At 41.0% G+C, this 144,179-nt stretch overlaps 3 protein-coding genes and 1 long non-coding RNA gene across 14 annotated transcripts in view; 1 reads left to right on the top strand and 3 right to left on the bottom strand.

Annotated features, from left to right (window-relative positions):
• LOC107078138 (uncharacterized) overlaps window positions 1–7,161 on the top strand; it is a 7,909-nt gene extending 748 nt beyond the window's left edge. For both annotated transcript variants that reach the window (XR_011189951.1, XR_001479127.2), the window contains exons 2-3: window positions 1,602–1,829; window positions 6,693–7,161. This is a non-coding gene — a long non-coding RNA (uncharacterized lncRNA). The remainder of the gene's footprint in view (window positions 1–1,601; window positions 1,830–6,692) is intronic.
• A 16,554-nt stretch (window positions 7,162–23,715) lies between these two features.
• Window positions 23,716–102,936, bottom strand: LOC102683809 (microtubule cross-linking factor 1). 3 transcript variants are annotated; one of them, XM_069191614.1, is made up of 16 exons: window positions 101,362–102,936; window positions 94,521–94,745; window positions 90,190–90,348; window positions 59,739–59,798; window positions 57,055–58,431; window positions 51,563–51,709; window positions 46,660–46,782; window positions 46,119–46,352; window positions 44,935–45,078; window positions 39,547–39,714; window positions 34,939–35,175; window positions 33,833–34,084; window positions 32,166–32,242; window positions 30,002–31,556; window positions 28,129–28,186; window positions 24,977–25,066 (listed from the first exon to the last, which is right to left on the bottom strand). In XM_069191614.1, exons 1-15 carry the CDS (start codon window positions 102,289–102,291, stop codon window positions 28,148–28,150), a joined length of 5,727 nt encoding a protein of 1,908 aa, XP_069047715.1. In that variant the 5' UTR covers window positions 102,292–102,936; the 3' UTR covers window positions 24,977–25,066; window positions 28,129–28,147. The 3 variants fall into 3 exon arrangements, with proteins under 3 accessions (XP_069047713.1, XP_069047714.1, XP_069047715.1); XM_069191612.1 differs by lacking the exon at window positions 28,129–28,186 and having other exon boundaries at window positions 23,716–25,066; XM_069191613.1 differs by lacking the exons at window positions 28,129–28,186; window positions 51,563–51,709 and having other exon boundaries at window positions 23,717–25,066; window positions 101,362–102,935.
• A 4,010-nt stretch (window positions 102,937–106,946) lies between these two features.
• On the bottom strand, window positions 106,947–124,624 carry rab12 (RAB12, member RAS oncogene family). 2 transcript variants are annotated; one of them, XM_015353653.2, is made up of 6 exons: window positions 124,095–124,624; window positions 120,064–120,124; window positions 115,430–115,568; window positions 114,210–114,299; window positions 110,906–111,010; window positions 106,947–109,299 (listed from the first exon to the last, which is right to left on the bottom strand). In XM_015353653.2, the coding sequence occupies exons 1-6, from the start codon at window positions 124,396–124,398 to the stop codon at window positions 109,186–109,188; spliced, it is 813 nt and encodes a 270-aa protein (XP_015209139.1). In that variant the 5' UTR covers window positions 124,399–124,624; the 3' UTR covers window positions 106,947–109,185. The 2 variants fall into 2 exon arrangements, with proteins under 2 accessions (XP_015209139.1, XP_006633935.1); XM_006633872.3 differs by having other exon boundaries at window positions 124,161–124,609.
• Window positions 124,625–142,323: 17,699 nt separating this feature from the next.
• The window catches only part of ptprma (protein tyrosine phosphatase receptor type Ma), a 238,809-nt gene continuing 236,953 nt past the window's right edge, over window positions 142,324–144,179 (bottom strand). For all 7 annotated transcript variants that reach the window (XM_069191608.1, XM_069191610.1, XM_015353612.2 and 4 more), the window contains one exon: window positions 142,324–144,061. In XM_069191608.1, coding sequence (XP_069047709.1) covers window positions 144,008–144,061 — 54 coding nt within the window. In that variant the 3' untranslated portion in view covers window positions 142,324–144,007. The remainder of the gene's footprint in view (window positions 144,062–144,179) is intronic.

Here is a 144,179-nt window from a genome sequence, read left to right as displayed (position 1 = left end):
TCTTGTTACAGTATATACCAGATGACAAATTTCAATGTTGCATAAATGAGGTGCAGCAGACAGCAATACTGTGCTGCTGTTAACTGCAATTACAGTTCTTCTTCAATGAGTTTTTGATATCATGCAATGATTTGCAATGCTAAAGACATTGATTTCATGTCCTCGGTTATACTCTTTTCTGGAGTCATTGATTGTGACGTTTTGTTTTGTCCAGCATTACTTGTCCCATTGAGGCAGCTTGTGGTTTATAAACATTGCAGTTTCTTACAAAACAAAATGCTTTGGTGCATTTTTCAAAGGACTGTGCCAAAGTGCAAAACTTTTTACAAGCAAACTGAACAAATTGACTTGTAAAATTATAAACATAAGGACACATTGTAGTTTCCAAAATGCTGACCTCTTCATCACCCAGTCAGTTTGTGAAATATTGACTTACATAAAGGCCTGTTCCTTACAAAGTACGCAAAATGCTAAATTATTTTAATAACAATTACTGCCCATTTTCACAAATGGTCTTGCCTATGTAAGAATACACAGCTAATCATTACATTATTACACAACATGCTGTGAGAAATCAGTAGCAAGATGTGACAACAGGGTCATGGTCAAGATTAACAACTAACAGGAACTGTTCTCTCACAGCATAGCAGAGCTGCAGTAATTAACTGTGTCATAAACAGAGAGCTGACAATTCAGCAGCTGGTCGTGTTGTTCCACTCAATCTGTAGAGGTTAAATGGTGCCTCAATTACCATGAGATTTTAGAATCAGTACAGTAACTGAGGTATTCAGCCCTAGAACTGCATGTGCAGCATCACATAAATTGCTGAATAAATGTAAAAGAAAAATAAAAATAATAATTGCTTACACTTATATGGCACTTTTCTGGACACTCCACTCAAAGCACTTTACAGGTAATGGGGATCCCCTCCACCACCACCAGTGTACAGCCCCACCTGGATGATGCGACGGCAGCCATAGTGCACCAGAACGCTCACCACACACCAGCTCTCAGTGGGGAGGAGAGCAGAGTAATGAAGCCACTTCATAGATGGGGATTATTAGGAGGCCATGATTGGTGTTATTAGCAACATGATGTGAAGTTAACCTATTGCTCTTTTGCATCACATAAAGGCACTCCATAAGCCAGCAGACATCACCCTGCAACTCACAACTGGCAACCCACTGAAGCTAAGCAGGTGTGAGCCTGGTCAGTACCTGGATGAGAGACCTCCTGGGAAAAACTAAGGCTGCTGCTGGAAGAGGTGTTAGTGGGGCCAGCAGGGGGCGCTTACCCTGCAGCTCATGTGGGTCCTAATGCCCCAGTGTAGTGACGGGGACACTATACTGTAAACAGGCACCGTCCTTCGGATGAGACGTAAAACTGAGGCAAGAACTAGACCACTGCAACGTGACAGTTTCTGGGTAGGCCTTAGGCATTATTTTTTCTTATGAAATGGGGTGGCAAATCTCAAAGCCGTAAATGTGTACCTCGTGTAAGTGTATTGAGATCTGAACTCTTAATACACTTACATGTCCTTGCCCTCCTATTTCCGTGCCACTCATTCTTTTGTCCATATCCATTTCTCTATTCCCCGTTAGGCGATTATCAGGAACTGCGCAGCTGGAGTGGAAAGAGAGTCGTTTCCATGACTTTTACAGGATACAAAGGGAGATGCCATTAAACAATGGAATAGATGCAAACTCTGAAATATTCACTGAAAGCAAAGGAGTCAGGCGTATTTTAGAGTTACAGAGGGTCCTCCACACAGCTTGTGTCGTCCATGGTGTATATGAAGACTCTTCTCTTGTTTTGACACACGGACTAAGGTGAGTAGTGCATCAAAATGAAGAAGTCTTCCCCAGTCTTTTACTGTTGCCATTCTCCGACTGCTTCCCCCACCTGCTTCAACCACTGCTTTGTCATTGTGATCGACCTCACTTGCGGTGATAGACCTCACTTGCCCCTCACAAGCAAAACTGAGCATCTCTGTCCCTGTACAGACTGAACGCCTTCCTCGACCAAGGACATGATGCAAACATGTATTTTTATTACCCTGTGTTCGCATTAGTGTGCTATTCACCTTTTTAATGGCTTCTCAAAAGCATAACAAATTAGAAAATACAAAAAAAAATGTCAGAATTGCTGTTATTTCAATTTTAGAAATGAAAAGAGCACTCTGGTATTTTTTGTTTTTAACTTTGAATCGCCAGTTGTTTATACTCACCAGATCGGAAATCCATACTTGTTCTGCTCATTGCAATGCTCCTTTTACATGCACACGCGTAGTGGAAGATCTGCAGCCAGGTGATTCTGCTCTGCCTGTCCTTCCATTGACCTACTCAAACAAGCCACAGTTTCCGCAATTAAAGCAGGAGGTTCTGCTTCAGATTAGCAGGAGTCACAACACCCACTGACGTCACTGCAGGCACCTGTGATGTTACTGGTGCCTTTTCACTGGCAGCCAAAGGGAGCTGCAGCTGACTTATCCCTCAGTGGGGTGTGTACAGCTGCTTGGGAAATCGCGGTCACTGGTGCGTTTGAGCTGTGCTTGGTCATGTCATGATGGGTCTGAGAGCTCAACCTGTGCTCTGGATGCCTGTACGAGCTGAGCCACTGAGTTAAACTAATTTCAGGCTATGCCAGCTGTACAGGTTGATGCAAGGGTTGATTTAAGAGCGAAATCTCTTGTGTGGGAGTGACTGGAGTATATCTGGTGGATTTACAGTGGCTGTCGAAAGTATTCACCCCTCGTGGACTTTCTCACATTCTACAGTGTTACAGTATAGATTCACAATATATTTATCTGGGATTTTTTGCCATTGATCGACACAAAACACTATAATGTCAAATTGAAACAAAATTCTACACATACTCCTAATTTTATTGTAAATCTAAAACAGAAAGTAGCCGATGCATTAATATTCACCACCTTTTACTATGACACACCTAAATAGGCTCATGTGCAGCCACACTTCTTTAGAAGTCACATAATTTGTTGAATGGAGTCCACCTGTATGCAATTAGGGTGTTTCACAACAGTTCAGGATAAATATATCTACCTCTGGGAGGTCCCACAGATGATTAGTATACAGTGGTGTGAAAAAGTGTTTGCCCCCTTCCTGATTTCTTATTTTTTTGCATGTTTGTCACACTGAAATGTTTCAGATCATCAAACAAATTGAAATATTAGACAAAGATAACACAAGTAAACACAAAATGTAGTTTTTAAATGAAGGTTTTTATTATTAAGGGGAAAAAAAATCCAAACCTACATGGCCCTGTGTGAAAAAGTGATTGCCCCCTAAACCTAATAACTAATAACTAATGCAACCCTTAGCGGCAACAACTGCAATCGAGCGTTTGCTATATCTGGCAATGAGTCTTTTACAGCGCTGTGGAGGAATTCTGGCCCACTCATCTTTGCAGAATTGTTGTAATTCAGCCACATTGGAGGGTTTTCGAGCCTTAACCGCTTTTTTAAGGTCATGCCACAACATCTCAATCAGATTCAGGTCAGGACTTTGACTAGGCCACTCCAAAGTCTTCATTTTGTTTTTCTTAAGACATTCAGAGGTGGACTTGCTGATGTGTTTTGGATCATTGTCCTGCTGCAGAACCCAAGTGCGCTTCAACTTGAGGTCACGAACAGATGGCCGGACATGCTCCTAACAAAACCTACATGTTATATGAAGACAAAGGAACTTTCAAAATAAATCTGGGATAGGACTATTGAAGAACACCAGTCTGGGGAAGGGTATAACGAAATTTCCAAGGCATCACGTATCCCCAAAGCACAGTAAAGTCCATTATGAAGAAATGTAGAAAATATGGAACCACTGTGAAACTGTGAAGAAAAGGGTGTCCTTGAAAACTGAGTGTCCAGGTAAGAAGAGCACGAGTCAGGGAAGCAACCTAGATAGAAGAAAAAATGGATACAGCAAAGCACAGAGAAATCCTGAAGGATGAACAGCAAGAGACATGGGCCTTGAGAGAAGATATTCCAGTATCTTCCAGTAGGATAATGACCCAAAACATACAAAGCCACACTGGATTGGTTTAAAAAGAGAAATGTCCATATTCTGGAGTGGGCCAGTCAAAGCCTTGACCTCGCTCCTATCAAGAATCTGTAGCAGGCACTGAAAACGTCTGGTCACCAACCTTTCCCATCCACCCTGAGGGAGTTTGAGCAATTTTGCAAAGACAAATGGGCACCAATTGCAGTGTCCATACATGGAAAGCTGGTAGAAACGTATCCAAGAAGACTCATAGCTGTAATTCCTGCCAAACGTGCCTCTACCAAATATTGACCCAAAGGGAGTGAACACTTATGCAGTCGGTTATTTCCATTTTAGGTTCTTAATTAATTTAGGAGGATCTGTAGAATTTTGTTTTCACTTTGACACTTTATAGAGTATTTTTTTTGTCAATCAATGGCAAACATTTCCATCGTGAAACACAATAAAATGTAAAAAAGTGGGGGGGGAGTGTGAATACTTTTGATAGCCACTGTAAGTCGCTTCACGTAACGAACATACAGCTCTCTCAGTGAAGCGGACTTATGTTTGCAATTAGTCTGGCTTCCACACAACTGCACACTGCACTGGTGTTCCTCACAGGTAGGCCATCAATGGAGAAACAGGCAGCACACTCCTCAATATGGACATGCGCATCTGAAAAGAATACACACCTTCTCGCTGCCCTGTCCCGGTTGATTAATCCCTCAGGCTTACGTAAGGACCCGGAAAATGTCACTAAAGGTTAAAATTCCCTTTACTTGTAGCCTGCACTTGCTTTTAGATAACTTTTTCTTTCCTCATCAATTTATCTTTTCCTTTAACTATCCTTGTGCCTCCAGTAAGGACACCCTTGTGAGATAGATAAAGACAAAGCCTTTATTATGATGTACTGTATGCATACAGGAGGCGTGCCTTCAGACTAAAGAGATCTATAAGGCGAGACTCAAAGGCTGGCTTACAATATACGTTTTTTATACAGAACAAATTCAGGGTGGGAGAGGGTTCTCCCCAGTTACGGCAACTTCTGCTCTCTTGACTAATATGTTTGCTTAAATGACACAATGTTCTTAAAGATGAGATATGGCTGTTTAACAACCGAGTTAAAAGAACATCTGATTTTTCCCTTGCATGATCAGCTCTTTCTTAAGGAGTTTTTTTCTGTTACAAGTACAGCTTGTGCAAACAGCAGATAAGAAACAAACAGGTAAAGTGAGCAAAATCCGCCTGATCAGTCATAGATGTCTCCCAGGCAGCCTCCGTCACTATGTAAACGGTTCTAGTTACAAAAAATATTTTTTACTTGGTATACCATTGAGATTAGGGGTGGAGTACAGTATGTGAGTAAATTTAAAATGGTTACATTTCTTATAATATTACAGTAATATGTTTCTTATTATATGGAAATGTAATATTTTATTTTCGGTAATCTATTGTTGATAGGCCCAGCTATGTGGGATATCGGGTGATATCCAAGTAACATTTTAAATGTATATATTTTTTTGTAATTTGTTTTTCAAACAGAATGCAACAGAGTGACATTTGTAGGTCCAAAGCAGCGGGTTTGGGGGTTATATTGACTTTAAGGGTGCACATATATTGGCCAGTGCTTTTGTCAGATTTTGTTGCTCCATTTTCCATCTGCCTCCCTATTTTAATCAAAGTCTCCAAGCCTCACTGGCACAAACAGTAGGGCAGCTGACAACCAACAAAGATTGAACAAGACGCACTGTTTGCCTAGATGCCCGTTAATAACCTCAGAATTCTGTGGAGACATAAGATTGTGGAGACATGTTCCTATTTGTCTTCATAAGGCATAATTGTTTTTTGAAAGAAGCATTCTTTCCAAATTAAGATATTGTTTTTTGAGAGATGATAAAAGTCAGGACTGTACACATTTTGTTTCTAGATTTGCAATCTTTCAATGACAGTGTATTAGTTTTTTGTTCATGCTATCAGTTACATTATTATTCCCTATTATTTTCTTAAAGAAGTATTACAATGATCTGTAACAGTCAAGAGCACAATTTTCAAATCTAAAAACTAATTTCATAACTATTTCCAAAAAATAGATACCCCTTGATATTTTTAAGTTGAGATTAATTTAAAAAGTCAAGTTACTTTGTGCTTCATGTTCACCAGTTAAGGACAATGACATTAATTGGGATACAGTGGTGTACTGTAGAGAACTGTTTTCTTTTCCTGATATGTATCAGTGATCTAGATGCAAGTCTTGTTAGCAATCTAGTGAAGTGTGCACATGACACAAAAATGGGAACTAGCATTCAGAACGAATTGCAAAGAACGTACAACATTGTGCGACCACCCCCTGTCCAAACTACAGCAGATTAATTAATCTGGAAGTAACAGAGGACCAGGGAACATGCCTGTAAACCACAATTCTACAGCTTCAGTAAGAGACATCTTGTGTAGAGCTCCCCATGTCTTTCTGATCACAGAAACAAAAGCTGGACTTGTGGCTGTTCCTCTGAACATCGATGCATATTCAGTGTAGCAGTTACAAACATGATTTTTGCAGGCCTAAGTGTCTCCCTATTTAAATCTTGACATGCAGGTGTCCAAGTTCAGATATCTTGCACGTGCTTTCCAATAGAGAAGCTATTAACAATGTGACACTGAGATGGAACTCTTCTCTATTTTTCTTGTGCCCATTAGACTTCCTCTGGTCTGGAGCCAGGACTTCCTATGACACACAAGCAGGGGATTGAACGTTGTGATTCAACATTACCCTCATCATGGGTTTTTCAGGGTATAGTCTGGCTACTGGCTACTTCTATTTTGGATACTATGCTTTCTGAGTATACTTCCAGTGTTCACATATAAACCCACCAGAACTAAACTAATTTTTATAAAAGGACTTTAATAAATAAAAATAATTAACTTAATATTTACTTGTCTTGGCAATGTTTGAATGCTGATGTGTCCTATCAGACTGATTTAAACAATTAAGCTGGCTACACTATCAAACTTTATAGTCGGTTTTTAACCCTGTTTTATTAGTATCTATGTAATCCCTGATTATGTGATTAGCCACTTGTATCACAGCAGATTGATTCACACGCATTTGTTATTATATTAATAAAAATTGTATGTTCCTCCAAATCCTCTTATATGCTGTATGGCCATTTGTTGTGATTGATCCCTAGTCCCCTTAAAGGAATCTTAAAATGAACTCTTAAAGTTTCAAATTGTTTCAGTAAATTCAATCAATCACCACACTTTGTTACAATTTATTTTAATTTTGTATGGTAATAAATGTGTAATGTGATACAGAGGAGAACAAGTACCTGTTCCTATCTGGTCTTCCTATCTGCTACAATGCAGCAGGAGATCGGATACTTCCAGTGGGATAGTGAAATAGAGGACTGGTGACTGAGTCATACTTTATTGTAAGTTAGGAAAAATGAAAACACTCAAATTATTAGTCTTCTCTCAATATCCTTTTGCTTACAGTTGTGGTGATCCCCTGACTGTAGCACTGGGAAAAGTCTAATTAACAGGACTGTAGAAGATTTAAAAGAGCTTTCAGAACTGTTTTCACATTCTTGCTAAATTATACTGCCTTTCTGGGACACCTCAAAAGGTTGCTGACCTTGTGAAGCTCTTTTCCATTACAAGTCTATTCATTAGGAAGGTTCAGTGAACATTCTTGATTCTTAATAGATGAATTGTGTTGCAGTAATTTTTAAAAAAGCTGACATTTGAAATGTGCTTATATCTTCACTTTTGTCATGTAAATTCACTCATTGAGTGAACTGAATAAACACATGTTCTCAGGCATGCAGAACTTCAGTAGTACATTTTCTTTGGCTATAGGGAACAGGCATTAAGCTACCAGTGTGCCTCATAAACTGAGACGGATTGTGCTTCATTCTAGGTTGACTGAGGGAACACACTTTCAGCACAAACAAAATTGGGTCAGATTCTCGTGGTTATTTCTGATTCATTTAATGAATCCATTAATGCTGTTAAAACATTCAGGAATTGTTATGGAACTTTTTATGGGACATACTGTGAAAAAAGCAATCAGCATGGAACAATATAATATGAATTATGAAATTAAGTCTTACAATTTTCCATAAAAGTACTTTTTTGCTTAGTTTTGCTCGTGTAGAAATTCACTATTGGAAATTTCATGAATAAATAATGGCACAGTTTTAAATAACTTTTAGTGACGTTTGAGGTTACAGAAAGTGTATGAAGAGTGAATGCTTTTTAGGCCTATGTAAATAGTATACAATGAGTCCTGAAGTATTGTTAAAGGAACACTGAATGGGCTTGCAGTGTAATATTCTTAAGTGTTGGTATAGTTAAAGAAGTAAGATTCAAATTCTACCGTGAAAAGCAATTTGTTATTTTATGATGCAGTGACATTTGAATAGTGATTGTAGAGGGCACAGGGTTGTTCTGGGCTCTGTTTCTAAATGAAATGTTTTATTATATTAGTTAATTTATCTTTTCATTGTTATAGTCAGGAAAATCAAAATTATATGCAATTGATTGTGATAGATTCTCTTACTTTAAAATGATATAAAATTACAACAGGAATAGAGTTATTTTATAAGCAGTCTGATCTAAGATGTATCTAGAACAAGACTTTATAAAAAATAGTTTATTAATTATTCTCTAATTCTTCTCTTTCGTTGCTACTGTAACTCATATATTGGCTTATATGAAGTACTAAAATTAAGGACAGATCGATTTACATATATACTATTACTTTCGTTGATCTGCTATGCATGTTCTGCTACTAATGTGTGTTGTGTATTTTGAATCAGTGTGCCAATACTGCTTTTTAATTTGTCCAATAGATTCCTAGTAGTGATTAAAGAACTCTGACAACTTACCCTTCCAATTTCGAAATGGTCTAGGGAATTGGAGGGTTACATGAGGTTTAGTATATAAACAATCTTGACCTGGAATGAGTGGTATTTAGGTCCTACTACTACTTGTTTCCATTAAGAATGTGTTGATGTATATAACGTAGTATTAGGGCAGAGAATAGCAAAGACTGAAATTACAGAAGTTAAAATTCTAACCAGAAATCAATCTGGACTCTTGATTTAATCAGTTGTAACACAGCCATAACATTTATAGATCTCAAAATATAATTTTCTTAACCCTAAGCCTGGCTGAACCCACATTACAACTATCCTATTAATACTCTATAAACACTAGGTATAATTTAAGGTAGAATTGCAGATTGTCTCAGAGGACAATCATTTTCTTATGACCCAAACATGGTACTAATCATATTAAGTTGACATTTTAGCTCTTGTGCAATTATATTCTGAATAAGTAGTTCAAAGCTTCAAGTGCAATTGGGGGTTTAGAGCTCTTTGTGCAAATCAACTTCTCAAGCTGATATCATAACAATGACTGATATGTTAAAGGGTCTAAAAAATGGTTTCAATTTTTTTATTTTATTTGAATAATAACTAAAGAGATGTCTAAAAACATGATTTTGTTAAGTTAATGTGTTTTAGAAATGTCACATAAATATACTATAGGTTTCCATTATGAATGAGTAACATAATAAAATACAATAATTTTTTATATATATCTAATAAAAAGGCGGTTTAGACTTTAAGATAAAATTGGTCTAAAAAATCCTCTATGGTCTTTATATTCAGAACTCATTCTCGATACTCATACTGTTTGTCACAGAACCACACCAACAGCTCCCTAGTACAGGCACACTAGAGACTAAAATTCTAAAATTTCTTTTTTTCACTGAGCCTTAACGCTCGCCCTGAAACTGAAATAATAAATTCCAATAGCACGACTGCATACTGGTGTTCTGTCTTCTCCAGAGATATTAGGCATAACGATGGTGAAAAGCACAATCCAGCAGTCCATACATTGTCACAGCATTGGAAACCTTTGGGGGAAGAGGATAGGAAAAATTTTTTGGACGTGCTAAGATATTTGAAAATTCCTCTTGGATAGACATTTAAGGACCAAAAAGGAGGGCATGTGGAAAAATTCTCGATGTGCAAAGTAAAATACCAAAAAATGTGTGCAAGGCCAAATTAGGCCCAAACACACTTTTAATCAGTATACAGAAGGGAGCAATAAAATATTGGTTACACCTAGAAAACTGTGACAGGAACCCCTATCACCACAAGACCCCGCGGAGCCTAGAACTGTGCCCAGAGAAGAGCCCTCTCAATCGGCTGGTCCTGAAGCTCACAGACACCACCCAAATCCACTTCCTTATGCACTGGGGTACTACACACAAAAACAGCACAAACTAGAATGCTACAGGACCCCAAAAGGAAGATTCTGAGTACCCTTGATGAAGTACAGGCTCAGTGACCACAGCCTGGCCATAGAACGTGGGAGACACAGGCAGACCTGGCTGCCCAGAGAGGACAGGCTGTGCTCCTTTTGCCAGCATGGAGAAGCAGACACAGAGATGCACTTTCTGCTGCACTTTGAGATATATTCTGAGACAAGACAATCAATGTTTCCTAAAATAAACCTTGTCCCAGAATTCCCTTACCTGACAGAATCAGAACAGCTTCCAATCCTTCTGGGGGAGGAAACTCAATTGAGCTGTAGCCCAGTATGTGATCTCCTGTCACAGCCTAAGGAACAGAGTGAGCCTGTCTCACATTAATGTTTTATGTGATGCCTGTAAATGCTGTGTTAATTTTATCTGCTTTGTCACACTAACTCATCAGTCACACCAATAAATGTGTTTAAATTTGAATTTGAAATCGAAGTAGTGCAATCAGAATGTGAACTAGCAATATTATATGAATATACAGTCTTTATGGCTACCACATGGGTTGTAACAATATAATCTGTTTGTATGAATTACTGTTGTTGCTTGTTCAAAGAATTCTCACATATAAGTTAACAAGTAAGCTACGATTTTTTTTAAAAAAAATCTATATTGACTACACTCTAACATCTTATTTCTATAAAGGGTATTCTCTAATTTAGTTACAATTATTGTTTCCATAACCTTAAACAGTATGTACAGCATCTCGGAAGTCATGATAGTTAAGTCAAGACCTTCAAATGAATAAAGTCTTGACTTTACACCTCTCTTCACCTTCACTCACCCCCTGAGTGCCTACTCTGCCTCTCTCCTGCTCCCACCTCCTCTCCACTCCCTTTATTAGCTGCTGACTTTCCTCTCTTTCTCGCACCTGAAGAGAGCTCCATGGCCGAAACGTTGTGTTAGCTATAGTGTTCAAGGCATGTACTGCTTGTGGGTCAAAATGTATTTCACCAATAGTCAACATAGGTTTCTTCAGCTTATGGTAAGTCACATCCTATGAGATTTTCTGCAGAGCTCACAGCCTGCTGTATGGCCTTCCTGTCTTGTGTGGTCCCATTGCTGTACCATATAGTGATACCACCTATCAGGACACTCTCTATCCCACAACGATAAAAACTCAAGAGTATCTGCTTAGTCATCATCTCAGTCATTTCAATACCATTTCATCCTGCAATTCCTCAGATGCCTCAGAAAGTGGAGACTCACTTGTCCCTCCTTCAGAATGGCTTCAGGATTGTGGGTGCAGGCCAGCTCATTGGGCCTGCCTAAGGAATCTAAAACCTAACTATTTTCACTGGTGCTCCGTTGATGCCGATGGGAGTGTGGCCTTCTCTTTGTCTCCTGAAGTCCACAATGAGTTCTTTTGTCTTGGCGACATTCGTGACAAGGTTGATGTCACAACAACAGTTTGTGAGATCTGCCACCTCATTCCTGTATGCAGACTTGCCATTAACATTTGGCTGAACCGTCATAATGAGTGGAATCTGGGACTGAGGCAGCTGCCATGAGGGGCTCCAGTGTTCGGAGTCAGTGTGGATGAGGTTTTGTCTGTTAGGAAATCCATTGTCTGGTTGCAGGTTGAGTGGCAAGGGCCCGGGTCTTTGAGTTTCAAGACCAGCATGTAGGGGACAATTGTACTGAAGGCTGAGCTGTAATCAATAAATAGCACCCTGACATAGACGTCCTGCCTGTCAAGGTGTCCAAGAACAATGAGCATGGACAGAGAGATGGCATCCTCCACTGACCTGTTGGTCTGATATGCAAACTGGACTGGGTCTAAGGGAGACCAGAATCAACCCGTGAGAAGAGTACAAAGTGAGGACTCTGGATCACTGTACTGTAGGACCATGAGGTCAGTGTGCCAGTCTTACAGGTGTAGTTGTGTAGTGATTGGACACCCATACCAAGACCATCATGATTCTCCCTATCAATCATTCTGTTAACAGAATTGCTGTATCTTTTTGTACATCTGAGCCACACGTGCTGGCATCCATCAGGGCTGTCTGACTCCAAAGAGTCTGCTTTCATTTACTTATTTATCATGACTTCTGTGATGCTGTAAATACTGTTTAAGGTTATGGAAACAATAATTTTAACTAAATTAGAGAATAACTTTTATAGAAATAAGATGTTAGGGTGTAGTCAATATAGATTTAGAAAAAAGCTTTTCGTAGCTTACTTGTTAACTTATATGTGAGAATTTTTTGAACAACAACGCTGATTTAGTCCAACGTCCAGCTTACCAATGACACAAAGGAGTTGTTCTTTTCATAAGAGGGGCATATGGATTACTTTTGTATTTTTCTTGATTTTCCCTCCGCTTGACATTCAAAAGGCTAAATAATCTCATCACCTATCCTCAATCACATCTTTTATTTATGAAAGAAAGTGCAAACTCACTCGCCTGTATGCCAGTTAGTCATGGCTGATCAATTCATGCCGTTGTCAACGATGACATTTAATCAATATTAAAAATCTGTGTACTCTGTGTAGAGAGTGAGGAGTTTCCTTTGATGTTCTGAATAAATTATGAAACACATTTGCTTAGCTAAATTTTTTTCTATAACAGTATATACTGAAACCATGGTAAAACGAAGGAATTTAGAAGAAATAAAACAAAGAAATAAAGAGGTTTCCTATTAAAAGAGACTCCTTCAGTCTCGCTTGTACTGTATATTGTCAGGGCCGCTTTGATCTAAATCCCCAAAGCTTACATTTGTGCTATTTCCTGAAAGCAAATTTTCAGTTTTTTTAATGCAACATGCTGTAGCAGTTAATGTTCCCAGGACCACCACCGAAGGTAGGGCAAGACTGGTCAGCCAGGTCTATCCGGTTGTCTCGGCAACAGGGGTGACGCTAATGCCACACGGCGCTATTGGAGTGTGGTACGTGCCTGCCTTCAGTGTTACACTGAACTTCCAGAGGGGGTTGTCTTGCCTGCGCGGTGTTAAAGGACGAGTGGCTCGAACAGGGATGGGTCGAAAGAGGCTGCTTTCATTTCCTCATCCGCTGCTGCGTGTGGATGTACAGTAGGGCTCATGTACTGTAGCATCGGCCCACGATGTGTAAAACACATACAGTAGTACGCTAATCCAAATCCGGTGGGTACATAGAAAATAATGAGTGATTCTGTTATATTTTTTTAATAGAAAATATTTTTCTACAATTCATTGATCAAATAACTAATTATAGGTTGTTTTAAGCACGTAAGAGCATGAGTAAGCTAAGATAGGAATTTCAGTTGCATCAGTTCTCACCAGTTTTAGTACTTTATGGTATATTTTTAATAAGCGGTTATTTTCTTAAGCAGAGAGGCTGTTCAAACAGGGAAATGCCCTTCCTAGTTCTTCCTTTCTTGAGTAATATTATTAACCACCAGCTTCTGTGTTAAATTGCTTGTAACATGTTTGAAGTTATAGGATTGCAGAAGTGCCAGGCAGTGTACTTGTTATTCATGCATTTCCCTTGTGATCCCTTTTTATCCTAATGTATGCATGGAGAAAGACTGACCCAGTTCTGAAGTTAATAATGTTTCATTAAGAAGGAAGTTGCATTTCAACTCCTCCTTGTCTCATTGTTATAAGTCATTCGTCCTGGTGATGCCCATAAAAGTCTTCTTGTGGTCAGCAAGATTAATTTGCTGCCCTGTGGCTGTTGGACTGTAATAGATTTGACATTGCAAGCAAAAATGACGGATTGAAAGAAAATCATTTGAAGCTTGTGGCCCTGAAGAGTGAAATTGCATTAGTTAATTCTCAACAGCAAAACACAAGGGCTCCTGTCGGACATAATGATCATTGAGTATTTCTAGGGGAAATTCTTGGAAACAAAGTAATAAAACAATCCAATATGGGGAGAAGGGGAACTGAAACACAAGGTTTGTTTTATCGATGGTTACAGAATCTGCATAGAGAAAGCTTTGTGCATTTCTTGGAGAATTAAATAAATAACTTATGCCATTGACAGGTTCTGCTCATGGCCTGAGAAAACAATGTTGCTACCATCCATATTCTCATGTGGTATAGAAATGTAAGCTTTCCTTTTGACTACCTAGCACTCAGCATTCCTTTTTCTCTTTCCTATCCTTTTGTTGTCATGCATTCTGTGACAACCTTGCAAACCAGTGTCCCTGAAATATGAAAAAAAAATTCTACTGTAAGTCTGTTGAAATTGCGCAATCACACATCACTTTATTGGCCATATACAATTTCTTGTATTAAGAATTTGTCTTTTCACATACCCCAGCTTGCTCTCCATGAGACACACAGACAGGGAGAGAAGCTTGGGGTCAGAGTGCAGGGTCAGCCATTTATACGGCGCCCCTGGAGCAGCTGGGGTGAAGGGCCTTGCTCAGGGGCCCAACAGAGTAGGATTCCTCTGCCAGCCGCGGGATATGAACCAGCAACCTTCCGGCCACAGGCACAGATCCGCCCCTCACAGTGCCACCCCTCCGCCTCCAAAAGTGTGTGTCTCCCCGTCGGGGAATCGAATCCCGGTTTCCCGCGTGACGGGGGGGAAACTCACCACTATACTAACGAGGAGGACGGGTAGAAAAATACCTGCAAGCCCACTAAGCCATAAATGCTGTTTAGGAGGAAGTTAAATTTCTAATCTTGCCCATTCCCACTCTCCTCCGCTTAAATATCATGCCAGTTTCACATGCTCCTTCCTCACGCTTAGCGCCAGAGTCTGTCTTTTCCTGCACTCTGTGCCAGTGAGAGACTTTTTGCCAGTGAGAGACCTTAATTTTAATTCTCTGTATTTTCTTTGCTCAAAAGACCATCTTCTTCTTCTCCTGCAAGACTGGACTTGCTGGCCAGGCCACTGTACACTTCCCCCAAGCCTCCTTTCCTGCAAACCTGAAGAAGCAACTCTTACTGTAGATCTCTCTTTTTCCATGCTCCGCAGAAAGCAGCTGGCTTCCCACAGCCCCATGGCATCTTTTTCTTCTCTTCTGGCTCTCTTCTGATATCGTCACGTCTCCACGAAGGTCAGGAACAGCCACGACTACTTCCTGTTCCCTCCCTCTACTTCCTGTTTCCCTCCCCCTTTCCGCATTCTGTTTGTTCCTCTCTCTGTTTGTCGGCCCTGATATTCCAGAATGATTATAATACAAAATGTGTTCCTGTGTGCTAGGTTGTGCACACAATAGGATAAAAGCTTGCTATCATCAAAGAATGACATGGTAAACGACCATATACGTCAAGAGTGAAGTCCACTTTACGTAAAACCCGACGTATCGTACAGTCTCTGCAACCAAACCCTTAATTATTATGGTTCTAGTTCACTGGAACCCCTGCTCGTGATTTTCCCCCGTTTGTATCCCTTTGCTTCACCCTGTCATCTCTCAAGACGGCTCCCTCACACCTCCCTTCGGAAAAGAAGGGGTGCATTCCATTAGCCAGGCAGGGTAACCCAATAAATCTGTCGAACTCCAATTTATTCCATCTTAAGTATCGTTTGGCCGTGCTGCTGAAATCAATTTCCTAGATTTTCTTCGGGACCTGTATTGATTAAGTCAGTGATTCCATTAGCGTCTAAATAATTTGACGTTATAAACCTACATTCATTTGTTTTAATGTCTTCATCCCCATTATTACTGGATAAAGGAAAAAAGGAGAGAGAATTTCAGTTGGCTTAAAGTCTGATTAACCTTTGCTTTATTTTTTTTTCCAGATTTTGGGATTGCAACAAAAATGTATACCATTTGCAAATACATAACCAACAGACTCAGCATATTTTTCCTGTAGATTAAACAGAGCACCATGGCTCTAATGTGGTGTTTTAATGCACTGCAGCAGAAGGTGCTTTTCCATCCTCTATGTGGAACAGCTGGAGAACAAAAGGCTGTCTTAATTAGCTTAAGAGCTTAATTTGGAGCAGCTATTTTTCCACAGGTTTGTAAACAATTTAGCTCAGTTTGCAAGTTTATTATTTCAAGCCAATTTGAAGGAAAAACGACAGCTCAGATTTCAGGCAACCACAAGAAAATTTTTCAAGGTTTCTACCAGAAGTCCTTTAAGAATGAAAGAATGGTGTTCTTACTGGGCGTGTTCACAAGTTTGATCGTCAACTGTGAATTATTGCTGTGTCACACTGCGGTGTCTCATACATGCTCTCTAGTCACGGTCTTATCAGATCAACCCACTGAAAGGACCTGCAGTGGTCAGGCTTCCAAAACCAGTCACAAGACAGTCACTGCGATCACAGCCTCAGGAGGTGGTGGGGAAGAGAAGTAAACATTATCAAGTAAATAGAAGGCTCAGATACGGCACTTAGTGTTTCTGAAAGGCTTCAAGTCAGCAGCCATGTCACCCTGCAACTCACCACTGCCAGCCCACTGAAGCTCAGCAAGCATGAGCCTGGTCAGTACCTGGAGGGGAGACCTCCTGCGAAAGCTGAGGCTGCTGCTGGAAGAGGTGTTAGTGGGGCCAGTAGGGGGTGCTCACCCTGCAGTCTGTGTGGGTCTTAATGCCCCAGTATAGTGATGGGGACAACATAGTGTAAAAGGGCTCTGTCCTTCTGATGAGATGTCAAACTGAGGTCCTGATTCTCTGTGGTCATTAAAAATGACCAGGGTGTTGCTCAAAAAGAGTAGATAAATACAGTAAGGTTAGGTGAAGTCAATGATGCTGATAATATCCCTTCAGCTTCCCTTTTTTTCACATTTGAATTGGCACTTAAAATTCACTACAGTTAAAGCTTTGTTATCCACTGGGAGTGTGTCAACAGTAACAGAAATTAGTAGGTAACATTTACATTGATGCTTTCATTTTTACTTTAAAGGTGGGGACAATTCTTCTGAAGGTAACTCTATTCTCCAGTTACCCCAGTTAACAGCTGACTGTTGTCTAACCTACAAAAGCATTTGTAAAGGTAGACCTTCTTATTGTCATAAGACTCTGAATCCCAGGAAGACTTGTAATAAGCTTTATTTCTAAAGCCTCTGCTAGTGACAACTACGTATGACAGGAGCGAATTATGAATGACATCAACTGATTCATAGGGAAGCAGGGCTCAGCTCTGCTTAATGTCGCTGGCCATAATTAGGGCAACACTCAGAGACTCCCGGACTACCATCTTAACAGCTGATTAACAGATTCCATGTGTCTGATCATCACGGTGAAAGAGTTCTGAGTTGTTATGAGGCCTTTTCCCCTACAGATGTTGTAAAACTCTGAGCTATAGAGGCTGTTTACTGGATCCTAACTCTGTGCAAATTGATTTTCTTCCTCCTTTTTAGATGCATTTCCTTGGCCATCAATATACTGTAAGAACTTTAACACAAGGTTCCCATCTCTTCTATTTCTGTATAACCTTCTTGGACCTCTGGGTGGCTCAAAGTAGGGTATTTCAGAAAAGGTCACCTGAATGAATTTTTCATGATACTGTAGTTATCTAGATTATGGATGCTCTAGATTATGTTTCTAATTATGTTAAAATACTGCCCGCATTAAAAATAAGTTTAGAATTTTCTAATTTCATGCCATTTTGGATATTTCTGAAATTTTAAGGAATTAAAAGGTTAAGGATTCATTTCATTATTAAATCAAATGTCATTATTGACGCTTTTTTTGAATATGTGTATAAACAAATCTTTGATCTTGAGTGAGCTGAGCAATTGCAAAAGATAACTAGAACAAATGATAATGTCCAACTTTTATTTGTCAGACTCATTATTTAGGGATGCAGTCTAACAATAGTTAGACAAAGAGCCAAGAACAGCCACCATAAATCTTTTTTTGACAGCATATATTAATGCAGATTATTCAAATTGCAACTCAACTGGCCTAAAATATTCCTTCCTGCACCCTTCAACCGTACAATTAGCTGATGTATTGTCTTATACCTAGTGTCAGGACCCCGTGCGGGGCTGGGGTAGAGGTCCAAGAGGGAGAGGGAGTCTCCAGTAACCCAAATCCAAATCGTAAAGCAGGTCCCTAGTCAGATGGAGGGCACAGATCCTTTATCCTGAAGGACAATGAACGTAAGTGAACAAACGACAAGACAAGAAGAGCTCAGCGAGTAATCCTCAACAGTGAGGGTGGAGAGGTGTGTTTAAAAGGCTTAAGTAGGGAGGAAAGAGGAAAGTGGTTGGATAATAGATTAATTGTGGTGAGAATGTGGCAGGGAGTGCGTGGTTACGTGGTGACTCGGACACCTATTGTAGATCTAATTTAAAATGAGATATTACAGAACCAAACAAAGTCATTAATGCACCACATTTCATAGCTGGGCAACATTTAGCTGTCAAGGACCTTTAGCAGATGGAATCCTGTAGGAAAAAAAAGCCAGTTTGTGCGATCAGGAACGTTAATTGTTGTTGCCGTGATATGGTAATGATTGACTGATGGAATCGCTACCTGGACTTTCTCATATTCCCAGAGCTGTAGTGTTATGTCCTTCACACAGATTTCTAATGGGTTCATTGATCAACCATGAGAATTACAGCCTATTTGATTGGCAGATCCACTGGCCGTGAGTGTTCCAGCAATAGATTGTCTGCCTGGCAGGCCGACTTGTTGGTTAAATTGCATTTTCCTTCCCTGCTTTTGACTTTGGAAGTCAGATTCGAGTGTCTTTTTATTTAGTTTATTTTAAGACAGACAAGTCATGTGACCTTTCCTTCCTAAAAAGGTGCATTGACAATTGCTTCTATTTTACTGTAGACCATGACATTAGAGAGCATACACGGAGCTATCAGTAGCGCTTATCGAATCTTCAAAATAGTAGGAAATAATGGATTACAAAATTAATCTAAAAATGTTTCCACTACTGAAATGGTGAAATAAAAATGCTGTATCATTTGCTATATGTGGAAACTCAGTTAAAAGGGGATAGAATCTATATTGTCTATATATATCTATATTAACTATATTATCTTTAAAAGCCCTTTTTAGAAGGCATATTCTCTAATTCAGTTTGCAAACCTGAGTGCATCATAGTTAGCAGTACAGGACTAATACTGGGGATGACCTTTTAACCTTTAATAATATTCTGTACAGTATTTAAATTTAAAAGAATGCAAAAAAACTCCAATAAGCTGCTAATATGATATTTTAAAATGCATTTTCTAAACAAACCACTGGCCACTGAACTTTACAGAAGCAATTTAATAGATTGCTTTCATATAGGATTATCATAATAGGATTTCATTTATCCTTTACATAAATTAATCTGAATATGAAATCTGTTTAGCCCCTTTTCATAATTTTACATTATATTTGGTTTTCACAGACTTTATAGGAGAACAGTATCAACATCTGATATATGCAGTTTTTTGACAGTTCTGCTAATTGTATTTCCCAATATTTGCCATAATACCTACTCTATATACTTCCTTTTGAAAAATGACCCATAGAAATGTTCCAGTTTTCTTTAGAAACCTACAGTATAGACAACCAGTGTATACCTATAGAAACCTTTAAGGAGTTTTAGTAAGGGCTGTGGGATCTGAGATCACTAGAAGCAAATACCCTGGATCATAGCGTGTGCGCATGCTCTCCAACAGTATGGCCGAGGCAAGTCTGTGTGAAGCCTGTTGTCCTTTTCACAAGGCCAGGTGTTGGTAGGTCCCTTGTGTGGAAAGGGTAAGCACTGCTCTGTAGCTGTGCATGAATCTGTATATGATCAATTAAAGGAATTGCAGAAGAAGAACTGGCACAAAACGTGAATTCTGGAACTGTTACGCAAATCTTGAAATTATGACGTACATTAGTTGTAGAAACATAATCGATATTGTAGTCCATAAATAAAGTATTATTCATTTCCATGGAGGTATTATATAATTAAATGTAGGGGAATATCTTTTTGCAAGGCATGTTATTAGTTTTTCTTTAAGACTAATGCCTTTTAAATTCATTGCTTCTTATTTGAAAGGCAGCGCCACTTGTCTAATTGGTCAAGTCAACAAAGCTTTGTTCTGAGCACATGTCTGATGACCTCTTCGCACGCTGGGTATGTTGATGAGCAGCTCCCTGTCTGCAGTTGGCCCTGCCCGCAGGAGACGGGCTGAACCGCGGTCTGCAGCCTCGCTTCCCTGCTGTCAGTCGTTAGTGCAGTCCGTCACTGCCAGGCTGTGCAAGGCTCAGGGGCATCCACCCATTTTCGAACTGCTTTGTGCAATACAGGGTGGTGGGGGAGCCTGACCCAGCAAGCAGCTGGCACAAGGCCGGGTGGACCCCAGAAGGGGTGCCAGTCCATCACAGGGCACACAGAGACACAGACACAGACACGCACACTCCCACCAGGGCCGATTCTCCCAGAAGCCACTGAACCTACCATGTATGCCTTTGGACTCTGGGAGAAAACTGCAACACACGGAGGACACACATGCAAACATGGGGAGAACATACAAAATCCACAGAGGAACTGAACAGCTGTGCCATCGTGCCGTCCAGGGGTAAAGACATCCCATAAATCACTGCAATAGTCATTTCTGGGTTGTTTTCTGGGAAGGGTCTATACTTATATACACAAAGAACACCAAATTTAATTCAATTGTTGGGAATTATCTTTTGATAGCACAGTAGGAAGTTAAGGCTTTGAACGCTGTTTCTACAGTTGTTGATCAATTAAAAGCCACGATTTAAAAAGCATTCACAAATTACATACACAGTAATATGCATTCTTCAATTTAGACAACCGTTTCATCTCCCAATAATCTTGCAAGGCAGCAGTGAATTCCTAGATTAATTCTGAGACTCTAAAGATCAAGTTACTTCTTCATGTGATCTTTTGCAATGGCACAAAACTCCAGAAAAGATCTTGTCTTGTACTATAGCTCTGCATTCCTGTTTTTAACTCAACTGTAATGTTAAAACAAGAAGTTACACACAGGAGTGATTTGCTTACAGTGTTGACTTGATGGTTAAGACTGATTGGCTGTATAAGTCCATGGTCTAGTAGTTTCCGCTTTGGAGAAAATGGATATAAGTCCTTTTCACAGCAGATTGGTCCTACCTTTCGTCCAACTATTTTTCCTTTAGGTTTTTATATGATATACTAACATGAATAACAGTATGCATTTATGTATATGTTATTGCATTAGGAGTTACAACAAAAACATTTAAAATGAAACAAAATACAAAGCATTCTTAAATTTTAGAATTTAAATCAAGAGGATGTTATGTTACACAACACACTAATGAAACCTAATTCATAATACTGTGCTGTTCTTATGTGATCAGCACAAATCTAAGCACACAAATGGATACTGCGGGAAGTACAGTACATCTTAGACTGGGAACAGGAAGCATTTTGTATATAAGAGATTGTGGAAATTTGGACTTATGCATGATTTTGAAACTGCCTGACTTTTTCAAGATACAGATGGATGAAATCCTCAGATCAATTAGTTATGAGAAATAAATTGATCTAGGTAGGACAAGTAGCTTTCACTTGTTTATGTTTTTCCTGTAAATGAAAGTGTTATGTTATTTATCACACCTGCATTGGGTGCATCCTCTTTTGAGTGAATTGTGAAAGTAATCACATTTGTAAATTAATTTTGACCTTCTCCCCCACCAGGCCTTACTGCCTCCGATTAGAAAGGATCTCCTGGTATTAGATTAGATTAGCTTTCTAATTAGCCTGCTTTTTGTAGGCTTGCTGCCAAATGTAGACTCAAAACATTTCAATCACACCAGATGAGAAAACCTACTCATTTATTAATGGAATTACACATTAGCGCGGCTGTAAAAAGCTAATTAATATATTTTGAAGCCCTGCTCTATTGTTGGCTCATTGGCTCATTTTAAACTGCTCTTGACCTCTTCTCTTTCCACATGTTTTCTTTTTCCATGTCTGTCCATCGTGACCTCTACATGGACCAGAATAGGCGTTTACATGATAGGCTTTCCCTGTCAAATGCAACAGGCCCCTTCGTCGTGTTCACTACACCTGGATGTTCCTGGTGGCCCTGGCTTAGTCCCTTCCAGTGATCACCTGTCGTTTCCTGCCACACACAGTGAATCACTTAATGAAGGAAACCTAAGAAAAGCCAGTTGTAATGGAAAGGTACACTGACTTTTTTACGTGTTTTTTTTTTTAACAGAATGTCTCACACTGTCTGTTCAGTCTCACTACAACAGAAACTTCCAGTTGACCTACTGCACACTTAGTGGTGGTGGCCTAAACAAATACACAGCAGTACTTTTTTTGGAAAGTGGGAATCATTTTTTTTTCAGCAGTCTCGGATATTCAGTTCAGGGTTTCAAACAAACACCGGAACAGCTTTGAGTCCGAAATAAATATTTTCCCTGCCCCATGACCAGCATTCCCCACAGCCTTTAATTTGTGTTTTAGTTGTACAGTGAATAGTGTAGTCCCAAGATTACTCAATGGGAGACTTGTTACTAAGCTTCATAATTACCCAGCTGGAAAGAAATGTGGTTGGAACCATATTGTTGCAGCTGATACCTTGGCTTCTTTATGGAAGCCAAGATGGATGAGACAACTGGATTATCTACTACCAGATGGTTCAAAATGCTCCTTTGTTTCCACTTTGTGTACAGTACATTCATCCATTTTCTAACTGCTTCATTCAGGTCAGGGACGCGGAGGAGCCGGAGCACAAGGCAGGGCACGCCCCGGATGATACGCTTGTCCGTGACAGTTTAATTTTTTTGTGCTTATTTTAGATGCACCTCTTTATTTTCTGTTAAAAAAGAGGCAGTTGGTTGTGTGGTCGTTTCCATCTTACCAACGTAACCCCGAATTTCCAAAGAAAGTTGTTAGGGGTGTTTTAGTTAAAGTAATGGATTCTCATGCGGAAGCCGAGATCGCCCAAAGCCACGGGAAAATCCAAGCTTGTGGTTAAAGAGTGGCAGTAAAGGTCGCAAACCGATATTGTAAAGTAGCTCACTTTACCAAAAGGGGAGTCCAGAAGACCAGGTCGCTAGTCAGACGTGAAGCCAGAACAAAAACCAAAAGTCGGGGTCCGGGACAAAGCGCAAGTCAGATGTCCGAGGATCAGTACACCAGACACAAGTAACACACAGTAACACACGGCTGTGTCCGCAGTGTCTCCTTAAAAATACTGTGAGACCGGAGGTGTGGTGGTGAACAGGGATGGTGACTGGGTAATTATCGCTGGCGTCTAGGTCTTCTAGGATGGGTTGAGGTCTGATTATGAGAGGCTGATAACGTGACAAAATTGAAGAATATTCTGCTTTAAGACGTAAATACATTTTTCTCTGGGGGAAAAGGACAGATCATAGATGCAGCAAACAGAGACTTTTGTTTTAGTAGTAATGACTGGCAATCAGAATGCACATACTTAGTACCTTCCTTGTACCACAGTAGAGAAAATACTCTGGATCTCACTTCGAGAAAAACCCTTTGTTATCTACAGAACTAGTCCTAGCAGACTTCGACAAAAGAGACTCTGGCAGATCTTTTTTGTAAATACATATTCAGTTTATTACCAGATGACCATAGTCTTACATAGACTTTTCTAAAACAACATTCATTACATTTTTCACTATCCCCAAGTGATTTTTTTTTCTCAAAAAAGACAGTCCGTTTGTTACAATAATTTAGTTTAAAAATCTTTTTTTCTTTAGCTGATGCTAATTTAGTAACAATAAAATTACAGTACAGAATGAACCTCACAACATTTTTACAGTGGTATTCAGTGACTCACATTACGGGTGACAGTGTAGTACAGTACCCTTATATACATGCACTAAAGTGCTAGGATCAACAGGCATGCAAGTCAAGTATAACACCATCGTGTACAGTTGTCCGCCAGTACTTATCAGATTCATCACTCCTGCCAGTTTTCAATTTTCTTTTTTTTTAATTATGCCAATGCATCCCTTTTAAGAACAGATCACACCACAAAAGTAAATATAGAACCTCTTTTGACATCACGTTCCTTTGCTTCAAAGCGAAGCAGTTTTTCAATTTCATTGTTTGTCTTTTATTACATTTTTTTTTTAACATTTCATTTTCATTACCTGTTTTTTTTTTTCGGTGGAGTTTCTTAAGAGAGGAACAAAAGTGAATGGGGAAAAAAAATGGAGTGAGACTCATAAAAATATATATTTACATGGAAAAGTGTAAGAGTGCAAATGTAAAGTTCCCCCACAAGAAAACAAAAAGAGAAAAACAATAAAGCAAAAAAGGCAGTCCAGATACTGAAAGACATTTCACTTATTAGTGTTGCTCTAGTTTCCTTAGACATTTGAAAAACAGACCTCTGATAAACCCATAAAAAAATATGATGGTGACTAAAATATATATATGTACTGTATTTATACTGTATATCATTTTTTACAATCAAGAACCTAGGTTTTCACAGGCACATTTTATTGTCGCTGTTATTGATCTTCCTGTACTTCACCCCACGGCTGTGACTGTCCACGTGTCCCTCCCACGGTGTCCTCCCGGCTCCTTCGCCGGGCTTGTAGCCGACAGGAGGGAGTCGGCGGCGCCGGCGCTGGGCAGCTGTGGCCAGTGACGGAGGCCAAGGCAGAGACTCGGAGCGGACCGAGACGACGAGGCTTCAAGCCGGACTGGGATCCTGCCTGGAATTCCCAGCTTCTGGGAGCTGCTGCTGCTGCGGCTGTGGCTCTGCCAGAGGAAAGGAGAACTCTGCCGGAGTCTGGGACCATCTAGGAGAGGCAACTGGGGAATGAGAAGCCCAGCGGGAAGGTGGCCGCCGGTTGGCCGGCCTAGCAGGCCTCAGGAAGCAGGACTCCAGAGGGGGCGCTACCGAAGAGCTGGGCAGTTCCTTTCAAAGAGAAGGCCCAAGGTTAGAGAGAGAGAACCAGGAAAACGAGCTGCTCAAAACACTGAAGGTTCGCCTCAAATGAGATGTTTATTAACGGTCAGTGTCCACTATGAATCCTTCCTTTTTATGGGCTGAACTAATTTACAGCAAGACTCCTCGAACAATGTGCATCTCTTGGTGTTTTTTGTTCAGCAAAGGAAAAACGCTCTTAGACGCACTTGTACTCGTTTCTAAAAGGTCGACGTTCGCAGTGTGTTCGTAACTTCAAGTCAAAAGAAGACCAAAAGACAACTGATAAGTCATGAGATGAAATACACCGAGAGTTCATGCTACTGTTGAGAATAACCAAATAAAAATAACAGGGGTTTTCAATACTTCTCCAGAGCAGAATTTGCTCTTTATTTGCAGAAAGGAATTACAGTACACATGTATGAAGACGCCAGCTAAGCTAAAATGAATACTGGTGTGGAAATTTTACATTAATTTATTGTTTTATAGTTACTTTATAGTTATAAATAGTTTGTGAAGTTTAGACTCTATTTGTTGGTAGGAAATATGAAGGACATTTTGTTCATGTGTAGAATACTCCCTTTAATGAAAAAAACACAACCAAGATGAAGCACAACCAAGCAAGACCTTCTATATTTATAATGAATGGCTTGTAATTTCTGTGTTAAAGAAACATGTAACAAAGTAATGAAATGATTTTACAAAAGTATGTTTTTTTTTAAAGAAATAAGTTTATATTTTGTAATGAACAAAACCACTGTTTCTACTTGTATGCATTAACGATCAATGTTGTCTGAAGCTGTAGGGTATAATTAGTAAGTTTCTGCAGTCTCAGGTTGCATCTTAAGGAAAGAAGGAATTTGATACTCTAAGTATAATTTGAGGTCTTCTGAAGACATACTGTACTTTAGGTAGTCAGATGCTATGAAGGACAGGAACAAAGACATTTTAAAAGCATGAGGAAATGAAAGAGAAAAGGATTATAACAAAGTTAAACTGCCAACATGTCTGAAGGCTTAAATGTAAAGACAAACAACAGCAACAATACAAAAAGGATTATACTATCCCATTCTTACTTTTCCAGTTTAGATAAAACCAAAAACATCTTTCCACTGCTCTATACAACCTAATGTTTTGATGACAAAACTGAACAAGAAGGTAAACATAGAAACATTTTATGTATCTCAGAAATATTGTCTACTATGCCATGAAAGGCTCTGAGCTGGATGTCTTTATGGCTGCTTCTTCAGCGTTTTTTAAGAAATAGCAATAGTATATAGCAATAAGAGCAAACTAAAAAATAAAAACTTAACAAAATTTAATTTGATGTTGAATATTTTAGGTAACTATTTTCAACAGAAATGCACAGATCATTCAGTGCTCTCACATAAATGTACATGCTGGATACAAAAAACTTTTTAAAAAAAATTTGAACATCTTTTTTCTGCACCATTAGAAAAACAAGAAACTGCTGAGTGGACTTGGTTGCCTGTCAGTGACGCAGATTGGAAAAAGAACAGTTTTCTGTTAAAACAAGTTTTTGTTACATTTTTTGTTTCTGTAGCAGACAAAATGGATGCATGCAACATGGCTGCATTGATGTTTTTGCTTGTTCCCTGTAAATATCAAAGGCATAGATCTCTAGACAACCCAGACATCCAAATCACATCACAAAGAAAACAGGAGCAACATGCAATATTCCTGTCTTTATTTACCAATTTACCAGAAAATAAAAATAATGCCGAAAGGGTTATTAATATGTTAAAGATCTGAAAGGACTGAGACAGACATAATGTAAAAATAAGACTACGCAACAGTGTCAGACAAGCACAAAAAACAATGAAATAGCAGTCTGACAACCTAGAAAAAGTCACTGGACATCCTGTAACCAAATTCTCCATATTGAAGCCATATTCCATAGTCATCTCCAGCCATTACAAGAGGCCGATACAGGATCACTGAAAACCAGACTTTATATATCTAAGGTGGGATCTGCTGGGTTGAATCATTTCTCCATTTGAATAAGAGCATGCAGCTGTTTGCAACTGTATTCTTCTATACAGCTGCATGCTCTTATTCAAATGGAGAAATGATTCAACCCAGCAGATCCCACCTTAGATATATAAAGTCTGGTTAAGTTAAAGGAAGTTCATCTAGGTATACCTGGGCCCTCATTTTCAAAATGGCACAAAGCAGAAATGAGTACTGATATGTTGTTTAGGATTGCAGATGCAGTTAATGCATTTAAATAATCAAGATTATTTAAACTCTGCACATTAGTTGTCCTTGCTTAGAAGTTGTGATGAATTTTGTTTTGTTCATGGGTTTGCTTTTGCTTTTTTATCATAATTTAGAACCACTATAAGAATTTACCTCTAACACACAATGCCCTTTTCTAAAAAACGAAGTTCTTGTTGTCTAGCTTCGAATTTTATTTCATACTTTTGTAAATTAAATACTGCTCAGGGCAAGCTCCAGGTGAATTCTGTGCAAAAAAACTGTATTTCTTACAGTGACAAAGACAATGTTTGCTATGTGAAGAGTTAGTGGTATATCAATGGTATTTTCTTTTACACTTTGCAGGAAAAAAAGTGCATATCGGACCACTTTAAATAATGATTGACGAATTCACGAATGTGTTCTGGCTCATGATTTGTAAGTTAAATGACAATTTCTGGAGAACTGGGATGATATCATGTTATCAAACCAAGTGGCAGAATACAGAAACAAGGACAGAGAAATCAAATTCTCGCTTAAGGCTGTATAAAATCTTCACTAATGGGAAGGATACAATTTTCTCCATGACACATAAGACTGTGGCCTCATTTCATTGCAATGCTAGGAGGATGCAGTGAGTACTGTAACAATACAAAGATAGTACTAACCAAATGGGCAGGATGGAACAGATGGCTTTACATTTCTTATGTACACGTTCACTCGTTCCCTTACAATGTGGGAGCCCCAAGCAGCAAATGTGCACAGCGCATATTTCTCTGTTTTGCACACAGAGCCCACAGTGAGTGAGTTCAGAGAAGAGGAATAAAGGAACTTACAGCTTTGAGACAAGCAGAGTTAGAGTCCCCAGGGAGCAGTTAGTAAGACAGTGTGGTTCTGGATAGATCAGGGAGGTTGGAAAGGAAGAGAGAAAATTAGAGTGAAAAAAAAGATTTATCATAGAGGGGAAAAAAAACAGGAGACCGGAGTCATAAAAGGTGATAGGTAGAGGCTTCTATAAATACAGAGGAGCTGCCAGCAGCTCCCCGTGATGGACTAGTGTCTTATAACCACCAGTATACTGAAATAACTTCTCAGAGCCACCTTCACAGCCACATCCTGAAAGAGAAGAAGCACTTGACTGCACTATTAAAGGGAATGTGTCTTGAAAAGCAAAGTGCGATTAGCTGTGCAGAAAGATGGCTATTTATAAGCCTCCACCAGTCTGCTTAATGTTCCTGTGAAGCTTAATACACAAACCAAGCAGCAGGAAAAGACTGTAGTGAAATCAGCACTTTGCTTCTATTAGCTCATGCCTTTATACAAAACTCCTCCGTTTTTCAACACTGAGAGCACCATACAGGAAGTGTATAATTTAAACTGGGACTTCTACAGCAGGACATTCATTAAGCAGCAGCCAGCTGTGACTTTAATTATTATTGTTTAAGTGCAGTAAGACTGAATTTGTTACACCCTCTGATTACCCAAAGTAAGATAACAGGCTTTTAAGATTTGTGAATTAATTGTTAACTCAAATACTTTGACATATTCCACAGACATACCTTAATGCTATGAAATAACAAAGCTTACAAAATGTGAACGTTTATTTCTAGCTTTCAAAACAAACCATAAAAAGTTTCACTGTTAATTAATTTCAACACATCTTAATATCATTATTTGAATCTAGAACACTATCTTGTACTCACAATTTCACAATTCACAGAAAGGCTGAACCCATTTAAATGTGCATAATTAAAGAAATGTGTAGCAATTATAACGAAAACATTCTGGTGCCTTTCAGGTTTTTGAAAGTAGTTCTCAAGAAACCCCTCCCAAAGTCATGATGATCAAGAGCCTGCAATTGCTAATAATTATGGGTATGAATATTATTTTTGTAGCTCTTGTTGTATCACAATGCTATTAGAGACAGAATTATCAACATCTCATTCTGCCTTCTGCCAGAATCAAGTATAAGTGGTTATTTTTGCCACTTTTTCCACACACGTTACAAGGAAAAGTAAGCTATGTTAAGCCCGTGAGCTTTTATAAGGCTAAAAGTCTGCGGCTGATAACTTTGACTTTAAATTAATGAAAAGTAGGATAAGAAGGCATGAGATAATTCCTATCCTGTAAAGTTGTGAAATGACGAGCTAAGAGAAAATGAGTATTGATACTCCCACATTATATCTACAATTTCTAATTTTGAGCCTCTACACGGTGGCATGTAAAGGCCAACTCATCTGAGTGATAATGACTCAATAACTACATAATACAAGTGCATTCCAGCAGAATTTCACTTCTCTTTATCAGTGGTTCCATTTGCAGTATTAAGATATTTACATGTTCCTTTCCTCTAAAGATACTTCTTTCACCTTTCAAACAACACGTTTAGATTTCATAGGATAAAAAGGTCTGGAAAACTCAGAAAATACATTTTACTTACACAACAAATAATTTGCGCCAACCCGAGGTTTGCAACAGATTGCATGGATTATTTTACACCATAGGACTATTTTATTAAAGCAAAGATATATTTGCACTTCTTCAGAACCTGCAAATTCTCTCTTGGGATTCTAATGTAACCAGTACATGATAAAATAATGGATACGTCCTAGACAAGGTAGCATGTTATTATTTACAGTAATCAAGGGCTTGAAAGAATGTCACTGCATTGAATGCATCATGCAGAAGGAACGGCTTACAAATGCTTACCTCAATGGACCCTTGTTGAGCTTTTTCCCCGTCGAGAGCTCTTCCATCCTTGCCGAGGCTGACTTGACCACTGGAGGCCAGCTTTTTCTCATCCTTGAAGGCCTGTTCAAGCAGTCTTTTATTTAAGATCCTGGCGGCATTCTCGGCAAGTGTGTAACCTGGAGGGGCAGACAAGTCCTGCCTAATGCTTATGACTTCAGGGGTCTTTTCTCCCTGAGTCTCTACAATCAGTCGGACCGGGCTGGGTGACCGGCCTCGCACATTCTTGAGGAACTCCTGCACCGTTCCATAGCCGGGGGACTTGGGTTCGGCAGGCCTCGGCTCTGCGGACCTGGAGCGGCTGGGCGATCTGGTGAACTTCTGCAGGGTGTCGTAGACCACTGGCGTGTGATCGATGATGTTGAAGAGGCTGGAGAGCCCATCGTTGATGGTGGTGTGGACGGGGCTGTCCCTGGTGGTGGTAGACCGAGCCCAGGCTGACTCGCTGAAGCCCTTCTGGGGTGTGGTCGGAGCGGGCGCTCGGTTGTTGGACTGTTCCGACTTGGCCGGCAATTTGCGCTGGAGCTTTGGGGAGCCATATTTAGGAGAGCAGCAGGGGCGCTCAAATTTGTTCTGGATGACGGGGGAGAACTGCATTCTCCTCAGGCTCCGAGACGGGGACGAAACGGGGGTCGACCCCCCCTTTGGCGTTAAGCATTTGTGGGGACTGCTGGTGACGTTTCTCAGGGCCTCTGTCTGGAGGCCCACGCTGATCGTCTGAGTGGTCTGTGTCCCCCGCGTGGTGAAGCCATTGGTCTGGCAGGCAGTGTCCTTGAACTGGCGCTCCACGGAGTTCGGCCGGATGGCGTTTCTCACGGAGAAAGCGACCTCTTTCATGTCGTCGCTCATGTTCCTCGACAGCTCCAGGTCATGCAAGGAAGAGGTGAAGCCCACGGTGGAGCAAATAGGGCGCTCCATGGGGTGCAGCCCCCCATCTAGCAGTTCCTGGTGGTGCTTCGGCAGTTCACAAGGCCACCTGCCAAAGACTTCATCCGACCCTCCCAAGGGGTCTCTTGCCTTTGCCTTGGCCACCGAGAACACGAAGTCCGGGTCGACCACTGGCCTCTCGTCGCTGTTGGGAAGGATTGTGCTGTCGAGCTTGCGGCTCCCGGGGGGGCTGTGGAAGACCCGCACCCCGAACTTGTCGGCTGCCGCGGCGCCGATCACGGGTGGTTTCTGGCAGTGCTCCGGGCTGGTCACGGTGTTCGTCGTCATGGTCACGCTGGTGGTCAGGTACCACGAGGGCGCCTGGAATGGATTGGAAGTCTGCTCTGCCCTCCTGCTCTCCGTCCTTTCCACCCAGGCCTGCGCTTGATTCTCCGCGGGTCCACAGACCCCGGGGCTGGGAAAGTCCCAGCTCTTGTTATTGAACTCCTCGATGTACTTGAGGTCGTCTGGCGACAAGGGTGGGGTGACCTCGTCTTTGCCGCCGTCCCCCAGTGTGCTCTTCTCGGGAAGGAATGGAGAACTGTCCATCAAGCGCTGGAACTCAGACATAGAGCAAACTGACTTAGCCCTGCAATAGAGTCATGAAAGAAATAAAAAATACGCATCAGATCTCATCAAGAAGAAGAACAGTGCAAGCCAGGTATTGTTGATCGCTGTAGAAATACCACAGTGCTGAGTATTAAAATTTAACCTTTTTAAGTGCAGTGTAATCTTTATCGTTTTACTTGTTAGGAATATTACCTGCTAAAATGTATTTAACTGTATGTAATTAAAGACTTTTGGGTTCAACTTTAAAAAGTGATGCAATAGTGACAAACAAATGTCATTTTCCTGAGTAACAATGAAACACAAATACTTATAAAAGCACAAAGAATAAAATCTAAACTGTCATGTTAAAATGAGAAAACGCCTGTTGGATTAAGCTAGTTTCACTCATACTATGCTCTCAAAAACTCATACACCCTGCTTTTGCTCAAAAGTTAGATTGAATTTTATAGGTCACTTTATACCAATTACATCTTTTGACTCACCAGGACTACAAAAATCCCTTTTGTTTACAGGAGGTTAGCCTTCATATTTCACAGAAATGAAGCAACAGTGATTGTCATAACTAATAAAAAGCTGTACAAGTGGCCAGAATTTTTTTTAGTTTTTCGCGTTTTGTCCACACTTTTACCTCAGGAGATTTCCGGTTCGCATTTCTTCTTCATGATACGCAGACAGACCCTTTTTGTCAGGAATTTCATTCAGCGCCTGAAATGCAAAGTATTATTCAAGTGGTTCGTACACAGCGCAGCGTTCGTGTAATTTAAATTAGGACTGTGTCAGGCTTAGACAAAGGATGTGTACTGATGACCATTATTAACATCACAAATGACATGAAGAGTTTCCATAAAAAGTCATAAAACATCATTATTTTATCTAATGGATTTCATACATATATTGGTTATGACATTTATCCATCCACTTTCTAACCACTTCATCTAACTCCGGGTCAGGGCGGAGCTGGAGTCTATCCCAGCAAGCAATGGGCACAAGGTGGGGTACATCCTGGACAGGACACCAGTCCATTGCAAGGCAGACGCGCACACAAATGACAGAAGCCAATTACCCTACCAGTACTATGTGTCTTTGGACTGTGGGGGGAAACTGGAGCATCCAGGGGCAACTCATGTGATCACAGGGGAACATGCAAACTCCACACAGATACAGTAGGACCCATGATCTGGAATTGAACCCAGGACCCCCAGTGCTGCGAGGTAGCAATGCCGATCACTCTGCCGCTGTTTCACCCTGGCCAACATTTACACATTTCTCAAAAAAACATTTCTCTACATCAGTTCATTTGATTCTCGGCCCAAAATTATTTAGCTGTTATTTTGAAGTGCTCGCAGATTGTTAAAGTAAGTGGGTAGACCAAAGTGCAGTACTGTATGGGGCTGCCCATGCAGTCAGTTCCAATATACGGCTTATAGCCAGCAGCCATGTCACCCTGCAGCTCACCACTGGCAGTCCAATGAAGCTCAGCAGGTGTGAGCCTGGTCAGTACCTGGATGGGTGACGTTTTGGGAAAAACTAAGGCTGCTGCTGGAAGAGGTGTTAGAGGGGACCTGTAGGGGGCGCTCACCCTGCGGTCTGTGTGGGTCCTAATGCCCCAGTATAGTGAGGGGGACACTATACTGTAAAAAGGCGCTGTCCTTTGACTCTCTGTGGTCATTAAAAATCCCAGGGTGTTTCTTAAAATGAGTAGGGGGTGTAACCTCAGTGTCCTGGCCAAATTTCCTCCAGGCCCCTACCCATCATGGCCAAATAATCCCCATCTGTGAACTGGCTTCATCACTCTGCTCTCCTCCCCACTGAGAGCTGGTGTGTGGGGAGCGGACTGGTGCATCATCCAGGTGGGGCTGCACACTGGTGATAGCAGTGGGAATCCCCATTCCTGGTAAAGCATTTTGAGTGAAGGGTCCAGAAAAGCGCTATATAAGTGCAAGATATTATTATTATTATTATTATTATTATTATTATTATTATTATTAACACCTGAAGAAGGCTCCACGGCCGAAACGTTGTGTTCTCTTTCTTCTTTTTTTCAGCATGGAATAAACCTATTACTTGTTCCTTTGCAGCCTACGAGTATCTCTTGTGTCCACTGAAGTATTAGCGCGCACTGTATCGTAGTACGTAGGCTGCGTATTCGACACGTATTAAAATACAAAATATGAAAACCCGTCCCGATTTTTCAGCGCACACGAAACAGTTCCAGGGTCATTTGGCGTACCACCTGGCGGCACTCCGCGTACCACTGCCGGTACGCGTACCACAGTTTGAGAACCACTGGCCCACCTCATTCAGGCAGGGGAACTTCTTCTCGCTCTCCAGCCGGGAGGGCGGCGGCGCCTCGCTCTCGCTCAGGGAGTCCAGCGACAGAGCATCCAGGAACAGGTTCTCCGTGGGCCGGAACCGGTCGCTCTCCCTCAGCTTCATGGCCCTCTCCTGCTCCTCGAACCGCTCCTCCGAGTCGGAATAAGAGCGCGAGGCCCCGGGGCCCCGGGGCAGCGGGCTGTCCTGCGGCGGGAAGACCCTGTGGCCGTTCTCCTTGAACCACAAAAAAATCCAAGTTCGTGAATTCAGTTTCCTGAACACCACTGAACTGGCTCTGCTCCCCGTTGGAGAAACTGGTAACTAAAAAACTGAGGTACAGGTGTGCGTGTGATGGATTCTCTTGTGAGGGGAATGAAACAAACTGAGGCTGTGAAACTTGGATCTTATGCTGAAACTTCAGGTGTCTGTTTTTGTTTTTTTAGAAAATGTATCGTCCTCTGTGGTGGCCATAGCTAAAAACACTTCGATTAACTGAACCGTCGAAAGAAATATAAATGATTTTTTTTTTACTAATATTTCAAAATGGAAACAAAGAGATTGAGGGGAATTTTGAGTTTTATTTTGTCATTTTAAATTTAATATTTTCACAAATCCAGGGAACCCACAACGAATCCCAGGGATATCGAGCACAGGAGCATACTATACAAAAACTAGTGCGAGGTCACAAGACGTTCTTCCTCCACTTAGAACTGAATTCCCAAGTCGCCGTTTTTAAAGTAAAGAGCTGTGCAAATGTATATCCCCATTGGAATAACATCTCCAGGCCTCCGTACCGGACGACATGCTGGGATTAGTTACATATCTACAAACACGTCTATAGTTTGCAATCTATAAGCTGTGGTTTCTAGACGTTTTATTCATTCTAGATGTTCTTTAACTTAATTTTAGAGATATTGAGATACTTTGTGAAAGATTCTAGATTCAGCTACAGTGCATTACGGTAATATCATCATTATGAGAACTTCAGATGAGGAGCGTGTTAAACTACCGATCCAGCACGCCCGTGCTTGTGCCTCCCAGGCGAGCGAGCGAGCGAGCGGGCGGGCGGGCAGGACTGCGCGCACTACCTTCTCCGCCGCCTGCCGCAGCTCCCACTCCTGCCTCTCGCGGTCGAACCCGTCCAGCAGCTCCGCCCTCTCCCGGCTCCAGCGCCGCTCGCCGAGCTGCAGCTCCCGGCGCAGGTCCGCCAGGGCGCCATGGCTGTCGGCCAGCAGCCGGCGGTGCTCCTCCCGCTCCCTCTGGAGCGCCCCCTGCAGGTCAGCCGGCTCCGCGTCCCCGGGGGGGCGGGTCCTCTTGCCCTCCAGCTGCCGCCCGGAGAGAGGGAAGAGAAACACGCGCACAGAGAAACGCGCCGGTTACTCCCCGAGCACGGCTGCGGATTTCTCCGATCCCGAACTTCCACTCCGCTGCCTGCAGAACGGTTTCGTGCTGAAAATATATTATCTTGCTCTGCATTCCGCAGGGTGATGACACAACCACACTAAATTAGATATAATAATAATTATATAATACATAATATATCTAATAATAATTTGCAATGACAATGAGGTTAGAATCTGGCTAATAAACAGATTTTTGTGGAAGAGAATAACCCATCTAATCCTGAATTTAGGCTTTGGTAGCATCATAAGAAAGTTGTGTATAGAGGTTGCAGACACACACTCTGGAGAATATTGTCACAACATTCTTAACAATGCTGTCACAGTCGAAACGTACATGAAGATAACACTGCCGTGATGTTCTTCAGCCGGCTTCGAATTTTGTCTCATTCCGAAATCACGATACCATGTGTAAAACATCTCATCTTTAAAAACATACAGCAAACACAAACACAAACATCTTTGGTCTCTGTAATGTGGGAATATCATTGCGTTTGAGCATCCGACATGACCAAGCCATCCACCTTAACTGGAATGTTGAAAAACCCCTTGGTTAAACATTTCTATCCAACACAACCTACAGTAACTACTACCTTGCAGCAATCTACTGAATGGGAAATGTTAGAATGGTTTATAATTGCAGGTAAACGTTTTCCTCAAAAGTAATCCAGAACAAGTAAAGAAATCCACTTCTAAATGAAATAAGTGAGAGGATGCCTGCTGTAAAACACCATAGTGTTTGTCTTATCTTGGCTTATGTTATTCTGTCTGGGTACCATGAGAGTGATTTATAAAATAGGGTAGGTAGGTCAGGTCCCCTTTTCAGGCCATAAAGGCTCATGGGGAATGGGGGGCAAGGGCCAACATTTTTATCAACCATTCGACAGTGGAAGTTGAGGTGATGGGGTCAGCATCCCACTCCGGCCGGCCTGTTAACCCCAGAAGGATTGACCCCCAGTACTTGTTTGGAAAGCAGGCTGAGTGGATCTGGGAGCTGTCTCACAGGAATAAGAGCTCCATCGCTTGCCCCTACTGGGATTGAACCCGGGACCTCCCGGTCCAGAGCGAGACGCCCTTCCCATCTGAGCTACCACGGCTCCGATTGACAAAATGTATAACACATAACTTAATTATTTTAGATTTGCACAAAGGAAGCATTTTCTTCACATGAAAAACAGAACCACAGCAGGGATGAACTGATAAGGAAATAATAAGTGGCAACAACGTGATACTGGCTGCTTAGCAAAACCAAGCAAACAAGAAGAAAATTGGCTGCCCCTGAGGTTTGCAGTTACTGTATTAAATTATTAAAATTAGTCACCAATAAATTAACATGAATTATTATGAGAAACATACGCTAGACGTTTAGGTAAATGGGTGTAAAAAAACATCACGTCATACTTTTTGACAGTCCCTCTTTTTGCATTAGCTCATCACCAATATTAGGGCTCACCCTGCCTGTAATAGTTTCCATTGCACTGCCCTGAGTTTAAGAAAAAACAAGCGTTTGAAGTATACATACAGCAAATGTCTTTTTATACAGTACCTACTGTAGCTACTCATTAATTTATTATTTTTGTTTATTAAACAAGATCTTTACCCTTGAAGATGTTTGCGTTGACAAATTCCTAAAAACAAGTGCTGTTATGAATATGAATTAATTGCAACCCGTCTCTTGTGTATTAAGAGAAAATGTGTTGATATTATAATTATAAAACTAATTAGACCAAAGTACACTCTAAAAACACTAAATGTAGTGGCTTTCTACGTTCAGTACTTTCCCGGAACATCATAAAACATGGAAGAACTTCTGTACTTGTACACAGCGTTTTCTTTGCACGGGGGAACCATTGCAGATACCCAGCTTCGCACATAACCAAGTCCACCCCTGTACCATAGCATAACATGCTATAGCAGCTAGTACAGTATGTACATTAAAAGACATAAGTAAGCCTCACTTATATGACAAAGTACTAATGCACTGGCTTTAATTTAGTTCAGATGACACTGATCAACTAAAAGAAACAACAGTAATCACAAAGGTATAGTGATCAGCTACAATAAACAACATGAATCCCTCCTCTGTTTTCAGCGGATGCCTGCACTTTCTCTCTGACTTCAGACAGCTGTGCAGCTAACTTGGAAGTTGTGGCCAAGCTCATCCCACACTGCTCTCCTTCCACACAAGACCGAATTGCAAATAAGGGAATTTGTGAATGCTAAATTTGCAGATGTTGAGACCGAGCTGCGTTGCTCTACAAATGCATGAAGATTACACTTTTTATGAAAAGAAAATGGAAAAAAGAATGGTCACTTAAAAGTGTCCTCTAAACAGCAAAAATTGGGTTATGTGAAAAGACAAATTCCTAACACAAGAAATAGTATATGGCTAATAAAGTAAAAGTGATCTCTTATCTTGGAATTGAGTTATGCAACAAAAACATCTCTTATGATACTGATTCAAATGATATTTTCTGTGTTATTGAGATTCTGTTGCGATTATGTAACTATGAGCATTTGTTAAACCTCAATGTGCATTTTCGATTGTAGCACTGCTTTAATTGTAGCATCTGTTCTAGTGAAACAACTTTGAAAATAAAATAATTTTGGGAATTACTAGTTCTTTTTGTTTTGCTATAAGACATTAAGTACATCTACAATGGTTTAAAGTAAGAAAAGGTGTTTATCAACAAGAGCTCTTTCAGTCTTATTAATTCAATAGGCCAGATTTGACACAGTATATGGTTATTGGACACAAATCCAAAGATATTTTTATCAGTAACCTATCTTTTCTTCTTTTAAAAGAAGCTTGTTTTTTCAAAAGTTTTGTTTTTCCACTCAAAGGACAGTATGATCTCTCTTCAAGTCCAACCTTAAAAAGATCCTGTGATCTTGCAAGGTTTTATTTAGTTTAAGGCTATCCCTTTGGTATGTGTGACATTGAAGCTTCATTTCTATTGATTAGTCACCTTTTTGAAGGAAACTCAATAACACAATGTTCTTGAGGAATCTTCTCCTCTCACCTCCTTCAGACATGACCACATATGACAGCATCTCAGTTTCTAATTAGAACTGTCGATATCCAAGTATTCATAAATGTTGACAACTCTCTTTTGCTTAATAAACTACTGGTCAAATAAACCATGATTAAATCCAGTTTACACTACACATTGTTTTTTTGTTTCATCAATGACCTAAAACATAATCACAAATGCAACAGTCCAGTTCTGTGGAAAGAAAGTTGTCAGTTTGGAGACTTGAGATGTGGAAGTAGTCTACATGATATGAACTTGGGCTGACCTGCTAAAGCTTTTAACAGGCTGTAACTTGTAATTATTTCTCTGTAAAGGTGGTACTCATTTATAGAAAACAACAACAAAAATTAGATATTAATAGATGAGGGTACTGAAAAATACTATTAATACTGATGTGGCAAAACTTGCACGTTCAACACATTAATATTGATATATGCAGTTAAAAATAAAACTGACAGAATCGTTTGAAAGCCATTATAAGACACAAGGCCAAGGTTTTAGCCCTCTGAATATAAGTGGCTGTGTCATGAATACCTGCACAGGCAGTGACCAGTCTTAACTTGGTGCTTAACAGGCAAGTATTAGGTCATACCCGTCATTCCAGTGGATGTGCTTTGTCACTGTTCAGCACTGAATGAATTGAGAATGATGGATGAACCTGACTTCACTGTGGATTTAGACTGATTACCTTCACGTGCAGTCAGCGATGAGTAAAGGAACTGTGAAATCGACACAAGGGCCACTGCAAAGAAACAATTAGATCCCCGAGTATCGAGACAGAGCTTTCAGCTACAGTTCTGGATCTGCTAAATGGATTCATTAACATCTAATCATCCCTTTTCTGACCACATCATCCAGTACAGGGACTCGGGGCAGCCACAGCCTATCCTGGCAAATAACAGCTGATAGGCAGAATACACCTGGAAAGGCCGCCAGTCCATCACAGGGCAGACACAGACACAGACAGGCACACTCACACCAGGGCCAGAAGCCACTTAGCCTTCCAGTATGTTTGCAGACTGTGGGAGGAAACCGGAGCACCTGGAGGAAACCCGTGCTAACACAGAGAGAACGGGCTATTCAAACTCCACACAGACAGCACCTCAGGTCCAGAATTGAACCCAGGGCCCCAGAGCGCTGAGGCGACCATGCTGACCACTGTGCCGCCCGCGACCCAAAATCAATCTGGTGGGAGTCATTCCTCTTACACTTCTGGTGTTATTGATAAGTGGAGGGCTTTCAGCAAGGCGGAATACGTCACCTGCTCCACGTGGCACCTCATCTCGGCCCACTCCACCTCCCAGGCGGCCTTCTCGTTGGCGTAGGCTTGCTGCAGCTCGTGGCGCCGCTGCTGCTCGTCCTGCAGCTCCGAGCGGAGCTCCTCCAGCAGGGCCTTCAGAGCCTGCAGCACCTTCCTGTTCTCACCCACCTGCAGAACCACAGAACACGGTTCTGATGACGGCAGTCATCACAAACCTGCAGTGATCAGCTAAAATGAACAACATGAATCCCTCCTCCATTTCCGGCGGATGCCTGCACTTTCTCTCTGCCTCCATGGTCAGCACTCCCCACTGTAAAGAAATGGGCAAAAACACTGTCCACGAGCCAGTAAAGTCGTCTCCGGCCTGTCATTCCCCGTACTGCTGACCCAGAGAACACGGGCTCAGCCCCAGCGTGCCAGCACCCCCTCGCCATGCTGGGGGGCGACTTCTAGCCCCGGTTTGAAGTTCTTATATGGCGAAACAGATTTTGTTATTCAACAAGATGGGACTTTATTGGAAGGGGGTGAAAATGTTTGCAAGGTACTGCATAAGCAGCCTTCAAAAATGCACACCAACCACGCAATGGTCACAGTTCATGCCTGAGTTCCGCATCGTCTGCACCTCTACACCAAAGGCACCAAACTTCCACATGTTGGCCCCTGAAAGTCTGACGCTCCCTTACAAGTCATCCTTTTTTCTGATTTGTTTTTTCTTATTTATTTCAGTTCTACACCAGATTTATTTTCATATTTGCAGAATTAATACCACCATAGTATCATGTTGGGGGACCTTGATTTCCATTAATCCTAGCTTGAGGCAAAAGAAGGGCATTTAAAAAATAGTCTGATAAACTAAAGCCTCCCCTGAAAGTGTTTCTCGAGTTCTGGTACTCCGTACAAGCTCTGACTAATTTTCTAAAAAAGTGTAAGTTTTTAAAGACTTGGAGCATGAATATGAAAATATCTTCATTCACATGCAGGAACGCATAACACAGCACACTGCATTTACAGTAAATTTAGAGAATAGAGGCTTAGGAGGTGTATAACCTGCAGAAATCCTAATAAGTGCTGTCTGCATTTGAAAATTAACACTGGACACTCAGTCTCAGCTGTATTGATATCCTCTCCTGAAAGTGCATTATGTTGCAAGAGTTATGAGGCTTACAGAGTGGTTCATGTGAAGTGCTTTTCTATCATATATCACACCAGTAGCATGGTAGGAGTATGTGCTCCTCATATAAGTACAGAATCAATACAAAAATGCTGCAAAGTCTTGACATTTTGGAGTGAAGTATTCAAGCTACTTCCCTTTTCTAAGAGCTTATCAAACAAAAATACGAGACCATAAAGACAGCTTTCAGTTTTCTTCTTAAATTACAGCTTTAAATAATCAACATTTGCAAAAAGGCAAAGCATACGGGTTTATCAATTGTTGAAAAAAGTTATGTTTAGTATAGCTCTACACTAGTTTATTTGGACTTATTTACATTTCACTGATTTGGTTGACTTACTGTACAACTGCCATATTCAATACAATGAAACAAGTGGAGCATTGGTTCAAGGTCAAGGAATCTGAGTAGAATTTTTCATCTTTATTTTCAGGAACTGTAGCCTAAGCAAAGTGTTGAATCACACACATTGTCGTCACTTAAATTGAATTATGTCATACAAACGCCATGTGCAAATTGAAATAATTCACTCTGTGGAGCAACTTTATTTGTTGATACAGAAATGTATCTCCTTATTTTTATTTAAAGGTCATCCCATCAGAGTGACAGCACTTCAGTGAATCAAGGAGGTTTAAAGGGAGATGTGAAGCACTGCAATATGAACACATGTGAAAGATGAAGTCAGGCATTAGTCTGCCTTTAGCTGTTTTGGAAATCTTGCCATAGTTAGACAAAAAGACCTCAAAGACACACGAAGGTGAACTTCTGGTACTTTTATAATAATCAAATGAGAAAAAGGCAGCACAAAACGTGTAACACTGTAAGCTTTTAAATAAAACATAGTGTTAAGATTTTAAGATGAATTGTGTACATATGCAGCACGTTTCATCCGAAAGGATCCCAGAATGTTTCATATTTGTATTGTGACGAAGCAGAGGGACTAGGAGTGACAAGCTCAGCGGTGCTTCATCACTCCAGACACCGGACGGTTTGTCAGGGCACTTTTGGCACGGGGCTGTCAGAGGAATCAGAGGCACCTGGTGGGTCAAAACCTAACCAGGAGGACACAGGGTTCGAGGCCACCGCATAAAGCACAGATGCACAGGGGCAATTTAGTGATGCCAGTTAACACAGAGAAGATGTCTTCAAAACTACAGGGGAACATGGAAGCTCCATACAGACAGAGCCACTTTCCTTTCACAGGGAACTTTCAGATTCAATACACAAGATAAAAAGACAAGTGTCCCAGTCCACACGGTAAAATACAAAAGTGTCACAATCCATTGACCTCTAAGGTTAAAAATGTTTCAAAAGAATAGAAAAAAAATGAAAACACAAAATGAACCCATGATCATACAGAAAAATGTATCCACAAGTCTTAGAATTGCACATTACAAAACAGGTAACACATTTCAATGTCTTCTCTGGACAACAATAAAACTGATAATTGATTAATGCCTGATAAAAGAATTCCATTTTAATGTAAGGATTGGTATTGTATTCACTTTCTTAGTGTTATTTTTATGAGAAAAAAACAACATGCAGAAATAAAACACAACACACACCAGAATTATAAATAAACCCATAAACTCTTTTATAAGAAACTCCCAGGACATCTTTCCAGTAAAAAAATAGACCTGAATTTTAATTAGAAGTCTGTCAATTGTTTCAGTTTTTGCAAGCAACAACGTTTCCACAGGCACTGAAAGCTCTCTCAGTTTTGTGAATGAGAATGTGTGGCTGTTAATGCACAAATGCTTCTGTGTGTGTTTGCAGAGACTGGAGGAGATACTCTGTTGAGTTCCTCCATAAGATCAACATACTGTGTCTCATTCACTGTCAGCCAAAGCAGTAAGCACATAATAAATCACCTCCTGAAGTGTTTTCCTTTTTCGGGAACATCAAGGACGTCCGTAGCCCCTGAAAAGATTGCCTTGAGGTTGCTGCCAAAAGCCTTTTTTTGTTCAGGTGACCCTTCATGTGCTGATTCGTCTTCTCTCTGAGATTCAGTACTACTGGCTTGTGTTGCACATGGGCACATGGCGGGATACACACTGGGCAGGATGCCAGTGCATTGCAGCTTTTGTATTGATGCAATTTTGTAAAACTGCCGCCGAAATTTAGAATATGTATATTGCCATAGTACAGCAGGCTCAGACAAGGCTGCAGCCCTGTTAGGACCACATTCCCCAGGAAGCTGGGGTGAAAGAGCTCCTGCCCTCACTCGCCTGACCAGTTGCTGGAAGACAATTGGACAGGTGACAGTTCATAATGCAGGAAGCAGAAGCCTCCAATAGTATGTTCTGTTGCTTGGGAAGAATGAAGCGACCAGCCAAGTTGCTGTGAGCCTACAGAACCGTAATTTGTTTTTGGATTGCTGTAAATTTAAAAGCTTCAGAAAAGCTTATTTTAGAAAGAGTTTTGTGAACGTCTCAGGAAGAGGCTATTGTGCTGTTTTAAGAAGGTAAGCATCTTAGGTATCTGTTAATGCTAGTTAGGGACTTGGAAGAAGACGGCAGCTCAAAGACGACTAGGCTTTTGTTTGGTGTGTTGTTTCTCACTGGCTTATATCTTATGACGTGTTTATGTGACTGTTTTCCTGGACCTGTTTTATAGATTCTGTTATGGTACCCAATCCCTAGTGCCACAATATTAACAGAGGAATGTAACTGAGGTTCTCCAGAACAGGATTAGAGACCCTTGGTTCACCCTTGGTTTAGTATATATTGTGACATTTTGAACCCTCATCTTGAACTGAGACACTGACCTTTCAGAGCAGGGGTCTCTTGTCCTAATCCTGGAAGGTCTGTTTGTCTATAGGCTCTTATGAAATGTGGCTCTTATGAAAGAGACACATCGGCCTTCCAGAACTGGAAATCCCTGCTTGACAAGAGCTGAGACAGTCAGGGGAGGATTACAGCTCCCAGAATCCTTAGCAATGTGGTCAGAAAGTACGTAAAGCAGGAAGAACCTATAAGCCTTTGCTGTTCTGGGTGGCCAGACGGAGAGCCTGGAGGGAAAGGATGTGGTGGGAGAAAAGCCCAACGGAAGACTTTACTTGCTGTCAGAAGCTGATAAAAAAGGACAAAAAGTGACTATTATTCCTGTAGCTACCTTGAAGTGAGAAGAAGAGTCTTCACGGTTTGGTCTTTGTTTTATGGATCAGAAGCAGAATAGCTACCTGACCATGAAATGTTTTAAAAAGACAAATCCAGAGAGCTCTGAACAAGGAGCTAGATTTGATTATATGTAGGTTGTCTGACCTATGATGCACTCCTTTATGAGGTTTAAAAGCCTCCATTGCATCTGACTTCTTTCCACACAAGAGAGCACGCTCAAAAGAGTCCGGCTGCTGGTCCCTACACCCCAAAGAGTCACCACGTCACAGTCCCGCAGCCTCTGTAGGTCTCTTGAGAACAGAAGCACAAGCAAACAACCAGCCTCAGATTCCTTGGACTGCAGATCCTCACTGACGGACTGGGCCCTGCAGCCAGTCTGGACAGGGCACGACCGTGTCTCCAGTTTCTACGGTGCCTAAAGAATTCCGGTACGGGGAAGGGGCTGCTCACGAACATTTACCGCAGCACTACAGAAAGTGTCCTCACTAGTGGCATCACTGTGTGGAACGGCAATCCCACCGGACATGACAAAGACGCTTTACAACTTTTCACAACTCGTTGTCTCAGAAAAGCTGAAAGCATCGCTAAAGACAACAAAGACAGCATCCTGGTTTTCTGCCCTATTCCCTCTGGTAAGTGTTATAGGAGCATAAAGGCACGAACCTCCAAATTCAGAGACAGTTCCCGCAAGCTGTCATATTACTGAACTGTACCCCATCACAGACTCACACTGTTTTTTTCCTCTTCTCACACTGATTGTGCAGATTTTATTTTTAAGTTGAATGCTATTTAACTTGTTCTTGTTGTTGCGTCTCTGTGTTTTGGTGGTTCCTTAATGTCTTTGTATAAGCATTTCATTGCACTTGTGCATATGACAAATAAACCGAACTGATCAAAGGGTTGTGGCAGTTACTTCAAATGCATTATTGAGAGCTAAGCTGGAATGAAACTCTGCAGACACAGCAGCCCTGACCTTGAACTGGGCATCAGTGAGAAAGCGGCCCTGGATGTTTTAAGCCAGACTGGAAAGGACAGACCTGGAATTTCAAACACAGCCTTTAATCCATCAAGGACACATAGCTGGGACTGAGGCACAGTACCTGCTTTTGCTGCTGGATGAGCTCTGGGGTCTGCAGAGGTGGTCCCTGGTCACTGCTCTCCCCTGAGAGAAAATATTCGCTTTCCTCGCAATCCTTCTGTTCCAAGAGCAGGTTCAGTTCGGGCATACTGTCGAACTTCTCATACTGGAAAAAAATACAATTCACAAGCAGGGTCAGAGAGATTCTAAGAAAATGATCTAATGCACTCTTACGACTTTTGCTGTTATGTGAATTAAGTAAGACCATCTGTAAAAGCTGCACTTGTGCTTCTACAAAGCTAAGATGCCAGTGATGCTAGAAATAGATACACTACAGATTGCACTCTTGTTGACCTGCTATGAGGACAGTGGACTAATATGACATATTGAATGTGTTCAAAATTTATTATGAACTTGGATACACTTTTGAATTTTGCGTTAGTTTTGGGGAAAATGTTAGCTTTAATATTTTTTTTCTTACTTATTTCCTAATAAGGATACGATTTACCATCAATCGGTGAGATTCACACCATCCGCTGTCACAGTGAAGCCCAATCCATCCCGGACACAGACTGTTCTCCCCCCTGCGCTCTGGCAAGCGGTACCACACTGTTAAAGCTGGACCACTAGACTCAAGAACAGCTTCTATCCCACTGCAGTGCACATCCTCTATAGCTCAGGGCCTCAGACTCAATGCACGTCTACACTTCGCACTTTTTGCAGGGTCTACCTGTTTTGTTTTTCACCACTACATACTTATTCTTCTCCACAACAACAAATTTAGTGTTCTGGTTGTTATTATTTATTATGTTTGTAATGTAAACCGTCGGCACTGTTTGTTTTCGTCTGCTCCACCATGTCGCCTGCTGTACTGTGCAAGTCCCGAGCGATTGTCTGGAATAAGGATTCCAATGTACTGTTCTTGTACATGTGGCAATAAACCTTTTGATTTGCCGAATTATGCCAAAGAATAAACAATAAAAAACAAACATAAGAATAAATATGCACCCACTGTAAAATAATGACCCCCTTATGTGATGTGAGATGGATACTGGGTGGGTGAAAAGCCGCCACATTTATGAAAAAGGCAAAATAATAATAAAAATAGAACGGTTTTCAAATCCAATCCCTTGTGTGCTCATGCCTGACACCATGTGAAGCAGTGAGGATGGGATCCCAAACCCCAGTGCGCCGGGGGCCACTCGCCTCCATGAGGTCGTCCTCCTCGTCCTCGTCGAGCGGCTTGCCCTGTCTCCAGTGCTTGAGCAACCACTGCAGCTTGACGTAGGAGACGAAGGTGTGGTGGCGGAAGAGCCGGACCTCCTCCCGCAGCAGGCCCTTCTCCTGGGCCCAGGCCCTCTCCTGCAGCTTGCTCTGGAGGCGCAGGCCCTGGAGCTCGCTCTCCTTCCGCAGCACGGCCTTCCGGTGCTCCTCTTCCAGCTGGGCAGCGGGGGGGAAAGCGGGACCGTCAGCGTTTCTCCCGCCCCCGACCCGACTTCTGCAGGGCGGGCCGGGCCGCCGCGGGAGTCGGCGTACGGAGGCCGGGCCTCGCGCCGTGTGCGGAGGGGGGGTGGTGGTTCTGTTCAGGGTTTCGCGCCGCGGAGAAGACGGCCTCGATCGCTCAAAGCGCCGCGGGAGAGCACGGAGACGGGGGGCTGCCGCGGCTGCCCCGAGGAACACGCCGTCGGCCGTGCCCGTGTCTCGCCGGCTGCGGTGTCTGCCTGAGGCGGCGGGAGGGCGGCGGTACCTGCAGGATGTGGCTGGCGTTGAGGTCCTGCTCCTCCTGCCGCAGTCTCCTCTCCTGCTCCAGTCGGGCCTGGATCTCCCTCACTGGACTACCCGCCTCCGATACAACAGGGGCGTCCCTGAGCTAACCCCCAAGGGAAGGACGACAGGTTACCTTCACAGGAACTTTTTGACGTTTTTACTTCAGCTGCAGCAAATTTTGTCCGCCACTTTAAAAAAAAAAAATTCCTATGACTCCCATTAACTGTACACTACGCTGCTTATGTATTTTCCACATGCAAAAATACAGGAATCTCATTCATGGCGATCGTGTGAGTGAATCAATCAATAGAACAGAGTCAACAGAAGCGCAGACCAACATGAGATGCTTATCAAAAACTGCAGTTTATGATCATATTTTGATGTTCCCTGCTAACCACAGACGGATAATTCTTTCAATTTCTTATAAGACTGTGTTTCTGTTCTTGTAGCCGAAGTGATTTTTGTGCCAGAGGCAATATTATATTCAAGAAGCTTATTTTTGGAGATTATATTGACAGCAGGATCCACTATAATTTTAATAAGGTACTTATTATCAGTACAATAATAAAATAAATATTACAAAAGGTTGTGGTATGCTCAAAGAAAACATTGTAACTTTATGCCTCCCTTTTGCACTCACCTGGGAATTCAGAATTGATCTGATCACTAAGGTCCAATGATATTGTCAGCTGAGAAAAGTACTCACAATTGACTCATACCTTGTCAACTGCATATGACAACCCTATGATCTGTTTGTGGATTCGGAGAGGTTACTGGGATCACGTCCATAGGTTAACAGTGGCAGCCACTAACTCCGCTGGATTTAATGCAAAAACCCCCAAAAAACTCTAAATCATCGAAAAAAATCATCGTGTACCCCAGCTTCAGCTGCTGGCTCAACAGTAGTTAGTAAAAGGGATAGTGGTTTCTCTGGATTCTAGTTGTGTGTGTTATTTTGTAATGGAAAAACACACAGTACACATAAGAGGAAAGGGATGACATTAAGCCAGCTGCAGAATGATGGCATGCAGGGCCATTAATGCCAGCTTTCAAAAGCAGCTCATCTCCCTTCATAGTAATATCACTGGGCAGCGTTATGATCGTGCAGTGTTTTTAGATCTGTGCTTCTGCTTGCTGTTACAGCAAGACCAGTGTGAGTAATCCTCAAATCCACCAACACAACGCTTTTTTCTCCACGGCAAATTTTCACAATAAAATTCCTTATATCCGCCTTGTTTCCAAATAACGCAGCCGAGAAGGTTCTGGATAAAAGGGTTAGACGAGTAAGCCAAGGTCAACCACTGCCAGTGTCACTGCCAGCTGCTCCACAGACGGAATGGAAGGAGGCCACTGTCAGTGTGTGCTGATGCTGCCAGGGTTCGGGCTCCACCCTTGTGTTAGCACTAGAGGTGGACAGATTCGTTTTTCACGGGGGTATCTGACTTGAACGCATCACTGACTTTCCACCTACGACTATAGGTAAGGTGATATCAAATCCAAAAGTTATGAAATAAACCTATATATTATGGAGTATTTAATATAATGTTTTGTTGAAGTTCCAAAGTGTTTCAGGACTTTATGAGACCTTATTCTACAATGAATAATTGTTTCATTTACAGCACAGTGCGTGGCATTTTCCCCCAAAACGTTTTACTGTTCGTGCATGTATTAAGGAGAACAGAAAAGCCAATGCACCAATGAAAAACAGGGATACATTTTGTAATGCTTATGAAACACAACTCAAAAGGTAAAATTGATCACATTGCTTAATTTACTTTTTTAACGTAAATTAATCTTTTCACGGTAAAATGCAATGAAGGATATCATCAGCTAGCATTTTGCTATAAACTTCTCTCATTCTCCCAAGGAAATTTCCTCTCCTGCTGGCTATACCAGCTGTACATACTTGAGGCTCTCTGTCACACAGTGTTAACAATGTTCTGCTTTTTGCATTCCTAATTATTTCCCGTACAAATGTATACTCGATCTTCATGGGGTCACGGTCACACAGCTAGGAAAGTCAGCACAACCTGTTGTTCTTCCTTTCTGACTTGATAGGAAAAACCTGACGTTTGAGTGGGAGCTGTGTCAGCATGCATTTGCTGCAAAGCAATACAGAAAGGTTAATTCCACACTGAAAAACAGCAAGGAGAAGCAATGTTTCAGCTATAGAGCTTTCTCCAGGTGTGTGAGAGTGGAGAGAGGTGATAATATGTGAAATGGCATTGTTCCTTTACAAATATGCAGTCTATTTTTATCAAGTTGCCCACTGACAAATAACTATAACTCTCTGCTTCTTGCTACACTCTCCTTACTATTTTCTGTGATACAGCAGAATCGATTTCTTGTGAACATGAGTGCTTCAGAGGAAATTAGTAACTTGGGAATTGGGCAAAAACCCAGCCTGTCCTCTTTTAACTTATTGCTTCTTTCAGTTTCAGGAAATATTTTCACCCAGAAAAGTGTCCCTGTTTGAGTATTCGAGTTTTGATTAGCAATATTCACTTTAATAAATGGGTATACAGTACATCATTTGCAATTCAATAAAACGGGACATCGTTGGAAGGCTGTAAGTAGATCTGAAAGGCACTGTGTGTATATCTTTCCTTGAATCCATGTTAATTACATTTAATGTGAAGTAATCCTTTATAAACCTTTAGGCTTAATAGAACCAGCACTTAGTCGCTCAGCCAAATCTGGTAGACTGTCCCAGATTTTCACATTTGTCTCAATTACTTCAGACTCTGAAGGTTACTTACAGGCTTCTGGATCAAGAGAAATATACATTGTGCTTCAAAGGATAACAGTTTCATTAAGCTAACTGAGGTAAAATGTCAATAAAAATAACTGGATATTATTTAAATGATTATTTAGCCATTTACTTAAAAGTTCCAATAGTTGTGAATTCGGTTGTGTTCGCAATTTCTGTTGGACATTTAACTTTATTATCAACTTCAGAAATGTCCATTGACATACTGTAGTCTTTTCAGAACTCAGCAAATCAAGCAGTGAGGTCAGTTGCTATCAATTCTGGGATATATTCTTTTACTTTAAAATAGGTTACTGTTGTTTCTGGACTTATACAACTAAAGCACTACACCAAAAACATATTAATTGTTTAACATTTGAATTTTTTATATTTTATTAAACAAAATTAGTTTGACATGAACCATGCACTGTCAGCAAACTACCAAGAGTAAGAAAAGCCTTTCAATGTCACTGCAGAGGAGTTTTAACATTTTAATTTATGCTTTTATTCAAATGACTCAACTACTACAGTTCTCTGTATATACAGTATATACTGTATATACACAGTGTGTACCACTATTCTTTCCTAAATTATCCCTTTTCATCCATACTCTGTGCATGTTCACTGTTTGCTCAAAACTCTGTTTATTCACTTCCTCTCGTCTCTACTGTATACCAGAAGACAGAACAAAGTCAAAATGCTGTGTTTTTTACTCTACTCTTTCTTTTAACATTTCAGTGTGGAATTAACCTCTAACTGTTGCTTTAAATCTAGAATTGATGGCACATATGTTTGGTACTGTATAGTACACATGCAGTACTAAATCAAGCCAGCATTTTGTTTGGATAGGCTGGGTAATGACACAAGGATCCTTGGATAAAACTTGTTTCATCTACCAGCAGAAATTCAGATACCTCAGCAAATAAGTGACTTAAGCAGTGATGTATCTGATGGAGCAATACAGCATAAAAAATAAACACTTATCAATTTAGGTTCAGTTGCTGCACATAGATAGACCTATGCAACAAAGATAAACTGTCAGCAAAATTGTGTACTATTCACCCACCACTTTGTCATGTTTTTTTGAAGAAAAAAATGAAAGCCAATATGTTGTATAACCAAAAGTGATATCTTTATCACACAGATAGTTACAAAAATGCAATAAAACAAACCACACAGACATCCTGCCAGCTGTGAAAGTAGGCACAATTTAGACGAGTAAAACCAATTTGAAAATGCAGGACGGCGATCATTTTGAAATATTTTTTTTTCCTTTAAGGGAAGTGACACCAAAAGACCTCAAGAAGTCCAGTAGCAAATAAAAATAAGCTGAAAAACAAAACATCCACAAATCATAATATCTACAATAAGAAGCAGTGGCTGAAAGAGCAGAGGATTTTGTGAAGGAGAAACTGAAATCAAACTGAAAGGGATAAAGCGGAGCTGAATTCCTGCCTTTCCGACTGTCTGATTGTCCCTTCATGGTCGATTAAATCCTGTCAGATCTGCAAAGCCCGTTGTCTCACAGAGACTTTGCTATTATGTATTTTTTGATATAAGGGACAAGTCAGTTTTATTTTAATTGAAAAAAAAAACATTATTCTGCATTAATTATGTGAGTGACATTTGATTTATTTCTAATCTTGAATACTGCAACTCTTTGAAAAATTAACAGCATAAAACTTCTTTTTATTACTTGATTTTTTTTGGGGGGGAGGTATTTCAGCATGAAGGTAGCCAAAATGCGGTGCACGTGCAGCCAGTTTAGGGCAAATTAACTTTGGCATTGTGCTAAACCTAGTAACAGCTAAAGGTAAAACACAGTCACATTTCTTATCAGTTAATGGGACCAATGAATCGCAAAGATGAAACAAATTTGTAGAATAGAAACTTAACCACACAATCAAACTGAGATAAAACCACCACAAATAGACTCTCTTTTTGGTGGTAGCATAGGCCACGTGAAACTTTTTTCATAGCAATACAGTAAGCCTTAATTGTGTAAACAATCACTTGCGTTTTGCCACTGACACCTCTTTTTCTGCACTTAGGGTCCTGGTGTCTGATTTTCCCAAACTACGATTTGTGATTTTGAGCTCTGAAACCGTTAAAGGAAGAGTGATGAGGCACTGACCTCTATACTTAAACACTCTGGCCTGTGGTACTTATTGTCTCCTTCGGTTCGCCTGCTTTGGTCAGCACCCAGAGGACCGCTCTGGGTCTCTGGCTCCACGTCACACTCCTGTGTTAGACGCCCCTCCGTCTGATCCCTCAGTGTGGACTGTGGGGGGAGGAGCAGGGGCAGGGGGCAGGGGTGCATGGACGATCGGTAAACAAAGAACGAAGGCCGGGGAGGGCAAATAAAGAAACACAAAAAAAACGGGTGAAGAGGACGACTGGAAAAACAGAACAAAACAAAACTATAAGACAAAGAAGAGTGTGAAGAGAAAAAACAACTTGAACACGGTGGCGTAAGAGAGTGATGAGAACAGAACTAAAACGAGGACGAGCAAAATCATGGGCTGAAACATCTGGAAAGAAAACAACAAGGAGAAAGAGAGAGGAAAAAGAATGCAAACACCGGTTATGAGGCGCATGCAATGAGGGATGCATGAGTCAAAACCAACAGCTGGCATACAACCATGACCGAGTTAGAGACGCAGGGCGTGCCCTGGCTCAGTGCCATGCAGACAAGCAGTGCCCAGTGAAGACTCTTGTGGTGGGACTCCTGAGAACATGCAGTAACTTTATTACTCGCATACAATCATCAGCATCATTAACTATAAGGCAAGAAGGGCTTGGTGTAGTCCTCCTACCAATTAAACTGTAAGACTCATTCAAAATTCCAGCTGAAAATGAAGAGGTTGCTCCTCAAAAGAGAAGACGGCTGTGTGACTTAACAGAGAGTCTTGTGAACTCAAAACTTCTTGGGGTTAGTTTATACCAGGGGTCTCAAACACGTGGCCCGCAACGGCTCACGTGGACTAACAAAAAGTTACCAATAAAATTCAGTCGTTGTGGTCATCTGATACATTTTTTTGTTCTAGAGATTCATTTCCTGTTTCAATCATCGCCTTGGAAATATTGTAGCGCCCTCGCCGGGTGATGAAGCGGAGGCGCACCCGACTCCTGCATGCGCCGCGGTGCAGGCTGGGAACTGTAGCCGGAAGATGGTCCGTGGGCCTGCAGAGTGACCACTAGGCCATCCTGCTGATGGAAATAGTGACTATGAAACCTAATGTAAATAGTAGTTAATTGTTTACTCCTGTTTTGTCCCATGTCTTGTAACCACCTTTAACCAGCATACGGGTCCTATTCATAGCCCTTGTGAGTTTGTTAATCCGAGGAGCTGGTGTGTACGTCTCTGTTGCCTGATTGCTGGCTGACAGAGTGCTGTTAGTAAATAGAGTAGACGGACAGAAAAAAAAGGTTTCCGAGGTGCGTCTGCTAGAAACATACCAATGATTGGCAGTACGTACAGTACGTATGCAAACAGTTTTTCTCGTCAATGAAGATCAACAAATCAGTTTTATGGTCAAGACTCACTGATGAACATTTCTGAGCAACATTGCGATTGGCTACTTCACGTGTTATTAGGCCTAATGTTGACGTTCTGGTCTCTGCAAAACGCTGTCAACAAAGCAGCCAGAATGAAGAACGTCAGGAATAACCTCACATGATGTCGAGGAGATTGAGTAAAGTTAACCAACGTGTTTCAAATAAAAATTTCAGTTTCAATTAAGTTTTTAATATTTGATGCATTTTGTGTGTGTATGAATGCGGCCCGCCGATTAGCGCATTTTATCTAATGCGGCCCCCACATTCATTTGAGTTTGAGACCCCTGGTTTATACAAACAACCATATGTATATACCATTTTAATGTTTTCCACAAATAATTAGCAGGTATGGGCTGGAAACACAGATATTTACAAATCATCAATGTCAATTACATGTTCCTTTCCTTAAAATTCAAATGCAGATCCCTATTTAGCAACATCTTGTCCAAGCCTGCTGTTTTAAAGAATCGCTTCATCCACTCATGTTTCATGCTTTCGTGATCGTGGTGAGCTCAGTTTGTTGTTCTTTACAGAACTTTACAGTCTTTGTTTCTTTCCCATACATTACTGAGGATGGAAAAAACAGATTTGCTTTTGAGAGTGTGAGAGTTCAGTGGAAACCTCTGGGGGAATAAGCCACTGACCTCAGTCACCTGACCAGTTGCTGCGTGACAATTGGTCAGGTGACAGTTTAAAAATGAGGAAGTGGAGGCTGTGCTGGCAGTGTCTGTCAACTGGAGGCCAGAGAGCAGATCCTCTGTGAGCAGCCTGGCCCGAGGGGGAGGGATTCACCAAGAAACCATGAGTTTTGAGATTCTGAGCAGTGTTTGGAAGTCTCAAGAGAGATTTGAGACCGCTGAAGGTTTTGAGAAGGGTCATAGTGAGAGACCAATCTAGAGATTGTTTGGAAGCCAGTAAGCAGATCAGTTTCCTGGTATGACAGTCAGGGACAGTTCAGTGAGTATCTCAAGAGGAGCATAGGTTTTGTTTAGATTTGTTTATGTGGTTGCGGTGACGGCTGATTTTAGCCTGTGTGGTCTGTTCAGGACCGGCCTGGTTTAAAGATTCTGTTATGGCATGCCCAGTGGGCTGTGACAGTGGATACCAATATTTACCTGCTCTCATCATATGCAGTTTAACATATTTTAAAAAATGTTCTATAGTGTCATCCTGCAGCATTGACATGCAGAAAAGAAGCACTTACTGTAGCTTCAATTTAGAAGGTATTCACTGATACAGTACCTTTAAATATCATTCACACAAATTTAGGGATATACTTTTTAAATTAATAACAGCATTGTTCTATATATAAATGTAAAATAAAGGTTAACAATACAAAGCTCACCTCAGATAGAAAACAAGAAAATTTAAAAGTGATTCTTTAAGTTCAGCAGATTGGGCAAGTGCGACTTGGTTACACCATGCCTCAAGCAGAAGTACATGGACTGCGAATATCAAGTTCGAAACTATGGAACTGAAGATTTCCCAGTGCTTTAGCTGAGACTGATCCTACATCTACAGCAGACTGAAGTACACTCGCTTCTTTTCAGCACTGGGAGATCTTGTTGCTCTTTAAGCACAGGAAGAAAAAGAGCTATACCAAGCACTTATGGCATAGAGTAAGCAACAGAAGAAGCAGCTAAGACTAGCAGCAGGAACAGCATGGTGGAAACCATATTGCAGAAAAGCACAGCCTGACGGTTGGAGGTCTGCAGTGTGGCCACTTCTCTTGAAGGTTTGAATTGACCTTACCATTTATACATCAACAGAGAGGAAACACACTGACGATACGGGAGGCCATCAGGGTGAATGTGATTATTCAATTTTCTTTTCATACGGAGATCAACTACCTTAGAAGTTTGTTTCATTGTTATCTTTTGGACATGATATTCTGACTTCTAAATTGTGTCAGGTAATACTCATTATCGCAGAAATCAGCCTCTGAAAAATAATATTAGTCAATGTTTCTTTTTTATCCTGAAATTTCTTTTGAAGAATAAAAAGACAGTGGGCAAGCAGCCACATTAGGAAGACAACTTGACAATGCTCTGTCCAATGGTGAAATTTATCTACAGCAGTAAAACAAAATACAAAACAAGAACATGTTGTAAGAATAAAATATCAATTGACAACAAATGTAATGATGCTTCCAAAAGACAAACACAAGAAAACACCTGCGCAGTAGAACTACTTATTTTTGTTTAACGGTGTGTTTAGAGCTAAATAATGCAAGACTGTAAAATCCCTTTGCAAACAATTTTTTGTTAAAAATGTTCACAACCCAATTCAAGTAAGGATCTTTGTTTTTGAAAATAGATTTTACATTTCAATTGTCAAGTTAATATTGTATATACCCTTAAACAAAAGAAACTTAAGGTTTTTATTCCATGTCAATAAAGAGGTAAAAAAGATTCTGAATAATTTTGGTAAAATAATTTCAGGGTTAATGTGCAGGACTTGCTTGTCGGTGTCCTCCATGACCATGTCTTGCTGACGGATGCTTCCAAGTTCCACTTCAATTCGAAAGGATAAATTCCCGCATAAAATTAAGACCCGAATCGTGTGAAACATCTCCGGGACATGGCGGATAGTCAGGTGTGTCAAAACAAAGCCCAACATGAGCAGGGTATTATCACCAACCCCCAAGCTCAATGCTGCCAGGGGCGAGCACAAGAGAGACTGAAACTTTCTTGTGATTTCTTCCTCTGAACTGGTTTACACAGGAGACGGTCGGGTTTGAACGAAAAAGGTTGTTTAAGTTTGAAAATAAATTTGAGTGAGGTTTCTTTTACTTAAGATTCATGTTTTATTATAACAGTGGCAGCTTCTTTATTTGTGGCCGCCTACGTTTCACATGGGGAACACATGCTTTTACTACCACTAACAACATACAGTAAGACCTCGGTATTTGAGAGGGCGAGGCCCCTTGCAGGACCAATGAATGGCGAATTTGCAAAGATGGGACTTGAAACCTTATGGGGAAAATAGGTATGCTTCTGTGGCAAGAACTGTTTTTGCCCCCCTACAGTATAATTCATGTTAATGCATTGGGAAAACAGATCTATCAGATCACTGTTTTATTATATCTCACCCTGTATGACAGTTTTTTCATCTTTCAATCTTTCTTTAGTTTTTATATCTTGTTTTTATTATAATAATTGTAGCGCTGATGTACTGTCATGAAGTTGACTGCAGCACAGTAATGACAGACAGGAATTTAAATTGTGTGCTCACTCCCTTCCCTCTCAAACAACTCACCCTCTTGACCCTGCAGTTTAATTACAGTATTTCTTTTCATTTCTTTTGTTATTCGTTGCTGCGAGACACATGAGAACTAAGACTGTGGTAACTTAGGGGACGTTGGAGGGCTTTTAAAATTATTCTTTTATTTCGTAGCACAACACTAAGTCACATACAGGCATAGCTCACAATGCACTTCTACATAAACATGTTAACTCTGTTCACGAAGTTGTGTCTCTAATACAAAGACCAACTCAGGCTGGGTGATTTACAGTAGATCTGCAAGATGAAGCTACTTTGCTGCCTGTGAAACGGCAAATTTGGTCCGTGAACGCAGAAATTGTGATCCCTAAAGATTTCACGCGAATAGGCGTCATCGCAAATATAGCACTCGCAAATATCGAGGTTTTGCTGTATCTGGATTTCATATATCAAGTGCACTGAATTTATGCTGACCAAGAAAAAGGCGTAGTCACCTAGACACTTCAGTGCCTCTTTTAGACATTTTAGCCATTCATATATGTTTAGCTGCTACTATAGATCCTAATCGAATCACAAGTAGTGGTAAAGAAAGGCACAAGACCATCTCTGTCCTTAAAATGACTTCACTAAAAGGAAATAATTTCAAACAAATCAGCTCATTTTCATATGGGATATAGCTATTTTTTTGTATTAATGAGCAGAAGCCATCTGCAGGCCTTTTTCGAAAGTAAACCGTAACAAAAAAAGAAGCAGAAACAGCACGTCTTGCACTGCCTCCTCCACGTTCTTCTGCCGGGGAGGCAGCGTGGGTCCTCTAATGAAACGGAATAAAAAGCGCTTGCCTACCTGGAAGTCAGCGATGAGGTCCTTCCCTAAGGTGCCAATAGGCGAGTCTCGTGACATTGAGGTGACCCCAGACAGGAAGCTGGCTGACTCCGTGAGGTTTGGCATGGGGGAGAGGTCATCCACCTGTTCCCTGAGGCCTTCGCCGATGTGGTCCACTTTCTCCATGAAGGTATGCAGCTCTGTCCTGAAGGCTTTCATGCGGGCATTGATGGCATCCAGTAGCTGAGGCTCTGTCTTGCCCTCTGCTGAATTCCCATCCCCTCTGAACTCCTCCTCAAGGGCAGTCCCAGTCATCACCAGCACCTTCGCATCATAAATTAGGCTGTCGGTGTCTACGATAAGGCGATCTACGGTTTTCCCAAGCCGCTCTGCTTCACGTTTCACGTTGGCTAAAGTCTCCGTGTCTTCCTTCTTCTGCTGGACGAGCTCCACCGCGCTCAAGTCACTCATCTCCGAGGGCTTGCCACTCCCAAACCCCGAGGTCTTCTCGAACAGGTCCTCGGAGTCACTCTCCCCACCCACCGGCCCTTCCCTCTTAGGGTGCAGAAAGAGCGACCGCCCCATCGTTTCCTCTTCCTCGCCGTCCTTCTTGCCCGCGTCGCTCTCCGCGTCGCTGTCTCGCGGGCTGGCCGTGCGCAGGCCGAGATGGGAGACCAAGTCGTACCGCTGCGCGTTAGAGATCAGGACACGGTTTTCGTACTGCAGCTTCATCACCTTCCCGCTCAGCTCGTTGATCTGCAAGCGGGCTGCTTTCAGTTCCTCCTGCAGCAACCCCCCCCCACTAGCCCCGCCGGCGCTGCCTCCGTTCGGCGATCTGGGGACCCCATCTTCCTCCGCCCACCTGGCCTCCTGGCTCGGTCCGAACTTGAAGCGGTTCAGCTCGGTGGTCAGCTGTCTGTTGTGGTCCTCTATCTCGGAGATGGATCGCCGGAGCAACTCGGCCTCTTCCTCCACGAACTGCAGGTGGCGCCGGAGCTCTGCAGCGGACTCCAGGGAGTCCCCGTAGGGGGACGTGGGCATGCTGGAGATGTGCTCCCTCCCGAGGCAATCCTTTTCGTACTGACAGCGAAGGTCCTCGTTCTCAGCCCTCAGCCCCCGGTTCTCCACTTCCAGCTCCACGATCTTCCTCCCTAGGATGTTCGCTTCCTCCTCCACCAGCTTGAGGCGCAGCTTCAGCTCGGCCTCCCGGGTGCTGGGCGGGCCTCCGCACTCCCCTGTGGGCAGAGGGCTGTCGACATCCCCGTAAACCGACTTGTACTTCTGCAGCTCCTGCTCCAGCTCGTCCTTCTCCCGGCCCAGTTTCGCCATTTTCTTGCGCATCAGAGCTGACTCCTCCTTGGAAAACTGGAGTTGGCACTTGAGGTCGGCGCTGTCCTCCTAGAGGGAAAAGGACGACGACGAACGAAAGCTGCTGTTAAACAGAGACGACAGTCGACCCAAATATAGTGAACTGTACAGATTCTGTTGTATGAACCCATTATTCTGATATTAGGGAATATAAATCAATTATCCTAAATACTGAGAAGTATTAAATAAGAAACAAATCATTTGAGAATTACATTTAACTACACATTGAAACCTGTTATCACCCAACCAAAGACATTTAAATACTAAGGTGGGACAATTTTGTCGGTGAATGAGTTTAACGCTTTACGTGGCGGGTCCTCCATTATCTGCTAGCTATGCTCGCGCCCAGTGGAGCGCAGACACTACAAGAGCATTTATTTCTCTCTGGGAAATCATATGGCACTCGGCAAGAAGTGCTGCTTGTGTTTGGGGATTTGGGGGATTACGATGTACACCCCAATCCAGTGCATCCCAGACGTGCTCTACTGGGCTCATGCTGGGTGAATGGATATGGCGATAAGTCTGTCTCATTGTGAAACACACAAGATGGAGGTTCTTGTTGGGTTCTAGGGGTGAGGACGTCAGTCACGGGTAGAGCGTTTCTTTTTACATCACAGCTGTAGACAGATCGGTGTGCACACAAGTGTCAGTCGAACCCGGACACTGATATTCCTACGTTTCAGCATCCCAATAGCCTCTAGCCTTCTAGCTAGTGCCAGCTGGATCAGTGCACATTTCCCCTGGCTTGTTCGCTTGATCACAGGCCTTGCAAGTCACCAAGATGAGTTTTTCACGTCTGGTTAATTGATTGTTTGGAGATTAGCTGAATGAAATGATTTTTTACTGATAATTTGTGAATGTATACTTCTGCGGTGAAATTGGAAACAAAAGCCTCTGTTTTCAGGATAGTTTAGGATAATTTGTCGTTGGGATAATTTTCCTTTGGTGCCTGTCAAGGAATAATGGATAAAATACAGAAATTTACTTCTATTTTACCTCACACAGTACACATAATTTTGGGTATTTGATAGAAATAAACATAGCCCTTTAAAGCACAATATACTCAGTCAATAAACAGTGAATTCACATTTTGCCTTTACACATATCATACTCATGTCTAATAGGAGTACAATTTATTTAGGACATTAAACGGCTGCTGCACTTCTCTTCTTGTAGTTCAGTTTTAGAAGAGCCTTACAGTAAAGGTGATTTGCAGACCATCTCTACAATCAGAAATAGTAACTTGTCAATGAAGGCCATTTTACATCCACTACAATGACACTTTAAATCTTTGCAGAAAATTAAAATGTTTCTTTTCCTGACAGAATGAAACCAACCTGAGCTAATGACTTCTTCTCCTTGTGCATTTCCCGACTCCCTCGTCTCTTCAAGGAGCTCTGGAAAATATAAACGCAAGAAATAAAAGCCAAAGGGTACATATTTTAATTCACTTTCATTTCAAATGTACACTTGTACAATTGACAAAACTGCCTTTGAGGCAGACAGCTCTACTGTTATTTCTCAAGGGAATTTATTTCATGGAATTGTAAGGATTTCTGTAGAAAACACTCAAGATTGGGCTTAGTGACAAATTAATCAAGAAAGAATCATTATATATGCACAATGAATTGGGTAAATGTTAAGCTTTAAAGAAATAATGCTGTGGCTCCTCAGCCAAGCCAATTTGTATTTTACTCTTTCTTTTTACCTTGCTGGGTGGAATGAACCTGTACTCTTCTGGCACACTGAGGTACATTCCCACTCTCTATTTAGGGTAGTATTGTGTAGGAGACAAAGTACGCAGATGACCTATCAGAGGATTAGGCCCATACATTAGCTATTACTTAAAAACATCCAACTAATTTACACTTTTCACTACCCATGCAATTGGAAAGCAAATTAGCTCTACCAAAACATGTAATAAAAAGAAGACAGTAATGAAATGATACAATTGCCTATATATGTACTATACTATATACTATATACTGTATGTGTACATACAGTGCCTTGCGAAAGTATTCTGCCCCCTTGAACTTTTCAACCTTTTGCCACATTTCAGGCTTCAAACATAAAGATATAAATTTTTTATTTTATGTGAAGAATCACCAACAAGTGGGACACAATTGTGAAGTGGAACGAAATCTATTGGATTTTTGAAACTTTTTTAACTAATAAAAAAATGAAAAGTGGGGCGTGCAAAATTATTCGGCCCCTTTACTTTCAGTGCAGCAAACTCACTCCAGAAGTTCAGCGAGGATCTCTGAATGATCCAATGTTGTCCTAAATGACTGATGGTGATAAATAGAATCTACCTGTGTGTAATCAAGTCTCTGTATAAATGCACCTGCTCTGTGATAGTCTCAAGGTTCTGTTGAAAGCGCAGAGAGCATCATGAAGACCAAGGAACACACCAGGCAGGTCCGTAATACTGTTGTGGAGAAGTTTAAAGCTGGATTTGGATACAAAAAGATTTCCCAAGCTTCAAACATCCCAAGGAGCACTGTGCAAGCGATCATCTTGAAATGGAAGGAGTATCAGACCACTGCAAATCTACCAAGACCTGGCCGTCCCTCTAAACTTTCAGCTCAGACAAGGAGAAGACTGATCAGAGATGCAGCCAAGAGGCCCATGATCACTCTGGATGAACTGCAGAGAACTACAGCTGAGGTGGGAGAGTCTGTCCATAGGACAACAATCAGTCTTACACTGCACAAATCTGGCCTTTATGGAAGAGTGGCAAGAAGAAAGCCATTTCTCAAAGATATCCATAAAAAGTCTCGTCTAAAGTTTGCCACAAGCCACCTGGGAGACACCCCAAACATGTGGAAGAAGGTGCTCTGGTCAGATGAAACCAAAATTGAACTTTTTGGCCACAATGCAAAACGATATGTTTGGCGTAAAAGCAACACAGCTCATCACCCTCAACACACCATCCCCACTGTCAAACATGGTGGTGGCAGCATCATGGTTTGGGCCTGCTTTTCTTCAGCAGGGACAGGGAAGATGGTTAAAATTGAGGGGAAGATGGATGCAGCCAAATACAGGACCATTCTGAATGAAAACCTGTTGGAGTCTGCAAAAGACCTGAAACTGGGACGGAGATTTATCTTCCAACAAGACAATGATCCCAAACATACAGCAAAATCTACAAAGGAATGGTTCACAAATAAACGTATCCAGGTGTTTGAATGGCCAAGTCAAAGTCCAGACCTGAATCCAATCGAGAATCTGTGGAAAGAGCTGAAAACTGCTGTTCCCAAACGCTCTCCATCCAACCTCACTGAGCTCGAGCTGTTTTGCAAGGAAGAATGGGCAAGAATTTCAGTCTCTCGATGTGCAAAACTGATAGAGACATACCCCAAGCGACTTGCAGCTGTAATCGCAGCAAAAGGTGGCTCTACAAAGTATTAACGCAAGGGGGCCGAATAATTTTGCACGCCCCACTTTTCATTTTTTTTATTAGTTAAAAAAGTTTCAAAAATCCAATAGATTTCGTTCCACTTCACAATTGTGTCCCACTTGTTGGTGATTCTTCACATAAAATAAAAAATGTATATCTTTATGTTTGAAGCCTGAAATGTGGCAAAAGGTTGAAAAGTTCAAGGGGGCCGAATACTTTCACAAGGCACTGTAAGTACTAAGCAAGATTATTATGGCTGAACGCTGCTACTTTAATCTAGACAGCACACAGATAGGACCCATATAGGGGATACGATGTCTTTTCAACAGCTTCTTAAGTTTCTACTCCTATACTTGAAAAGTAGAAAGGAGAAAGCACTGCTTTGGCTGTACAGCTTTTTTTCAATTGTGTGGCAGAGTAAGAAAGAGCAGAGATGTTATGGGGTGGGCAAGAGGGGCAAGAGAGGGAAAGTTGATAAAGAAACAGGATTCCAGGAAATGTGCGAAAAGCTGAAATCTGGAAATGAGTGGAGAGACTGAGAAACAGTTAAATAAGAGGATAAGTTGGTGTGTCTTCCTGGAGTCAGAGTACTTGATTCCCCGGGAAAGGATGCAGACACTTACACTTGGGGGTGATAAATAATTATTGACTAAACCGCTCAGTCAAATCCTGATTTTCACCAGTTTTTTAACCCCCCCATTTGTAACAATATTTTATTTATATGCAAAGGGGTATTTTCACTAATACAGCACTACTATTTATATGGGCACAGCTGGTAAAGGACTGTTAGAAGTGGCCAGTTTTTTATATGGTTTTTTATTTTATAAACAATCCAAAAACTGCGATCAGAAATCAGAGCAAAAGAACCCCTCCTACACCCCTCCGAACCCCACCTAGAGTGCCAGCCCTCTCCTAAACGGGAGAGGAGGAAAACTGATCAGAAATCCCACGACTGCAACACTGAATCAGGTCAATGTGCAAAAGCTTCAGACTCAGCCTGGTAGAAATGAAGGCAAATGAAACCTGGGTCTGCTTTTGCTGTCTTATAACCTTGTACTTTTGGCAAGTATTCACTGAAGATCAAAAGGCCAAACTGTTATTTACGCACAAATGGCCTGTTTTTCTCATTATATATTATATTATAAAGTAACAATGTAGGTTTACAGCATTACATCTCACGACCTGAATAAAACCCTACACTGCATGCACTCTCTCAGTTGTCTCTTTCACAAGGGAGCAAAACATAATTGGGGGAACTGTGTCCTACATCTGAAGTCCACAAGGACATCTTTCTTGTCATATTCAGTACTAAAACAAGGTTTATGACACCTACTTAATCACACTGCCAGACCTGCATTTCTAACACAGCACTGTAGTGAGTGTTAGTAAAACATTACTTTCAAGTAATGTTTTGGGAAAAAAAATATTATTTTCTGAATTTTAAAGCATTTTGTAAACAAACAACTTTTAATGGAGTGAAAACTAAAACAAAATTAAAAACATAGGCACGAGGAAAATATAGTTGTGGAAAAAAGTGGGCCGAAATCGTTGGCTGGTATTGAGAGAAAGGTTTTCAAGTAGAAGCCTTATCCGGATAGAGAGACTGCAATCTTGTGTGAAATGCCAAGCAAATAAAGAAAAAAAACATCATCGACTTATTTGAAATGTCTTTGGAAAGCAGAATCACCTGGGACTGGTTAGTGGAACAATGGCTCCAAGCTCAAAGCTGACAGTGAAAAAGCAAAGGGGGAAAATTAAACATCACCAGAGGAAGTCTGCAGCTTTATTTTACAGCTACAGTCTATTGAGAACTAAGAAACAAAGAAGGCACAGCCTCGGCATTCATCACTGTGACAAGAATAAGAAACAGGCCACAGGTGAGGGCGTTCCCATTAAAGCAACTACTCTGTCTGCAGACCCCATCCAGCAGAGTAAACAATGTCTCAATCCTTTTTCAACATGTGAAAAAGTCAATCCTGTTGACTTCTTCAGCATGAGCTTGCTGCCACCAAGCCTGCAGCAAAGACTGATTTACACACCATGTAGCACCTTCAAAATGAGAAAACAAAACTGAACAGTCTGCTCAGTAGTCCAGTGAGTCACTTGCGACAGGCTACCAGTGATCCACAGTGCAGTGCAGATACTGTAGCACAGCACCGTCAGGAGAACAGCACCAGCTGCACACTGACAATGTCCTTTCTGGTCATTACAACAGACTATTATCAGGAACAAAGACTAAGTAAGTAACATAGGACTAAGCACTAAAAACAGACTGCTTGAAAAACAGAACAGAGGGAATCACTCAAAATCAGAGAACATGACTGGGTTTGGATCCTGGTTGCATTATAATAATTAATAATTTCTTACACTTATATAGCACTTTACTGGACACTCCACTCAAAGCGCTTTACAGGTAGCGCTTTCTGACTCCCAGTTCACCACCACCAATGTGCAGCCCCACCTGGAAGATGTGATGGCAGCCAGAGTGCACCAGTATGCTCATCACTCACTAGATGGGGATTATTAGGAGGCGATGACTGGTAAAGTCCAGGGGAAAATTTGGCCAGGGCGCCAGGGTAACAGCTCTACTCTTTTTGAGAAACACCCTGGGATTTTTAATGACCACAGAGAGTCAGGACCTTGGTTTTACATCTCATCCAAAGGATGGCGCCTTTTTACAGTATAGTGTCCCCGTCACTGTACTGGGGCATTAGGACCCACACAGACCGCAGGGTGAGCGCCCCCTGCTGGCCCCACTAACACCTCTTCCAGCAGCAGCCTTAGTCTTCCCAGGAGGTCTCCCATCCAGGTACTGACAGCTGCTGAGCTCCAGTGGGCTGCCAGTTGTGAGTTGCAGGGTGATATGGCTGCAACTAAATTATGCTAAATATATATCAAGTATAGTGAATTTGCAGCTTAATACATTACCATGCTAAATTAAACAGTTGCACTTGAAAGAAGATTAAATATATGCAAGTATTCCTGTGAAATGCTGATTCAGAAGTACATCTTCAGAAGGCACAAAACAAGTCACATCATGAGGAAAATCTGAATTTCTGCTGATCCTTAAACTCAACCAACACAGGCATACAGTAGGTGCAAATAATTATTTTCCAATTACGATGTAAGAACTAAAAAAGGAGATTTCTTTCCTCTGTCTGTCCAAGGACATACTGAAACTGGGTCTGATGGCCGCTATCACCGCTGGTATGGGCTACGCCTGCTACACTCCCAAGCACAGCGCATTCTATCCCTGACAGGCGGCCAAGAACAGCAGCCAGTTCTCGTAAAGATCCGAAAATAGAGGCATGCAATGCTGTCAGAAAGCAGGATCATAATGTCTGGATATTATTCAAGAAGGCTGCACTCGCCTACAATTAAAAACTCTCTTGTATCGACTACACATCTTCTCAGCTGAGCAATGACAATGCCAATGTAGGCGACGAGTGCTCTTTAGAACGAGGAGTGGCTAGCTGTGCTCAACAGCAGATGCATCCCATTTAACAACTTCAAATTACTACACGGTGGTAATCTTCCTATCCCTTTCATTTCTCAACGTTAATCTCAATTATTGGTCAACAGTCACATCTGAGTGAGGAATGTGTTTTACATATTGCATAGTATCCATTAATTACTATAAGAGCATTATGACTTTAAGACCACTGGAATTTAGCAATTAATCTGAACAGCCGCCTATATTTACTATAGCACAACTGTAGTCATCATTATAATGTGTTGCTAACACATATTTAAATATTTTTTCAGTCCTGCTTGAGTTCTTACAATGACACAGCATTTTATCTAAAGAGGTTAAGGCATCCTAAAGAGGCTAAATAAGACGTCTAAACAGTGACAAAGAAACATTATTTTACACATCGTGTTTCTTGCCACATTCTGTAACCTCACTGTTGAAAACATGACTCTTCATGACTTTTTCTGTATTTCAAGCTTGGTAAGTCACTTTCGTAGAGTCCCGTAAACATCAGCTCTCACAGCGCTACAAGGTTTATAAAATAAAAAGCACTTTTTTATCGCACTCTCAGACTCTTGTGCTAATTAATGACTAGATACAATAGGGTTGTCCAGCAGTTGTCAGGGGGTGAATATGTAAGTAAGTACCTGCCATGCCTGAGTATTCTTCACTGCAGACAGGCCTGGTTAGGTTCCTTGATAACTACTTACAGTACATTCCTGCTCTGGTAGCTGTGGGTATTCAAGGAGGACCTCATTAAGGCCTCTATACAAGGCTGTGCTTTACAGAAAAACTGGATCCTATCTGCCTTTCCTATTGCACACTTACAACCAAATAATCAGTCTAACCAGAACTGGAATCTTTTGTGCTCCGGATGCCAGGAGTTCAAATCCCTTCTCAAGAGAAAATAAATAATTAAACAGTGTCCTAATCCACAGAGACCTCGGTTTGACAATAAGCGAAAGCTATAGCAACAGACAAACACAATCTGGGTGGCGACACAATGATGGTGTGAAAGACGACCCCGCTTGAGTCATCTTTTGCACAGACTTCCAAAGTAAAATCAGAGACTGAATGTCTTTGCCTTCATATGTTCCTTTCAAACTGACATCACTGTATGCTGTTTTACGCCATACTAAACAGGCAGCTGCAGGAGATTTGTAATGTTTGTGGAAAAAGTTCAAATCTTTAAAGTTTAAATCTAAGCTTTGTTTATTGCGGAGGATCCCAAACTATGGTATGCAGACCACTGGTGGTCTGTGGAAGAGATGATCATTTTTAATTAAAAATGGCATATTTTTGTTTTGTATTATGTTATTATTATGTACAGTATGAACAGCATATTTATGACTGCTTCATATATTTTTTCATTATCAAAGTGATTTAATATCAGCGTGATCTAGCCATTACCCATCATGTCTTGTGCACACACAGTGCGTAAAGTTTCTGATAATTCTTACAAAAGCCAAGGCGAACCTACTGTGTGTTACGTCCTGTTTACAATAAGTCACAATGCAGAACCAATCATTACACGGAGCAAAGTTTCAGTCTATGGTAATAAAAAATGTCTTAAAACAGAGAGCATTAAAACACGATGAAGCCACAAATAAAGATAGATGCCAGCACATCTTGTCAGGACTCTGAACTCATGCATAATCAAAGGGCATAAAACTAGCAGGAAGTACGATCCACCCCATATTAATGTGGGGTTTATTACATAGATGGGGAAGGAGCAGAATCCCAGGCCTTGGTGTACATTATGAGGTGGTTGCTAATAAGAGTCTGAGCCCTATCTTTAGCAACATCCAGAAACAAGACGTGAAGCACCCAAGGTAAAAGCGCTGAAATCTTCCAGGGAAAACTATCCGAGCTGAAGCCAGGGGAATCTGCTTTAGTGACCAGCTTGTCACCCATTGGTAACACCACTGGGGTCTCCTGACACGACACCATTCAAACTGCACAAGTGGGTAAGACACACTGGCGCCGAACGTATTGTTCCCTTCACTGAAAGGCCTTGTGTCCATTACATGCAGCAATCAGTCCGCAAAACAGCCAGATTTGGTGTCTCTCTCTTACAATACCTGCAGAATTAATCGTACAGCGGAAAATGCCACAAGCACTTTCGCAGACTGTGTGAAAACAAGTAGGTATTTTGCACTGCAGTTAGAAGGAACTACAGATTGTTGCTGACTTAGCCAATACGCTTGTATACAGTACATGTACACAGGATGACTTTTCCTTCTGTCAGACACTGCCTACAAGAACAGTGGCAGAGTGACTGAATGGGCTCCTTGGGGAGCAAGGTATCGACTGGCAGTATTGTACTGGAGTTTGTACAGATGATGCCCGAGGAATGTCAGGGCAACACGGTGCTGTGCCTGTCCATATACAGGACATGAGGATGCTCCCGACATGACATGACATGAGAGGTCGTGGCTGTGAAGAAGAAGCCAGAGGCGAATTTCATTAAGATCTATGAACTTGTGAATTTTGTTACATGTTTACTAGCTCTTTTACCTAACGGATAAATAACTGGAAGCAGCTTTTTTGTTTGCCAATGACGCAAATACTGTAACGAACAGTTCTTTCCGGACCCTATGCGGACGACACAGTCCGACGAAGTGGGGAAACACTGGGGAAACGTCATGCAGGAAAACGGGGCTGAAGACAGGGGGGCGTGTCCAAGGTGCGCTGGTGCACGGGGGAGGTGTGGCCGAGGCGAACAATCCAAAAGAGAAGTCCTTAGGGAATATCCAAAAACACACGAGAAAGTCCAAAACCAGGAGATCCATCAGAACAAGGGAATTAAAAACACGAAGACCGGACCGGAACCGGCAGACAAGGAACAAGAACAGGGGTTAAAACCTTAACGGGACCAGGCGCTTCCAGGTCCCGGACTCGCACGATATGGAAATCAGATGCAGAGCCCGGATGATCGTCACCGCCTGGCTTTTAAGGTGGGCTGGGAATAGGGAACAGGTGCAGAGAATAAAGTCTTAAGTAAAAGGGCTGGAGCACCCTTAAGGAGGGGGAACTAATATCGTGACAAATACAGGTACTGTACATCTGACATCCAGTGACCTTTAAAAAGATACTGTGACTTAAATTGTGACACCACTGTGTGGAATCAGCCCAAGCAAGGATAACACATGGCACAACCTTCCAGACGCCCAGACATTACATCAGCCTCCAAACGAAGTTAATAATACAGGTCAGCACTGCACCCACTGACCTAGCAGTCAGGCTTGGCAAAAAGAGCTGGCAAAACCAAGGAAGAAAGAGTCAGCACACAAACTTCACTGCCTTACTTGTTCATTGCTAAATCCGGCATGAGCTGGGGTTTGAAGATTTAAACAAAATAACCCAATATATGTTAGTTCACAGGAAAGTGCATAACATGTACAAACAACTTTTTTATATTTACATCCACAAGGCAGCTCCAAACAATCAGCTTCAGTTTCAACTATCAGTAAATGCAAATGTCAGTAGTGTGTGTCAGTTTAAGTGAATGTCATTCCAAGTAACATTAACTATTTAAATGTTACATTTAGACAGGGAAAGTAATTCTATTGATAGATGTAAAAAGCACAGGCCTGTGTTTTGAACACTGTGAAGAACAATGGTTCATGTTTTAGATTTCTTAGAGTAAAGACTTGAGAGTTTAGTACAGTAACTAGTGTAAGAAAGGATATAATTCAATTAAAATAAAAAATAAAAAATAAAAGTTTATCAAATGCATAACAATACAGCGTGCAGCAGTAGTTGCTGGTAATGAAATGTCTTTTCATGTAGCATACTTATGCTACTATTTGATGTTCAATGTAGTAAACATGTAGTAAAGTCTTTTCTGCCCATAATCTGCTTTTACAAAAGAAAAGACATATTATGACACGAACTAGCATTTCCTCAGGCCTGAGATGACTTTGTTGAAATAAGAAAAACCTTTTTTTCCAGTTAATGACTGGGGAGCATTTGAAAGCTTCATGGACTCAAGAATGGAAAGAAAGAAATCATGAGATTCTTATGAAGAGATGAATGTTTAAAGTCAGTGTAACTGTGAGTATCATTATTTCTAAATTTAGAGCTTTTCTGGTCTGTTCATCTTCTGTTTCCTTCAGTGTGTTATTTCAGTGAAATATTCATAGCTTCTCTATCAGTTGTGTACCACACAGGTCCTATACAGGACACACACATATATAATATTTGGGGTAGTGCAATTTGTGTTTTTATGTATGAAGTAAAGAGTGTACATGACAACTATACAGCAAAGTGGCTGTTCACTAATTTATTGGCTACACAGATGTTATCCATAACACTTTTGTAAAGTGCACTGAACTCTCATTCACCCAAGCAAAGGGTACTTAACACATAATGGGCTAATCTGAGACTGAAGACTCCAATACAATCTCTCCACAGACAGAATGCAAGTCACATTACAGGTTCATTTGGGACTCGGAAATGTACAGTGCTTCAGGACTTCTACCCTTAGCTGAAAAGGAAAACCACTAGGCATGACCTATGTTTGTCTGTTAACACAAAACAATACAAATATACCATTCTACTACATTTTTTATCGGGCTGGAGACAGGTGGTCACAGCACACCCGAAGCTCTCACAGCCACTGGTTTTGAATACAGGTGACCTCCCCACTAAGGCTGGTGTCTCTCACTGCTTCTGTCGTCCTGTAATACAAATGACTGTGTGTCTACCGCTGAATCTGTAAAATTAACCAGGTTTGCAGATCATACTCCCCTGTATAGTACAAAAAACAATCTCCAGCTCAATGTTAATAGAACCAAAGAAGAAAGCTTTGATTTCAGATGAGAACGAACTACAATCACTTGTGACTGATGGTCAGATTGTGGAGAGGGTACATACATTTAAGTTTCTTGGCATAACAATCAATCTTCTCCACCTTTTAATAGGAGACCAATGTACAGCAGGGAATGAAGAAAGCCCATCAGAGACTGTATTTTCTCAGGCAGCCCAGAAAGTCTGGTGTGTCTCAGGGAGCCATGGTCCAGAGCAACAGCTGAGAGACTGTTAACTATTTCTGTGACGGCCTGGTTTGGGAACTAAATTGTATCTTTCTATGCAGTATCATATTGTATTTTGCATATGATGTGTGTTAATTATGATTTTTCTTTTTCTTTGAGTATCTTTTTTTCTGTATCTCTTATTTGGAGCGCACCACAAACATTTCCTAACAACCCAAAGGCAATAAAGTTGACTTTGACTTTGTTTAGCTGTTTAGTTTCTTTCAGTTCAGTGGGATGTGTGCAGTAAGAAGGGCTACACATTCGCTGTGCTATGCCCTGCTCATTTATGGATTTGGATTCAAGTTTGTTTTTCATATTAAACATACAGTAATGCGACTGTATAATGCTGCCTCCGCTCCAGACCTCTGGTAAAATGCCTGGAAAAGCATCATAATAGCATTAAAAATGTATGCAGAAAAAGTGTAATGCATGTCAAGCTCGTTAGCAATTCCTATTCAGGTTGGCCTTCCAGAGACTCAGCGCGATGAATACATTTTAATGATGCCCCTTGTGACTGCCTGCTAGCAAAGAAAGACAAAAAGTAGTTGTTGGTGAAGGAAAAAAACATCCTAATGAAGTCTTAATAAAACATGGACCTCACTGATAGGACTATCTTCATAAGTGCTTTAACACTGAAAGCAAAGACTTTTATAATGATAACATACAGTATGCCAAGAACACTTAAGAGTTATTATACAACATTCATGATGAAAAGATACTGGAAAGTTGCTATACTGCAAATTCTCAGTTACTACAACCATCTGGTCTTAAACTGAGGCATGGATGCAGGCATTACTGCATATTCAAAATACTCTTTTTGAAAACCATCTAAATTTGCTCACAAAACTTGCCAGTTTTTTTCTAATGCTGTTGTTATAGTCACAAAAGGTCATGAATTGTTTGGCAACACACCTGAGGGCAATAAAATTAGAACATGTGGATGGAACCAAGACGAACACCTACTGAGAAGAGGAAGAGAACTACTAATATCTGGAGAACATTTTCATTCTTTTTTTTATAATAATCACAAACAATCCCTGAGGCAAACTTACTCAATTTCAGCAAATGTCATAGCAATCGCACTGGACAATCTCCTGCATGGCTACATTTCTTTGTCATATCATTGGCGTACAATGTCTTTAAACTGCTGCCTTTGTTTTCAACTAACCTGTATTTCATAATGGTTATAAATATGCAATTTAAATTTAACAAGATAGGTTCTTGGGGACAGAAAGAAATTACTTGGACAAGATGGTAATGTCTTTACATGTGCAGTGCAAAGCACTGATGTCGTACTTAATGAATTTTTAACTTCAGTGTCAGCACTGACCAAGCATCTCAATTTTATCATGTGTTCAAGTACCTTAAGGTCACCTCCCTGGAGCTCCTGTCACAGACCTTGTAAAGATAATAAAAGTGAATAGACGCTGAGGGACATCATCAAAGCTAAACCTTTTTATTCTCACAGTTAAGGAAGATAAATGCTCCCCAGACACTTCTCTTCCATCTTCCATAGAACAACTTTACCTTAATTAACCACCTAAAGGTTCCTCACAACAACAATCAGCTCGGCCTGCTTTCAGAATATTTGCTAGTGACCACAGCTGTACAGTACATGTTTTTACACCAGACTGCTGAAGGAACAAAATGATACTCAAGATCATGTGCCTCATATATTAAAAAATACACCACTGCTAATCTAGCATTGAGCATAACCTTTGTCAGCATCAACACAATTCTGGTCTCGTTGAAGCACAGACCTGTACTCCTCTCGACAGACTGCTGTGGCATGTTCTACCACTCTTCCAGTGCCACAGCAACCACCCGATGAAAACTGTCTGAACACTGAGATCTCTGGTTCATGGACCTGGTGAGGGCCATAAATGTCTCTGGATCAAGGTCAGGAAAAGAACTGGACTGTGACAGTACAGGTAAACAATTTTCTCAAGGTCTTTGTAAATGTACTGTACCACTGATTGGCGAGGTTGTCTTCACACTGCACCAAAGGCATTCTTGTCTTCACCTCATGTCATCATATTTCCTCTGCCCCACTGATTGGCTTGAGCAACGTAAAGCAACGTAAAACTGAACTTAACACCTCCACATGAAGTCGGTCTTCCATCAGCGAAGGAAAAAAGGCATTCATTATTGAACAAAACACACTGACACTCTATCTGCCACTACCTTACTGTTCCAGATGTTCTCCGGCCCACCACAAGAGATGACTAAGTCTCTCAACTACTGTTTTATCGTTGACCCAGAGGGCCCTTCAATCATGCAGATAACTGTCAAGCAGACGGTAAGCTACAGTCATTCTGTTGATATGTACTGATTTGAAAATGATTTGTAATTTCTTCCTGGTTTTTGTTGTGCTGTGGCCACTGCAGTGTGGTGACCCTCTGCCTTCTAGGCTGTGGCCTGCAGATCTCCAGGTTTTGCCATCTATCTTGCCAATAGCAACCAGGCAATCTCCAGTCTTTAAGTGGAGCACGGTTTTATTTTTTGCTGTTCTGCATTCATTAAAAGCATGTCTTTCCTCAAGGCGACACCTGCAGTGTATTCTAAACCAACCCAAATTTTCGACAATTTGAACTCCACTCAAATATTAAAATCCGGAGAGCCCAACACTTGTGTGACATCACCCGAGTGGGTGCTGGGTATTTGATTAGCCCGCAGAACAATGCTATTCAAACCATAGAAAAACATTAAAGAAAATGTTAACTCACATAATGTGCCAAATGAGCAACAGATGTTGTGACTGCTGTGTTTTCATTGTGCATATGTAAATAGCTAAAATAATTAAAATATAATTTTATGGGTGTTAAATATAGACTTTTTAAAATTGAAAAATAATCCGTGACACATTATACCCTCTATGTACATTATGATCACTTCATTGCTGGGCATTAACATGAAGGACTGTTTCTCACTTGAGCAATTTTAGCATTTTCTGCAGTGTCTTCTCGTGCCAGAAATATTAATAATTTCCTCACAGCTGTGAAGTGTGCCTCTCATTTTTTTCTTCAGTTCTGCACACTCTCATGATCCTGAAACCAGTGTAGCCTACGGCTGTTGTCATGGATATCTAGTTTATGTGATTTCAGAAACTGTACTCTAACTACATCCATGTAAAAATTATTACAGGTTAAGAAAAATAATGTTTCTATTATTGCAGTTGTAGTTGCCTGAGATTATATATTTTAAAACTATGTTTTTTAAATTCTAATCATGGTTGTTTCTTTTTAGCTGAGAGACCTAGCGGGCTGTACTGAGACCCACACTTGCTTCTGCATGTACAGTGGATTACAAAGGGAGGCAGCTGGCAGTGGCTTCCTGTGCCCACCTGAGGCAAGAACACATCGGCCAGGAGGCAACAGACAGTACCTTTTTTCACTGAGCGCAGCAGGTCTGCAGCAGACGAGGATTTACTAACCACCTGCTGGAGTCTGGCCTCCGAGTACTGAAGCCAAATTTGAGTTTATTCTCTCGTCCCGTTCAGGAACAAAACGAAATTGAAGAACAGAAACTGATGAGAGAATTAGACATCTTTGGAAGACTACAGCATGATGAGGGCACATCACATTCAAGTGACTCAAGAGCTTCACCTGCGTGTACACAGCACACACTCTTTTTCTTTTCCGGAGGATTGTGCAAGCTTATACATTATTTCTTTTTTAAGAAAATAATCCTGTCCCGCAGGACCTCATATTAGGTTTGCTTTGCGGGACAGCTGAATGAGAGTATGGGCATTTCTGGATGCCTCGCTATCAAAGAACAGACACCAGAGATCCAGAAGGATCAATGGCTTGAAAAAAGGGGGGCCATTTCCAGGAACTTCTGAGTGTCTCAACCAATAAACAGCGTTCAGTCACTGAGCACTGTGATCAGAGGTGAGGCTTTGTGAGGACTGAGCCCTGCTCATGGCACTTGCTGACTGTGACTCAAATTCCCCCAGCAGCGATGCGCAACTGGGCGAGCCAGTTTCCCTGCTGAGCTGGGCCTGGGATGGCCTGGCTGTGCTCCCTCAGCAGCTGCTGGAAGACCTCAGGGGCTCGCGGGCTCACAGCGGCGTCAGTGAGAGGCGCTCTGCTCCTCCCGGTGGCACCCGGTCATCGGCCAGATGCTGTGCACAGTTACTCCCGTCATCACTGTACCACTGTAATCGCTACTGGAATTTCTCCTCCCCGCTGAGAGCTGGTGTGTGGGGAGCGTTCTGGCGCATCATCCAGGTGGGGCTGCACACTGGTGGTGGTGGAGGGGATCCCCATCACCTGTAAAGAGCTCTGAGTGGAGTGTCCAGAAAAGCACTATATACTGTAAGTGCAAGGAATTATTATTTTTATAATTATTCACTACACTTTTGTAGACAGGGCTTGAACACCTATTTTATGACTCTCTTGACTTGCACAGAGTTGTCAAAATATTTCAGTACTACTACTATTTCCTAACTCCTGGTACCACTTTCCTCAGTGAACAAAAAATGTGACCTAGAAGGGATATCAGTCAAGTAAGTGTATTTTAACAGGATTTAGTCAAGTATCCAGCCATCCATTTCCTAAGTGCTTTGAGTGAAGTGTCCAGAAAAGCACTATATAAGTGTAAGCAATTAATTATTATTATTATTATTATTATTATTATTATTATTATTATTACCAGTGAGCTGTGTCTGTAAATAACGAGTGGCCCGGACTGGGATGGTACATAATAAAAATGATCTTAAAAAGAAGCTGCTTATGAGGCACCCACAGGGTTTCCCCTGAAGCCCAACGCTGATGACATCACAGGACTGGGTGCTGGGTATCTGATTATCCCATGGACCTTCAAAACATATCCTATTTGGAAAATAAAAATAACTGGCATAATGCGCCAAATGAGCAGCAGATGTTGTGACTGCCGCGTTTCCATTGTGCATATGTCTATAGTTAAAATAATGATGGGTATACAATCTATAGACTTTTTAAACTTTAAAATGAACCTGTGGCACATCCTGCCCATTATGTACATTATGATCACTTCATTAAGTGATTCAGACTTAAGTATTTTTTTCTTAATATTGGAGTTATTATTTTAGTGGAAGCAGCTATTTATTTTGCATGCTTTTCAGCACCTTGGCTTCTGTGGTGCCTTAAGGGACTAATGTAAATGAAATCTCCTCAGTAGGGAGAGTTACTTGAGTTCCCTGTCACACACCTCACTCTTTTTCCAGATATGAGATCCGACAAGCTGAACTGAGAAGCACGCGCCAGCCTTTTTTATTTTTCACACTTAGAAGCTGAACTACACGACACTTGCCCTCGTCATCTCGAAACGAAGCAAATCTTTCTGTCTCAAAGGATCAAACAGTACGGCTAAGGAACAAGAAACGTTATTTACTGTGATTTCTAGACGGCAGAAACACTGACATTAATTTTGACATTAATGTACTGTTTTTATGTTTACAATTTGGAAACACACCATTTTGTAAAATTGTATAGAGTAAACAGTCATATTATGTATCAAAAATAAAAATATTAAAGAGGGTACTGGATTCTATTCTTATTCACTTGTAGTATTTCTGTTTCAGCTCTAGGTGCACAATCCAATACTAATTAGATTGTATGCAAAATGATTTAAAAGACATGGAAGAGACAATCTCCTGCTAAGAAACAAATTGTATACAGGGCATTTTTCAAAGTTTGGGGCACAGCTTATTTAAACCAAACCAATGAATAACAAAAATGCCCATCATGGAAATTAAAGAAATGATAGAAAAAACCTTAGGATTCATAGATTCTGCCTTTGATTTGGGGATGATTAAGAAAGAGCTCTAGAAAGAGGAGAAAAGGAAAATAGTTCTGGATGCAGTTCAACACTTTCAATACTATTCAAAATACAAACACTTTGAAACAAACCTGAAAGTTCCAGAATCCTTTGGACCCAGATGGACTTTAGTTATGGACGGTTTGACTTAATTCAAACAAGAACTGTTTCCAGTTTCCGGTATTTGTAAAGTTACTCGATGCGAGTGCACAAGGAAGAAGAGTAAGACATTAAATGTCAGCTTTTATTACAGCTCCCCACTTGACCCAGTTTTAACAGCATGCAACATAGAGAACCACCTTTTCCGAAATACAGTAAGGCAACATCCAGCCTCGGTGCTTTTCAGCATAATCAAGGAAACGTTAGTGAGAAAACTGCCTACTCTAAAGTCTGTGAGTCATTCTCTTAACAGTTGACAAAAACATATCATCAAGCCTATAAAACAAAGATAGATCACATCTTTATATCAAATAATTACCCTTTCAAAAGGTTCGCATGCTCCACAATCACTAAACCTTTCTTGACTTTTTAACTAGAATATATCACAGAGTATCTGGCATTTTAAAACCTTCTAGTTTAAAGGCAAAAAAATATTTTGTCTCTGTTGAGCTAATAAGCTTTCAAATTATTTCCCTTTTCTATGGTATAAAATGACTAAGGAAATTTAAGACACACAAAATCTTAAAATATGTATATAACATTTTTATTCTTAGTTAAAAATATTTTTTCTATTACAATTTATATTCTTTTTTTCCCCAAAATAATCTTGCACTTTAGATTTCTAAATATCTGTTCTAACTATAGCATCTACATCAAGGGTCATTTTCTGGGCATTAAGCAAGAACAGAGCTACATTTGCTTAGCATAAATATTCTTGTAAATCATAAAGTAAAGTGAAATGATTTTTTTCCATTTAGTACACTATGTACAGTGTGACTGTAGGGAATTAACTAATTCTTTTTCAGAAAAGCTATCTGGGTCAATTGCAGTTGGGAATTTTCAAAATAGATAACTCTGCTTTAAATGACTGGATGTGTTGATTTAATTTGGTGATCTTATAAATTATACGGCATATGTGCATTGATCCTAGAAAGAAAGAATGACACAGTGACTTTTCATAGTACACATATGTCATTTTCCAAAGCTCAGAACTTTAATATACTGTGTGTAAATAATGTTGATTTTCCAAGGCAACTTTTATTTTGTGACAGCAGTTTTTTAGGTTAAAATCTTAACACATAAAATAAACTTTGAGAGCAGCAGTTCCCAGTAAAACATTGCCTGAATCTTCACTGCTTAATATAGGCCCCTGTCTAAATTAGTACTCTTCTCGGAAACCTACAGCATACTTTTAAGGGTGCCAAACTCTAGTTTAGCATTGGGTTTAGGCCAGAATAACACTGGGCTCATTCCTGAATTGTGGAGCCCAGCATATTTTTATTTTCACCAAAAACATGAGACATTTGCTCTTTACTATGGAGGTGCAACTAGGAAGTGAGGTCAGCATTACACTGGAGGCACTTGGTAAGCACTGTATAAAATCTCTTTTACCTTCAGAGCAGAGAATGTACAGGGGTCTATTTTTACCTTACAGGCCCTGAGCAACCATGAAGAAGCGTGTAGAAAAAGCACCCAACGATACAGAAAAAGCACTTCGTACAGCATACGGGAGGCTGGATTTCTAGAGCAGTTGTCAATCGTGTGAGCGGTGTGGTGTAGGAGGCGTTGTGGCGAAAAGGCAGTAAAAACTCTACACCCCGGGCGAGGGGACAGAAGCGCCGATGTGAGGTTAGCAAGGGATCCGAAACAATACAAAAAGAGTGAAAAATAAACAAAAGGCCAAAAGAAAGTGTACCGCTGTGCCTCGTGACCCCCAGGCTGGGCTCACCCTATCGAACGGGGGCCAGCCTAGGAAAAAAAGAGCCAGTCTGGAGAGCAGGGCGCGTAAGGCAAGAACAAAACAAGGACTGAGTGTGTGAAAAAACAAAAAGTGCGTGTGTACAGTACGCCTTCCCCGGTGAAAGTGCATGATGGGACAGGCAGAAAAAGAAAGCCTTCCGCGGGTGCAATTCCGGGACTGCCAGTGCCCAGTTCACCCTTCCGGGGGTGTCCCTGCTCGTCCCTCTGGGGGGTGTCCGGGGCGCCCAGCTGGGGCTCATCGTCTAGAAGCCGGGACAGCTGGGACTACAGAGGCAGGCCTCCACCCCCACACTGCGCACCCCCCCGCGCCATGCCACCCAACCAGACCCATTTCTCCTCTCCTGGTACGTGTGTGATAAGTGTAGCTCTCCCTGCCCCTGCCAGGAACTGGACCTCAGTCACACGTGGGCTCCTCGGACCCCCAGCTCCACTCCCTGGACAGGGGATAACTCCACCAGGCCAACAGACCAGGTCCTCTGCCAAGGCACAGCTGAGCATGGTCAGGGATTCAGAGGGGAGTGACATCACCTCTGTACCTGGATCAGTGCGCTGAGCCCCGTTACACATCCAGCACAAAAAGCTTTCAAATCAGGGGCTCTGTCTTAAATATGACGGAAAAAACCAAGCTGTTTGCTACGTGTAGTGTAGTGTAGTAGGCCAATGCCATTAGTGGGGCGTTTTTCACTTCTGGGCATGTACAGTATGTGCTCAAGAAACATCACACACAATAACATTAACAGTTAATGAAGGACTCAATTCCATGTCGAACTGAAACATCCAGGAAGCGCACCATTCGGGAGATTATGGGAACATAATGACCCACTTTTTCTTTAAGGGGTTTTAAAAAAACCTGAAACACGGGAGGGGTGTCAGAAAATAAAGTCATTAGGAAAAAACTAACAGCATCGGTTGACACTCCACAAATGCACGATGCACAAATGTCATGTTAAAGAAACAGTGAAAACATATTTGAAAACCAAGGAGCAATAATATATCCTTATTAAAAAATATCATGTGAAAATATATATCAAATATATATATATATCTTTCTTGGGATGATATAAATAAGGAATATATATAAATTTAATTGAAAAACAAATTTAAAACAGGGGTCCAAACTCAATTCATGAATAGCCTAGTATCATCAGGTTTTTGTTTCAACCTCAGCAGTCACTTTAACAAATTCACTTTAACCTAATTATTTGCTTAGACAGAAGCTTTTCTGGTTGATTATGCACAACATTCACATGCACTTAGGCTCCATTTACTCTATGAACGATCCAGGTCTGAGGAGTGATGAAACTGCAGTATAATGCAGATCATTAATGCTCCTCCATTCTCTCAGCTCCCATCCGGCCCATTATCAGCTCTGAGCCATGCTCTCTGCAGAAATACCACGCGTGGGATTTACTCTGGAAGTGGAGATGGACTGCAATAATGCAACATGCTGGACATTTCTGTATGTCTCTTTGGGATTTATGGTTTTCCCACACACTATATACTGTACAGTACCTGAAACTCCTAACACGACACTCAAGAGCTTGTGAAGCCACTCTAGATAGTCAGCATTCATTTTATTACAACTATATTTACAGCAAATGCAAACAAACCCAAGCTTAACAGCCTTCGCTTAACGGAATGTGAAAACCCCACCTTGTCATATTTCTCAGCAGAGTGTTTTAATGGTACTATGCAGTGATCCTTTTCTTAATGAGAACTGCTATTAGGGTGTTAGCAGAGACCACCCCTACTTACAGCACCGAAAAGATCATTAAAAATCAGCACGTTAAACCTTCACAGAGAAACACCAACTATTTGCATTTGGGTTTTGACTCAGATTACTTAATATTTTTGAGCTTGCAGTAAAGAAAATCATTTCAATATGGTTATCCAACACACAGTAAACTAAAGTAACCACTTTTGAAATAGCTTTACTTCATGTGTGGTCTTTTGCTGCGCTGAACACTTTACCCGGGAAAGACTTCTTCAATATGTTGCTGTCAAATGAGCTCTGTAACTAGACAAAGCCTGTCTGGCATTTTTCCATAGTACTCTCACTGTAAGGCATGGTAGAAGTGCTGTCACAGTCTGGCAAAGAAGCACATAGCACAAATGGATAGATATTGTTGAAACAGCAACCACTGTGGGACACTGGCCCCTAGGATATTATTAACCTCAAACATTTCAGTCAAGTGTCCTGGGTGCAGCCTCAACATATTTAAATACGGGATCACCAGGAAACACAGTGCTGAACAGTATGGCTAGGCGTTTCTGTAGGTATTACACTGGAGGTAAAATTACAGACATTAACAATTTTCGCTTTAAGCTCCATTCACACACAGCCAGTAAATATTTCAATTCATTTTTAATAATTTAAATATAATAATAATGTAAAAATATATTTTCATATATATATTTCCAGCCCCATATGCGACATGTACACCTTAAAGTACTAAAAGGGCACTTCACTTAGGAACACATCATTCAGCAAAAACTCAGCGGATGTAATAGATTTTGCATCAGGATTCATGTGTACCAAACTATGCTATTATGGTGCTATTAAGGTACATTTAAAAAAAGAGAAATAAAAAAGGAGAAATCTCAAAAGCAGTAGGTTAGGCTTGAATAAAAATGCACACACAAGCACCTTGTAAAAAAAACACACAGCTTCCAAGTTCAGTTGGCCTAGGAAACTAACGACTGAGTTTATAAAAACCACAATCACAATAAAACACACTCGATTCAAAACTGTACCCATTGAAAATGACTTAGAGACCTGCCTGCATATCTTGTTTGACCCAGGACGTGGTATGGTCTTGCTGAAACAGCACTTGTTGATCATATTTGAATATGATATTTGCACTCAATAATGAGCCCGTGGAAAAGCATTGTTTTCTCTGGCAAGAACACTTCTGACACACCAGTGTGTGTATGGGTGTGTGTGTCTGGGTTCGCCTCCTGGAGGGAAGATGAAGAATAACACAAAGCCACACATTTATCTTTCCTGCTCCATTGAAATCCTCCCCAGATCCTTTAGGGCTTTTTATTCCCCTCAGCTGCCACACGAGTTCTCCGACCCAGGAAATTCAAACGGATCAATCGAGAAGCATTCCTGTCTCATTTACAAAAATGTCACCTTTTTTCAGCCGCGCATTTCTTCTTTGAACAAGTGAAGCCTTTTCTTTCTCCTCCGCCTTTCTGAAAAGGGAGGGGAAGGAATGGCCTTGGCATCCTAATTAGCAGCCCAGTCGGCCGGATCAGATCTGCCAGCGACCCTTCCAGGCCCCTGAAGCAGTGCATGCTGTCGAGTCAGCGCCGTGGCACACTGGAAGGAGTGGGCTAAACCCACCAGAGGCTTCAGCGCTGTTTTCTGTGCTCAGCTAAACATGAAAACAAAAGCTCCTCCCACCATCTGTTTCAAAAGAAACCGCTGCTGTATCATTGCAGCCTCACAGCTTCATTAATGCTGATAACGTAGCCCTCCCTTGTCGGCGCTGGACATGGTTGCAGGCATTATACAGTGCCTGTACAGCTCCCAGTATGTTAGAAACCACAGAGAGTTGGTCAAGCAGAATGATTCTCAGAATGACAGAAGCCACATGATTATATATAGTAGGTATCTGTATTGTAGGATTCTGCAATGTTAGATAAAAGGCCATTTCATGTTCCGAATAGTATTAAATCAACTGGCCATTTAGACATCCGTTACGAAAAAATAAGGACATAAACACTACCGGTGTTTGCAGACCATTGGTGGTATTTAATTAACACAAATCTACATTTGACATGTATTCACCCTGTCTGCTGGTGTCCAAATGGCTTGCAAATTCCAAATTATTGCAGAACACATGTTAAGCAAAATAGAAAATTTTCACACTAGCTGTGCTTCAAGCAGACTGCTTAATCAAAAGTGCCACACTTATATGCCATGGTAGTTACCATTGGATAGCCTGGCATTGCATTTAAATATTACAACTTTTCCTCTTTTCTATAAAATTGTTCTTTGCTGCACATCTTGTGCTGGTTAATGACTGTATTTTGTAATAATTCTGTAATTAGAACCTTTATTGAACACCATGTTATGACTTATAAACCGATGTGTCATTAATTTGTTACAGTGTGTTACAATCACGAGCTCTTAAATATGAAATTGATCATGTATTGTAGAAAGGCTTAAAAAACTAACACATGGGTCTAACTGTGTCAGATATGAATCTAATGATGTAAGAACACTTCAATTACATTTAAACATTAAATTATTGATATTTGACAGTTTCAATATTTCCGATTATATAGGTGTTTCAAAACGTTGTAAACATACAGCATTATTCTCTGTCAAACTGAAACTAACTGGAATCCACACTTTTTCAGTGCTTTTACCAAGTCATTCACTCAGATCAGTACTCGAGTACTTGAGGTAACTGGTGCTCTTGCAAGCGTCCTGACAGATGTGTGTAGCAGTAAGGATCTGGTAAGAGTAAGAGTTATTCTGACAAAAGAAGAGAAAAGCAGATCTCTGCTAGACAGAGGAACAAAGAACTGCTGCTGGGCTGTTTCTTTCACCAGCTCTGCTCACAACACCACGGATAGGTGCGGATAGGCAATAAAACATCAACACCACTCACCCTGAGCACTGGAACCCCACAAGGCTGCTGTCTGAGTCCAAGGTTGTACTCCCTATTTACTCACGACTGCACAGCAAGACACAGCAATAACCGCATCATCAAGTTTGCCGATGACACCACTATAATAGGACTGATCAGTGATGATGACGAGTCCACTTACAGGGATGAAGTTGTACAGCTGCTTAGGTGGTGTCATAGCAATAACCTGGACTTGAACATAAAGAAAACGAAAGAGCTAATAGTGGACTTTCGGAGACACAGGCCACACACTCACAGCCCACTCAGTATTGATGGAACGGAAGTGGAAACAGTCACCAGCTTTAGGTTTTTGGGAATTCACATCTCTAAAGATCTAACCTGGACTGTGAACACTGACTCATGAAGAAGGCTCAGCAGCGCCTTTATTTCTTAAGGTGCCTCAAGCGATGGGGGATGCCAATACATGTGTTGGTGAACTTCTACCGCTGCACTATCGAGAGCGTCCTCACCAACGGGATCACCGTGTGGTATGGCAACACCTCTTCGCGAGAAAGAAAGGCACTGCAGAGAATGGTCAATATGGCCCAGAAGATCATTGGCTGCGGTCTCACCGAGATTAAACAGCTCTACGAGGACCGCTGCCGTGGTAGAATTCTGGCCATCACAGAGGACAGTCACCACCCTGGGCATGAGCTCTTCACCCCACTGCCCTCAGGCAAGAGATATAAGAGCATACGGACACTCACCACTAGATTCTTCAATAGCTTCTATCCACAAGCAGTGAGACTGGCGAACACATTTAGCCATCCCCCTCGGACCACACCCACACCATCACCATCTACCTCATTGTAATTTATTTATTGTACGTCTCCAGTCATTGTTTACATGTCTGTATTGTTTACATTCAAACTGCCTGCATGTTTACTTGCACATTGTCTATTGTTTGTTTGTACATTGTCTTGATGCACTGTTTGCACTTTGTTTTGTTTTTACACTTGTTTTACAACCGAGAGACTTTCTGTAAGTAAGAATTCCATTGTACCAGTACCGGTTACATATGGCAATAAAGTTCAAGTTCAAGTTCAAGTTCAAGTTCAAGTTCAACAATCATAAAACAGTCATAGAGGACATTTTTAAGATGTTAAAAGTTTAAAAAGTTTTAGCGATCGAATCTTTCCTTTTTACGGTAAACTGGAGTAGTAACTCAATAAAAAATTATGAATGGGTGTAGCAGCAGTCAGACAATTGAAAACTGAGTTTTCAAACAAATTCTGAGACCAACAACTATTGCCAAGTATCTATCTGCGGGTCTGCAGAATTGCATTTTACATCATCGTTAGTTTTCAGCCTTTTTACAATTCAATTTCTGAGATGAAACGACGATCTGCTTAGATTTGCTGTTTTCTTGTCCATTTCCTCATGTGCTAGCTTGCACATCTTCCTTACAGGTTTTGTATTGGTCTCGGTCTTACTCCTCTATTTTCCCTGCTCTGGAAACAAAGCCGTAAACTGACAAACAGTACTAAACTCTAAGGAGAAGCTTAATCTCACAGAGCATCCTACGTTCTACTATACATTACTTAACATTTCACTTCATTTTTTATACTATGCCATCTTTTTAAATCAAAGCCCTACATATACAATAACACTGATCCATTTAAAGTTGCAAAACAGTCAAATAACATGCCCTTCCCACGAGCAAAAATGAATTATTTTTCAATGCTTCTACTGTTTGCAGAGTGAATATAATTCATACAAACAATTTTCAGAAACTTTTACTGTCAGAAATACTGAATAATGTATAATCTTCTGTCCTACAAACTTTTCTGTCCTATCAAACTTGTCCTATCAAGTTCTGTCCTATCAAACTTTGACAGCTGGACAAAGTCTGATTGCTGGCTTTTCAGCTCTGTCTGAGGATTTTCTCTAAAAGCTAGCAAGTCTAAACATTTAAATGCTGGTGGGGCTACCTTGTACACAGCTTGGCAATACTTGATAAAACGTGAACCAAAACTGGATAAAATACCACAACATTTCAAAGTTGGAAAACAATCCTGAAGAGCCTCTTTAAGATGATGTTATATACTATTATTTGTTAGAGTGGGGTCCTGCAAATGCAAAAGTATAGGTTAACTGCCTATACTTGTGCAATATAAAAAATAAAGACTAATCACATAAAACACATGCTATGGGCATTTTTTAACTTAATTTTCTGCATGGAATTAGCCTCTACTTGTTCCACAATATGCAGTACATTGAAAGAATATTGTACTTTCCTCAATATTGAAGGTGATATAGAAGCACTGTCAATCTTCCAATGAAACTGACCAGAATTCACGAGCATCACTACTGCAGTACAGTCAGTACAGCAATACGCTGTAAATCAAGCCTACGACACTTTTTTTAATCTCTTAACTCCTGCACTTCACTTTTTTACATAAAAACTGAGATCTTTCCCATTTGAAAATTCAAAGGTGACACAAACGAATAAATGTGCAATTACCGAATACATTGCAAGTGATTTTGCTGCTTGCAGGGAAAATGAATGCTTAATTAGTGGCTTTGTGAACAGCTACAGTGGTCAAGGGAAAGCTTACAACGCCTGGTGACTGTGAGAAGTCTGAGCGCACGAGGAATAATTAGTGCTGACAGAACATAACTTTATTCGATTCAAAGGGGTGCGGAGGTGGCAAGACAAAGGAAACTGTGTTGTGATGTAATGAATTAGCAATGTTTCCAGCTTCACCCTGTTCTGCTCATGTGAGCTTTTAAGGTTTTACTCTAAACGTCCATAACCTAAAACTCACTTAGTACTGCTTAATGTGAAAATGTCCACAGCTGACTTTGCCTATTAGACTGGACAAGGACAAGAGAAAGCACATTGACACCCGCCCAGTTTTGATAGTCGAATGAACCCGCGTTCTTTGTATCATTTTATTGATCTTCCGTAAAAGAATTCTGCTTTTAATTAAATCTGATTGCTTTCAGTCACCATATCTCTTCGACAGCACAACTAAATTTGTTGCACAGTAACATATACTGTATGTGAAAACAGAGTTGTTTCCTTTTGGTGAAGCTCTTTTACCAAGATTTCAAGATTTGCCGTGAGATACGGCTTTAATTATAAGATTAATTATACGATTCAGTATTCGCATTAAAGTCATTTTGGCTGTTGTTAAAGGCAATCTATGGGACAAATGAATTTCAGGATAGCAGTCTGAAAAACAAGTCATTTTTTATTGTTAAATATATTAATAGTCCTATCTCACATTATCAATAGATGTTGGAAAAAAAATTAATTTTACAGTTTTGAGTTTAGTTTAGGTTTGGTTAAACCTTATTAATTAATTAACCTTATTAATATTTAGTTAAACCCTAATAATGCTAAATATTAATTTCGCATTCACTGATGAATAATAAAAGCAGTGTTAATAGCATTAGAGAATCCATTGCCACATACAAGGCACTGTATATTTGTCAGGTCTGAACATGCATGATGAAGAAGGTGGAGTGTTCAGATTGTTCTCCAGTGCATCAAGACAGAGCTAACTAGGTCAATGAAATTCCTTCCCTGGCATCCCCCACGCCAACACAGGCAGGGAGAGATGAAATCTGCTTTCTGCTCTTTCAATTGATTTTTAAGTCAGAAAGCAATAATGACCTGGCTCTGCTGAAAGAACCCTTTGCCACTGACCACAACTTCAACATTTCTTAATTCTGCTGACTGCAGCAACACCCACAGGGTGTCTGTTTCCAGACAGGAGGAAGGTTACTGTCTCCCCGGGAGAGAAAATAAAATGAAATTACACTGAACTGGACTCCGTGCTGAAATTACACTGAACTGGATCGGAATACTTTTCTGGCCTGAAACACTACTGGATGTTAAATAGGTGAGATGCAATTCCCCAAATATATTTTACACTTAACTGATAATTATATACAGTATGTTTGTGGAATGTGTGAAAATGCAACAAAAAGACTCATCATTTATCAAGCAGCAAACTTCGAAAGACAAACAAATTTGTTGAGTTTTATTAATTTTCATTATTCTCAAAAAAACATACTGTATTACTATAATCCTTCCTGTTCCTCCACTACCAAGGATACTGCTTTTAGAATTATTTCATGCTTCAAGGTTTAAAGTTACCAGTGAAAGAATTATAATAGACTATCTCCCTTTCCGAATTCCCTTCCAGAATTAAAAGAATGAGGGAGTTTCAATTTCTGAATTATTACACTTCCTTATATGTTTTAGGTCTTCAGTGTCGCTCATCAATCACAGTATTGTCAATCGTAGTTTTGAACAAGTATTCATACCACCCTTCGACCCCCATCAGGAAGCTGCTCCTTCGGGTAAATGTTGCAGACAGTTTCTAGGAATACAAGATGCAAGCTGGGACCACGTCCTGAATGGAATATGTCAGTATGATGAAATTCACGTGCCAGCAGCCATACGGAGTGGTGGCACTGTGGGTAAGGATCTGCCGGTTCAAATCCCGCGGCCAGCAGAGGAATCCTACTCTGTTGGGCCCCGGAGCAAGGCCCTTCACCCCAACTGCTGTCTGTGTGTCTGTTTGTCTCATGGAGAGCTAGCTGGGGTATGTGAAAAGACAAATTCCTAATGCAAGAAATTATATATGGCTAATAAAGTGATCTTATCTGATCTTATCTTATCATATCACCCTGCAACTCACATCTGGCAGCCCACTGAAGCTCAGCAGGTCTTTCTTTCTATAGCAGTACATTCAAAGCAGTAGGTGTCTGCTTCTGACCTGTTGACCTGTTTCTGGACTGAACAGTAAACTCTGCTTACATCTGCTGGCTTTTCCCGTCTACAACTGTTTTTTGTTTTTTGTGTAATATATGCTGGGGACTTGTGCAATATATTTATATTTATAATGTGCAATACATCTTCTTGTGTACTGTTCTGGTTTGTTCTTAGTGTGTTCTGGAGAGGGGGTAACTCTTCTTAGTGCATTTCTCACTGACTGTACTGACTGTATTGTATTCCTGTATTATTGTATCATTTCGTTACACTGTGCTGTGTTGACTGTGCTAAGCTGCTGCTGCACTGCAATTTCACTCACGGGATCAATAAAGTATCTATCTTTCTACCTCGCGACAGCATTGATAAAAGGACCATCAGCTGTTACGAAACGGCACTTGGACAAAAAAATAAATCCCCTTTTCTCCTTCCTCTTCCCCAACAGCCCCCAAGCCGGCCATGTCGATTGAGAATAGCCCGGGTGCACGGCTCCGAGCAGCTGTTGCTGGTCCCTTAATCCTCACATGGTTTCAAGCTATTCACCCAGCCCACAGCTTTCTGTCTCTCTACAAACACACTGGCTGGGCTCTATTCTTTGGCCCAGCGACCAGACTTGAATCCATGACCTGAGGAATAATGTGCACACACAAAGACGCAGCTGGCTGGGCCAAAGAGCTTTCCTCAGCTGCTCTATATATATTCCTACAACCCTTAGCATTTACATTTCCTGATCACGGAGGAACAAACCCCTCTCAATGCCTTATCTTTTTATGAGCCACCACCAGTAAAAGATAAATTATTAAGCTGGCTTCTCCAGATATCAATGAAAAAGCATAACAATTGGAGAGCAAAGTCTATCTTGCTTTAGTTATTTACTGGGTCTTAAGAAAAACAGACATCCAGCGGACCATGAAAAATGACAAAATCGGGATTCAATTACCAAACTCCATCAGACCAGCAGTATAGCAGTCCTGTTGTGTTTAGTTTGCTTTAAAGAAACTGTTCTGGGATTAATGGGTGAGAGTACAGAGGAGTGTTCTTTGAGATCATTTCACTAAACGTCCTGCTCAGAGTAGCTGTACTGCATTCCTTTCTGTACTCATATGATCATCGGTACATGCCATGTAGTTTCAACAGAAAATGAGATACTAAACCCCTTCCAATTTGTCAAGGCCAGCAAATTAGGAAAATGAAACGGCATATTTCTTAACTTGATCCCTGACAATCAAAAAATAACAAACAAAACTTTTTTTTTTACCCCAGACACAGCATTCTGGATTACAGAAAACTGGTGTAAAAAGCACAACTTCCTGCCAATATCAAACAGCCCATTGACATTTCTTCATTTAAAAAGTAAATTAAAAGACTGAAAATTCTTTGATTTAATAAAAAAGCAAGAAATAAGAAAAGCCATGAATGCAAAGCCCAGTTGTGTCTCTTGACAAACCTATGGAAAACTAAAAAAACGAAAACAGTCTGAATTCTTCAGTGCAGTCTCTCTGATATTTACTCTTTTTTTCTGAGTTTCAGACTAACCAACAACAGTTCTGTGCATCTTAGTTCAGTGTTTACATTGTAACGTATTTCTGTTAGATAATATTTCTTCAGAAAATGGTCTGTCTGTTTTGGCAATTTATATTTTAATAGCCACTGCCAAATCAGTTCTTAACAGTGATGACATCACCACTTTCGACGCTTTGTGCTGCTGGTTGCAAGACATTTTTACAACTTCATTCTCAACCCATACATCTCAACTTCACAGTACTATATGCTTCAAAATATTTTATTGCATTAAATATTATAATATTTGAAGCAAAATCATCCTTTAGGATTAGTAAAGAGCATCTGTTCATAAAAAAACTAACAACCCCATCTTGGTAAGAGAGCACAAAAGTTTTGTGTGCCTACTGTAGATCTAGAAACACAGCAAAGATTAGTACAGCAGTTTCCCAGCCTCATTTAAGTGCCTTTATTAGACTTTTTGTTTTGACATTCTTCTGCTGTTGAATGTTTAGACATACATCTAAGTACCTTTCAAAATTACAATTATTTAGGTGCCATTATAGGTGTAACTGACATTTCAATTAATGTCGATAGTTCAGCTGGAATGAAAACCAAATTAGCAGACAACAGGCTGCTCCAGGACCAGGGTTAAAAAATCAGGGTATTGCAAAAAAAGAATCAGTACAGCAGCTAAAATGTATCCTTTTTATATCAAACCAAAAATATAAAAATGACACATACCAAGAGCAATGACATAAGGTATGACATAACACCTGACCTATTAACGAATAGGTGGGATAAGAGTTATTATCTCTTCTTTGACATCATGGGTGTCGTATTCTGGGATGTAATTATTATATCACAGTTATCTTGTGAAAACAGCATAAAATGCACATCTAGCCAATACATGTGTGTTTATATGTGTCTTTTCTACTTTGGCTTCTACCTGTCATTCTGTCCCCTCTCATTAGTTTAATCTGGCCTACATAAACCAGAATAGCTCCTCCTCATTTTGTGACCATCACGCCAACAGGGGCTCACACACAAGCAAACCACAAGCAGCTTCTGTCAGATGCTTAAATTCATTCATTCTTTAAATTTCTCAATGTCACATTTCAATGAATAAGCAATTCCATCTGTATTACACGAGCCCATCTTCTGTGGAACAGGAAAAGTCCAGCCATTTCTGCTGACCCCTGTCACAGTATCCGGGTCTCATGAAATGCACCCATCGACAGTAACAGCACAACGACCAGCTGACCCGCGGGCTCCACAGGTGTACTGACCTCCTTCACCCGCTCAAGCTCGTTCTGTAGCGCCTGCTTGGAAATCTCCACCTCGATGATCTTCTGGCGAAGGAGCTCATTTTCATCCTCTGCCTTCGCCCTCTTGTCTTCCACACTCTCCAGCTCGTGGTGAAGCCGAACCGAGACGTCTTTGGCAACCTGTTCACAAAGCACAAATGCGATTTCCTGACAATTCAGAAATGTTGTATAAGTATGCTGGAAAAACGAACAATTAAAGTTCAGTATGTTGGGCCAGGAATCTTTAGAGATCACTTTATGCCCATGTACAATTTCTTGTATTAGGAATTTGTCTTTTCGCATACCCCAGGTTGCTCTCCATGAGACACACAGATAGGGAGAGAAGCTGGGGGTCAGAGCGCAGGGTCAGCCATTGTACAGCACCCCTGGAGCATTTGGGGTTAAAGGCCTTGCTCAGGGACCCAGTGGAATAGGATTCCTCTGCCGGTCGCGGGATTTTAACAGGCAACCTTCCAGCCACAGGCGCAGATCCTGAGCCACAGAGCCACCGCTCCAACTTTAGCTACTATTACAATGAGTTGTAAATTAAACAGCCTCCACAGTGACAATTCAGGATCACTATTTATGATTTCTTTGGTAAAAACCAAACCTTGATGTATCAGCACTGGTCAAGCATGGTTTGAAACTGTGACAATACTGAAATAAAATAGTTTTGATGAGTGGCCATCAAAACTATTTAGACTTTCAATTTTAGAACTTATGAAGATTTAAAACATGTTAACTGTTCACACACTATTTACATTTTACACTTTACGAAAATGCTTCACAAATGTGTTTTCTTAGGGCAGTCAACCCAAACATTCATCTGGTTTATAGAATCATAAAACATCTGTAAAGGGAAACTATGAGAAATGAGAGTGAGACTCATTACACAGTTTACATTTCTATTTTTTGCCAACGGCAAAGATTATCAGAGATGTATTAGACATGTCTACCTATTTAACACAATTGCAGTTGGTTACTACAGTTCAGTCTGATGTGCTAGTATAAATGTAGAGCAATACACAGTTATTTAAATTTTCAATTTTAATTTTCCTTCAAGGGATACGTAAAAATACAGCATATTTAAAGTGACTTTAACCAGACAAAGTACTGTAGGTATTAGAAGCCTTGGATGAAAACCAACCCAAAAAAAATCAACTGGATGGCATCTGTGGAAAATGGAAAGGACACTGTGCTCAGACATCTTTTAAACGATGTCTCATTTCCAATTACATTTTGTAGAGTGTACGCATCTCCACAGCAGAACATTTACCACAAGTACTTTGTTCGGGTCAGAGCGTCTCTGTGCATGTTCTGAGCCCAGAAGCGACTGTGATTGAATCCCAACGAGGGCGATGAGCTGCACTCAACACGTTTCTTTTTCCCATTTTCAGTAAGTTGATTCAGTTGATGAGTGAATGCAGGCTACAGTATCTGAGCCTGGAGAGACTGCTCAAACCTCCCTCACCTTTACTGGAATGAGCCAGGGAGCTGCTGCAAGGGTGTAGATGGGGAGGTGTGGGGAAGGCAAGAGAGATAAGCGAAGGGAAGCGGAAGTGTGCAAGATTGGGATTTCACCTTCTTTCCCAATATACAATTATCAGTAGATATTCCGCTCCTACAATATACAGATTTTTCTCATTATCAAAGAAATATTGCATACATCACATTGAATGAAACAGGAATCTACATGTAGATACAGGTGTAAAAAATGACTCATTAGAAAAGTAGCTCCTGTTCTAGAGCTACTGTGTTGAACTGAAAACTAGATACTATAGATACAGTCAATGCTAAATGCAATGACAGCCAGTCCTGCCAGCTGGGAAACATACTGTATGATAGCGAGACTATATTCTTAGTTTTTGGCCCCATTTTTAAATTTGTCAATGTTTCTGTTAACACTCACAGAGAAGGGGTTTAGATTACACACAGCATTAATCCATAGGCCATTACACGCTGGAGAACTGAGACAAAAACTCATTTCTAGTCAAAATTTAAATCTGTATTGGTCTCAGTCTGCCCACATGCAATTTATGGCACTTAAAAATATCAACCTCAGAGGTGTTAAATTAGTCATATTCACCCTCCCTGTTCTGGTTTGAGACTGATTATCATTTTTGTATAGATACTCCAAAATAGATACTATACAGTAGACACTCTAAAAATATTGCCTCTACTCTGGGGTTGACAGAGGTGGGCAACAAGAAAGATAATGAATTATCAAGAAAGTGTAAAGAACAACAATAACGAAGGGCCTGATGCATTCTTTTCCTACCAGAACACTCTTCTGAAGATTGCGAACGAGAAAACAAAAGACTCTTTATTAGCTGAGGTGCAGCTTCAGAGCTTGACACAGGTTCCACAGCCAGCTGCGGCCAGGACTCCCCAGGCTAACAAGCTAAGAGCAAAGTGGGTTGGGTTAACTGGGTTGAGCCTAACTGCCAGTCGAATGACTGTTTTCACTACAATTCCAAGACTTGGAGAAGAGGAAATGTCAGCTGAAAATGTGAGTCTTAGAACCTGTGATTGCATTTGAATCAGTTCTTTCATGTAAATATGGATTCCAAAAGTAGTTATCATATTATAGTATATCATAATATACTGTAAGTAAGGAATGTTAATTTATGTAGCGGAATTGCAAAGTCCAGAGATTACTAATTAACCCTGACTTTACAATACAAACATGTGACAGGAATTCAGGCAGGTAGAAATGAGTCTGATTTCTTCTGTTAGTTCTTCCAAATGCCTTGATCCATATCATTTCATTGTGCAAACAAACTCAGCCCTTCCATTTACTTTTCCAATCAGATGTTCTCTCTATTTTCTCCCTATTATCGCTTGTGAAATCATTTCATAAATTGAGAAAAGGGGAAAGGCCTCGTCCCATTTTAATCTTGTCAGTTAAAATTATATTTAATACAGGCTGTTTGGAAATCTCTCCTATGCACACCCTGTCGATGGTCACAGCATACCACTGTGAAGGAGTCCTCACTTACCTTATGCGGGTATAATTAATAATAATTGCATGTGTTTTTTATTAAGAGAGAAGTGTAGGGAGGCCAAATTGTGCAAGACCAACATGGAATTAAGCCAGCCAGACAAAGAGATTCATACTTCTGCTCTTACAAACGTGTGATCTTTAATGACCACAAGCAGTCGGGAGCTCAGTTTAAACTCTCATCTGGAGGACGCTATAGGCACCCCCTACAACACAGAACCCTCGGACTCCATGTTGGGGCATTGGGGTTTGAAATTCTTGTCCTCGGGGAAGAGTGACACCTACTGGTCCACTAATACCACTTACAAGGCACAGATTGGATCATTTGTCTCCTTTCCTTTAAAAAATGATGAAGTTCTAATAGTTATACTGTGATCACAGCAGCATTGCACAGACCACAGTCCTATTTTTAGAAATAATATATTGAATTCCTGAAAACAAGAGGATTTGATTCACACCTGTAAGATCCCTTTAAATACATTTTCAATGAGTGTGCAGAAGCATGCTGCTCTGTGGAAGTGGAGGGGAGGCCTCCAGAACAATACAGAGGCCTTCAAAGCCGCCCTGTGCTCCAGGGGTGTAAAAGGAGGAGCTGTAACACATGGAGTACATTAACAGTAGCATGTGCCATCACGGTTAAGGTCAGAAAGCTCTTCAAAGACTACAGACAACTGGTCATGGACCTCCACAAGTTGGGGGCCTGGCTATAAAAGAATCCGCAAAAATTATTATTCTGTCATGCAATGTTTCACAGCTCTACCAGCCGTGGTGGAATTCTGGCCATCAGAGAGGACAGTCACAACCCTGGGCATGAGGGCATGAGGGTTCCCTCTTCACCCCACTGCCCTCAGGCAAGAGATACAAGAGCATACGGACACTTACCACTAGATTTTTCAATAGCTTCTACCTATAAGCAGCACGATTGGCGAACACATTTGGCCATGCCCCTCTGACCACGCCTACACCAGCTACCTCATTGTAATTTTATTTATTGCACATCTGTAGTCTTTTTTTACATGTCTGCATTGTTTACATTGGAACTGTTTACTTGTTGACTTGTACATTGTCTACTGTGTGTATGTATATTGTCTTGATGCACTGTCTGCACTTTGTGTTTTACACTTTGTTTTTAACGATCGGGAGACTTCCTGTAAGTAAGAATTCCATTGTACCAGTACATGTACCGGTTACACATGGCAATAAAGTTCAAGTTTCCCATTTCTTTGCGGGTGGAATTTGGAAGGCACTGTAAGTCTGAGTAGCGATATTCATTCTCACATTCAAGTCGGTGATATGACCACAAAGAGCTCACCTTCAGGTCCTGCTCCAGGCTTCTGACCAGCTCCCCGTCCACCTGGCCGGTCTGGGCCACCTTCAGACTCCTCTGCTCCGCCTTGCGCAGCCGGTACTGCAGGATGCGGCAGTTCTTATTGGCTCGGTCCAGCTCCCGCCTCAGCTCCTGGAGCTGGTACACGTCCTCCTCCAGGTAGCTGTCCCTCATCTCCTCCATCTCCGCCCGCAGCTCGTCCACTTCATCCTGAAAGGTCCACACGGGCTGTTCACCTCACGGAAATGACCTCCCCCCTCCACGGGCCCGAGGCCTGACCCCAGCAGTCCCAGAATTCACACGACTGCAGCTCGATACGAATACCACAGCACTGCCCACTCCTAATCCCTAACCCACTCCCGTCATGCTCTTGAGGACAAATGAAAGAAAATCTCAAATCATACCATGGAAAATAAAAAGAGAACATCTAAGGGTAAGGGGAATAAAATACCCTGTGGATACCTTTATAGTATGATTTATCATTCTGTTTATTATTTTACATTTTATGTGGCTTATATCCACTGCAATTATTTCCCTTTGGTAGTCACAGTTCTCTTGGACCATTCCTCATTTTCTCTCCTTGGAGGGCTTAGTCTGTCTTTATTCGATATGTTCTCAATTCTAGATTGTGACACTCGTGACATCATGGTGCAGCTTTACGCTAAATGTTTTCGCAAGTATTCCTGCTGACTGACTTAATTTCTTTTAAACCAACGTAAGATTAATTCGGCGAATCAAACACAAAGCAGTCAACCCTCTGCGGCACACCTCATATAGTCAATTCAGTGAAAACACACTTTCTTTCTCAATGAGAAAAACCGTCACAGAACCTTCCTGCTGAAATAATTTCTCTATACTCTGACATTTATATATTATAATGAGCTGATTTGTCATTGAGGTTATTCTTGATAGGCTGTGGTATGGCACCCTACTGCGGATTAGCTGTTGAAATGTTAAGATCTCTTTCATTGACGTCACATGAGGTCCAGTAGGCTCTGACTTATTATACCCCAACTGCTAAGCTCTCATATTGAAAGCCCAGAGGCGTCAGCATCAATCAGTGTTAATTCCTGCGTGTCTCAGAAGACCTTCAAAAACACACAACAATTTAGAATCTGACTATGACCTGAAGCCGAAATGCTGCAAGGGATGTTTACTCATGAGGAGTCGGATACGTTTCTGAGCAATCAGGAAGAATTCCACATTATAACACTGGATATTTAAGTCTGCTGAATCGTGCTTCGAAATAAACTAATATTAATATGTCTGTGCTCCTGCTGTGCTTTTCTTCCACAAAATGTTCTTTTGTCCCAAACCGCCTAGTCAAAGGAAGAGGAAGGACATGTGTGTGTCAACACAACCCTACACTGGGAACCGGTAGGTCTGAGGTGTTTGGATTTACTGCTGTTGCACCAGTTATGTAATGAAAAGCCACTCCTAACTTTGGACTACTGTGTTTGAGAAAAGAACAGCCTTAACAATAATTCCTTCCTGGATTTCTGAGACATTCTTTTTCTTTTAAAATCTTTAAGAAGCAACACATCTTGCTGTGGATATGAGTTTTTTGGGGCCATCGCTATGTCAGTCATTAAAAAGCAGTAAATTAAGTTGCCAACTTTTAAATGTGTTAAACACATGTGTTATACTGTATCTGATACATTGAAACCATTTATTTTTTCTACTTTTTTTCTGATCCAAGTGCTGTATACTTACTCTCTATGAATGAGTAATAACCATGGTGTCTTATATAAAACCATACAGTATCTAAAAGCTACATGGAAGTCTCATAATTTTAGTCTGAAGGTGTTTTGCAAATTATACCCATTATATAGTATAAACTGCTAGTGATAGCAGTTTACAATCCCAATTTCACTGGTCACCAGCTAAGAACTGAAATAGAACAATTAATAAACAAGAAAACACAAATAATTCTGCCATGTTTTCAATGATGGAAGTCAGCAACAGGCTGTTTCCAATGAGGGATTACAAAAGATTACATTTCATATTATAGAGACCTGGCATTGCTTGCTGTAGTTCTCTGTGTGTCAGGGCTTCCTACATAAAGGGAAATTAAGATTAATGGACAGTATGTAATGGAAACCAAATTTTCTTTATAGCTCCTAAATGGCGGAGTGACTTTTAAAGTGACTTTAGACTTTTTACATTGTCCTACTCTTTTAACTCAATGTTTTATTAGGGGTATAGTATATCCTTCTTTATGCAGAAATATATTTTATGGTGATATACTAAAATTGTATCCAAAATTAAACGGTTAATCCTAATGGCTTTGTGTTTTGTAGCACAATAGTTAGCCTTTCAGATTTACGGATGTGCAGAGAAGGACTAACAACGTTAATGACAAGTAACACCTGAAATTGACACAATGAGAAGTGATTAATGCCCTGTGATGGACTGGCGCCCTGTCCAGGGTGTATCCTGCCTTGCACCCATTGTTTGCTGGGATAGACCTTGGCTCCCCTGTGACCCTGCATCGCATAAAACGGTTAGGAAATGGATGGGCAGAAAATGTGATGGATTACCTACTGCAGTCTCTACTTTATATTGGCAAAAATTCACGCATAGTTGTTGTGATCAAGTGGTTTGTAAATTATATCGTAGATTCTGAACAATGTGAATTCAAGATGAACTATGCTCATAATTCAGCCACAATGATAGTACTGTGAGTACACTGACGATGCTCGTAATGAGTACCGAGATGATGGCTGGTTCAAGCAAGGTGGCAGCTTCAGCCTGAACTACGTTCCCCAGAATGCTGTGGCGGAATTGTCCTGCTGTTCTCAGTCACCTGACCAGTTGCTGGAACAGGATTGGTCAGGTGATGGTTTAGAACTTTCACAGGCTGGCGCTGCCAAAGCAGAGAGAGAACCAGGAGAGAAGAAAGAATCCTGTGATTCTTCACTAGGACTGGGCGGCTCTGTGATGCAAATTTGAGAAGAGCGCTCACAAGCAGTTATGCAGCTTGTCTGCCTGGTATGTTAGAGGGAGAGATGCAGAAAGAAGTGTAGTCAGTAGCTCAAAGACGAGCTAGGCTTTTGGTTTGTCTTTGTGGTGATTTTGATTTAAACCCCTGCACTATACTCATGCACCAGTTTGTTAACTTACAGCTGCTTTTGTGTCTGCTTTCCTGGGACCCATCTATTAAAAGATTCCCGTGTTTTAACTGGTGATCGTGTCTAAGACTGTAACTCAGCAGTGTACACCATTATCTGCAACCGGTACCCCAGGGCTCGTCCTCAGTGTCTGAAACATAGCAGGTTAGGTCTCTTCGACTTGAAGGTACCTGAAGGTTCTGGAGGAGAGGTACAGGAAACCGGTCCAGTTAAATCTTAATGGAATCAATCTCAATCTTTCCCTACTTTAGGAACTGGTCAAGATTAATTCCAAGCTGAAAGGTAAAGAAAAGAAACTCAACCTGTTACTTTGCAGCCTATGCGTTCTGACACACTCTAGCTACCTACTCCAGAGTCTAAAACTTTTCCTAAGTGAAGATCCATTTATACCTTAAGAAACAAAAGGAAAGCTTCTTAGCCCTAGGGCCTGAAGGCCGGCGTTGGGGAAATATTCTGCTCTCAATGATGCGGAAGATCAAGTCAGTCTTTAAGAGACTAACCAGGGTACTCCTGGCAGTGGCTCTATGCCGACTCTGTGTAGATACCTTACTTGCCACGCTTTCTCCTGATTCTGTCCTGCCACCCATACCTCTTCACACTACATCACAATTTCACGTCTGCTCAGGCCACGTGTACCACAGCACATCAAAGTAAATGGTTTTAAAGGACCAGAAGCAAATTTCAGCGTGACTAATTATTGTGTTTAAGGTTTTACAGAAATATGGTTTTAAGTGACTTTTCAGTATTGCTCATTATGATATGACACAGCATTTTGTGAAGGAAAATATTGGACTGTCAGGCAGACATCATGTGAGGTGAGTGTTCATATTGAATAAATATGAATGATTACTGACTCTTTCCAAATGGGGACAGCTTCTGTTTCAAAGGAGCAACACTTGGGCGAAACTCTGACCACATCTAAACAATTTCCTCTACAATTAGTTATTGCTTCATCAGTACATTAATTGAACAGTACTACTAAGGCATGATTATTGCATAAAAAATAAAATTGTCTCAGAATATCATTTATTATTATGTTTCACTTAATCAGTATAAGAAACCGATGTAAACAGTTTTTAAAATATTGCCAAAGGTGACACAATCTAGTGAGATTACTGTGTCTTTGCTGCAGAGAAAAAACATATGAGTTTGTTTTCCAAGATGAAGTGTCTTTTTCTCTTCTGACTGGCAAGGAAGCTACTATGGATCTCAAAGACTTATCTGATGGCAAAGACACTTAGATTGGCTGAAAATGCAAACAGCTTGCCTTGGACAGGAGACTGAGTGTTCACTGCACTCAGAATCTACTGAACTCATTAACTGGGCTCTATTCTGCCTCCCCTCACAGACAGAGACGTCTGTGACCTTTTGAGCAATACAAATGGTAGGGACACAGCTGGCTAGTACGACACTACAGAACTGTTGCCATTGTCCTCTATACTACATCTGGAAGTAGCTGACTGTTACCGTGTCTTTGGGGACCTGGCCATTGTGTTGCCAACTGCTACTGTGTATAACCAGTGAAACCAATTATATCACTTGTCCACATAAGAAGGGATGAAGATTAATGTGTTTCTCAAAAGCAAATACGCTTGTCTGAAAACTGAAAACCTGTATTTTTGCTTGGAGCATTCTAATATCATTTCCTAGCCAGCAGAAGAATAAAGCAATTAAAAACCTGGGGTACTGATCACATGCTCCACAATCCAGCAAACATTTGTATAGATCATGCTTGTTATAGTGCACACAACACTAATTCACAAACCACATTGTGTGTGAATTGTCTTGTATATATATGGCCAAAAGCTAGTTTATCTGCAGTTTATCATCTTGATAAAATTATAATTAATTGTATAAAAGTATTAGAGATTCAAGGCATTAAAAACAAGTACGTGCTTCTTAGAAGACCTTATCTCTCCTTCCAGTGGCACAAATACAGTATGTCAAATGACCGAGAGTTTCTTCAGCTATGAAATATGAGCTTAAAAGACATAATGCAAGTATCAGTGCTGCTTTTGTAAGTTTACTGTAAGCACTGCTGCCGGGGAAACAGTCACAGACTATGGGGACAGATGGTGGCATTTAACCATGAAATAACACACTTTCACAAGTACAAACTGTCTGGCCTTTCACGTCATCTGGGGCTTAAGTTACAGGACATAAATTGCGAAACTGTAATTGATAATGCGATTATAAAATTAAAAAAAAAACTTTACCCACGAATTGCTATATCCATTTTGTAGTGCACACGTGACTGACAATAACATACGACATACGCGCTACACAGCTTCATGTCGGAGCTGGTTCATTTGTATTTGGTCATGTGGAAGGGAAGCTAGCCTGCAGCATTTTTAACTAAATACAGAGTAGCCTTCTGGTACAATAAACGGTTTATACAGATTCTGGTTAAAAATGTAAGCGTTTGAAAAAGTCATTTGAGAGCTATATATCTCTATAATTCCGGCTAAATGTAGCTACTAAAATATATATATACAATACACCATAGCTTGATTCGCCACCTCAACGTCTCCGAGCGACGTTTCTTTTCGTCTCTACAGAGGAGCCAGCATTTCAGCACGCTTTTGGTGTCACCTGTGATGTCCGCATGAAATATCTTACAAGATGCTTGTGAGACGCTATACGCCCATAGCTGTTCACTAGCTGCATAAAAAAACGTGTTTTCTTGCAGTGCCGGGGCGTACATAAAATGCGATCGCGGTGTGGTGGCAAAAATATCAATTTTAAATCTCTGGAGTCACTCGCTAATGTAAAAGGCTACAAGGTTGGATTATCGCCTCGGTTCTATACATATGATCGAAATAGTATTAACATCTGTGTACTGTATGTAGTCGCTTTCCAGACCAATTACGGAAAGCAGCGAAGCGCATGCGAGTCTATTTAGAGTTTCGAGGTGTTACGAGTATTTAAAGGTCCGTAAATACTGTAAGTGAACAAAACGAACTGGGATACTGTGATGGCAACAATAATGACAAACTAGTAACAATCAGTGCTCAAGTAATTAGGGAATTCAGTTATTACAGGCTGCCATTGGGGGGGAAAGACAACACGAAGAGTAAAGTGAATTGAACTGAGTTTGGTGTAGGCTTCACTGCGCTCTTGAGACGGAAAAAGAAAGCAACAATTCTGTGTTATGCGCCAAAAGGGTTAAAACCAATAGAAAAGCAGATGTCCCTAAGCAGAGCCTAGTAATTGCACTCTCGCTGCAGCGCAACGCATTGCATAGCCTTGGCTTTTTCTGAACACCAACCACACATCCAGTACACAGTGTGCTAATATACTGTAATAACAGTGCTGTAGTGCTCGCAGAGGAAAACGCAAAACAGCATCTTCTTAGTCACCCCTAGTTACAATAATGCGTAACTATCCAGGCTGACAAAAAAAAGGAAACAAAAAAGAACATGTAAAGAACTTGATTGCTGCCCAGTTTTAACGCGTAAAGACGATAAGGCCTATATTATTATACGCGCTTACACGGACCACAGAACTTATTCATGTACAGGTTTACACTATGTCTCGTGTTTGGCACATGCGTCAGTTGTGGTACCGCTATTTATTTATTTTTTTTGGCGAACGGTTAGTGTCGACGAATGCCTTCCTCAGTGAGCAGGTGTGTTAAAAACAGTGACACACAAACGCGGTGCTGAAGGGATCCATTCCAACGCATTCGCATTTACCTTGAGATAGTCATTTTCGGAACGCAGGTCCTCGACCTCCCTCAGCAGGTCCTCTTCTATCAACCCCTTGCTGCCCCGCAGCATGAATTCTGTGGGGGTGTTCGGGTGGCCCGGTCTAAAGTCCAGTTTGCCGGGGCTCCTTCCCGGCGGTTCCGTGTCGCCGCACTGTCCTGGAGCAGGTAGCGGGTAGGACACCCTCTCTTTAGCGGGTATCTGGGACACCGAGGCCGGGGGCTCCCCGAGCTGGGGGAGGCTGTGAGCCCTCCCGTAGGTCGCGGCGGCGGCCGCCCCGACAGGCTGGTGATCGCCAGACCCTGGGTCGCGGTCGCTGGACCCGGAGCCGGAGCCGGAGCCGGACTCCGCATCGCTGCTGCCCGCCTGGGTGAGCCTCTGCTCATCCGACAGGGGCTCCGAGGGGCAGTCGGACAGGTCCGAGCTGCTGTCCGTATGGCTGCTCCTCCCCAGCCCGGCTCCTCCTGGGGCGCCGACCGAAGAGCTCTGGCCAGGTGAACCCCGGGGAGCCTCCGCCACGGCGCATCTTTTCTCTTTTTTCCCTTTACCGGAGCTGTGGCCGGCGAGTTTCGGCTCTGTCGTCCCGTGTTGGATGGTCTTAGCTGCCTTTTTGGGTACCGCGGTCTTGGCGGCACTCTTTGCCGGAGCCGGTTTGTCTTTGGCGCCGGAGATGCTGCGCCTGGACAGGCGGTTTTGAGATGCCAGGAGCCCTGTTGATTGCTGCTGCTGCTGCTGCTGCTTGCTCGAGAGGTTGGGAGATTTGGGAGGGATGGCCGGGGGTTTGGCAGACGACCGGGAGTGTATATCCTTCAGGAATGGTCTCGCAGGGGAAGGCGCTCTGTTCAGTCTTTTCTTCTCCACTAACTGGTGGTTTTGCGGCTTGCTCTCGTTATTGGTGCCATTTAAACTCTCCATCATCCGCAGACGCGTGTAAGGAATGGTGATGAAAGAAACGACCCGTCCTCTGCCCACACAAATAACCCTTGCAGATCACTTCGGCAATACCGTCCTGTTTTTCCGATTTCATCACTTCGGATTGGTGCGCACCTTGTCAGGCGTTCACATCCCCGCGATGGATTACCTCTGTCGAGTACAAGCACCCCCTTTCTTCATCCTCCCTTTACTCTCCTTGAACCAGTTTAAAGAAAATGCAGCAAGGATAAAAAAAAAAACAACCCTGAATTTCCAATCGAAATGACGCGAGTCACCCCCACCTGCCGGGCCACGGGTTTGTCTTCTGTCCGGGTTTAATTCATGTGCAGCCGTGATGCAAGACAGCGATCCCCCCGAACCCCCATTCTGTTACCTCGTCCCCCCCACCCCTCGGACAGTTTCCTCAGCCGTCCACCCCTCTCCGCTCCGGTCTGACATGCAAGATCTGCAAGCGCTGCTGCGGTCCGTCTCTGACGCTTGTGCCTTTCCGGCGAGCGCATGCGCCTGCTTTTTTCACCATCAATTCTCACCCCCCCGCCCTCTCTCTTATTTTTAAGTCCGAGGAGATTTGTCTTACGGGCAATGAATGGGAAGTCCATAGAGCTGTCTGCGTCCTTACTCACGACCGCTCTCTGGCAGCTGTGTCTGCGGGTGGCATTAAAGCGCTAATGCACTAAAAGCCTTAGCCCGTAAGCTTCAGAACGGAGTCTGAGGCTTTGTCCACTTTGTTTCCGCATGGATTGAGAATTTCTTATTCAGGAACTGGGGGGAAAAAAGGCATTAACCTAGACTTACAGGAATAATAAAGGCACCGCCCAATCTAGCCTTTACACCCACTGTTGTTAACTTTGCAATATCAATATAAAATCTAAACTGTTGCGTGGATTTGTTTTTTTAAGTCACGCAGGACACCTCAGATTTGACACCTTATATGTGTAGGCATTCGTGTATAAAAAAGCACTACATCCCTGGAACACAAGCACGGTATAAAGCCATTAACAGATGGTATCCCTCGAAGATGTGTGGAGGTCACAAGGAACTTGTTTATTGGGCTCCATCTCACATTATATTTACAAACAGAAAATAAGGATACATACAAAAGAAGCTTTAAATATTCCTTACACTATACATTAGTATTGAAAAAAATTAAGACTTACGGGGATGGATGGTGTTCGTCATACATATTTCTCTTATTTAAAAAAAATAATTTTTCCATTAGACCCTACATTTGCGGTCCTTTTAAGCAGCAGAATGACCAGACCGTAGCCCGCCAGATCTTGTCATCTCTCAGGAGCTAAGCATGGATGAGTCCAGTCAGTACTGGGCAAAGAGGACTTATAAGGAAAACCAGGCTGCTGAAGTAAGAGGTGTTGGGGGTAACTCTTCCCTTTGGACCACAGCTTTCAAAACAAATTCCCGAGTATTGTGATTAGGTACAGTGTACAGTAGTGGGTACCATCACTCAGACCAGGCATCAGACAAGGTCCCGTGACATTTCATTAGAGTTGGGGTGTGGTGCCCAGCGTCCTGGTTAAATTCCTCTGGGCTTGAACAGCCTGACCTACCTGGAACTTCTCCTTGATTCTCCCATTTCTAGTCGGGCTGCTGGCACATGGCTGCACCACACATAAAGAGCTTTGGCATCCTTAGGGCACAAACAGCTGTCTAAAAGAGATTGTTTTCAGTCAGTGCGTTTACGAACATTTTGCAGCTGCCTACATATCTGACCATTTCATGTTACTGACAGCTACACAAGTGTGAGCAGCTGTATGATTTTTACAATCACGTTTTCCCCATTAGGCACTGATGTCCTACAAGCGTACTGCTCCTACAGCTTCACACTTGCTACTCTGTCTTCAGTTAAGTGTGTTGTTAAATTCTATACTGTAGAGTGTCTACTAAATTGTGTAAGCAGTACTTTAAGGGTTGTTGTATACATACTGATGGAAAAAAGAAACGCAACACCTCCTCCTCCACACTCTGGCCCTCCCGTCTGGGTGGAACAGGCTGAAGAGGGACTCATCTGTGAAGAGGACCTGATGCCACTGCTGACGAGTCCATCGCAGCCTCTGTCTGGCCCAAGCCAGCTGGGTGTGAGGTCTAGGAGCTGTGAGCAGAGGGCCTCTGACAGGTCGCCTTGCTCTAAGGCCAGCAGCATGGAGCCTCACTGTCCGGTCACTGATGCGGGCATTGTGTCTGCTGGCAGGTTCAGCCGCAGTACGGGTGGCAGATCTGAAACGATCTCTCAGATGGACCAGTCTGATGTGTCGGTCCTGCTCTGGTGTGGTCACTCGAGGGCAACCGGATCTTGGGCGGTCATCTGTCCTGCCGGTCTGCTGAAGCCTTCTCTGCAGTCGGGACACAGTGGAGCGGCTCACTCCATAGCGTCTGGCAACGCTGGCACATGACAGGCCTGCCTGCAGCATGCCAGTGGCCCTCTCCCTTGCTTCTGGTGCCATCTGAGGCATTATGGACTGCACAGAAAACTGACTAAGTGTGGGCTTCTTCTCGCAGTGACCTAAGCTTTGAATTGAGGCCTTTTTAAAGGTGACCTGATCAGGCATTGCTCCACCTGCACCTCGTTGGGTAAAAGTGCACCTAATGAGCTTTCCTGTGATTGGCAGGTTGCAATGCCCCACTGCACCAGCTGTACTGCTTAAAACAAATTTATCACTTTTTGTGAAAGTACATTAACTATAACTATAGTATTCAAGAAAATCTTGCGTTTCTTTTTGGCATCACTATGTTCACCCTGTAAAATGTATTACTGAGGCTTGCATGTGAACTAACACCATACATACAAATAAAGACTGATTACCACACAATACATGCTGCTAGCTGTAGCAAAGTCTGATGCTGAATACACTGAGCTAAGGCATGTTATCTTCATGCCAGGACTTTCAGTCAGCAAAGGGAAGGTGCTAGGAATCAAACGAATGTATGATCCCCTCCGTAAATATTAAAATGAGACCGTAAATGAACCATTTGGTTCATTAACACAGCAAAACTGTGTAAAACGGAACTGATGCAACAAAAACTAGTAACAGGAAGGAGTCAACTTATTGAATTTCTGACCAGATCAATTGAAAACATTGACCACTGTGAAATGCACAGCTGGCAGCACTCATTCTCAAGATAGTGCCCTGCCTGTCTAATATCGCAGGTGTTGCTGGAGATGATCAATTGCTTTTCCAGGTGCATTAAAGAGGTCTGGCTCAAGAGATAATGCAGGCCACTAAAGAGACAGCAGATCATTTGTTAAAATAATACCTGTATTTTCAGACTACAACGGTTGTATACGAAAAGGTTTGCCAAATCTGTTATCCATGAATCTCAGGTTCATTGTGGTTACTAGCCCATTCACCACTTGACCAGCTACATATACCATTTCGAGTTGATCATAGTGCTCCCCCCACACCCCAATCCTAATATTACCTTCTATGACGTCCATTTAGAAACAGCAAAAATGTGAGAAAACCTGATAAAATCCTTGATTTTCCCCTAGGCTTTCAACTTAGAATCTGACCATGAAAGCTTTTCAGGACAGTGTCCAAATCAATATCTATGGGCAAGTGTTAAAGCGAGTCCCCAGCTGTGAAATGCTGTCTTTCACAACTTCAGTATATCCAGCCATTTTCTAACAGTTACAATTCAGGGTCCTGGGGGAGCCAGAGCCTATCCCAGCAAGCAACAGGCGCAAGGCAGGGTACACCCGGGGCAGGACACCAGTCCACCGCAGGGCAGACAGATACACTGACACAAATCCGCACACACTCACACCCGGACCAGTTCACCCAGAAGCCCGTGAACCTACCAGTATGTCTTTGGTCTATGGCAGCAAACTGGAGCACCCAGAGAAAACACACACAAACACGGAGAGAACATACAAACCCCCACACAGACAGCACCCCAGGTCTGGACTCGAACCCGGGGCCCCAGCAGCCGTGAGGGAGGAGGGCTCACCAGTGCGCTACTGTGCCACCCCTACACACACACACACACATCGCTTAAGAAAAAAACAGAAAATTACATGTTTGAAAAGCAGGGAAAAACCTATGAATACTGCATTTTCCTGTAAATGAAGTATAAAGAGATCTTATTAGTGGACACTTGAAGCTTGTACGGGCTCTTTATCAACAGAGCTGTGTTCATAAACAACGTCTCCGTGGGCTCGATTGGGCCTTCTCTGCTCTGGCACCTGGATTCCTAGCCATTACAGGACTTTGGCCCTTGTTCCAAAACATTCAGTACAGAACTGATCCTTTTAATTCCACTTTTTTTTTCATTTTACTCAAGCAAAGTGAAAATCACTTCAATAACTGAGGATTAGCAGGAGCACCGAACCTTGGCATGGAATCTGGCATAAATTTGCCATCCTCTGGGCAAGAGGAGCCGAGACACATCTTATATTCCAGAATTAGAGTGCCACCTGGTGGCGACTTACCGGCATTTCAGACTAACATTTCAATTGAAAAGAGGATCACCAAGAAAGTAGCAACAAAGCAGAAAAGTTCAGTCTGACAGCATTGTCCTGTGAGAATTCGTTCCTTATAAAATGTGGTGCATTACACACTGGGTGACCCTTGTACATCTAATTTTGTACATTTCACGTAGAATAAATTAAACGTTCCAACATTAAATGCTGAGTAATAAATATAAAATTTTATTTGCACTTCATTAGTTAAAGAATGCCACAAGTTATAAATACCTCAAAAACATCTTAGAACATGCCAACAAAACCTGCTTTATATCGGGTTTAAAATGTTTAGTATCTCAATTTACAGTCTGAAACTTGCTATATTTATAATATGAGAAGAATACTTTAAATGCACTTCTGTAAAAGTTAACTTTATAAAGAGAAACAGTGAAAGGCTTACCTTTACAATATTTGCATTAAACAAAATGCACAGAACAAAACTGGGTTTTCAAAGTGACACAGGTTATACCAAAGCACTTAATCTGTAAGTGCGGTACAGAGTTTTACTTTTTACAGTTAGTCCAGACTCCACAAAGGAGAGCAGAGCATCACATTCAGTACACTGTAGTGTGTACATGTTTACATCAACACAGTTTCATAATCTACACACATGTAATCTTACACACTGTAAATTCAAAGCTTCTTTCTTTCACATACAAAGTACTTTAATATTGTATATGCTTTACATTTTAAAATGTAACAATGCATTTATTTCCTGTTCACATTTTTCACGTTGGGGTAGAGTGGCTGCACATGACTGGCTTGAACCTTTCGATTTGTTTACTGATGGTGTGACGTATGAAGAATAATATAATGACAGAACAAATCTCAAAGTCCCAGAAGGAATAGCCCCAGGTCTGATGCAAATGTATTGGTAAGCTTTTTTAAACTAGAAATGTTCTGTATTCATATAAATCCTGCTGATATATTATAATTTTTTAGTTCTATAAATGAGGAAGCACATAAGACACAGGTAGGCTGCCACAAAACCAAAATCACCAAGTTTCAAATTACCTTCATGTAAGAAACTCCTTTACCACTGGAAGTCACGCACAAGAAGTGCTTATCAGTCAAACATCAGTCTTATTATGCCATCAAACTATTTTAAAAGACTATTCTCTAAACTGAACTCTACAATGAGTTAATCAACGCAGATTTAATACTGTATGACTTTGATCGGTTTTACTTAAATTGCAGGAAACCTACAGAAAGAAAAATGTGTAGTTAAGTTGTAAAATCAAATTTGAAATTTTCTGATACGAACCCCAAAACGTTTTAGTATGGCCTTGACGTATATCCCTTTTCAATATGTCAATAAATATCACCATATATTCAGCTTAGTGTCCAAAATGGGGAATTCCAAAACATTGAGTGCATTTCCCAAACATTCTTCAGAATAATGTTTAGCCAAAATAAAGAAAAAGATTTATAAACTTAGCTGTAATATTCACCCACCTGCTATTGTATGCAAACATGTAATACTGTTGTCCTCTCAAAGGATAGGATCACAAAAAAATCCTGACACAAAATAAACTATGTATTAGCGCTGCAAATAAGCACTACACATTACTAGTTAGCATGTAGTTTCTTATGCGATGCCCTCATACCTTGTCCAAACTAGTCTCAACTGATTGTAGTGCAAAACAGGGAAAAAAATGGAACCATTCATGCCAGCTTGCTCAGCAAATACCATTGTATTGTAAGGCAAAAAATAGTTTAAAACAAACTGAAAGCACTCCTGAAACCACAGAAAACATGTCAGTCAAATTTTCCCTTAAAACAAGACTGTCTCCGAGGGACTGAAAAGTACATTTACATTTAATTTATGTAAATACAGCATGTACTATAATGTACAGATTATCACTGACACGTTGACTTTACAGATTAGGAATACCGCTGCCCGTCATAATACTGTGATTTTTCAAGCTTTAAGGCGACTAAGGTCATTGACTGAGAGAGAGGCTCTGCACCTGCATGTCTCCACTCTTGCAATTTACACTCACAGCTGCCAGTAGGTTGCTTAGCAGAAGTATTTTAAAATCCTGAACTAAACCTCTCCAGAAATTGCTTCTCTGGCTTACGAGACAGCGATATGGACATGCTCTCTAGCTTCCGATGGGTATAAACGATTTTTCTGAGCCACACAGCAGTTAAGAATGGGAAGGCATTCGTGGGATCTCAGAGCCACTGTGTTACTAACCGTGAGGTAGAGAGCAGGGCTAAGGTATGTGCTTGCGTAGGTATCGTTGTATTGCGTCTCGTACGGTATGAAAACGAAAGAAAGAACTTCAGATAAACGGATTCGCCCCCTCAACGCTCTCCCAGCCCGGTCTTTTCTGCCCACGCCCGGCAGGAACGGTTCACAGCTCGACTGTGGAACAGACACATGGGCGACGAAGGCCTCAGCAGCACCTCAGATTGGGGCGAGGTGGGGGTAGCTCAGGGGGAACTTCGGGTTCAGGCTGCAGGGAGAGGATGCTGTTCGACAGCTCCCGGTTCGGAATTTCTAGAGGCAACTGCAACACAAAATATACATGGTTACCGTGGGTAAAAAAAACAGCCCCGCAAGACAGTTACAATTCGTAAGCTAGTTCAAGTTCAGCAGTACAAATAAAGGCTTAACAAAACAGTTTACACAATATTTATTCACATCACCCTGTTTTTGCCTAGGAAACCTGTGACTTTCCAGGTGAAATCCTATCACAATGAAAGCCTGATTCTTTCCAGATGAAGTGCTGGCATTGATTCCTGACGCACAGTACGCTCTCGACATCTGCATGGTTAACATGCACCGATTTGTGATTCGGTCTGGCCGACTAGGTCTTGTAAGGAAGAACAGCAGAGTGGAATAAAACGGCGTTGAAGGCTGTCACGCACAACTTTCAAATTACCCACGCAACAGACTACGATCATGAGACTAGCTGGTAAATGAGCCTCTTTCATGCCTCCTGCCCCAGTACTCACTGCCCAGCATCTACATCTCAGCTTGGTCTTGCTTCTGTATTGAACTAACGCTCTGGATTCTCTGTCAGCAGTGTGGGGAATGACTGGAGACGCCTTTACAGGCTCATGTACAGTATTATTGCCTGGCACCATAATTCCACATTTGTTGGACAACATCACTCTGCTTATAATTTTTGTATTTATCCTCCTACCTGCAAGTGTCTCAACATTTCAGCAGAGTTTTAATTAACCACAAATCTAGAGCATTTAAACAGATTTACAGTCCTGTTGTGAACTCTAGAACAAAGATGTCACTACAGAAGAAATGTTTACACAGTCATTTTCCTGCTCAGAAAAAGAAAGCTGAGTCACATAAAATAGCAGAGGATATGAAATCAAAATACATTATGCAAACTCTTATCCATGAGTATTTTCAAAATTCGTTTTTTTTTTTATTAATTGATGTGGCTTTTAAAGAGTAAACAGAACATGCCGTCCCTAAATAAGTGGCCTATTCTTACAGGGCAGTACATAACGTACAACAATGTGACCATTGTAAATCTTTAGTAAGGGCAGACTTTGTCCCTAGAATAATTAAAAACAACAATTACAAACACACTTTTGGAAATCATTTAGGGTTTTAAACAGATGTCTGGAAAAAAAAAGTCTCAAATACTTCTAAAAATAAGGTACTATGGTCACACATATTAATACAAAGCCTTCTGTGAGGCAAAACTGCTGTTGGGTTGTGATCACTCCATCTGACTGACACGGAGTGTGAACCACTTCACTAATGACAGAAATTCTCTTGATATTCACAGAAAAGATCTTTCATCTCACAATGCATCAATCACACACCAAAGGGAGGAAGGAACAGTAACTCCTGTAGCTTATATATAGAGTGAGCACACAATTCTAACCGAAGTATCCAAAGCTGAAAGCAGTTTCCATAATGCCCACAAGGTAACTGTGGCAGACAACATCCTCCTTCGCAGCACCAGCTTGGCTGCTAGCTACTGAAAACATGAAATGTTTGTAGGCAGCCATTCCCAAATGTCAAGCAGCTCCTTTGTAGCCTACGTGTAAAATTCCACTACGTCGAGGTGTCACTCCCAACAAGGCAACTGTGAAAATGAAGCTGAGACTGAAACACAAGAATTAGGCTACTAGTATACAGACCTTGTTTAGAATGTCATCAACGAGTTTTAGAAATATCTCGTCGACGTTGTAATTATCCTTGGCACTTGCTTCACAAAATCGCATTCCAGATATCCGCTGAGCAAACTGCAAAAGAAAAATTAACATTGTTTCAGAATCATAATGGCAGCTAAAATCTAAAAATGTACCAACCTGCATACAAACGCCCACTGACAATGCATTTGCACATTGCTGCAAGTCACTCCAAAAATCTAGCCTTCACTTGTCAGCTGCTGTATACAAAACACTCTGTGTTACATGAGGACAGACCCGTCATATGCACAACATTAGCTCTATTATAGTAATTACTTGCATAAATGTACTATAGCAAACCTGTAACAGAGTATATTGAGAAAAATACAGGAACACAGGTCATGTTCACGGAAATCATTTAAAAACAGGAGTGTTAGCAAACACTGCAAAGGTTGTAAAAAACAATTCAATAACACTGATCAAATTCAGGACCAGGCAAATTTCTTAACAGTTTACTTATTTAATGGACTTTCCTACATCAGTCAAATTTCACAGGCAGGGACCTCCAACGGGTCATGACAGAGGCCCTGAGACCTGACCTGGTATACTCAACCAAGCGTCACACTTCCCTAAACGTCGAGGCCCACAATTCTGAGTCCTCCCATTCAAGGACCTGCAGTTCGCAATCCTCAACACCCTTCCACTGAAAGACGGGAAAATCCACGTCTCTGGTATCCAGATCAGAAAGGAAGCATCAGACCAAAATACTGGAAACCCTTAAATCTGGCAGGAGATCCTGAAGCGTGTTCTGGGATGTCGTTCCAATCTCAGCCACACTGCAGTGTGCTGCTTCGATGGTTCTTTGAATTCTGGGAAACAGGTGCCAATGTCCTGAATAAAAATGGCAAGTTTTGGAAGAAGATGCCTTCCATGTTTCAGAATGAGCCACACCGTTTGGCCTGTACCCAGCAGATGGGGGGTTTAGATGCACAGGGTTTTTAGTTAATAACATGAGTTATGCTACTCATTTGTCATCAACCAGTTTGGGGTAGTTTTGATATTTTACTGACCAAAAGATCCTGATTGCACCCAGACAGCCCACAAAGCGTGCCAAGTCCTTCCCCAACAAACACTGCTTTGAAGCTGAATGTCCTTATATGCACTGTCCATCTCCTCAAAAACAGCCTGAAACAGCTTATACTTGAAGGCCGGTCAAAAAAGAAACTTCCCTTCCTTCACCACAGTCATCACATTTATCAGCTTAAAGCCAGAGACCTTGGCACAGATTCTCTCGATAATAGAATTAAAATTTCCCGAGGAGTGGCCAATTTGATCCTTGCTTCTTACAAGGCCCTTCTGTTTCCTGACCACTGTCAATGGTCACAGAACACATCTCTCTGAACCAGAGCACTCCAGTATATAAAGTGGCAGGAAAGTGGCATTTAACAAAGGGAATTGAAGGCATTCATAATATACACAAAAGGCTGTGGGGTCTGGAATAAGGCGCTGAGCCATGCTGCTGAAGCTGATGCCCAGGCTTCTTTAACAGCTGGATAAAACCCCTGGATCAATTAGCTATTAAAAACTATGAGCTCGTTCTGCATGTCCCCCCCAAGTGAAAAGACATTAAAGATTAATTAATTTCTGCATTATTCTTCATTAAATATGAATGTCTTCCTCATTTAAATGGCTTAATGCACCCATATCCGATACTGAAACAGAAACGGAAGGAAACAATAGAACAGGGGTCACAGGAAAGTGGCATGTAGTCTATCTGAACAGGCGTTTTGATTGTATTCTGTATGACTGGTCTAACATTTATTAGGCTCAGTCAATATTCATTCTGTCCAAGCAAGTGCACTTGAACCTTGTCAGGCAAGTTCCCTTTATGTCCTGAAATCTGCCTAAAGAAGTGAAACTTCAGAGGTGCCTTGTCAATGGATAGCAGCTGTCTGAGGAAGAACTTCTCTTTTTCAAAAGGTACCCTTAGCAGTGGCTTCATCAGCTCTCCACCACTTCAGCTGTGGCACTGCTTGTTTTAAGGGCATACTGACTGAGTTCCAGAGTCCCTCTTCACCTGCCAATTTAAAAGAGCCTTTTCTGATTTATTTTCTGCTGTGTTTTACTTACGCTGTTTCTTAAGTAATGTAACTTAAAGGCACCAAAGTGCCTTTCAGAATAAAATACAAGGACAATAATTTAAATCACATCATTATCACATCACATGAATATTCAACTCCCAACTCTAATTCCTCAGATTCCCAAATTGAGGAGTTGCAATGTAGGGTGTGTTGGATTTTTTTTTTCAATGTTAGTAAAACACAGAAACAGCACACTTAAAAAGGCACTTCAATGAGTCCTCACTGGAAAAGTATTCCGGTTTTATAATTCTAGCATCAGACAAAGAGAATATTTCGCTCCACTACAACCTGTTTGAAGTTAAGACTCTGTAACCTATTTTATCCTCTCTTGCTGGTGATGAAGAAACAGTATTTTACAGAAAGATAAATGTGTTTCTGTAAAATACTGTTTATAATGAGCAGATTGAAATTAAAATGAAATTCTTAATGCACCAACAATTCAGCCCATAGAGTGAAACAGGAAATGTGTGATCTTACAGAAGTTAGCTGTGCTTTGGGTCAGGCATCTCCAGCCCCGGACCTGCAGAGCCCCAGCCCAGTAAGTCTTATAAATCAGCCTAAGTCACACCTTTCTAAGGAATGGGAAAACTTGTTAGATCCTGATTCATGACACAAGCCATAGTCTCAATTATGGCAGCTCTGGCTCTCGAGGGCCGACAATTTCTAAATGACACAAACCGCCCATGACGAACTACAGGTGAATGGTCGCAGGTGACGAGCCGAGACTTGAACAAAGCACAGAGATGCCAAAATAGGTATGTATATCACACAACTAACTGGCGAAAAAAGAAACGGGTGACTTGCTGGTTTCCCACACCTGCTGGCTTGTTGCTCTCCAGGGGCTCTGGACAACACAATGAATCCCAACGGGACCAATACAAAAACTGAAGCACTTAATGGAAGAAAGTGGGATAGTGGACACACGTTATCTAGGCTGAAGTAGCTCCAGTAGGGAGCTGCGTCAGCATGCGTAGGCTGCAAAGGAACAGATAACGGGTTTATTCCCTGCTGAAAGGAGAGGAAAGTTAGCGTGACACCCAAAGAAGGCTCCACAGCCAGAATGTTGCGTTTCTTTTCTTCTCTTTTTAGCATGGAACAAACCTTTACTTGTTCCCATGTTATCGAATCTTCCCCGGCTGGCTGCAGATCTCTCTGGGCCCTTTGCCACCTACCTTCTCCCCTTGCTGTCGTGAGATCACTCTGTCCGTCTCGCAATCCAGCTTGTTCCCAACAAGTAACAGCTCTGCGTCTTCCGAAGCGTACTGTATGAGGAAAGGCCAGATCATGTTTGGAAGACGTTAGACATGATCTACAAACCTACTGATATTCCTTTTCTGTGCTATTTTTTTTAAAAGGTCTTTATGTAATACTGATTCACGGACAAATAACGGATTAATGTCACTGCCTGTTTTGACAGGTCAGTGTGACGTCAATCAGGACAATAACAAATGCTGATTCTTATTTTACTTATTTTATTTGTATTCATTCATCTTGGATTTAAAGGACAAGGGGGAGGTATGGGTTGATCACGGCACAATAACAAGCTTGCACAAAATATGAAGGTAAATTTAATTTGGCTTCAAAACATGAGGAACGTCTGCAAAGCAAGAGATCCTCACACTACAAGAAAATAAGGTCATTCCACGTGACATCAATATGATTTTAGCATGACTATCTAAAATTTATCTAAAACTATCTACAGACACAATCTTGGTGCCATTTTAAAGCCCTTGTGTCTCTGCAGATGGTCCCTGAGGTTTGTTGGGAACTAATCTTTCAAATCATAAAAACACAGACGAATCTTATTAAAGGATTTTTTTGGTGTAATGTTCTACAGACTCTATGTATGCGCACAGTTACAAATGCAATGTGATTTTGTGTAATAAATTGTTCATCTATTACCTAGAACCAAAATGTGCCCTTGGACAAAAGGGCTGCTATCCAGAATATGTTCTTTAGGATTTTTTGAGAGATCATATCATCATTTATGTTGTATGATTGTGGTATATTTGTGAGACTTTAGCCCTTTAATCTTCTCATATATGGTGCGACTGTAAAAACGTCTGCAAATGTCACAACACTAAGGGGATTTGAAAGTATAATCAAATTGATGTAGTGTAGATTATTTTCTATTAGGACTTCGAGATTCAGAAGTTAAATAAAAGGGTCTCTAGTCTGTGAAGATTTATATTAAGCCTGAAATGTAAGTTTTGGTCAAATCCCCGTCACACTTTTCCTGTCACAAACCATCTCGTTTCATAAATCAAATATGACACTGATACGAAAAGGAAAATGGCTCAAGTCACTATAGTATTACATGTTAAAGCTAAGTCTAGTTGAAGAATACGCGCTTTGGAATACTTCTTTGATTTTGTTTTCTACATTGTTGTACCTTGTCAATCATTTTCATCCATTTGGGCAAGTCTTCAAAGGTCTCCTCCTTAGTGATGTCGTATACTAATACTATTCCCTTGGCACCTCTGTAGTAGGCAGAGGTAATGCTGTTGAACCTCTCTTGACCAGCTGTGTCCCTACACAGATGAAGCATTTGTTATTGCCAGTTGCCATCAGCTGGCATTCTTCACAGATCAAACACGCAAAAACACACGAGGCTGGTGAATTTCTAGAAAGGAAATCATTGTATTAATTTCATTAGCCTGGAAACATGGTGATACAGGCAGACGTAGTTCAAGGAGGGAGCTGCGTCTGCATGCGTAGGCTGCAAAGGAACAAGTAAGAGTTTATTCCCTGCTGGAAAGAGAAGAAGGCTCCACAGCCGAAACACTGCATTTTCTCTCTTCTCTTTTCAGCATGGAATAAACCTTTACTTGTACCGATGCAGGTAGACTACTGACACAAAAACAATCAACTATCAAGAGGTTTTCTGAATGAGATTTAGAAATCACAGTGGCACTCAAGACTACATTAGAATTAAAAAAAAAAAACGTTTAAGAACTATTTAAAATGTTTCAAGGGACTAATATGTAGATTGTTACAACATGAGAATGAGCTTTAAAAAAGGCTGCGAAGTTGCCCACGAGTCTCAAACTGAATAAACTTCGAACTTCTGCAAACTAAATATGCAGAAGAGACTTGGTGGGTTTGAACCCAGGTCATGTCAGGGCTGATATTGCCAAAGGCTCAGCCCCGCAGGGGGTGGGGCTGAGATCGGTTGGCCGGGTCTGCAATCCTGGGCAGGATGTAGTGAAATCAGTGCGGAATGTGTCTCTCTGCCAACCGGCACTGAACATCCTGTACGTTACTGTGGAGCCCATAACATGGATGTCCCAAATGGCAGGTGGTTTGGAAGAGACTGTCAGCTCATCATCATGGTTCCCATGAGGGTGCAGACATACTTCATCATTTATAAAATGGCAGCCTATTTGGGATAACTAAACTAGCTTAAATATAGCCAGGCTACAGAACAGAGAGAATAAAACGCATATAATGACTTGAAACTGTTGCTTCAGCTTTGAGACTTTGAGCAAAATTTTTAATAACTTTAATTACCTGTTGTAGACACTTTCACAAGCGAGCCCTGAACTCTGTTACATGACTCTTCCCTAGAGCCATGCAGACGGTGAATGGAGACGTCACATGGATATCTAAAGTTAGGACACTGATGCAGCCAAGGATGAGGGTGTTAAGTTGGACGAGAGGAAGACAAACAAATGTGCTGGAGTCCTGCCAGGGTGGAGTTAGTGAGCCAGAGTCAGTTCACAAATTATTATAGCAAGCAAACACAAACCACTGAGCACAGCCACTCCAGGAGTACCATGCAGTACAAGCCCAACGCGATGCGAATGTTGCAACGAACACAGATAAAAACTGCTCAAAATCCATTGCTCTGCTTTTCCTGCTAAAGTACAGGAAATAGAAAACAACTGCCTTCAGATCCTCTAGCTACGACGCACAAACTTTCTGTCTTGAGATCCAGGCATCACGCTTCAATCTGTGATGCAGGCCGAGGATGTCGTCTGAATTTTTCAATTTTCAATTTCAGCCCCAAGAGTTCCAAGAAGAGTTCTTGCTCTTAATCTGCATGCAAGTTTACTTTCTAAGTGGATTAGCTGGAAGTGTTTCTTTTATACACAGTAAAGAAAATGTTGGTGTACATCACGATTTTTCAACCTTTACAAATTAAGATTAAATATCATATGGAAAGGGATACTGAATAGACAAATAGCGTAACTAAAAATAATTCCACATTTCTGCAAATGTACAATGTTCAAACCGATTCATAGACTAAAAATATTGAGCCTCAAAAGAATTATAACTCCTAACTGCAACACGTTCACGAATCGTTCACTGTTTGTTGAATTGCCTTGACACAGATAAATCCATCTTGCTCATACTGTACAGTATCTGTGGTCAACAGGTCGATGAACGGGGAGTTTACTGTGAAAGGTCACAGGTTCGTAATGTGTGTGATCCCTGCTGTAAGAAACACAAGCCTGTGATACGCAGTATACTTTGATGTTGTCTCGTGGAATTTGGTCCTATTCCTTTTTCCTTTTGTAGAACCTGAACGGGCAGGTGCCTGTTCACCAGCCTCGGCGCCAGAAATGCTACACACTGTCCACTCTCACTGCACCGATTGTCAATACGGCTCGTGTCTGGCGTATGGGGTACCCACATCATTACTGTCCTGTTCTCATCTTGTAAGACACAGTGGCCTTCTCTCTGCAGGCGCACTGCCCTGCTGGAATGCTGTCATGTCAGGATAAGATAAGATAAGATCACTTTATTGGCCATATACAATTTCTTGTATTAGGAATTTGTCTTTTCACATACCCCAGCTTTCTCTTCATGAGACACACAAACACACAGACAGGGAGAGAGAAGCTTGGCGTCAGCCATTTATACAGCACCCCTGGAGCAGTTGGGGTTAGGGGCCTTGCTAAGGGGCCCAATGGAGTAGGATTCCTCTGCCGGCTGCGGGATTCGAACCAGCAACCTTTCAGCCACAGGCACAGATCCTCAGCCTCAGCTCCGCCCGGATGAGCCTACAAGAAGGGCAGCACTGGAGGTCCAGGTGGTGAATGGAGCACCGCTCAGGCAGGATGACACCTGTCACTCCAGGTGAAGTTCCAGAGAAACTAGACGCTCTGGTGCAGCACACTACATTCGGACATCTCCTTTGATTTGGAGAAAGGAGACCTGTGTCTCCAGGACTGCTGTCTATCACTGTGGGCTGTGTTTGACTGTAGTGCTTGGCCAGGTTATAAACTGCTGGCTCTGAATTACACCAGATGGCAAGCAGCAGTGCGTTTAAGTCAGCCTCCAACATGGCACAAAGATACAGCTCTCTTGTGAAGCGGGGGATATTGGTTCCTATCTGCATTCTTCTTTCTTTTCTCCAGGTTTGACATTGCAAGGGTTAAATCACCTCACCGCCTGAGTCCAATCCTTTCTCTCACTAACGAGGTGATTTAGTGCTGATGCAACAAAATCACTGGAGTGTAACAGTCAGTCATGAGTGATTAATTAATCAAAACGACTCTAAAACTTTTGATCAATACGGAAAGTTTTTTTTAAAAAAACTACCTTTTTAAAATGTATGCACAGAGTCTTCAAATTTTTCTGATGCGTGGCATACGCTGAAAATAAATGCTGTAAATAAAAATAACTGATGCAAGAGCATGGATGAATATGGTGTCTGTGGCAGAGTTCCCAGGCAATGTTAGAAGAAAAGACGTACCTCAAATAGCGACTCATTTGACTTCTGAGTAAAATGTGACCATATGATTTGGTTGAATAAAACACAGCCCAAGTTTTGTCTAGCTAAAAAAACACTGTATTTGTCCTGTGTCAAGAAGCTCAGTCTTCCTCACAGTCTTTACAACAGGACAACAAATACAAGACAAGCATCAAACACGATGACCACAGAGAAAAATAAGTGCTCTTCATTGGTCGTGACTATTTATAACATCAATTTCTGAAGAAATTACATTACAAATCCAGGAAGTGTGACCTTGAGGAGCTGAACAGCTTCTGCATGGATAAGAGGAGGAATTTCATCCCTGCGATGGCTGAAACCCTTCAGTAGTTCAGACGTCCCCAGTGAAGACGGAAAAGCAATTAACACTGTGTTTTCGAAACACGATTCTGGTGTTTAGGTGAGCAGAACTGGGGAAAGGCTAGGGCTTCCTGGACCCCAGAACACCAGCGTACAAAAAAAAAAGTCATTATGCGAAAGGATCTGTTCGTGTGGTCTGGGATTCCTGGATGAGCAGAGGAGCAGGAAGCTGTGCCAATCCGAAACGAGTGTGCAGGAATACTGTCAGCAAAGAAGCTGCTTTACATAGAGCTTCACAGGGCTAATGGAGGACCAAGGGCAAGCAACTGTTTGGAAGGGACACTGGAAACATGAGGCTCATGCTCAGGTGTCTGGAGGTAAGGAAGGGTAGGGTTGTCCTCCGCCCAAGCTTTTGTTACCAATGTGGACACATTTGCATATTGTTTATTTCTATAATGTGACAACCAAATAGCCGTCATAACGTCTCATTTACTGAACTCTTCCACTCAATGGCCCTCTTCCACTCTTCCACTCATTTGGCCAAACCGTTTGGCTCCAGGAGATTTTCCCAAACAGAAGCCAGCAAGAGCAGATCAGAAAAATCACAGTCTACTACTTTTTTTGTGACAGAGAAGAATCCGAAAAAGAGAAAATACTTCTACTGCAGAGCAAAAGAGATTTTCATACGGTCTAACGGGGTCTTTTTTATTTAACTATAGACGATGTAAGCAGCTCCAAGCAGAACATTTCTTCTTACTGCACAATGACAATCACAGGCACATCATGGACACACCAAACATCAGGCAAATGAAAATGAAGTTTTGGAACAAACCCTGACACTAAAAACACTTAAGTTTGACAAGCAGCAATTAGTTTCAGAGAAAATGTTCACGTTAGTGTTCAGGAACAGTGTTAATTCAGCCACTGGTAAATTGCTAGTACGTTAAAAGCTCTATGTAGCTTCAAACCAGGGGTGACTAAGAGCAGAATGGCTCCGAATTACTTACCAGATCTGTAACCTGATTTTCTTTCCTCTTAGCTCTACTGTTTTGATTTTAAAATCAACTCCTATAAACAACAACAAAAAAAGACGCAGGAAGGGAAGGCAGAAAAGGAATGGTAAGAAAACAATCGCAGTGAAATCAAATCCGAGCTAGAAAAGGTGAACATACAGTTACAGAAACACAGGTCAAATCAGAGTGTATTTTAAATAAGAAAAATACTGACAAAAAAATATAAAGGGAAGAAGGTGAGGAAGACACTGGATGATATAGGACTCTACATTCACTAGGACAAAACTGCTCTTAAATTGAAAGATATTACATAGTAAATTCAGCATCCTTGCTGGGAAGACAATTGGTAATCGATGCCCTTGCATAGTAAATATGCAATACTGATCAGCTTTTCCCTGTTCCTGCCCACATCGGACGATCTGAAGAGCTGAGCAGTGTCACAGATCTGTCTAGTGTCATTCTTGGTTAGGCTTCATAGTAAACAGATAATGTACATTTACACCCAGAATTTCATCTCTGCAAATGCTTAAAATTACAATTTAACATCTTTCAAATTATGGGCAACTTAAAATTCCAGTCCTGTACCAAAGTCTCCCAGTGAACACAGAGGCATATGGCTACCTGCTGTAGAACAGGTTACACAGTGGACACAATCTATCAGAATATCAGGAAAGCCTAATGGCATATGTGCCATATGTGCAAGGCTATTTTATAATTGACACTGATTCGTTAGCACAAAAAAGTGAAAAACAGACTGTGTGAGGAAATTTAAAGATGCACTCAGATCTGCAAAGCTGACTTTTGCAAATCACATTGTCCTCCTCATTTGTCTCCTCAGCTGGTCTCAACCATGCTACTGTCCTCCTCAAGACTTGCCTGCTGTGGACCAGACTGTGTGACTGAAGGAATTAAGTAGAATGAACTTATAAAGACACAGGTCACTGTGTAATTCAGTTATGAGGCTGGTTTATTATCAATAGCATGGAAGGCTATAATCTAAAGGGTTACTGTGTTCTGTTAATCAGGCAAATTATTTTTTAAACTCAACGAATTCTCAGTAGTTACTAAAAGAAGATAAAGGCCTCACAGATGATATTTCTTCCACGGCCGAAACATTGTTTTTTTCTTCTCTTTTCAGCATGGAATTAACCTATTACGTGTTCCATTATAAAACTAGGACTGGTTTGTAATGAAACAAAAAAAACAACTTTGGCACATATAGACAGAAGATGCGATATAAAGAACTAAAAAAGAATAGCATCTCTTCATTTTAATAGAGTACTTTGTGCAAAGTAATATACAAACTACCAAGAAAGAATTTTACAAGCTCAATAAAAGAAATAATTCATGATTTTTTTCCAGGAATTCTTCAAGACATTATGAATTGTTATAAAGGTACAAATGCAGATAAATTGAAAATCAATTCTTCTATGCATTTCATGATAAGTATTAAATATCTTCCAGATTGGTATGAGGACAAGTAAAGTGGAAAGAGACAATATAGTTTAGTTTTTTTTTAGATCGGCAATTGTATACATAACCAGACTTCCAACAAAATAAAGAACGACTTAAAATTCACCTGTTAAGAGACATAGAAAAACATATGTACAATATTATTGAAATGTTTTGAAACACCCTGTATGGGATGGCTAACAGAAAGAACAACATTCTTCACTGTCGTCCCTGACCTCACTGGCACATTTGCAGAACTAATACCTTTTCTGCTCTTTCATATTGTGCCACTGACGCTGATGTCAAAGGCAGTTCAAGATGGCCTTTTTTCCTGATTGCTGTACAGCGGGGCAGGCTGTGTAGTGCATCAACTTGTGGCCCGTGCAGAACTGTTTTTTTTCCCCTGAGCATAGTTTCCTCTAAGAATTGTTCAGCTTTTCAAGTGCAGAATTGACTCAGTCTTAAAGAACTGATTCAAATAAGAACCCTAACGTGATGTCACAGACAGCATACACACCCCTCGGCAGCTGAACAGTTTTTCTAAGACGGCAGAAGGCGTCACGCATACTAGACAAACTTCCTCAATCATGGCTGCAACCCATTTTTAAGGAGGAGACAGCTGGCTGTTAAACAGCTATATATGACACAACACATCCATAGTATATGCCAGTATTCTCCTATATTCTAAGAGAACAGTAGGGCTTAATTACAACATTCCAGACAGATTGTAGCCCTGGCATTCCAAAGACACAAAGTCAATCCAGCATGTAGAGACGCACAGGCCTTATCTCTGGTGTTCAGTCGAAGCAACAACACCTCGGTATTCCCAGAATACCTCAGTGCTGAAAAACACACAGCCCTGACGCATACCCGGGAGTCTTGACCGTGCTGTCCGCAGACACTGCCATTTTAATCTCAGCTGTTAACGGGTCAGGCCGTCAGGGACAGCTGAAGCCCAGTTCAAAATAATGGCGGCCAGTTTCGCGAAGAACCTGCCTGTTCACCGGCCCCTCACACCGGTCCCAGCTGCTGTCTCGTGAACACTCACATGGCCTCGTGTCGACAGCAGGCACTGGCGGCGTGCCTTGTCACAACCCCTCCACCACCTCCTGTCTCGCCAAGCAAGGAAACGTGTACCGTACCGTGCTCTGCTAGCTGATTCTAGTGTCCAAGTCTTGTGTTTGATAATGTGCTTCAAGGAAGACATGAATGACAACGAATCCTGAGGTTTCCTTAAGCCTTTCATGAGGGTTTTCCCAGAACCCTGCCAAATTCAGAACAGCAGTTCCCCTATCATTAAACTTCCTCTAAAATAAGGAGATAAGATTCCTTTATTGGCCACATACAATTTCTTGTATGAGGAATTTGTCTTTTCGCATACCCCAGCTTGCTCTCCATGAGACACACAGACAGGGAGAGAAGCTGGGGGTCAGAGCGCAGGGTCAGTCATTTATACGGCGCCCCTGGAGCAGCTGGGGTGAAGGGCCTTGCTCAGGGGCCCAACAGAGTAGGATTCCTCTGTCGGCCGCGGGATTTGAACCAGCAACCTTCCGGCCACAGGCACAGATCCTGAGCCACAGAGCCACTGCTCTGCCCCGATGTGCAGTCTCTACATCCTTTTGCTCTTTTCAAGCTCTGACTCACACTTTCCTCTCTGATTTCTTTCTCTGTATCTGTTAGTCAAGCCTATTTCTGAGCCTTGAGTGATTTAAACAACAGTATACGGTTTAAATATCACGTGATTTGAGTTATAAGCAAGACAACACCTAACGCATCAATAAATATAAGCACTCTAGGTTACCTCACTGCATAAAGTAGCTACAACTTGCTAATTTCTTAGCAAGACCAAATCTTCTCATCAAAAGAGGAGCAAATTCATTGCGACATCACACAAAATTTAACCTATTGTAAAAAGGGCGATTTATATCACCTCTCAGCCATTTTCGTCACTCTGCTGTAGTAGATCTTTGTGATTCTCAGTTATCTCAAAATAAGAATAGCTATAAACAGTTTAAATAAGTTGTCTGGCCTCAATCGTCTATCAAGAAGTTTTGAAAGGTCAGATTTGCTCTGTGCTGCTGGGACAACACCAAACTAAAGAGTAAACAGCACTATAAAAAATCATTACAGATATCAGAGCAGACCTGACGGTACAACACTTAATAAGACTTACTCGTGCTCAATCAAAGCCTACTGTTTGAGCAGGCCTTATTAACGATTAAATAACTGGGATTTGACATTAATCACGATGACTGAAACAAAAACACATTTCGGACAAGTTGTTACACTTGTTGTAACAGTTGAAAACATGAGACCTACAAAACTATCAATTTTTTTTTTAAATACGAGTAATTATGATCACCAACAGCAGGGGAAAAAAAAATAAAAAAATAAAATCGGGTTAAATTTACAATATGACGTGTGACACTTTTGTGAAGATTATTGATTACTTCCTAAAAGCTAAGATCGTATCGAAAAATGACCAAATCCGTACTGATTTGAGTGCACTACAGCCGGTTAAGTAAACCTTTTCCAAATCATGCTGCGGGCTCTTTCCCTATTTTAATTATTACCGGCCGGTAGCGACAACAGACACCAGGGGCTCCCATCGAGACGGCGAGAGGCGGTCATGCCCTCACCCACGGTGGACTTGCAGGCTTCGCAGAAGGTGTCGTCCGTGAATCTCTCCATCAGGCTGGTCTTGCCGACGCCGCGGGAGCCGATAATGATGACCTGCAGCTTGTAGTCGGCCGGCCGGGGCGGCATCTTCCTCCGGCGGGACTGGGCGCCGGTCAGAGCCGGGGACCCGCCGAGGAAGACCCCGGTGTGCGCCCCGCCGCCGCCGCCTCTCCGCTGGATGTCGTTCCTGGGATCCATCACCAATCCCTCATCGGGCGGCCCTGCTGTTCCGAGGAGCCGACTCAGAGCCCAAGGCGCAACTTTTTTTCCTTACTCGTTCTCGTCGCCTGAGAGTTGCCGAAACTTTTTTTTCCCCTCTCTCTCTCCTGTTCCCAGTTGTTGTCCTGCAGTCGGCAAAAGGAAACGGCGCCTTACGTCATAGGCCAGAAAGTCGGGATCGGGGGAGGAATACAGGGTTGGCGACAGCAAACGGGAGGGAAGGGGAAAAAAAATGCTCCACCTGCAGGCAAGGAAGACCTGGATCAACGCGACGTCTATCCTACTGCACGGCAAAGCAAAGGGAGTTTCGCGTTTTCCTCCAAAAGTAGTGGGACTCTCAAGTCATAACAGTTCTTTTTTTTGTTCTATAGTCGAGAAATCTGGATGTGCGACGCATGTAACGTCAAAGACGAGTATATACGTGTCATAGTTGAATAATTCTCTGGGTAGACGTGGTTGTATTAGAACTAAGACGTGTGTTGTGCTCGGCCCAGTCATTATAATTTATACTTGTACAGTATGTACCCACTGTAAAAATACTGGTCTGTGAGAAAATATCACCGTGTCAAAGTCAATATTTGGTTGCATATCCCCTTGAGACAATACCTGCATGAAATCTGAGACCTACTGTATCAAGCTCACCAAACTATGACTGTAATCATCTGAGATGCTTTGCTGCAGGCAGGCAGAGTTCTTAACTCGTCTTGGTGTGTTTTTTTTTCTTCAGTACGTAAACTACTGGGTGGCACGATGGTGCAGTGGTTTGTCGCACTGGGGCCCCGCTTCAATTCCAGAGCGGGGCTCCTGTCTGCATACAGTTCGCATGTTCTCCCCATGTTTGCATGGGCTTCACCCCACACCACAGAGATGTGCTGGTAGCTTAATTGGCCCTGGTGTGTGTGTCTGTGTGTCTGCCCTTTGATGGACTGGCGTCCTGTCCACGGTGTACTGTGTCTTTCCCCCCTTGCTTGTGGCTCCAGCTCCTCCACGGTTTTGAACTGGAAGCAGTAGCTAGGAAATGGATGGATCCAAAGTGCTGCTCATTTGAATTTAAATCCGGAGATGGACTTTTCAACTGAGGCAGTTCTTAGCAGCTGTCCTGCATGCTCATGCTGTGACAGTACCTTCAACGAGCTTCAGGACCTGCTTCTGATTGCAAAGGAGGAGACAGGAGCGTTTTGGAACAAAGCTTTCGAGACCGATAAGACCAAGATAAACCTTTAGCAAGGAATGGGAAGATTCAAGAGTGGAGAAAGAAAATAACTTTGCAGGTACTCCAAACCACAGCACCTCACCTGCGAAGAAGGTAGGCAGAAAGAATTATTTTTGTACCCCTGGACCGTAAAGTCTGACCAAAAAATCTGGTGTTTCATTTCATTGGTAATGGCTGAAATGCAGCTACTGCATATAGACTCAACTGATTTGATCAAAGTGTGCCATTCAAAGTACACTTGAAGTGCAATAAAACTAAATACATCAAAAACCACAGTCATTTCACAACTCCTATGAACAAAATGAACCAGAATTCTAGACTCATAACTATTCAGACAATGGCTCTTATAACACTGAGTTTGAAATCCATATCTGGAGGTGGCTATAATCTTCTAATCAAACAGTTGGACAAAGCTCTGTGCTAATTCCCCAAGGTCACAAGAAATAAAACAAACTGCATCTTCAATTACATATTTGAATATTGAAAACAAATATTTGGCACAACAGAATACAGAGTCGCAGACACAAGTGTTTGGGGAAAAATACATAGAAAAAACACAAAGGAAGTGATCTTTATTTGTTGCCATAACTGTTCTATTGAAATATATAGATTAAGGCAGAGATACAGCTTTATAATAAAACATCAAATGATGTAACACGCATGCACTGAAAAAGAAAAGTATAAAAAACAAAGGAGGATTCTCCATAGTTTTTGCTGCAAAACTCCAAAACTCCTAAAAAGATGTGAAAAAGTATTGAGATGCCAATCATACTGTAGACAAATAACAAACTGTTGTGGAAAACACAAATAGAATCCAAAACAGTCTTCACTTTTCAATTGAATATAATAATGACTATAATACTATAATAACAGTAACTGATATAACCCTTGAGTATCACCTTCTGAGGTTCAGAATGGCATTCATTCAGATGTTTTTGTTGAACTGTAACTAATTGGGATTCCGCATTATGAGAGTGTTTGATATAGAGTCATTCCCACCTGTGTCTGTTCGTCATTGATGAATTGATCACCTTTGCTTCAACAGAAACAAGGGAACAAGCTCTTAATTAACAAGTTAAAGAGAATGTTCTACCTGTAGTAGCTTCCGTACAGTACAGTAGAACCAGAGGCTTACAGTCTGGTATTTGTGTAACCGGTAAAGGAAAAAATAATAAATCAGAAAAAAATAAATGTAACAGTTAAAGACATGAATGAAAACCTTAACATACAGGTGGGCCCCAGGATTAAGGGTTGGGAACTGCTGTTCCAGAAAATCTTACACAAGGATGGTTTTTCTCACTTGTGCCAGTAGATGTCAGCCGAACGTAAGTAAAGTGGTGAAGGAGCAAAGATTTTGTGGTTTACAGAGCAGAGCTCCATTAAACCTAGACTGAAAGAAAGTCTCCTGTTCTAAAAATGTTTCATAAAATATTCAGGCGTAATGCCACTTCAGCAATACTTGCATAATTTTCAAACGTAACAGATTTTTCCTTTAAAAAAAAACATGCTCTTATCCGTTGCTAAAAAGACATCACTGGTACCGACAAATAACATTCGTCCACAAAGTACTGACAAAGTCCCAACATGTAGTCTGATCAAAATCTGAAGTGCTTTGTATAAAATGTTGCTATTCTTTCAGTTTTTTTTTTTTAAAATAAGCTATGCTATTTAGATCTATAATTCTATATATAACCTAATTCTTTTCAAAGCTGGGAGAGAGAACAAAAATCATGTTGATAAATCTTTCACAAAATTAATCATATTAATGTTTACCTGGAAAGGAAGTTTGTGATGTATTCTCTGAAGAATAAAATACAATGGACAAACTACACTTCATGTTGACTTTCACTGAGTTTTTTTACTTCTGATATTCAGAAACCGGAAACTTTAAACCACCACAAGCATGAGAGCCCAAAGAAACAAAAGCTTTGTTTACAACAGACAACAGACAGAAAAATTAAAAGATCAGGAATGATGAAATTGAGGAATAAACTGAAAATCTGGTGATTTACTGTATGCTGTAGTGGCAAATTAAAGACTGCTTTTCAAAACATTGGCACTTGTCAATGGATTGTGTTACTTCAACAATAATAAACTGAATTCCCTGGTAAATAGCATCTTGCAGACTTTAATGTACAGAAGAAGGTTTTTTGAACATTTCAGGGAGGTAGTGTTTTGAGGGAAGAAAAAAGTACTGAAGGACAAATGTTCAATCCACAAAGAACACAGACCAGTAGGGGGGTCTGGCCCCTGTTGTTTAAGCAGTGACTGGTATTTCATACAAAGCTAACTGTTCTTAGACATCCAGCAGCAAAACTGGCCCCTTTGTAACTGCAATGTTTTAATTTTCCTGAGCTTTTTAATCTTTTTACATTTGAAATATGTTTCATGAGATATCATGTCGTTATCTAAATCTATAATAGTTGCAAAAAATACAACATACACTAAATTGCATATTGCTAGTATGAAATTAAAAATGTTTATACATCACCACAATTAGCAAAAATATTCTTTTTTTGTAAAAAAAAAAAGCCATGGTCAACAGTTTAAATTTTTAAAAGTTTTTTGGAATTTTCAGTAAAGGCAATTCCACTATCAAAATTATCAGTTTTTGTGAAAACATGTTTTGATTAAATTGATTCAGATGTAAGTATTATTTGGGGATTTTACTGAAGTGTCCTGTTGTGTGTTTTAAAATAACACTTTGGCCCGGCAACGCAAAAAAAACAAACAAACATTTTTTTTTTCTATTTTCTTTTCACCAAACAGAAAGTAAATAATATGGGAATCTGTTCATGCTTTTATTTTATTTGTTCTTAATCTCTCACGACACACACAGGTAGGCAGCAGTGATGGAAGGGATCCTTTTTCCCACTGGCTTTTCGAGCATTGCGTGAAAAGAGAAGCAGATGGGTTTCTTCAGATTTCTTTTGAGAGACAATTGAATTATAAAATGTCAGTTGCAACATATTGCAAACACCTACAATTTCACAGGCTACTGTTTTTATCATTGGCAAAATTCCTTACTACCTTGTACTCAGATTTCTATTTAGTTTCTTTTTTTAAATCACAGGACTAACTTTTCAAAATATTGACTTAATATAGCCTAAAAAAATAAATTAATTAATAAAAAGTCCTCAATCAACGAAGGAGTTCTCTACCCTGCTCTCCGGACTCCTCTGCTTTGAGACAGGGGTACAGTGTGTCCTGAGCCAGCTGTCACTGGAGTTCTTTGAGGGGCCTTGTGGAGTTGAGGGATTAGGCAGGCTCAGGATAGTCAGGTCTTCTTAGGTTTGTAGTTGCGTCAGCGGAAGATATGCCTCTCCTTCCATAAGTACTGCTTCTTTATAACGTGCAGGTGGTCACATTCTGAACGGCTCAGATGGGTTCCAGTATCAGAGTTGTGCACTTGCAGGTCTTCATTCTTCCTGTCTGTCACCTCGCAGGAGTTGAAGTCATCTGAGTTGGTAAATGTGGTGATCATGAAACAGTATTGGTAATTGGGAATATACCGTATGAACAAATTTAGATTTGAACAATGATGCGTTCCTCCCATGTCTTAACGTCCCTTTGTTCACAAAATGCAGTTCATAACGGATGTTTGGGATCGAGGACAAAAACCAAGTTGAATCAGAGTCAGCTTTCAGTCATTAGCAATCGCTCATGACTCCTTTCCTCTCCTACTGTACGTTATCCCCTCCTCTCCCTCATGTACGTCTTTTTGTATCCCTCCTGCACCCCATCTCCCTCTCTGCAGCTGCCCCTGGGTCACCCCTCACCCCACAGGGGGTCCCAGCCTCCTCGTCCCCTGGCCAGAAGGTTAGCGTTCAGCCAAGCGGGTTCAGCCACATTTTCACTAAACACCCCATAATCCATTCAGGACACTTAATTCCTGAGTGTTGTTATTATTAGTGAAATAAATCAAAATCAAAATATACTCAAATACATCAATATTTTACCTTGGATGTGGATGTTTGTTTCTTCCCTGCATCTCAAATCTAATTCAGATGAAACATTTTAAGAAAACCTGTTCTAATGTGTCTAATAAACACCCTTAATTTGGTCATTTAATGTGCAAATAGAAGCATACAGTAACTGCAGTAAATATTTAATCCTGTAAACCTAACCCTATACTGGTCTAAAATGGATACTCATGTTAAATGGCATTTTAACAGCATATTTCACCTGGTTGAAAATTTGACTAAAGGAGATAGACTATTGAAGGACATTGATTTCCAACACCTTTTATCAATGCTTTTGATTATTTGATTAGGCTTATATTTGTTGGTTTGGGGAACATTTTCAAATGTGATGACCGCAGGGCCTCAGAGACACATTACAGAACTCATCTGTTGAAACTCCAGCTAGGGTAAGGGTTAGCATCCCACGTTACTTAGAGATTTTTTATGCTCAGCGCTGGGTTTTGGGGCCCAAGTCAGGTTTAGGACGAGTGATAATTCGGTTCTATCTTAAATTTGAATTTTGACTGCTTGTATTGTATATTGCACTGTTCCGTAACTTGATCCCAAAACTGAGTCAGATGTAAAGTCTTAATAAAATCTGTTCTACGGAGCAAATGTTCATTATTTGGTCATTTAAAATGCACATAAAAGTATAAATGCGGTGAACATTTGATGGTTGTTGTTACCCTAACCCTACACTGGCCTAAAACTGATGTTCATGTAAATATCATTTTAACAGCATTTCTCACCTGATTGAAAATTTGCCTGAAGAAGATAGACTATTGAAGAACTTGAATATCCAACAACTATTATCAATGTTTTTGATTATCTCAGGCTCATATTTGTTGGTTTGGGGAAAATATTCCAATCTGATGACTGGAGGGCTTCAGAGACAGAATGCAGGATTGTCCTGTTGAAACCCCAGCTACGGTTATGGTTAAATTTCTCAAACTACTTATTTGAGAAGTGTAAACCTTTTAATTATGATCCCTTTGATCTTATGATATTATCCTTCCAATCTTTCCATAAGAAATGATGTCTTAGTGAAGCTTTATTTATAATGGGCTTATATAACACATCACTTTCTCTCTCCCCCTCTCCTTCACACACCTGAGGAAGTCTCCCCTAGGAAATGACGTGCATTTCTGTTTTTTACTTTCAATGTGGAATTAAACTGCACTTGTTCCTCTGTAGGCTGTGCTCTTGCTCAGCTCTTTGCTCAAACCCGATCATAGTTTATAGCTTTATGGTACATAAAGTACAGACTGGGCAAAAGTTCACTTTTGTGTAAAAAAGCTTGCAAAAGCACTGTCCAAAATATTTATGGCATACCATGGTTAAATGTTCAGACAAAGCAAAATGATAAGGGAGGTCAAAAATGTAGAAAGAAAATACAGTAATCTATAAATTCCTCTGTTGACTTCGAATGTGCGAGAGAATGAAATCTGCTGGAGGAGGGCTATATGAGGTTCTATCTCAGTGCTTCTTTTGATATGTCTTGTAACCCTTTGTTAGAAATTCATTTGTGAGGTGGTAGGAAGCTTTCAAATGAAGCTATTTTTTTTCAAGCTGCCTCCCTTTTTTCTCATTTTTGTCTACCTGTTATTGAAGCGATGTCTTCTTTTTTCTTGGGTTCACTTTATCTTCTTTGCTTGGGAAATCATTGCTAGCTATCTTTTGCGGGATTCCTGGAGGAATCTCTTAAAAAGGAGCACCCATCGTAACTTTTTAAAATAGGTTGAATTATGCAGACACAGTCCACATGGTGCATACAGTGCATACAGTAACATTACTGGTCTTTGATTATTCTCTGATTGGGCTATCAATGAAGGAGACCAGTGACAGCTTAAACCCTTCAGGTATACAGCGTGTTCTTAAAAACGTGTGACATAATCTATGATATGGATAAGAATATTTAAAACCTTTAAACTTATTTTCTACATTCGTATTATTTCAGATTTCACAAAACTGGTCAACAAACCTCAACAAAACACAGACGCACACCAGCTATGACAAGAAATGAAATGCAGTCTGTGGCTAGTAAAGCCTATGTCTCGAAAATACCCAAATATAAATGCATACCAGGCTCTGATTCCAGCAGTGTGCATGCTGAAGGGTTACCTTTGGCTTTGAATTGAGTATTTTCTCTGTCTATATCCTGATGTTAATCATAAGTGTGAAATAGTGCCTAAGAAAAAGCACCATGGCCCTTGAATTCATGACATTTTTACCATAATTCATGCTTTTGTTACGGTATTTCACATTAAATGCTGCATTTATGTGACTTTTAAGACTGGAACCTAAGCCTAGAAATGTAAAATATTTTACAGGTACGGGGGGGGAGGGTGGTGTAGCTCAAGTATCATCTGGGAATGTTCAGATTACTTTACTTTGAACAACTGGGCAGCATTGTGTTGAATTTGATACTGAACAACAGAACCCCAAGGTCATTCCTGAGTGGAAATGCCAAGCGAGAGTACCAGAGTACCATCTGTAGCTTCCTCTTCATGTAGTTTGAGGATGCATGTTGCTCTGTATTTGTCATTTATCTTGCAGACTTTCGGCAGCAAAGGTAATGAAATTAAACTTACAGCCTTTCTTCACTCCTAATAAAAGGATTTTTAAAATAAATATCCATATTTACGTGCCTTTAAAATATAATTCATCATTTTGACATTTCGAGGCTAAATAAATTACTATAGGTAACTATTTTCCTGTTCATTCAATTATTCAAAGACCGTAGTGCCCTCTTCCAGCTGGCACTGTGGTGTGGGGGATGGTATTGCTGGGGTCCTGGGTTCAATACCTGGGGTGCTGTCTGGGTGGAGTTTGTATGTTCTCCATGTGTTTGTGTGGGCTTCCTCCCACAGTCTAAAGGTGTAATGAAGGTTAATTGGCTTCTGGGAAAATTGGTTCTGGTGTGAGTGTTTGTATATCAGCATGTGTCCTGTGATGGACTGGTATCCAGTCCAGGATGTACTGTATCCTGCCTTGCGCCCAATCTTTGCTGGGATAGGTACTGGCTCGCCTGCCACCCTGTACTGGATAAAGTGATTTAGAAAATGGCTGGCTGGATAATCTTCCTTCTAGCATCACTATTTTATGCTATAGATCTTGTTTGTCTCAAAGGGTACTTAAAGTGCTTGCACATGTTAAAATTGCTTCATCAAGGAGATTGCTTGCATGGAGAAACTGCATGTAGTCTTGACCCTTATGTGTGCAGTGAATGGGAATGTTTTTTTATGGACTCAGTGGCAAGAAATTCTGTTCTAGTTCTAGTTCTGTTATTCTATTGATAATTGACCACTTTTTACTAGATTTGTTTTTTTTTAAATCATCACATTTTGTTCTCCCAGGCACTGAGTTTCAAAAACTGTGGTGATGAAATACCTAAATTGAATTTTCATGTCTCTGGAACTTAGAGTGTAGAGGCAAAATCGAGTTAGTTTTTCATTGATTACTTAGCTAGCAATAAAGTTTTATTACTTCTGAAAATTGGGGTGTCTGCACAGAATGTTGCAGTTACTACTGAATCATGGTGAGCTAAATTTACTTTGTTTGCTTGCAATACTCTTGCCTCTTTTCCAAAACAAATAATTAAACACCTTCTTATTTCCTTTCCTTAGCCTTGGTTAAACCTGATGCCTCTGAATGACTTACTGTGATACAGTATGGGCAATGAAGCTCATACAATTTTAATGCTTTAGACAACATCTAGTGTTGTGGCAACAACAATCTTTTACATCTGATACAGTACAGCATATACTTATATTTGTCTTTTTTCAGATGATGATTGCGTCCTTATTTTTTGTTCTATAAAAATATTAAAATGGTTTCCTTTAAAATAACTGATCATTTGTTCAACTGAACAGCAATTCTCTGTATCTGCAGAGCAAAAATCATCTTTTTAAAAGATGAGAGAGCTAGCTTCGAGAAAGAAAGGAAGTTCAGTTACTCCAGTGAACACCACCTCATCCATGAAGTCTGGTAGAGGCATGCACATCTGACTCTAAATCCTGCCACACTCATCTTTACCGGTGGAGTTGCTCATCACAGCAACAGCTGGATGAATTCTGAAGTTTACAGAAACACAGCTGCTCATTTCGAAGGACAGCTTGATCTCGGGAGTGTCTGGGTGGTATTATGTACTGTATGATTCTTTTCTTGATGATTGAGGAGACTCTGCTTACAGGGATAATCAAATAGTTTGGTATGTTGTGTACCTCCTTTTACCTGATCTCAATGACTTCATCCCTGACTTGCTTTGAAACTCCTTCACGATTGAGTCTTGGCTTGAATTCCGCTACCATTGTGTTTTACATATATCTGTCGGCACATTCATCATTCCAGACAGCTTAAAATTCTGTCACTGCAGAGAGCATCAAAAGCACAAGAATTGCTACATAGCAGAAGTTGCATATACAATCATTTTATCATTGATTTAAATTATTTTCCATATTGTCTAGAACTATTTCAGTATATAGAACTATATTGTCTTCTCCATAATGTCTCTAAATAACATCAATAATGTGTCAAATGATGTGTCCTGTATTCAGCTTGTCACATTCATGAATATCTCCTTAAGTTGGGTATTTCTGATTTTGCCTCTATAGTTTATCTTTCTGCAACAGTGTCTGTGTGGAAGTGTCTACGGATGTTTACATTTAATGTCATCTGCTTGCCCAGTCCTAAGTTCCTTCTAAATCTTCCAGAATTTCCTTTGCACTTTCCTGCTAGCCCTTCTGTTTGGGTTTATTTGGCAAGCTTCACCAGTGTACCGTATTAAACGTTAGACAATTGATAAATTAGGAAAAGCATCAGTCCTGTTCGAGATCCCTTTGGCACTCCACTAATGACATCACCTCGTTAGCCGCACATGTTTGTGTACTCTCCAACATATCATCATAAACAAGTGCTACTACACATAATCTGAGGAGCTGGAAAAATCTAGGGTGAGGAATGTCATCAAAAGCCTCATGAAAGTCTAATCGTAACACATAATCTGTGCGTCTGGTTCTGATTTTGCTTCTTAAAAGAACTCTTTACATTTTATTTCAGTAAATCCTTCCAAATCCAAATCCGTGTCGACAATTCCCTCTGATGTTTCCCTTTAGTTTCGTTCTGATCATTTTGTTTCCGTAACGTTAGTTGCCATAGAACTAAGACCTAAGGGTCAATGATTGTTTGATTTCATTTTGTCTTCCTTATTAAGGTTGGGCGCTACATTAACAGTGTTCCAGTCAGTGGGCATTATCTCAGTCCTGAGTGAAGTACTGTAGGACCACTGCCACCGGTCATTTGGTAATGTTCTGTGAATAACACCTTTTGTTGCCTTATAACGTAATTCTCTGAAAAATAGACTTATATTGGATACGGAGATGTCAGTGTGACCTTAACATTTTTTAACACCCCTGAAATATTAAATAAGGCACTTTGCAAGCTTTCATTTTTGTTCTGTTCTTCAGGTGACATTCATTTTACACGTCATTTCTGTTCAATAAGCTGCTTAAAACAGTGAAAACATTAGTTTTTATTATTTAAGTTTGTATTCAACAATTAATTATTAATACCTTGGTTTAAAAACATAATTCCAACCGTTCCACCCAGTACTTTTCAGAAAACCACATATTCCTGGTGAGAGCTACAACAACCCAAAGTCTTTTGGCTTTGGTATAGGGATCAAAACAGGACTGCATTCTGGGTGGGAAAGCAGCTCATCACAGAGGGCCCCACACATCACTGTGAGATACCACTTACCCCAGCCGGCATGTGTTTGAATGGTGGGAATAAACCAGAGCTCCTGGAGAAACCCAAACAGACAGTAGGAGAGAGACAAGCCAACTCCACATGGAAGTCTGCCCATACCTCAGAATGGACCCCAGGAATCAAGAGCTATTAGGCCCCAGTCCTAACCACCACAGTGCCTTTTTCTAACAGCTCTTTCTTAGCAAAAAACTCACAGTCCAGATTCCACCAAAAACAATTTCATTTCAGTTTGGTTTTTTCAGAGCCTATCTTGTTCCATTTGTCTTGCACTTTTATTCACCTCTTTTTCCCATTTCAGTTGTAATGGCCTACAAACATATTGCTAACCTGATGCATTGTGTTCCAGCACTCCTGTCGAAACGGATTTTCCCAGAATCCAATTTTTCCTACTCCTTTAGAGTTTTGCATGTTGAAAACGGTACCTTGCACAGCTGTTGGTTTTCTGATTATTTTTTTGGGAGGTGACCATACTTACAGTAATTCCAAACCCCTGCTCTGAATTCCAGCAAATCAGCAATGAGTGGTCAACATCACATTGAAAATCCCACTGGTAAGCACTTTAGCTGTTTATATGTTAAGTGTGTTTGCATTTCCTTTTTATGTCAAACTGAGTTTCATTTTGGTTTAAAGATTTGCAAATATCATTTCTGGCTCTCAAGAAGACATTTCTCCTGTCACTAATAATTTCCGATGATTTTTGTCAGCATTGCCACTAAAGAAAAAAAAGAACATATCTTTGGACAAAACAGACATTTAAAAAATCTTTTCTCTTCCTGCTGCAGGTTAAAATTCTGATAAGCTTGTATCTGGCAACAGTGAACTGCAGAACAGTAAGACAAGAACAAATTCACATTGATCATGTAGATAAAACCAAATCTTCAGGAAACTTTGTTTTAATAATTCACAGAAAAAACACTAGAGAATAAGAAGCACAATTACTTAACCTCAAACCAGGATGAGCTGCTGGCATTTCACTGCACATGACTTCTGATAACATATTTCTTTGTTGCTGTTTGTCACTTGTCAAGCAAGACTAGTTTTTTTTTTTCAGTTTTGCACTGACAAGATTAGTTGCCATTGAGATCTAAACCACAACATGACAGGAGATACAGATCAGATTTTAACAATAGCTGCAAGGAAAACCATCTGTGAAATTATTATTTTTTAATTTTTAAAGGTGCACTTTTCACATTTTTTTTCTGCCTCTTACTTGTGGAATTCTGTTTACATTAGTCCACGTTACAGCTATTTGTCAGACAGATTTTTCAGGCCATCAACAAGCCCATAAATAACATGACCTGCGAGGTGTTGAAACGCTACATTCTGACCTGTGCTACTGTATGTGTCACTGGCACATTTCTCCTGGGATGTGTAATACTTCAAACCCATGGGAGGGATCTTACAGAATAAGGTGATTTGACAAATGGTTGTGTTTCACCTGATATATTGTTGGCTATCCCTCATTTAATTAATTGATAGAGAATTAAGGGGCAATTCAATAAAGTGATTATCTGAGTAGCAGCATTTAGAAGACTATACAATTAATCAATGTACACACCAAACTAAATGATGAAGATGTTGTTTCACAGTCGCTCTGTATTTATTACACAAGACCATGAAGATATCATCGTATTGTTGGAGAGATTTGAGACAAGTCTACATGTAAGGTATTAAATTCAGAAATACATGGGGTGTTAATGGTATTATGCATTGCTTTTATTGTTTAATGGGGACATTAGTAGTATCTATACATTTCAGAATGATATACTATTTTTCTTTTTTTCCTTATTGGAATGACACCAGTGATGTTTTTAAGTCAGTGAAGCTGTTTTTGTTTTTATTTTACTTTAAAATCATTAATTGTTTGTATTGCACTCACCTGACCTCTAAGAGTGAATTGTGTGTCTATAGAATCATGTCTAATTCAGGGTTGCAGGACAGTGGGAGCCTATTCTACTAAGGAACAGGTACAAGACGATATGCACCCTGGACAGGACGCCAGTCTATTACAGAGCACACACCCACACAAGGGCCAAATTTCCCATTAGCCAATTAACCTACCCATATGTTTTAGTGGGGGGGAAACTGATCACCCACAGGAAACTCATGCACATACTATAGGCAACAACCCAGGTCTGGAATTGAAGCCAGGACAGCAGAAATACTAACCACTGTGCCAAGTGGCATACAGTTAGTGTGACACTGCTAAAGTCACTGTGTAAGACACGGGAGACTGAAAGTCACTTTCTTTATGGTTTCATTTATTACAAGGCAATGTTCTTAGATTGGAAACTTTAAATGGAAGCATAGCACCATTTTTCTGACAGATGCACGCTGACATTTGCGGTAACCTCAGATGGATGTGGATACATTAACTACTCCTATGATCACTTTGGCGTGTTAATCTAATTAAACATTAATTTCTTTGCATAACACAAACAGACTTTATACAGACCGCAGTCACTTTTCATGCATTAATTATGTTACTTATTATGAGGAACAAATTTAATAAATGTTTCCTAGTCTTGTCTTTTAACATGGAGAAATGAACGTGTATCTTAGGTGGTATCGATTATTTAGTCCTCTGTCATTGGGGATTTAAAATTCAGACATTTACTGGCTTTTATTATTTATTATTACATACACTATCTCATAATGCAGTTTGCTAGATCAAACAGCTCTTCGCACGTAATCTGTACAAGCTTGAGTGTAATGTCTGTAAGTGCTATTTTGATAAAACACTGAACACATCTGGGCTGGTACAGTGGTCAGCACTGCTGCCTCGCAGTGCCTGAGTCCTGGGTTCAATCCCAGAAGTGGGTGTCTTCCTGCATGGAGTTTGTAGGCTCTCCCTGTGTTTGCATGGGTCTCCTCAAGGTGCTCTGGATGCCTGCTGTAATCCAGAGACATACTGGTACAGTAGGTTAATTGGCTACTGGGAAAACTTGTCCTGCTGTGAGTTTGTGTCTCTCTGGACTGGGTTCCTGGACAGGGTGTGCCCTGCCTTGTTCCCTTGTGCTCTGGCTCCCCTGCAACCCTGTATTGGATGAACCAATTACAAAATGAGGGCATGGATGGACTTACAGTAATGCATCGCTGCATGTTGTCACAGTGGTCTATATACTGTACAGCAGCTTCTAAGATCTAAGATCTTTGGTGCTGATGTCCGTTACACTGCAGAAAACCAGGGACTTAGGCAGACAGGTTTCACGGACATCTGCTCTTTACTGTGCATATCTTGTAACTAACAGAGAACGGCAAAAACCCGCCAAGACACCTACAGTAAGTGCCGTCACAACAACAAAAGCATTGCAAACATGAGCGGGCGCTTTGTGTGACAGAACGATGTCCAGCAGATTTGAGCATAGTTCCATAATCATTGCCTTAGGTTGTCAGAAACAGCCTTGCGGGGGATCGTGAGATGCAGAGGGTGAAAGGTGAACTGCCCTGAGGAGCAGGGACATCGATCAGCGCCGGCCAAGAGAGCTTAGAGTGCAGGTCAATTGTTCTGCATGACTGGAGCGTTATCTACAGTAGGGTGTGGGGGCAATTCAAGGCTATAGCTGTACAGCGAGGAGGGTGGTTTGCACCTCACCTGTTGTTGAAGGTAGTGCTCTTTTTTTGTTCATTATCTTTAATTAAAAAAAGTTGAAAAATCATCAAAGACTTAATAGTATATCAAGCAATTTACAGCTGTATAGCCTTGGGAATGCTTGACTGGTACCTTTACAGTCTCCCCTGAAATCCTGTATTAATCCCAACACTTTGTCCAAATCATTAGAGCTACAGTATGTTATCTTTCCAAAAATAAACAATTGAATAGTTAACACTAACATTCACTCCTACAGTGTATAAATACACAGTACAGCGTGTTTGAAGCTTCTGTATGAATCCACAGAAATTCAATTTGGGCTTTTTTTTAAGTGCTTACAGCCAAACATTTTTAAAAGCATATTTGTATTGCTGTTTTGGGAAGCCTATAGACAAACTGACATAAACTGAGATAATTCAATATTTGGGATTCAAATAAATTACTGAGACCCTTGGGGGAAAACTGATAGATTACATAGCATTCTTAATTATCTAAGATACTTATTTTCAAATGAAAATTAAGACACCTCTGTCTGAATTTTTGGTTTATTCTTTTAATCACCTGCAAACCAAATTTCCCATCAGCTCAGATTTTATAATAATGAAGTGCTCCAGTATTGAGATTAATTTGCCAGTTCACTGTAAAACAGTCCTGCGTTTGCGAGGTGCTATGTTCACATTTTGTTTTCTTTTTTGAAGGAAAATGTTTCAAGAGATATTCTATCCTGTTAATCATCACTAATAAAATACTCCAGTTTCTAAAACAGCCTTGGGAACAGTGGATTACATTATTGATCCAGGATGTCAGCTATTGTTTATCTGGTAAATCATGCCTTCTTGGTTTATAAAACAATGCAGCTTGCTTGTGGAAAAAATGATGTACGTGTATTTCAGAGAAAGGATTATAGTCAAGAATAGGAGCCAAATTAAAAACATTGATAGAGCATCAGATGAAAAACACTTTCAAGGGGAAGTGACAAGTCTAGTGTTGTTTCATAGCCATTACCCATCAGCTGAAAACCTAAGACTTCTTTCCAGTGATGCTTTTGAAAATAATTGCCCTTTTCTTTTGAATACATTAAAGAGACCACAGCCATTCATTTACAATTTTTATTTATCATCTGTCAGTACACCCTTGAAAGGTAAACAGTGTATCTCAAGAGTGTTCTCTTGCATAACATTGCTAAATAAAAGAAAAAATGTTCCATTAGCACCACTTCATATAGTCGAATATTTTACAGCATTTCTGCAGGGTAAATATCGCTGTTGTAAATGAAGTGTGCTTACATATACTATATACTGCAGTTGCCATAGAAACTCTTTAAGAATATGGATTCAGTTATTTAAGTTTCTCACTAATAGAAAACAGAAACAAAAGGAGGTACACAGCCATTTGGATTCCCTTCCTAAGTCATTAGGGTTAATGTCTACTGAACAAAACTGAAATCACTCTCCAAACCTCATGAAATCCCTTCCACACTTTCAAAGGTGTACAAAATATAAACAAGAATTTTAAATGGAAATCAACCTGAAACAACAAGGCATGAAAAAATAGACATTTTCTCAAGTTGCATATCTGCAGTTAAGACTTTAGAGTGTTCTCAATCAGGAGCTACTGGCTCATAATACCATACGGCTTTGGGAGACAAACTCATTTTTTGGATGTCTTACAACCAAACCCCTTCGACATTTTACAATCCCAGTTACAAAATACCACGGGGTCGTGACATCTTCGAATATAATATTTGTGAATTCCCTCATTCGCGATTTGATCTGGCCACCAGGGTCTAACACTGAATGGAAGAAGAGCAGAGTGAGATGAAACCAAGCTGGAGCTTATTAAAGGGCATCTCTCAAATTACCGGCCCGGCTAGGAACGCGAGACGAATCCGTGTTGTGAGTGAGCCTCACCCTGCCCCCTGCTCAGCGTAGCGGAGCTCGTTTGGACACGGTGATGTCATCGCCCTCCCTGCGCGTAGCAGGGACCTCAGCCGCCTGGGCTGGGGGGGGTCTCCTTTAGCTCATTCTGCTGGTTCCCTGTTGCGTTACACCGGAGACCCGGGTTCGAGCCTGCGTGGAACCACGACAGTTACACCAGCACCTGCACGTCCACGTCGTCTTGTTTTTATATTGTAACGAACGCTCCAGGTTCTGGGTCAGGAGCTCCCACTGAGCTGACTACTGTCATTTGGTGATTACTGTTTTTTGTTTTCGTTGTTCAATATACTGTAGAACATTACGCAATGGTATGCAGATTTGGCTATTCATGACCTTCCTCTACACTGAACCCTCACATCGAAACCCTACTGTCACCCTGTCACTCAGAGCTGGCAGCCCACTGAAGGTGGAAGCCTGGTCAGTACCTGGATAAGAGACCTGCTGGGAAAGCCAACGTTGGTGCTGGAAGAGGTGTTAGAGGGGCCAGCAGGGGGCGCTCACCATGTAGTCTGTGTGGGTCCTAATGCCCCATCATAGTGACGGGGACACTATACTGTAAAAAAGGTGCCAGCCTTTGGATGTGACGTAGAACCGGTGTCCTGACTCTCAGTGGTCATTGAAAATCCCAGGGCATTTCTCAAAAAGAGTAGGGGTGTCTTGGCCACAGGGGGAGTCCCTATTACCAGTTCTTAATTACCATGATCGTGAAATGTTACGTGATTTGGAATGATGTCCATCATAACTTGTTCATTTAGGGTGGAAGAGACCCCAAAGCCAACACTTAAAGCAGTGCCATTGATCTAAAAATACTGTACAAGCCCGAAGGAGACTTTCACGCAAAGTGCCGAAACTGTCACAAGCTTTGTCCCTCCGCACATCATACGGCTTGTCCTCCCCCTCTTCTCCGTTTTAGACATATTTAGTTGTGGTCTGGAGCTTTTGACGTGACTAATCAGTTATATACAGTATGGTTATGCAATATTCTTAAGTTGTTTGACCAAATACAAAACAAAATGTTCTGTGAATGAATGCACTTTAAGAGAAAAAAAAATCAATCATTCAAACATTTTTTTCTTTGAAATCTATGCCAATTTGGAGTCCAGTGGCACAAAGCCCTAAAGTGCCTTGCATACGAGACTGAGGGGTATCAGTGTATACAGGTACTGTAGGTGTGAAGGCTGAAGAAGGCGCCGTGGCCGAAATGTTGTTTTCTTTCTTCTTTTTTTCCACGTGGAATAAACCTATTACTTGTTCCTTTGCAGGCTACGCATGCTGACGCAGCTCCCCACCTGAACCACTACAGGTACTGTAACTGACTTGGCCCATTCTGCAATACATCTGGATCTGTCCTCCTTGGGCAAAAGGGGTGGAATAACCTGAAAAGATCGTTGACTAAACTGCTTATGTGAACAATACATACTTTCTCAAGTCTGCTGCTGTTTTGGTTTTGTTTTATTTCACTTCATCCACATAAAATAGTTACAAACAGTGTATCTGGGTAACATTTTATAGTACTGATCACTTGAGTGTACATAGAATCCAGCTACTGAAACAGAGATACAATTTTGGTATGGCTCTCTACACGTTTAAGGACAGAGAAATAAATGGGAATCATCCCATTACCGTAGATTAATTATTTGTGGCCAAGGAGTCGTAAGAATCTTGTACATGTCATAACCTCAGAAAGTTGAGAGCAAATTAAAGTATCAGCTTGTATACACTGTTTCATGTTGCTTCATACAATCACATTAACTTGACCTTGAGCGAGTGCCCTCTTTTCAGGAATGGAACAGCTTCTTGCTGTTTACCCACCACAGCATCCAAACATCAAAGGCAATGGTTAAATTCTGTTGACTTTTAGAAAGACATACACTGTCAGCTAAAAATGAGAGATGGGCTTATTCAAAGTCAGTTGAACGGGTTTCTATAATCTCAAAAGATAAAAACACATCAGCTGCAAAGTTAAGGATCATTTGCTCAGCCTGTTTGTATCAAACATGTTATCACAACACCAGTTAAAAGGTATAGTAGAACATAAAAACATTGAGTAAAAATGTGTAAATGGAGCTTTTGCAGTATCTGAGCTCACTAATCACCCCTACAAATTATCGCCTTGGTTTTTGTGTAATTGCTATGTGCACAGTGTCTCTCAAAGAAACTACCAGATGTTCAGTTATCAACCCATTTTCTCAATGTATGAAAAACACCTCATCTGTGAATAAAAATGTATTCTTAATATTTCAAAGAGCAAAAAATGTATTTATGTAAAGGAAAAAAAAATACATAAGTCAGTACTGGTATATATATATGTATATATTAATAGAGTTGCAAATTCATACAAGATAAACAAAGTCTAACAATATCATCTGGTCAACATTATATTGAGTTTAGAGGGAAAAACATGATTGTCACTCACTGTGCTTCACAAAAAGTACTCTTTATGAATAAATAATCTGATGAAATATTTACAATATCAACAAATGGAAAAAAGCTTTGGATCCTTTTATTCAACAAGATGCGAGCCAGTTTGTGAACTGCACCAATATGCTTCCTCCTCCATCAGAACAACGTACAGTATGTAGCAACAACAGCACAACATTTAGGATTGCGAATTCAATGCCAGTTTACTTCGGTAATAACTACATATGTATCATACTGCTTTGTTTTAACATATCAAACATAATTTGGAAAGAAAAATATTAATATTACGCTATATTGCATTCCCCACAAAAACGGAAATGACACTTTGCATCCAACAAGGATAAAGGCAATAACCAAGGATCACAGGCAGGAACAGAAAAAAAGACTTGGACAAGTGAACTGTTGACACATCACTGTGCTCCTTATTTTGACGGCTAGCTATGATGGACAGTTGATTGGATGCATAAACAGTAATGTGTCCATACAATTCTTGCTGTACACGTAGAGCCATGGTAGTCATCATGTAAAATGGGCAGTGCAAGCAAATTAGTTCAATTACAGTTCTTCCAGCTCATTTTGAAACAGTCAGATGGAATCATCAGTCTAGGATTCAGCCAGTGAGCCTTTTTCAAGGGCTCACAAACAAGAATCGTGTCTTCGTCCAGGTACGTGCGGAAAAGAACATTTCCAGGCAATGTTACCCAGAATTTAAGTATTCCAGTGCTACTTCATAGCAGAATTTATATTGATCCTAAAAAAAGTGAAAGCAAGGAGATTACATTAATTTCATCAAAAAATGCAGGTTATTCTTTATATCAATATTTAAAGAAAAAATGCATTCAAGAAATGGCAGAACAGCTAAACAGACT

This window comes from Lepisosteus oculatus, chromosome 6 (genome assembly GCF_040954835.1).
Source record: "Lepisosteus oculatus isolate fLepOcu1 chromosome 6, fLepOcu1.hap2, whole genome shotgun sequence".
Classification (NCBI taxonomy): Eukaryota; Metazoa; Chordata; class Actinopteri; order Semionotiformes; family Lepisosteidae; genus Lepisosteus; species Lepisosteus oculatus.
This window is presented reverse-complemented; position numbering and strand designations above follow the sequence as displayed.

Coding starts and splice junctions, on each gene's coding strand:
- LOC102683809 (XM_069191612.1), bottom strand. CDS start 102,291: ATGATGGAGAGTTTAAATGGCACCAATAACGAGAGCAAGCCGCAAAAC. Junction 51,710..57,054: donor ACCTCATCGCTGACTTCCAG/GTAGGCAAGCGC, acceptor CTCCCCCCACAG/TCCACACTGAGGGATCAGAC. Junction 25,067..30,001: donor CTCAACAAGGGTCCATTGAG/GTAAGCATTTGT, acceptor TCTCTTTGAAAG/GAACTGCCCAGCTCTTCGGT.
- rab12 (XM_015353653.2), bottom strand. CDS start 124,398: ATGGATCCCAGGAACGACATCCAGCGGAGAGGCGGCGGCGGCGGGGCG. Junction 114,300..115,429: donor GGATGAAAATGATTGACAAG/GTACAACAATGT, acceptor TTCCTCATACAG/TACGCTTCGGAAGACGCAGA. Junction 111,011..114,209: donor CACGACAGCAAGGGGAGAAG/GTAGGTGGCAAA, acceptor TTTCTTTTGCAG/TTTGCTCAGCGGATATCTGG.